A 144179-nucleotide genomic window follows, 5' to 3' on the forward strand; every position below is an offset into this window, starting at 1 on the left:
AATGGGGTGAAATAGTCCTTACTGTAGAAGATTATTATAAAGTATTTAGAGATATTGAATGCTTAGGCCAGTTCCAACTTCAGAGTAAATACTGCATGAAGGTTTGCTGTGACATTTTTATTACTATAAACAATACTGTGATCCATTGTTTTATTTTTATTTTATTTTATTTTATTTTAATTTTTTAAATTTTTTTTATTGTTGGTTGTTCAAAACATTACATAGTTCTTGACATATCATATTTCACACTTTGATTCAAGTGGGTTATGAACTCCCATTTTTACCCCGTATACAGATTGCAGAATCACATCAGTTACACTTCCATTGATTTACATATTGCCATACTAGTGTCTGTTGTATTCTGCTGCCTTTCCTATCCTATACTATCCCCCCTCCCCTCCCCTCCCCTCCCCTCTTCTCTCTCTACCCCCTCTACTGTAATTCATTTCTCCCCCATGTATTATTTTTCCTTTTCCCCTCACTTCCTCTTGTATGTAATTTTGTATAACCCTGAGGGTCTCCTTCCATTTCCATGCAATTTCCCTTCTCTCTCGCTTTCCCTCCCACCTCTCATCCCTGTTTAATGTTAATCTTCTTCTCATGCTCTTAGTCCCTACTCTGTTCTTAGTTACTCTCCTTATATCAAAGAAGACATTTGGCATTTGTTTTTTAGGGATTGGCTGGCTTCACTTAGCATAATCTGCTCTAATGCCATCCATTTCCCTCCAAATTCTATGATTTTGTCATTTTTTAATGCAGAGTAATACTCCATTGTGTATAAATGCCACATTTTTTTATCCATTCATCTATTGAAGGGCATCTAGGTTGCTTCCACAGTCTTGCTATTGTGAATTGTGCTGCTATGAACATCAATGTAGCAGTGTCCTTGTAGCATGCTGTTTTTAGGTCTTTAGGGAATAGACCAAGAAGGGGAATAGCTGGGTCAAATGGTGGTTCCATTCCCAGCTTTCCAAGAAATCTCCATACTGCTTTTCAAATTGGTTGCACCAATTTGCAGTCCCACCAACAATGAACAAGTGTACCCTTTTCCCCACATCCTCGCCAGCACTTGTTGTTGTTTGACTTCCTAATGGCTGCCAATCTTACTGGAGTGAGATGGTATCTTAGGGTGGTTTTGATTTGCATTTCTCTGACTGCTAGCGATGTTGAGCATTTTTTTCATGTACTTGTTGATTGATTGTATGTCCTCCTCTGAGAAGTGTCTGTTCAGGTCCTTGGCCCATTTGTTGATTGGGTTATTTGTTATTTTATTGTCTAATTTTTTGAGTTCTTTGTATACTCTGGATATTAGGGCTCTATCTGAAGTGTGAGGAGTAAAGATTTGTTCCCAGGATGTAGGCTCCCTATTTACCTCTCTTATTGTTTCTTTTGCTGAGAAAAAACTTCTTAGTTTGAGTAAGTCCCATTTGTTGATTCTAGTTATTAACTCTTGTGCTATGGGTGTCCTATTGAGGAATTTGGAGCCTGACCCCACAGTATGTAGATCGTAGCCAACTTTTTCTTATATCAGACGCTGTGTCTCTGATTTGATATCAAGCTCCTTGATCCATTTTGAGTTAACTTTTGTGCATGGTGAGAGAAAGGGATTCAGTTTCATTTTGATGCATATGGATTTCCAGTTTTCCCAGCACCATTTGTTGAAGATGCTATCTTTCCTCCATTGCATGCTTTTAGCCCCTTTATCAAATATAAGATAGTTATAGTTTTGTGGATTGGTTTCTGTGTCCCCTATTCTATACCATTGGTCCCCCCGCCTGTTTTGGTACCAGTACCATGCTGTTTTTGGAAATCAATAAATGTTATTCACTACATCAATAGACTTAAAATTAAGAACCATATGATCATCTCGATAGATGTAGAAAAAGCATTTGACAAAGTACAGCATCCCTTTATGTTCAAAACTCTAGAAAAAATAGGGATAACAGGAACATACCTCAACATTGTAAAAGCAATCTATGCTAAGCCTCAGGCTAGCATCATTCTGAATGGAGGAAAATTGAAGGCATTCCCTCTAAAATCTGGAACAAGACAGGGGTGCCCTCTCTCACCACTTCTGTTCAACATAGTTCTCGAAACACTGGCCAGAGCAATTAGACAGATGAAAGAAATTAAAGGCATAAAAATAGGAAAAGAAGAACTTAAATTATCACTATTTGCAGATGACATGATTCTATACCTAGCAGACCCAAAAGGGTCTACAAAGAAACTATTAGAGCCAATAAATGAATTTAGCAAAGTGGCAGGATATAAAATCAACATGCATAAATCAAAGGCATTCCTGTATATCAGCCACAAATCCTCTGAAATGGAAATGAGGAAAAACACTCCATTCACAATATCCTCAAAAAAATAAAATAAAATATTTGGGAATCAACCTAACAAAAGAGGTGAAAGACTTATACAATGAAAACTACAGAACCCTAAAGAGAGAAATTGAAGAAGATCTTAGAAGATGGAAAAATATACCCTGTTCATGGATAGGCAGAACTAACATCATCAAAATGGCGATATTACCAAAAGTTCTCTATAGGTTTAATGCAATGCCAATCAAAATCCCAACGGCATTTCTGGTAGAAATAGAGAAAGCAAACATGAAATTCATATGGAAAAATAAAAGACCCAGAATAGCAAAAACAATGCTAAGCAGGAAGTGTGAATCGGGCGGTATAGCGATACCAGACTTCAAACTATACTACAGAGCAATAGATCCATTGTTTTATATGTATGTATCTGAATCTTAATTTATAATTGGATCAGAGGTTTGAAAAATAAGACTATGGTGAAAATAGCCAATGAACTCTTAGTCTTCATTTCTTATTTAGCAGTGGTAGAATGATTTTAAAAGGCAGTGTATGCCCTGTTCATTGAATACCAGTGCTGGACATGCCCTGTTCATTGAATACTAGTGCTGGAAACGAAATAAAAATATAGTGCAGTAATCTGCTACATGACAATCTCAGACAATGATGGACTGAATTCCCATGGTGGTCCCATAATAGAGCTCATAAAGTTCATAATAGAGCTCAAGAATTCCTATTGCCTGGTGAATGCACAGCTGAAGAGGCAAGAGGAAAGGAAAGTGCAAGAGAAGAAAAAGAACTCCTCTGAAAACTCACAGGGAAGGGCTTAGCAGAAGGTTTTGCAGATCTCAACAAGTTCTTTAAGAGCTTTGGAAAGATGGGCCCCAAACACTGAAAGGTATTCTTTAATAGAGAGAAACATTCATGGTACATTATCTACTTAAAAGCAAATCTATGATGAAGAAAAGAAACAGACCTAGCAAACCTCCATGGACATATTTTTGAACAGTGACAACTCCTCAAGAAGAGCCTCAGGCAGGTCCTCCAGAAGGATTCCAGATGACGGCATCCTTATCATAGGAGGTGACAGCTCTAGGCCCTAAGGACCTTCCAATGGGACAAGAAACGAGGTGGAAGACAGTGATTTTGATGGTCCTGACTCTGTGTAGGCCTAGGCTAATGTGTGGGTTCGTGTCTTAGTTTTTAGCCAAAAGGTTTAAAAAGCAAAACAAATACACAAATTCAAAAACATAACAAAGCTTACAGAATGAGGTTATAAAGAAAGAAAATATTTTTGTACAGGTCTACAATATGTGTTTTAAGTTGTTATTACAAGAATCAAAAAGTCAAAAAACATTTAAGATTTATAAAGAAGAGAAGCTTAAGTAAGATTAATGTATTATTAAGGAATAAAATTTAAGATAAATTTAGTATAGTCCAAGCATATGGTGTTCATACAGTCTACAGTGGTGCACACTAATTTCCTCTGCTTCAGAATCACTCCTCACTCACTCATTGACTCACCCAGAGCAACTCCCTAGCCTGCAAGCTCCATTCATGATAAGTGCCCTAAACAGGCATATCACTTTTTTATCTTTCATAACATATTTTTTACTGTATTTTTAATATGTTTAGATAGATCTATGTACATGCATAACTATCACTCTGTTATAACTAACTACAATATGCAGTAGAATTTTGTAGTGCAGGAGCAATAGGTTATACCATATGGCCCAGGTGTGTAGTAAATTACTCCATGTAGGTTTTTGCAAGGACACTCTGCATGCACCACCATGCCCCACTCAATTTTTTTCCCATTTAAAAGGATGTTGAACTTGGGTTTAGCATATATAGCTTTTACAATGCTGAGGTATGTTCCTATAATCCCTAGTTGTTCTAGTGTTTTGATCATAAATGGATGCTATATCTTGTCCAATGCTATTCCTCTTCTCGGACTATACCCAAAGGATCTAAAAACAGCATACTACAGGGACACAGCCACATCAATGTTTATGGCAGCACAATTCACAATAGCTAAACTGTGGAGCCAACCTAGATGTCCTTCAGTGAATGAATGGATAAAAAAATGTGGCATTTATACACAATGGAATATTACTCAGCAATAAAAAATAAGATCATGGCATTTGCAGGGAAATGGATGGCATTAGAGAAGATTATGCTAAGTGAAGTTAGCCAATCCCCCAAAAACCAAATGCCGAATGTCTTCTCTGATATAAGGGGGGTGACTCAAAAATGGGGTTGGGAGGGAAAGCAAGGGAGGAAGATTACCTCTAAATAGGGAATAGGGGTGGGAGGGAAAGAGAGGAAGAAGGGGAATAGCAAGGATGGTGGAAGGAGACAGTCATCATTATACAAAATACATGTATGAAGATGTGAATGTGGTGTCAACATACCTTATATACAAACAGAGATATGATAAATTGTGGTAGAAAAGTGTATTAAGAATTGCAATGCAGGGCTGGGGATGTGGCTCAAGTGGTAGTGTGCTCACCTGGCATGCTTGTGGCCCGGGTTCGATCCTCAGCACCACATAAAAACAAAGATGTTGTGTCTGCCGAAAACTAAAAAATAAATATTAAAAAAATTCTCTCTCTCTCTCTCTCTCTCTCTTAAAAAAAAAAAAAGAATTGCAATGCAGGGCTGGGATTGTGGCTTAGCGGTAGTGCTCTCCCAAGCACGGGCAGGACCCAGTTTCGATCCTCAGCACCATATAAAAATAAAGGCATTGTGTTGTGTTCATCTATACCTAAAAAATAAATATTAAAAAAGAATTGCAATGCAAAAGAATTATGAATGTAACGCACTTCTCTATTGTGATGTAAGAAATAATAAAAAAATGAAAAAATAAATAAAAGTGATAAACTCTTAGCCATGCTAATGAAGAAAAAGAGAAAAACTGAAATTACTGAAACTTGCAATGAAAAAGGAAATATCACAATGAAAAATATCACTGAAAAACAGATGATAATCAGAACCTATTTTGAATATTTATACTCCAATAAAATAGAAAATCTTGAAGACATTAACAAATTTCTAGAGACATATGACCTTCCCAAATTGAATCGGAGGACATAGAAAAATTTCAATAGATCTATTTCAAGCAATGAAATTGAAAATGCTATCAAAAGCCTACCAAGAAAGAAAAGCCCAGGACCAGATATATTCTCAGCTGAGTTCCACCAGACCTTCAAAGGAGAAATAACACCAATCTTCCTAATATTTTTTCATGAAATACAAAAGGAGGGAACCCTTACAAACTCATTCTATGAAGCTGGTGTCACTGGTGTCACACTGATACCTAAACCAGACAAAGACACATCAAGGAAAGGAAATTTCAGGTCAATATCCTGGTGAAAATAGGTGCAAAAATTCTAAATAAAATACTTGCATATTGCATACAAAAGCATATTAAACACGATAGTGCATCATGATCAAGTGACCTTCATCCCAGGGATGCAATGTTGGTTCAAGACATGGGAACAATAAATGTAATTCATCACATCAAAAGACTTAATTACAAGAATCACATGATTATCTCAATAGATGCAGAAAAAAGCATTGGACAAGATACAGCATCCATTTATGTTCAAAACACTAGAACAACTAGGGATTATAGGAACATACCTCAACATTTTAAAAGCTATATGTGCTAAACCCAAGTCCAACATCATTTTAAATGGGAAAAAATTTGAGTGAGGCACAGTGGTACATGCCTGTAATCCTAGCAGTTCAGGAGGCTGAGGCAGTAGGATTGTGAGGTCAAATTCAGCCTCAGCAACTTAGTGAGGCCCTAAGCAACTCTAAATAAAAATACAGAAAAGGGATGGGGATGTGGGTCAGTGGTACCTGAGTTTAATCTCTAGTACCAAAAAAAAAAAAAAAATGAATGCATTCCCTCTAAAGCTTGAAACAACACAGTGATGCCCCCTTTCACCACTTCTATTCATCATAGTTCTGGAAACTCTAGCCAGAGCAAATAGACAAAAGAAAGAAATTAAAGGGATATCAAAAAGGCATAGTATTGGCATCAAAACAGACATGAAGACAAATGGTACAAAATAGAAGACACAGAGGCAAACACAAATAAATACAGTTATCTCATACTAGACAAAGGTGTCATATGCATAAATTGGAGAAAAGAAAACATCTTCAACAAATGGTGCTGGGAAAACTGGAAACCCATATGTAATAAAATGAAATTATACCCAATCTCACACCCTGCACAAGATTCAAGTCAAAGTGGATCAAGGACCTAGACATTAGACCAGAGACCCTGCACCTAATAGAAGAAAAATTAGCCCAAATCTCCCATCACTTCAGTTTAGGAACCAAATTCCTCAACAAGACTCCTAAAGTTCAAGAAGTAAAATCAAGAATTCATAAATGGGATTATATCAAACTAAAAATATTTTTCATAGCAAAGGAGACAATCAAGAACATGAAGAGAGAGCCTACAGAATGGGATAAAATCTTTGCCACTTGTACCTCAAATAGAGTAATCTCCAGGATATAAAAAGAACTCAAAAAACACAACACCAATCCCCTGCCCAATAACCCAATCAATAAATGGACAAAGGAACTGAACAGACACTTCACAGAAAAAGAAATACAATTGGTCAACAAATACATGAAAAAATGTTCAATATTATTAGCAATTAGAGAAATGCAAATTAAAAGAACACTGAGATTTCATCTCACTTTAGTCAGAATGGCAATTATCAAGAATGCAAGTAACAATAAATGTGAGGATGTGGGGAGAAGGTACACTCATACGTTGTTGGTGGGACTGCAAATTGGTGCAACTACTCTGGAAAGCAGTATGAAGATTCCTCAGAAAACTTGAAATGGAACCACCATTTGACCCAGTTGACATATACCAAAAGAACTTAAAAACAGTTTACTGTAGTGACACGGCCACATTAATGTTCCTCACAGCTCAATTCACAATAGCTAAGCTAGGGAGCCCTTTAACAGATGAATGGATAAAGAAAATGTGGTACAATGGAATATTAACCAGTCATAAAGAAGAATGAAATTATGGTATTTGCCGGTAAAATGGATAGAACTGGAGACAATCACACTAAGTAAAATAAGCGAATCCTCAAAAAACAAAGGCTGAATGTTCTCTTTGATATTCAGATGCTGACTCACAATGGGTGAGCAGTGGGAGGAGTGGAGGTTCATGGAACTGTACTGGGAGGAATGGGGAAAGTGAGGGGGAATGAGGATGGGAAAGACAGTAGAGTGAATTGAACATAACTTTCCTGTGACCAGCGTAACCCCATATCATGTATAACCACAAGAATGGGAAGATATGCTCCATGTATATATAATATGTCAAAATACATTCTACTGTCATGTGTAACTTAAAAGGACAAATAAAAAATATTTTAGTAAAAAAAAAAAAAGAAAGAAAGTGGGTATAGCCATATTACAGGTATGTGGAGGCACATGCTTGTAATCCCAGCAGCTTGCAGGCTGAGGCCAGAGGATCACAAGTTTGAAGCCAGCCTCAGCAAATCAGCGAGGTCATAAGCAACTTTGTGAGACCCTATCTCAAAATAAAAAAAAATAAATAAATCATGTTTCAGGGGTTAAGTGCCCCTGGATTCAAATTCTCAGTATCAAGAAGAAAAACAAAGTGGCTTCCTGTTGATTTGATCATTTATATATTAAAGATTAAAATGTCTTACAATAAATTTCCACCATGCCTGAAAATGTTATGCTTAAAGGGCATCCCTACTTGGTTGAATATGCAGCACTCATATGGTTGCTGAGGGACTTGTTGAACACATACAACATGCAAGAATAAAGGCTTTACAACTCCTAATTACCAGTCAGTACTTAAAACCACCTTACAAGGACACCTCAAATATTGGCACTTTACAGATAGGGATGATATAGCTCATAATGCTCAGTATAAATTGGGATTTTAAATTTTTTTGTGTTTTAATTGGTGCATTATAATTATAATAATACTGGGGTTTATTTTGACATAATTATACACATGTAGAATATAATTTGCTGAACTTCAGTACCCTGTACTTCTTCTTTTCCTTTCCTCCTTCCACCCTCTGCTCCCTCCCACCCTCACTGAACTGATCTTCCTTCTATTTATTTATAGTTTTTTAATTGGAGTTTTATAGATATTCATAAAGGTAAAGATTAACTGTGGTATAGTCATATATGTGCAGAGCATAATTGGGTCAATTTCATTCCATAGTTCTTCCCCTTTCCTGTCCTTCCTCCTTCCCTCTCTATCCTTCTTCCTCTATTCTACATTTCTCCCTTCTATTTCCATGGAATCTCCCACTTTGTTTGCTTTTTTAAAAAAAATCTAGCTTTGGGCTGGGGATGTGGCTCAAGTGGTAGCGCGCTCGCCTGGCATGCGTGCGGCCCGGGTTCGATCCTCAGCACCACATACAAACAAAGATGTTGTGTCCGCTGATAACTAAAAAATAAATATTAAAAAATTCTCTCTCTCTCTCTCTCTCTCTCTCTCTCTCTCTCTCTCTCTCTCTCTCTCTCTCTCCTCTCACTCTATCTTAAAAAAAAATCTAGCTTTTGCATATATAAGAAAACATTCAAAACTTGACTTTCTGAGTCTGGCTTATTTCACTTAGCATGATCTTCTCCAGTTCCATCCATTTACCAGCAAATGCCATAATTTTATTCATTTATAGCTGAGTAAAACTCCTATGTGCATATACACTACATATTCTTTATCCATTCATCTGCTGAAAGGCATCTGGTCTGGTTTCATAACTTGGCTATTATGAATTGTGCTGCTATAAACATTGATGTGGCTGTAGTACTATAGTATGCTGGTTTTAGTCCTTTTGAATAAGTACCAAGGAGTGGGATGGCTGGATCATATGGTGGTTCCCATTCCTAGTCTTTTGAAAAATCTCCATACTGCTTTCCAAAGTGGTTGTATTAATTCGCAGTCACACCAACAATGTAAAAGTGTGCCTTTTGATGGACATCATTGCTAGCATTTATTATTGTATGTATTCTTGGTATTTGGCATTCTAAATTGAGTGAGATGAAAGCTCAATGTAGTTTTAATTTGTATTTCCTTGACTTCCAGGGATGTTGAACATTTTAAAAAAATACATTTGGGGGTGATTTGTACTTTTTCTTTTGAGAAATGACTGTGTAGTTCTTTTTCCAATTTTTTAAATTATTTGGTTGGTTGGTTGGTTGTTTTTTGTAGGTATGTATGTATGTATGTATTTATTTATTTATTTTTGGTGTTAAGCTTTTTGAGTTCTTTATATATTCTGGATATCAATTCCCTATAAGAGGATCAGCTGGCAAAGATTTTTTTTTCCATTTTTTAGGTTCTCTCTTCACACATTTGATCATTTCCTTTGCTTTGTAAAAGCTTTTGAATTAAATGCTGTCCCATTTATTGATTCTTAGGTGTTTTTTTTTTAACCTTGAACTTTTAAGTGTCATGTTAAAGAAGTTGGTGCTTGTGCCAATATGTTTGAGTGTTGAGCCTACATTTTCTTCTAACAGTTGCAGAGTTTCTGGTCTAATTCCTAGGTCTTTTATCTCTTGGTTTTTGTTTTGTTTTTGTTTTACAGAAAAAGGAAAAAGAAGGCTTATTCTTTTGATAGCAAAGGAGAAACACAGGGGACTCCAAAGGCTGTGATTCTGCCCATCAGAAGGAACAGGGGGCTTTTAAAGAGGTGTGTTTTGTCTCTTTGAATTGATTTTTGTGCAGGATGAGAGATAGTGGTATAATTTCATTCTTCTACATATGGATTACCAATTTTCACAGTACCATTTGTTAAAAAGGTTTTCTATTCTCCAGCATGTTTTGGCACCTTTGTTAAGTATCAGATGACTTTATCTGTGTGGATTTGTTTCTGTTCTATTCTACTGGTTTTCATATGTGTTTTGCTGATAACATGCTATTTTTGCCAGTATAGCTCTCTGTAAATTTGAGGTCCAGTAATGATGTCTTCAGCATTGCTCTTTTTGCTCAGGATTGCTTTGCCTCTCTGGGATTATTTTTCCAAATGAATTTTAAAACCGCTTTTTCAAGCTAGTTCTGTGAACAATGCCATTGGTATTTTGATGGGAATTGCGCTGAATCTGTATAATGCTTTTGATAATATGGTCATTTTGATAACATTAATTCTGCCTATCTAAGAACATAGAAGGTCTTTCTATTTTCTAAGGTCTTCCTTGACTTCTTTTTTTCAATGATCTGTAGTTTTCATTGCAGATGTCTTTTGCCTCCTTGATTAGACTTATTCCCAAGTATTTTATTTTGCGATGTTTTTGTGAATGAGATAGTTTTCCTGATTTCTTTCTTGGCAGATTCATTATTGGATCACGGGAACATGATTGATCTCCTGTATCTTGCTAGTTTGCTTAATTTATCAGCTCTAGAAATCTTCTGTTACAGTTTTTTAAGTCTTCTAGTTATAGTATTATGTTATCAGAAAACAGATAATATGACTTCTTCTTTTCTGATGTGTATCCCTTTAAATTTCTTCTCTTGCTTGATTGCCCTGGCTAGAGTTTCAAGGACTTTGTTGAATAAGAGTAGTGAGTGGACATTCTTGTTCCTGATTTTGGAGGAAACGCTTTTGGTTTTTTTTTCCATTTACTATGATTTTGTCTTTGGGTTTTTTGTTTATAGGCTTTACAATGTTGAGGTAAGTTCCTTCTATTCCTAGTTTCTTAGGCAGTTTTTAACATCAGTGGGTGCTGCATTTCACTGAGGCTTTTTCTGCATCTATTGAAATGACTGATTGGTTTTATCCTTAATTCTATTTATGTGGTAAATTATAATGACATTTGGTTTCCACATGTTCGGCCAACATTGCTTCCCTTGGGTAAAACGCACTTGATCATGGTGTTATGTCTTCTAGAAGTGTTTTTGAATGCAGTTTGCCAATATTTATTAAGAATTTTGGATCTAAGTTCATCAGGGATATTTTAAGTTTTCTTTCCTTCCTATGTCTTTGATTTTGGTATCAGGGTAATACTGGCTTCGTAGAATGAATTTGGCAGTTTTCCCTTCCTTTCTACTTCATGAAATGATTTGAGGAGGATTGGTGTTAGGTTCCTTAAAGATCTCTTAGACCAAAGCTGAGAATTCATCTGATTCTGGGCTTTTCTTTATTACAAGGCTTTTAATTTTCTATTCCATCCTATTGCTCAATATCAGTCTGTTTGGGTTTCTATATTCTAGTGGCTTAATTTGGGCAGGTCACATGTGTTTATAAATTTGTCAATATATTCTAGATTTTCCATTTTATTGACTTCCATTTTTAATGATTGTTGGTATTTCAGAAAATGTCTGTGGTAGTATTTCCATTTTCATCATCCATTTCATCTCTAATTTTGTATATTTGGGTCTTATCTTTTGGTTAGTTTGTTTAAAGGTTTATCAGTCTTGTTTATCTTTTCAAAGAATCAACACTTCATTTCATTGATCCTTCTTATTGCTTTTTAATTCTCAATTTCTTTAAGCTCCAATCTTGATTATTACCTATCTTCAACTGTATTGGAATAAATTTATTCTTTTTCTAGTGTCTTGAGTTATATTTGACTATATCTGGGGTCTTTCTACTTTTTTAATGCAGAAGCTCAGTGCTATAAATTTTCCTCTTAGAAATGTCTTTATACTGTCCCAGATATTTTGATATGTTGTATCTCTGTTCTCATTTGTCTCTAAGAATTTTTTTCCTCATTTGATTTCTTCTATGATCAATTCTTCATTAAAAAGTGTATTGGTTAATCTATAGGTGTCAAAATGATTTTTGGTTTTATTCTTATTGTTGATTTCTATTTTCTTTACATTATGATTTGATAAGATCCAAGAAATTCCTACCCTATCCACCCCTGTATTTGCGAAGACTTGCTCTATGTTCTAAAATATTTTAAAAGTTCCATGTTCCATTGAGAAGAAAATAAATTCTGTTGTTGATGGATGAAATATTTTATAAATATCAGTTAGGTCTGCTAGATTAATAGTAATTTTTTTTAGTTCCAAGGAGCCCAGTTAACTTATATCTGGAAGATCTATCTATTGGGTAGAGACGTGTATGGAAATCATACAATATTATTGTATTATGGTCTATTTGATTTTTTATATTGAGTAGGGTTTGTTATATGTTGTGCATCAACATTAGGGACATAAATATTTATAATCATTATATCTTGCCATTGGATATTTATCCTAGTTTCTTTGTCTCTTTTGATTAATTTTGGCTTGAAGTCTACTTTGTTGATATGAGAGTAGCTACCTGTGCTTGTTTTTGGTATCCATTTGCAAGCTATATCTTTTTCTATCCTATCACCTATAGCCTGTGACTATCTTTACTGTTAAGTTGAATCAGTTATAAACAACATGGTTGGGTCTTGTTTTTTAGTTTACTCTGCTAATCTATGTTTTTTGATTGAAGAGTTTAACCATTTACATTGAGTACTATTATAGAGAGATAATTTTTATTTCCTGTCATTTTTGTTTGTTCCTAATGCTTAATTCAGACTTGATTCTCCTTTGGTTGACTATTCTTCTAGTGTGATTCATCCATACACTGACTCAGATATTAATTTTTTGTTTCTTCTGCATTAAATATCTCATTGAATATTTTTATAGTGAAAGCTTAGTGGTTAAGAATTTTTAGTTTCTGCTTGTTATTGAAGGTTTTAATTTCATCTTCATTTATGAATGATAGTTTTGCTGAATATTGTAACCTTTATTGGCACTTGTTTTCTTTCAGGGCTTGATATATATTATTCCAAGCACTTCTGACTTTTAATGTCTAGACTGAGAAATCAGTTGAAATTCTAATTGTCTTACCTCTAAATGTGATCTTATCTGCAGCTTTTTTATGTGGCCTATTAAATTCTATCTTTATTTTGTATATAAGGTGTTTTCATTATAATGGGTGTTAAGGATGATCATTTTTGATCTTGACTATTTGGTGTTCTAAATGAATTTTGTATTTATATGTCCATCTCATTGATAAGGTTTGAAAAAAAACTTTTTTTTGCTATTATCTCATTAAAAAGATTGTGACCACCTTCAGTTTACATTTTGGTGCCTTCATCTAAATCAATGATTCTTAGATTTGCTGTCTTAATGTTTTAATTTTTTGTATATTTTGTAATATATTTTGTATATGGTCTCTTAACATCTTTTGTTTATTGTCAACTTTATTTTCAAGATTACATACTTTGTCTCCAAGGCCTGAGAATTTGCCTTCAAAGTTGCTTAATCTGTTGTTGGTGTTTTCAGTTGAATTTTTAATTCAATTTATTGAGTCCTTCATTTTCAGAATTTATTTTCGATTCTTTTAAAAATCTTCTCACTTTATTAAAATGTTATTTTACTTCCTGTATATTCTCTGTAATTCCTTACATATTCTTTTAGTTCATTGAAAATTTTAATTATATACCTTCTCTTTTCTCTTTCTGGAATATCCTCTCTGTGGAGATAATGGAAGGTATTTGGGGTGGCTTGTTCCTTTGATTTTTCATATTGTATTTCTACCCATCTTGTAGGATAATTATCTCTTCTATGTTTATAAAATAGCCTTTAGTGAACTGCTTTTTCTTTACTTGGTCCTGGGTTGGGCAAATGTCTTGGTTTTAATGTTTTCACACAATTTGAACTTACTACCATATCCAGATTCTAATACTATCTTAAAAGTAAATACTAACCTCCAGTAATTATGCTATTTCATAACAGCACCTTATACTAATAAGTCTTTAAGAAAACCTTATCAACAATATTCTCCAGCAGTCCACTAATCTGAGTGGCAAACTAAAATAAATTTCATGGATTAGTTGAAAAATTAAATATTAAGAAAAGTAAAAATTACCTTTAAACTGTATTTGGCTTTGGGGTTAGGTGTTGTCCTACTGTTTGGATTCTGGACTGTGGATGAGTTGAGACTTATTATTTTCCCTCCACCATTTTCTGGGAGTCAGTTTATTTAAGTATTTTTCTTCCTCAGGTTTTTGAAATGAATATCCCACCTGCCCCAGGGGTTCAGTTATTGGACAATTTGTTTATTCTCAGATTTGACCCTAAGTGATAAAACTTGTTAGAGGAGTCTGTAGGCAGAGTTTCTCTGAAGATTTTTACTCCTTTTTGGCTGAGCAACTCTGAGACTCCCCCCTCTTTATGGGAGTTTCAGACCATGTGTTGGGGGGACAAAGGTGGAGGTGTGTCTGTCTGATCTCCAGCTCTTTTTAGGCTTGGAAGAGGTAACTCAGGAATCACCACATTTGGCCTGAATTTTATTTGTCTCAGTTTCCCACCCACAAACATCCCCAGGGTGAGCCAGGCTCTTCATCTCAGAGCTCAGATCACCTATTACAAGTGAAAGAGTTCTTCATTGTGGATTCAATTTGCTGATTTTGAATCACTCTTAGGGAGCTCTATGGTAGTGTGGCTTCCTCCGAAGACCTTATTTCATTCCTGAAAGGGATAAACTTCATGGATTTAAAGGATGTTAAAAATAGAGTTCATTAAAAGTAAAGAAGTTCAGTATGAAGGCAACAGGAAGGTTAAACTCTTCAAAATGTAAGAGTAGAGAAAATAAAATTAAGGTAGTGCATGACGGCCCTAAAGAGGGGGAAAGTAAAGGAATAGAAGAGAGAAAACAAGATAAATTGCTATTACAGGGATAGATGAATAATAAAGAATAATAAAGTAAGAACAATAAAACAAGCAAACAAATAGAAAGCAACAATATCCCTTCCAACATCAAACAACAAAACAAAAACAAACCAAAAAGAAAACAAGCAAAAAATCACCTCTCCTTAGAAAAACAGAACAAAATAATAAAAAGTTAATAAAAGGAAAGGAAATGATAAAATAGGGAGAACCCTACCCCCCCCAAAATATAGATAGATAGATGTGGATAGGTAGGTATATATGAACCAATCGGCAAATATAAGCAGAACAACAACTAAAAATACAAATGATAAAGGAGAAAAGAAAACTTCTTAATTAAAAATGCTTAAATTTTTTCCACTGAGGTAGCTGAAGTTGAGTATTTACATCCTATTCCAGACTATCCTTCTGTATTTTAGTTTTTAGGCTATGTGGCTCTTAAAGAGAACTCAGTTTGGTTTATATTAAATCCGACTTCCTTTTTTGATTTTTGACTCTATGCCTGCTGGAGTACATTGGAAGTGTAGCTGGTTGAGATGACGCTCAACTTCACTGCTCACCAGGTACTGGGGGTGGGGTGGGGGGATGGAACTAGAAGTATCTTCTATTGTTTTGTCCAGGTGTCTTAGAACACTACTCTTCCCATTGGAAGTGGTGCAGAGATCTATTTGGGAAGTTCTGATTGCTGAAGTTGAGCTCTTAATGGAACTTTGGGTCTTTGTTTGGGATATGTACTCTGGAGCAATTAAATTCTTGCACCCCTATGGCTGAATGGATGATCTCAGCTGAGCATCTAGCATCTCCCTAGAGTTCTATTTGTAGGGTAAGGTGAGAGTCCTCTCTGGGTGGATGGTGCAGGTTTTCTGTAGCCTACCCATCACCCAAATATGGATTTCTAAGTCTCCAGAATGAATGTAATCATGCCCACCTGACTAATTTCCCCTGATCCTTTTCAGCTGGTTCTTCCATCATACAACTCAAATGGAAATTGAGTTGCACTCTCCTGTCCTCCATGCAATTACTTTGCTTGGTCATTTTTCCCAATACTTTCTCATTAGTGGCTGGTTGTTTGGACCACAGGGATCAAAGGGAGAGCAGGTTGCACTCTCCTGTGTACCTCTGTCTTGAATTCCCTTGGATCCATTACTCTCTAAAACTCATTTGGGATGGTGATTTGCCAGGTGTGCTCTAGGTCACTCAGTAAGCTCTGGCTGATACAGAGTAGAAGTATTTGCTCAGGACTGTCAGGTTCTTGTAGGAACAAAATTTGGCATAAACTCCTTTAGCTAAATCTCCACCTCATTTCTTCACTTAGAAGTTAGGAAACATAGAGCACATTTTGTGTGCCAAGATTGTCTGCTGTGCTTCTCTATCTGATTATGTTGCCCTTCCTTTGCAGTGACACAGCACCACTGCTGCTGCTGGGCCACGTGTGTGTCTTTATATCCTCCATTCAATAAACCAGAATCTCTGGGCTTCTTCTAATCTCTGACAGACAAATGATGATTTATAATGGTGTTCTTCAGACACCCACCTCATTATGAAGCCATATTCCTATTGTTCAAATTCCAAACAGCAGAACCAATGAGAAGCACCTCATTTCTCTACTCCACTATCATGCACTCCCCAGATAAAATTAATTCACAAGTTGAAATTTTAAGCTGGATGTTTCATTCAAGGGCTATGCTCTCAGCATAACACCACTGAGTGCAGGTGATGTAGGCAGGAAGTCAGTTCCAGGGCAACATGAACTGGGTACTCATGCAACATTTCTTAAATCTAATACACAAAGGAATCTGAATCCTTTGGGGATGTTTTTGAGTTTTCAGGTATGGTTCAGTAGGGTTGGGCCTGGGCCTGAGATCCTGCTATTCATTGCTTCCTAGTGACGTCAGTGTGGCTGATCTTTCATCACACTTTGAGTACCAGGCACAAATGAAGTGAGACTGGTTCAGCACCACGGACAGTGAAATGGGTGGGGCACCACTACCATCTTATGCTTCCATTTCAGTCAAGTCTTTATTGTCTGTGGTAGACTCATACTAAAATACACTATCAGAATATTTTTTAAAAGAACTTCCGGGATGGCTATCAGTCATGCGGTGAACTTTCCATTTGTATAAATACAAATCTGTCTGGAGGAAATAACTAGGGTTTTTAAAGAGAGAGTATGCTGAGTATGCCCTTTCTAGCATGTTTCTTTTTCTGAGATACTGGGGATTGAATCCAGGGAGCTTTACCACTGAGCTACATCAACAGCCCTTTTTATCTTCATTTTGCTATAGGATTTCACTAAGTTGCTGAGGCTGGCTTCAAGCTGGTGATCCTCCTGCCTCAGCCTTCTGAATAGCTGGGATCACAATCACGGGCCACCATGCCTAGTTCCCTTCTAACATTTTTAACAGGTATGCTGACAGTGCCCCTTAGGCAGAAGGAATCTTATCAGGTTTATTATCTCATCAGGAAGTTAATACAGAATTCATAAAATATTTAAGTCGCCGCATCAGTCTTAACATTATAAGGCATCTATTTGAGAGGGATTAGCAGTCTCAGTTGCACATTTGATGAACAGAAAAAGAATTAGCAACAGCTTTCTTCTGCTACATCTACTACACTATTAGCCAATTATACATAATCCGAAAGAAAAAATATGACAAACTGCTATTCCAAATCACAGTGAAATAAAATTATCTTAATTTATTTTAAAATGCATTTCCAATACCCTTTTCTCTTTATTGTATTCCTTCTACACATTTTCTTATTTCAAGGATAAAATCATAAAAATAATTTTCTGTTTTGCCTTTATTCTTCTTTGTCCCCTACTTTAAAACAGCAACCACGGCTGCCAGCAGAGGAACCTCAGGGGCTTTAAAACTATCAATCTATTTCACAGCAGGAGCAAAGTAATTCAGATAAAAGTCAAGCAAACAATTCCAATTATTTCCCCTATTGAAGACATTTTTTATTTTCTGGTTGAGGACCCCTTCTCAAATTTGGGGATATTTATGGAATATATTTGTTGCAAAAAGTGGGTATAATTTCACACACAATTTCTAACAGGCTTTCTTTTAGCCTTGTTATCTGATCCACTTAAGAATACTCATTTTCATTCCAATGTATGTTTCCACATTTCATTAAAATTCTATTTCCATCCATTAGAAAACATTTATAATGTACCAAGATTGCGAATGTTGATCTTCATAGTTTGACATTTTTTTCCTCAAGATAATGAGACTTTCTTTCTTGACCATACCATTAAAACAAATTTGGGGAGTGTGTGTGTGTGTGTGTGTGTGTGTGTGTGTGTGTAATTAAATGTGTTGAGGATCTATGTAATAGATGAGAAAAATCTTAATATTATAAATTATTTTAATAAATTTCTCAATAATATTTGAAAATAGGTAATTTGCTTCTACTTAAGGAATAGGAAATATTAGGTTCAAAGTCTTTATTTTAGGTGGTTAAACTTGAATGATAGGGAGGATCACCATCTTTCCACCATACAGTTTTCTAAGATGGATTTGTTCTAGTGGAAGCTTACACATCTCAAGTAGATACAGAAAACAATATCAATAACAAAAACACATTATGTGTGATGTACAGTGCTGCTTTGATGGTAAGAGATAGGAAATAGATAATTCTCATCTATTATTTCAAAAGTGGGTGTAGAACTAAAATTTAAAATCCATTACTGACATATTATATTCACTGGGCTCTTTTCAGATGGAAAAAATATTGGCCATTAGCAAAGATTAAATAATTTACCTGAGCTTACATTGAGCACTCAACTCCAGAAAAGTATATCTTGGGAGTTGCTTGGACTACTGTAAGTGTAGATAATCCTCAATTTATATGACATTTTATCTCAATCTTCACTGAGACTAATGGTCATCATTTTTAAAGAAATTTAAGTAATTTCCTTTTGGTTCTCTTACCTAGTCCATCTTTCTTCTTTTTCTATTTTTGGTTGAATCACTGAAATCTAAGTTTAGAAACAAGAAATCACTGCCACTGAGCATAAGAATATGCTTATTTCTTTTTTTATGGTCCTCGTCAGTCTCTTTTTGAGGAATGCTAAGCCACTAAATGCCTAAAATGGCTCCATGGCCATGGTAAATGTTTCACTGCATGTTTCAAAGAGGGTGTAAAAAAGATTTTTCTGCACACTATGAGCCTATTATTCATTAAACTAGTGAGAGTTATCAGGAAGTATTCATTCTTAGGATCTTTGTGGAGAAATGTGGCTTCAGGTACTACTTTATAAAATGCAGTGGCAGCAGCTAGTAGGAAAGCCCAGTGGACTCATGTGCTTTTAGAGGGGTTTCTTGACAAATGTGTAAGAAAACCTGTGAGTATTGAGCAGGTGGCTCTGGGCAAAATAGTACTGGATGCACATGGACTAAAACTAAAACCACAGATGGGTTAGAGAGGTGACTCATTTCTCCACCCCACTCCAATTCTTTGGTCCCCTCCTTTTTTTGATATAAGGGATTGAACCCTGGGAGCTCAATCCCTCAGCCATATCCCCAATCCTTTTTATTTTATATTTTGAGTCAGGGTCTCATTAAGTTGCCCTTTCTTTTTTAAAAAATATTTCATCTATGAGATTTCTACTCAAAAGTAATCTGCAAATTATTTTAGTCAAAGCAAAATTTTACCCCAATAAGTCCATTTCTTATTTAAATAACTATTTATTTATTTATTTATTTTAGTTGTAGTCGGACACAATACCTTTATTTCACTTTTTTATGTGGTGCTGAGGATAGAACCCAGGGTCCTGCACATGCGAGGCGAGCATTCTACAGCTGAGCCACAACCCCAGTCCCACCCCACCCCCATCGAGTCCATTTCCACAGTCTTTCTTCATCGCCATGTCTAATTTCCAAGATTTTCTTTTAATGTGGAAATTTTTGTATGGAAGACAGCCCCCTCTCCATACATTTTCTACCCCGGAAGTAGACTTTTCTCAAAAGTGATATCAGCAGATCACATATTGAAATACACAAATAGATAGCACCAGAATACCATATTTCCTTCCAGTTTATCACTTAAAACCATCCAGGAACACACAGATTTACCATATCACTACCGCAGGGGGCTGGTGTGCTTTGCACACGTCAGTGTGTTGGCTGGAATATTCAGTAATTCAGAATTATACGATAAACTTATTGAATTGACCTTCATGTATACAGTCATCACTCTATCTCTGCTGAATTGGGGGTAACTGTTGTATTATTTGACGAATAGGGCACAGTTTCCACTCACTGAGACAAGGAGGAGGGGCAAAGTCAATCCCACGTTGACTTTGACATTTGGAGTTTAACTTCAGCATTGTTTATTGGAGCCCTGAGCAACTTAATCCGCCTCAGTCCTAGCTCTGACTCCTCAAGCCCTGGACCCTCGTTCCACACTCCCCAGGGCTGGGCACTGTGGGCAGTTCTCCCCGTGGGTCTGGTTTGGTTCTTTCTCAGCAGCACTCGCGCAGCCGCCAGGGGGACCCCGACCCGCCAAGGTGGCATCTGATAAGAAAGCGTCTGAGGGGCGTGGAACCGAGGGTCCTGAGGCGCCGGCTCCAAGAAAATCCCCAAATCGGCCGGGGCTCCCCCAGTGCAGTAGGGAACCGCAGGACCGGGATCTCTGACTTTGGAACCCGGGTCCCGCTGCAACCAGAGGCGAGTGGGTGTGTCCGTTTCCGCCCTCTGGCCTTCAGCCCTGCAAAGGGCGCCTGAAAGCGGTACTTTGTTCTCCAAGATGGATTTTGTCGGAGGCTGATCTGGGCTCCAGAAATGGAACTTTGCGACTCGGGGGCACATCGGCGAGACTGGGGGTCCTGAAGGGGAAGGAGTGGATTCTGTTTGCATTCTCCAGGAAGAGGGGGCCGGCGGGGCCGGCGGAGTTCCCACGGGTCGTGGGCGGCAACGCGATTGACACCACACTGGTCCAGAGCGCGCGGCGACGCTCCTGGAAGCCCGCCCCGCACCCCTCCCCCAGTTCTCCCCTTCGAGGTTTCGGGATTGAGATCTGGGGCTGGGATCCATCAGGAGCCTAGCAGAAAACTTTCCCTCCCAGACCCAGATACCTTTTGTCTTTCTTGGAAGCGGCGTCAACGCCTGAGCAGTGGTCCCTTGCCCCTGCCTCGCTCGCTGCCCTGGGTGCCCGTGCCCTCGGTGCCCGCGCCCTCGGAGGGCAGGAACGCTTGGACTCTGAGCGCCCGATGGCGGCGGCAGGCGACCCCGCAGCACCGGGCGGGCACAAGCAGCGGCGCGCCCCCGGGTCCGAGGCCTCCGGCGTCACCCAGGCGCGGGGGTAGGAGCGCCTGCACCCCCTCCGCCCGCCCCCTCGCCTGACTCATCCGCCCCCGGTGACCGCGCCGCGTCCGCTGCCCGAGCCCCGCCAGGATGGGTAGGGAGACCGCGGCTGCTAGTGGCTGCCAGGATTCCTGCTGACGCCCCCTACCCCGCCGCCTCCTTCTCTGCCTCCGGAGGCACCCGCCGTCGGGACAGCTCGCGGAGCGAAAACCAAGAGGTCACTGGACACCGAAGCTCTGCGCTCACGACAGGTGAGGGGACAGGAAAGAGTGCTGCTGGGCGTGGGGAGGTAGGTGGGCAAGCCCTGTGGCTGACGGCACGCTTCTTCAGCCTCCTCTCCTCCCCTCCGCCTCAGCCTCCAGAGTTAGGATAAACACTGACGCCTGAAGTTTGGGAAATAAACCAAGTCCGACATCCGTTCGGGACTCCTAAGTCCCCAGAGCGCAAGAAAAGCCTCACGGGGCAGCCTCCAAAAACCCGGAGCCCTGGTGCGCCTGGCCAGGTTTCTCCAAGCTACACCCTCCTTTGTTTCGGTTCCAGGGAGTCAGCATTCTCTGTAAAGATGTCCATGTCGTTAATATATGGCAGAACAAAGTATGGGCAGGGGTTCCTAAAGCAGTATCTCTGTGTGGTTGTACCTACATAGGCAAAAATGGAGAGGTGAAAGCAATTATTTGCAAAATTCAGCATTACTGTTTTTTTTCCCCCTGTAAAGTCTGTCCTTAAGAGAAAAGGTTTGCAAGATTTGCTTCATTAATCATTCTTTTGGGATAATTAATTGTTCAAGCCAACACTTCACATTGTGTGGTCGAAATCTCTCTGTTAGTATTTGCTGCACTTTGATTTAGAGAAGTGTGTGTGTGTGTGTGTGTGTGTGTGTGTGTGTGTAATAATGATAGTTCATTGTTCAGTAGCAGGCATTGGTAATGTCAGAAAGAAAGACAGGTGCATACACACACACACACACACACACACACACACACATATATATATATATATATATATATATATAATTGGAATGTGCTCCTCTACACCTTAGTGTGGTGTATTTAAAATGTTGGTATTACCTTGTCATTTCTTCTGAAAACGTTCAGAAGTAGTTGTGGATAATATTTCAGAAATCTACAGATATTGTTTGTCAGTAAGTATATTTAACTTTTTGGTTTTGCAAAAAGTTCATAAGTTCACTTTCTGTAGTATTTTTTGCATAAATGTTAACAATGCCCGTGAGTGCTGTTTTCTTTAATGGTTTGTCATTTTTTGCATTGTGAAAACACATAAAATGTCCTTCAGTTTGTTATTCAGGTGCTGATACTAGAAAATAATACCATTTTGTGAAAAGTAGGCTAAATTTTGAAACTTTTAAAACTTTGCTTCATTTTTCCACTACTGTTTACCCATACCAAGCATCTGGTAGTAGTTTCATGCTTTTCGACAACTCAAGTGAGAAATAGGAGTTCTTCTAAACAGAAAATAATGCTTCCGTTAAGTGGAAACTATAGTTCAATATTTTAGCAATTTTATGTTATGGGTGTTTTACTTTTAAAAATGTGAAATGAAGTGAGGAGAATTTTTCATTCTTTTAATTAGAGATTTATAGTTATATATAGTAATTGGGTTCATCCTGACAAACTCATATATGCATGGAAATCCTTTTTAGTTCATGATTCCCCTCTCCCTTTTCCTCCAGTCCTTCCAAGTCCTGCTACATAGCTTAAAATCATGAGATAATTTAGTTATAATTTGTATTTTTGGTTATATAATTATCTTCATTGTCTTTGTATCTAGTCTGGGAAAGCCTTCACTAAAGAGGAAATTGATATGTATAAAGTCTCTGTATGCAATTTTCAAGCAGTTGGGACAGAGAAGGCTTTACCTGTTGCCTCTGATGCAGGTCTAGGTAAGTGCAGAGTATCTAAAATATACCTGAAATCAGAAAGATTTAAAAGATCAGGCAGGATCACCATAAAAGGGGGTGGGTGCACTTGTCATTTCAATTTGGAAGAATTTTTAGAGAAGTTTTGAATGCTTCAAGAGTTACATGGCTATATTTGGACTTGTTTAGTCTCAGGATTTTGACAATAGCTCATTGGACAGAGAAAGATGACTACTAACATATAAGGTAAATGAATTTCAATTGATTGGTTAAACTCTCTCATTCCCAGGGGAAATCTTAGCATAAGGAAAAAAGAAATTTGTATTTTACCTATAGAAACTGATAAGGACAAAGATAGAAGCAAAAAATCACCTTTTTATATCTTAAGCAAAAAAGATAATATTAAGTCCTCATAGCAAGTAATACATTTTCACATTATTTATCAAGCAATGCAAAATGTAAAAGAGGATACAGTTTAAAAATAAATTTCGTGAACAGTTACTCACTCTAAGCAAAATATATTGGGAAAAAGAACTTGTGTAGTGACAGAAAAATAAACCTGCAATGAGATCGACCTTTCATTTTACTGAGGAATATGTGATTTGCAGTTTTATTAAGTTTATCCACTTGTTTCTGTACTTAAAATATTTTTTGTTTGCTGAGATCCGAAATGTGCCCCAACACTCAGAAAACATCAAAGGGGCTTTGCTGGGGTGCCATGCTAGCTAACAAACACTCTGATGGTAGGTTCTGGGCTGGTGGTGACAGGTATGGTCAATATGCCACAGGTCACCTAGCAGAACAAGGGTGTCTGTGAGCACCAGGGAGCTGCTGCGGACCAGGGAACAGTATGGTGTTTTGCGAAGGGCAAGGAATGGGGAGCTGTCATCTTGACTGAGCTACTGATTACATGTCCCAGTAAAAGTTCCTTGACCTTTGTGGAAGAAAAAGTACTTTGGACTGGTGACCTTTACATTCTTTTAAAATACTGCATGATGAATTCTGATGGAATTAAAGGCAGGGAGAAATCAGAATGTGTGTGTGTGGGGGTGACTTTACAGTTGGAGGGAGGCAGGTTGGAGGATGTGCTGGTTGGAAGGCATGGATAATGGCTGTGATGATAGGTAATAAAGGCGATCTAGCCTAAGGCATCTGGCCCATCATTCATTATCTGAGTTGACAATACAGAATAAAATAATAAATACCAATTTTCACTTGGTACTTGATGGTTTTTGATGAGTCTTTACAAATAATGGCAATTGATTTTCATAGCAACCCTCCGAGGTAATTAGAGCAGAAAGGTGATGAAACCAAGACTAGTACTGCAAAGCAAGTTTGCATCAGTATGAGCCATTGCCTTTCTGCAGGGTTTATAGAGATAGCAGAAGCTAATGCACACTTCAGAAACCCTGAATAAACAGGAGAGAAGGATACGGTTGGTGTCAGATTTCTGTGGAGGTTGAATTTCTGAGTCAAAATTTAGCTTACATTCTCAAAGACAAGAATCTCCAATTATGAGACTAAGATGCCCAGAAGGACCTTAAGTTCACAGCATATATGTTCATTCTGATTGCTCCAATTTTCGCTTCCCCCCACCTCATTTCCTTCCCCTTCCCTAGCAGATTTCTGGGAATATGTCTATCACAGAGTAATTGATAAGACTAGTTCAAGAGCTTTGAGTACCACTGGAAAAAGTAAATATCCATAACTTCAATAAAGGTGAGGATTCTTGTGTTAATTAGTGGGGAGTATTCTAGTAGCAAGTTGTGCTTTGGAAACTTTGTCCCCAAAGGTGAAATTATGCAGAAAACATAAGAGTGTAGCCAATTGTGGATCCATACATTTCCTCTGCAGTACCTTCTCACTCTGTCCTGAACACCAATTGTGTCAAGAATCCCCCGCCCCGTACCACCACACTACCCTGTGTTTTTGTGGGAGGGAATTCGTCAGGATTCATTTAATTATGTGCACAAAGAAACTACATCTAACTAGGTTAAACAAAAAGGATTTATTGACAGACATGAATGGAAAGTCCAAAAGTGGACCTTGTTTTAGTCACAGCTGGAACCAGAAATTCACATGTCTTGTCAGGGTTATTTCTTCCCTTTCTCATTTCTTAGCTCCACTTCTCTCTGGATCGACCCTCTTTGTATGTACAGAGAAAGATCACTGTTGGAAGTTACAAGACTCCACTCTTGGGTTGGGGTCCATAAGAAAGAAAGATCCTGTCTCTTCCAGATTCTGTTTGTGTGATTCTTTTGGAAGGATTCTGAGTGGCCTTGCTTTGTGGTTATGGCATCAGTCTCTATGTCCAGCAGAGATTTGCTTCTATGATAATCTCAGACTAAATCTTGTGCCCAACTTTGTGTATATGTGGTTCTGGTAGTCGCCAGATTGGGAGGAGGAGGCTGGTCCATGAGGGACAATTCTATTGAGATCACATAGAAATGTGATTCTCTCAAGAAAATGATGCTGCCAATTAAAAGAAACATATCTCTTACTGTTGATAATTTCTCTTCTTACACAAAGATGTGGAGTTTGCCCATGGAGGCAACTCAGGTACCCAAAGCTGTTCAAGTTCCAATAGTGGGACCTTCCTCCTAACCAAGGTGATATTCAGTGATGAAATAATTCCCTCCTGCCTAGGCGTGTTAAAAGAAGTGTGATTTCCAGAATAATATTGAACAAGGAGTCCCCAATTTATCCATATCAGTGTACTATTAGCAAATCCCTGTGCTTTACTTCCAGACTAGGGATTTCATTTTCAGAAGCTGCACATCTGGTCATTATGAGATTGAGGACCTTTGCTTTGGGCATTGTAGACCAGGGAAAACTCAAACATGGAAGTGATGTGATGAATCCAGAAATATTATTTATGCAGTTCATTGGGTTTGTTGGAGATGTGCTAATGGGGAGCAGCTGGCACAACTTAGGGTTTGTACTTAAGATAAGATATTGGGTCCCTACTTAGAGTATTGATGGAAACTGTGTGTGAGCAGCATTATGAATTTCTGGTGAGGTTATAAGTCAGGATGAAGAAGTATCTGTGTTAATAGAAGCATTTGTGGAATGGAATGGGTCAGAAGGGACCAGACTAGGAAGACAGGCTGGGACAGTAGGTGAAATGGTTGTGCATGGTGGTAGATAGGTAAACATCAACTGGATTGTGTAGAAAGGCAGCCAGTGGTCACTCTGAGTCCTAGAGGCACGTGTAGAACTGACTTTTATTGAGGACCTACCTGGTATGGCAGATCCTGTGTTGTATGCTTTGAACTCATTGTATTATTTAAACTTCATAACATCCCTCTAAAGTAAGCAAATTAAAAGTTAGGGGAGGTAGGTTTACTCAAGATTATGTTATTATTAAGTAGTAAGTCTGGAATTCAAAACCTGGAATTTTGATGCCATACCCTGGTATGTAACCACTATGGAATACCATCTCTCAAACCCACTGTATCCAAACTAGATAATGGACTCAAAAAGCCTTCTATTGTGCAAATCAGGCTTCCAGAGTACAGGGAAGACATAAGTCGTAGAATACAGGTTATTAGAGTGAAAGTGCAGAGTGTCCATGTTCAGAGAAAAGATGGACAAGGGTGCCAAGGTAAAACCTTAGCAAAGAATATCACATAGATTCTTGGTTTGGGGGTTGGGGTATAGCAAGGAAAGGGATTGGGGGCAGTATCAGGAAGTTGAGCAGGTGGGCAGATCAATAGAACAACTGACTTTTGATTTTTGATCTGAGAACAGGAGCTCTGCCATCTGCTCTGGCTTTAAATGTCCTTCCTGGGATAAGTCAATAAGAATGTGGAATGTGCAGCTTCTCTGAGGGAGACTGGATTCTATTCGTTATCAGGCACTGTGAAAAAGAAGAGCTAACATATGTAAAGCATCTACCATGTGCTTTAGATATATGATCTCACTAAATCTTCATTACAGTCCTGGAAAGGTAAATATCATGCCCCCTCCCCTTTTTGAGCAAGGAAATGAAGGCTCAGAGAGATTAACTTGCTTGCCTGAGTTCCTGGAGCCAGATCAGAATGTAAAAGAGCTGGCACAGAATCCATGGTCTATCTGAATCTAGAATTCATCCTGAATCGTCAGGGTGGCATCCTAGCCCTAGCAGGGCAAGGTCAATTTCAAGTCTGAGTGTAGCAATGGGGAAATCAGCAGGGGTATCTTGTTGTGAAAGAAAGCAGTGATCTAAGTGTTAAGACCTGTGAGTGCAGGATGAGAGAAGACCATCTGAAGAGACTTGTCCAGCAGGATTGCACTCAGCTTTGGCAGAAACTTAATGATCTAGTATAGTAGGCTTTTGCCCGTCCATGCAGGATCTCTATCATTATGCAGGGTAGACACGTCAGCAAGTCAGATGTTTGGAAAGCTTAATTTTAGTCACCGACTTCAGTTTAAAAGGAACTTCTGCCAACTGCTATGGCCTGAAGTTACCTTGATACTTATACATTGTCCTGAAATATGAAAGATAAGAAGGAGGTGGGGAGGAGGGAGAGACCAGCACGTGCTGAATGCATTAGGTATGTGGGACACACTTAAGTTTCAAAGGTATATATATATCTGAAGCTGCTCTAAATGAAAAGGTTTACTGATGGAATATGAACCACATGTCATGCACCAACAAATGCAAAGGGAAGTTTGTATCTGCTCAGATGTACAATCAAATATACAGAAGACTATTTTGTTCCCATTGGATTGTGAGATCCTTGAGATCAGGGATTCTGTCTTATAATTTAATAATTCAAGAATTGAATGACACACACACACACACACAAGCACATGCGCATGTACAAAAGAGGAAGGGTAATGAGAATGTCTATGACAATAGATATATTTGTGAGAATCTTACAGCCTATTTGGGGAAGTAAGACAACCATGCATAAAACTTAATGCAATGGAAAAAATGTAATTTTAGAGTTGAAAGAATCAGAGAGCAACCAGGAGTGCAGTGTCAGCTAGTGTGGTGAAATACAAAATTAATAGCAGCAGCTGAACATAAGTGTTATAGTGCCCTTTTAACGTGAAGAAGCCAACTGGAGGTGAGTGCTGATGAATATGCATGGGCAGAGAGGGGCAGAGAGCATTCTGGGAAGGACTAAGAACTTATCGCCCTCCACCCTGAGACCAGCAGAAACTCACCTGTTGAGCATATGCATGATACTTCTTACAGAGAGGGAGAATGTACTGTGTCTCAGCAGGAGAGAGTGAGAAATTTCTGGTAGGATTTGGGCTTGTGTTGGGTGATTTGGGAGAGGGCATTGCTCTGGATTGAAGCAGTTAATCCTATGATTCTGTATCTTAATATAGCTGATACAGAGGGAGGCAAAACTAGAGGGCCTCCTGATGGGGGCGGGTAAAGCAGCAGTAGTCACTCACGATAACCTGAATGGGGGATGTTTGGCCCTTCTGAGGTTCAGATAATATTCATGTTTTTGTTCTCATTGGATTGTGAGATCCTTGAGATCAGGGATTCTGTTTTATAATTTAATAACTTAAGAATTGAATCTCATAATCTAATAAGAGAGCCAGATGTAAACAAATGATTGCAATACCGTGAGTAAAGCTGGTAGAGATGAAAAGAATTTTGGAGTCTGATGAAACAAAAACAATGCAAGCTCTTCTGGAAACAGTGAACTAATAACAGAGGTGCTGAAAAGAAAATATTTTCCTTTTGGGAATCAGCATCTTTGGGCTGAAATGTGGGATGAATCCAAAGAATTTCAGTATTTTCTCTAAGCTGATGTTGGCAGAGGAGAGACACAAATTTTGGCTCCCTTGGCAACGTGAGTCAGATTGGCTCAGTGAACATATATGTGCAAGTATTTGTAATATATTAGCATTGCTGAAGAGATGGCATTATTTATAATCATAGAAGCAATACACACTTCCCATAAAAACTTTGAAAAATGTATTAAATATTAAAAATCCAGGGAGAAAATTTACCTATAATTCTATGACCCAAAGGTACTCCTAACATTTTGGCATTTCTTCTTCCTATTTTTTAATGATTTTTTTTCACAGTTGGTATTACAACTTGCTCTGTTAGCTTAACCTTGTGTCCTAAACTTCTAGGCAACTTTTTTAATGTTGTAGAGTATTGGATTGTGTGTGTGTGTGTGTGTTTGTGTGTGTGTGTGATAATTTATCAACTGTTTCCTTAAAAATGGACCTTTAGACTATTTAGAAATATTTGGTATATAAATGACACTTTGATGAAATTTTTGTCCAAATTTCAGGTTACTTTTTTATGGGGGGATAAAGCTTACACATTTACCTTTATACTATTTTATGAATTTTATCAGATTATTTCTTTAAGCAAGATCCATGGAAAGGTAATTCTTGGGTTTAAGGACATGAATGTTTCCAAACTTAAGATACTCAATGCCAAGTTGATTTTCAGAAAAAGTGAAACTGGGATTGACAGAATATGGAAATACCCCTCCCTCACCAGGCCCTCACTAGATTGATTTTTACTTATTTGTTGTTTTTAAATAGAAAAGCTACCATGTCAAAATGAATACTAGTTTATGCTAACTGATGATTGTGTCTCTTTGTTACCCAGAACTCTCTTTTAGAATGTAGATTGGTACATTCCAAAATACAATGAGCCACTCACTTCAGTTTTCAAATTTATTTAGAAGTATTCCTGAGCATGCAGAGAGGGGCCATTACAGAAAGAAAATTAAGTTATGAATGATATTTTTTTGAAAGCCAACTCTATGTGCCTCCTGTGAGGGGACTCCTCAGGTCATAGTGTGGAATGACTTGGAGTAGAGGGACTGGGAGACCATGGCCCCATGTTGCAGAGCCCAGGCTTCCAACAGCCCTGCCTCTACAGCCTTGGTGCTGAGGTCCTGGGGTCATGGAGTGATCTGACTGTAGCCTGACTTGTGCTCATGGCCCTGGAGTGTCCCCTGTCTCTGTAACACAAGTGAGGACAGGTCCCTATTGGTTTTGTTCCTGGTTCAATCCCCATTGGTAACCCAGGCCCAGGTTGTCCTGGGAAGTAGACTATAAAGATAACTTGAGATTTTCTCCTAGAGAACTTCTGCTCATTTGGTCACTGAGTCTGCAAAACAAAACAAAACAAAAAGATGCCAAGTTTTGAACTTGCTAATGTGATTGCTTTCCAAAGAAAAGTGAACCACATCATGGTGTTGAGTTTTCATATAGATGCATTGATTTATTTCACAAGAAGTTTAAGGATAATCCTTAAACTTAAGGATTATATAATTATTATAATCCTTAAACTTAAGTTTAATCCTTAAACTTAATCCTTAAATTTAAGGATAATCCTTAAACTTCTGTAGGGTTTTCATTATCTCATTGTATGCGACTACGACTACAATGGAACTTTTAAACTTACTGCAGGATCACTTGGGTGACAATTTCAACTTTTCTGTCATTACCATATTTCTACAAAAATCATTCACAATTCACAATTCTGAAATAAAAAATATTTTTGTTTTCTTTTAAAAGTTTAAGAAAAATATTACAACATTATTTTCTTTTATCAGTCTCAGTCAATAATTTTGGATAAAATTATTTTTATTCATTTGCTCAGCAAATAGTTACTTAGGAAGATGCTGCTGCAGATGCTGTTAAATTATAGTTATGACCCACTTTGTCAAGTAGGAGACTCCTCTTACACAGTGAAAATGTAGAACACTGTGTGGGAAAGCATGTCCTGTATATTTATTGTTTGCTTACTGATATGTGAATTTCTGATAAAATGCATAAAATAGCGAACTCAAGCTTGGTAGGAAGTTTGTTAATTAACAAATGATTCAATAAATATTGTGTGCTGGCAGTTGGGGATTGGGTGATGATCTGAGTAAAAGTGTGCATTCTAGATGGGGAAGATGAATAGTAAAAATACAAACAAGCAAAGCAGATGGTCAGAGAAGACCTCTGGGGCATTTGAGCTGAGACCTGAGAGTCAATAAGGAGCCCACCTCACACATTTGAGCAGGGAGGGATTAGGGTGGACTGTACACAGTGCCCTGGGAGCCATTAGAAGGCTGGGCTTTTGGAGCATGATGTTTGAAGCCATGTGTTAAAATAGAGGTTGAAGTCAAGAATAAAGTGATATCTTAATATGATTGTGGATATTGCAGATGGGAGATATGTAGATATGCTCAAGATGTGCCATATATCACTCTTTGGCTAAAGACATTTCATGTTTAGTATGCCCACCTTCAAAGGAGTTTTAGTATAAACAAAATATTAAATACAAATATATAAATATTAATAAATGACAAACATACTTAATATACATGAATTTAAGTAAATATAAATTTCAATGAATATGCATATCTTAGTAAGTCCACTAGAATGCTTTTTGTGATGTGAAGCTTATAATTTTAAACTGTGCTTGTCATAGTGACTTGTGTATTTTATGCATTTGGCAAACATTTTCGGAATTAATTATATAAAATATTTTATGTTGTGACGGGGAAAAAAAATTCTAGTATATAAAATTGCATTTAAGGCACAGGATTTTTTTATAACAAGACCAACTCTTTCTTAGGAAAAAAAATAGTATGTTAACTATACTTTGAATATTAATAGTAATTTAAAATTATATTCAAATGTTGAAAGATGAAATATTGAAAATAAAAATATAATACAATCATCTTCCCACATACCTTTTGTTCTCCCAGTGTAGGTAGAAATCTCCACAAAGTCCACATTTTAGGTAAAAGTTTCATTAGCATCATGTGGTTATATCATACCTTACTTGACTTGTGCAAGTTCCTTATGTATTTTGTGAGTCTCTCAAGCCTGGAACTGACCTCTGTTCAGAAGATTTCTGCCAACACTGGCACAATGGAATATAAGATGATAATAGCACATAATCAATGAGGCTTATTAATGAAAATTTAGCTCAATCTTCTTCAGGAGATCTGTTTCACAATATACTGGTTGAGTCATCAGATGCTCATTGAGAGCATTCTAAGTGCCTGCCACTGTGTTTGGTGCTAGAGCCTAACAGACTTCTCTCAAGGACTCATGGGCTAGAGAGCCACTGGGTAAGACTAGGTACTTTCTGCAAGAGTCTTAAAATAAGATGATACAGGGGACTCCCTGAGTCTAAATTTGGAGAAGAGGTGTGATAGTGCAATTGTCAAGTAGTTCACAGATGCCTTAATTTTGGAATTTGGCTAAATGATTTTAAGAGGCAGGTTATAAAGAAGACAGATGAAAACCTCAGCACATGCCATCCATCTCCAGGTAACAAGGCCACCTGTGCCCTGATTCTCATGTCTACAGATACTGCCCTGGGGATTCCCTGTTCTCTTCCACAGCTGCCAGAGACTCGTCTGCTCATTTGGCAGGAGACCCAGCTGCTGGCTTGTTTGGCAGGCCCCAGGGATTCACCCCTACCTGCAGCCTCATTAACGCAGCCTGCCCTTCTTCCATTTCCTGAATGCAGGGCTGCATCTTGGCTCTCCTGCCTTGGCATACAACAACCTAAGTTGCTCCTCCAAGTCCTCATTGGCTCCACCTTGCCCTGAGCTTCAAAGGCTCCTGCAACTTTGGGTTGGAAGAGTCTTAACCTTGCTTCCTCTTGATCGTTATTATTATCTTCCTTTATTCATTTTGTAAATATTTTCTGAGTATTTACCATGTACTCTTTTAGTCCCTGGAAATGTCAGAGGGAACAACAAATTTCCTGTCTTTCTGACCCTTACATTCCAGTTAGAGAAGACAGATAGTACACGTATTATTTGTTGTGACAATAAGAAGAAAAGTAAAGCAGGACTCAAGGGCAGAAAGCAATTGGGATGGAGATTGCAAGGCGTGGACAAAGAAGAGCCCTCTCATAAGGTCTGACATGGAGCTGAGACCTGAATGAAGTGAGGGAGGAAATCATCAGACTGACTCAGGAATGTGCCAGTCAGGGAAAGCAGGAAGCACAAAGGCGCTGAGGAGGCCAAATGTGAGGTGGTCATGGGCTTAGAATGCTTGAACAGCCAGTGTGATTAGAACAGTGTAAGGACTTACAGAGAGCACTAGGGCTATGAGGGAACTTTGGACTTTACTCTGAATAACCTGGGAAGCTTTTGCTGAAATTTTAACCTACAGTGTGGGCTTCACTTAGCCTCATCCTCACATTCAGCATTAGTCCCAGGAAGAAACACGCAGTGAGCAAGAGCCCAGGTGCCTGTACCTATCAGCAGTAGGCCCTGCTTGATGGGCCTGAACTCAAACCCAAGGTTCTTAGACATCATGTGTTCAAATGAAAGTGACCTTGATAAAAACCTCAAAACAAGAACAGCCCTGAGGATTCCATAGCCAAATGGGAGATGTTTTGCTTCAGAGGCAAACAAAACTTGGTTGTGGGTTGAAAATGGTATGCATTCACAGAATCAGAATGTGAGGGCCGGGAAGGGAATTTTTCAGACAAGAGTGAAAAATCTGAGGTCCAGGGAAGCAGTTCACTTTTCTAAAGTCCATTTACCAAGTCCAGTACAAGATTAAACTCCAGGCCTTTCTCCTCCCAGTTATGTCTCTCGAAGAATGTAGGTGATAGACGCGTGCTGAGGAAAAGCAAAGCTGTGAAATTTGGATTGAGATGATCTACTTAATAAGAACTGGGCTTTCGGGATTAAAGACCTTGAGAATCTCCAAAAAGCTCCATTAAATCCAGTATTCATTTGGTCTCAGGTACTCGTGAAGACCTCCCATGTTTCCAGGTACTAATTGTGCATGGGAATTCGGAATTTGGTGGCCCTGGAGTTTATAATCTGGGAGTGAGGGGGTCAGAAAAAAATTACACCATCAATAATGATGTAATTGTACATGTGATTAGTGCCACAAAGATGGCTGAAGAATACTCTCCATCAAACATCTAAGATGGGACTAGAGACAAGAGAGGAGCTAGTTTGGAGAAGATAAGAGCCAGATGAAAGTCCTGTGCAGGAAGGCTGGGGGAGGAGGAGTTTGGTATCTTTGAGAAACAGAAAGACTGTCCTGTTGCTGGATCCCAATGAGAGGAGGACAGAGGATAGGAGGAGGTTAGGTTTCCATCATATAGTGCTGTGAGAACCAGTAACATCTGATGCTTGATCCTAAGAGAAGCATAAGGCTTTTTGAAAGGAAGATTGATACTGATATAAGGTGAGATTGAGCACTTTGGTGAATTTGTGGTGGCAGTTGGGGGAGGCAAGACTGCATGAGGGAAGAGATAACAGGGCCTGATGCTGGGTGGTGGCCATGATGTTGGAGTGACATGGCCAGAGTCAAGAGAGGTTTTGAAGGCAGCATCAGCAGGCCATGTTAACTGATAGCCCACAGGAAATTGTGGTCCCCAAGGCTCCAAGATTTGAGCATGAGCAAGTAGATGGATGACAGTAGCATTTATGCAGATGAGGAAGCCTTTTTTCCTGTGCTTGGTGAATGAGTTCAGTTTGCACACACTGGGTTTGAGATGCCTGTGAGACATCTCTGAGGAAAAGGTAAGTCCATGCTTGGTGAGATGGGTTAGGAGCTCAGATGAGACGATTGGAATGGAGACATAAATTGGAGTCATTAGTATCACGTTGACAATTACGATACAGAGAGAAACAAGGAAGGTGGCTTAGGAACAGGTACGGGGGCTTTCCACATTTCAGGGAGTCTAGAGAAATGTACTAAGAAGTAGCAGCCCTGAAGATGGGAGGAAAGCCAGGGGTGATGTCCTTGATGGAGGGCACATGTTATGAGCGATCAAGCTTTGTTTGTGCTTGGTTTTTCCTGAGCCCTTTTTGAAGATTTGGGTTCATCTTTGTTTCTCCAACTTAATACATCAATGTAATCCTGATGTAGTATAGCCTTCAAACTTTGGGATAAAATGAGATTAAAAATTACTGAAAATCTGTTCTTGATGTTCACAGCTGTTGATACTAGTAGGACAGAATAGATGCAGGAGTCATACCTTCACATTGGTTATATAGCACATCTGAAGGTCAATTTCATTATCATGCCATTTGCGGCTCCACTGCCGCCTTCCAATTTAGTAGGTCTTGGTATTTTTTAAAGCATTTGCAAGTTTATTACTAGTTTGCGTACTGTTTCATGATAGATGTTTTTTTTTTTTTTAAATCATGAATAGAAGCTTCAGCTTTCCAGAGTATTTATTTTGCAGGACAGTATAGGGGGAAGTTTCTTATTTAAAAGAGAAAGGTTTGAATCTCTGAGAATTACCGTAGTAGCTTTTATTTTGAATGTATTTGAGTTCATTAAAATTGAAAAGAAACTTGTTATTGGAGGTTGAGTTTAACCTCTCCATTTGGGAACCCTCTCAGCCCATTCCATATGTGATGTTGGATCCTTAGGGAGCCTCACATCCTCGTTCTTATTTTTCTGCAGGAAAAGACACAGTGCAGAGTCATCGGTAGTACAGAACACTAATGTGCAAAAATTGAAAATCAGCCTTGTGTGAACATTGTCAAATTAGAAGTGATTAACTACATTTACTGTACATTTTCTCTAATCTTTTAATATAGTCTTTTCATTTTTCAAAGTATTTTTTTATAATATTAAAAGGCTAAAGGCTGGGGGTATAGCTCAGGGGTAGAGCATTTGCCTAGTTGCACAAGGCCCTGGATTCCAACCCAGCACCACACACACACACACACACACACACACACTCACAAACATACATAAATATTAATATTCATAAGTCACCTGATTTATAAATGAAGTTATAAAAACACTTAATATTCCTTACGATGTTCCTAATTGTCTCTTAAGTTATGATTTAAAAGTAAAAAATAGAAACTGTCTTGGCCTTTGTGTCTTTGGGGCAGTAGCACCTTGCTGTTCCAGGTCCCCTGTTGAATAAGAAGCCTTCAGTCAGTCCTTTAGCACCTTTTCTTCTTACAGAAATATTTATAAGGGAAACTCACCAGTGGGCTTATCTGTCCTGATGTAAGGGTTCACACGTTATGTAAGACCTTCATCAGAAATGTGTCATAAGAAGTAGTGTCAGTTAGCATGTGCTGTTAAGTACAGCAAGATCTATCCATTTGCTTGCCCTCAACAACAACAACAAAGGTTTTTTTCCCCCAGATCCTTGCCTTCAGACAAACCATCTCTGAAGATGACTCTTGCAGAAAGGGGGTAGAGCTGTTTTCCTGTTCAGAGAGGACTCTGTGTGGACATTGACTTCCCCTTGGACACAGTGGGGGAAGGATGGTGATCAGCCTTGAGTCATTGTGCTGGAGACTCCACTAACTTTTCTCCAAGTGCAGAGCTATGAGAATACCATCCATCTTTCTATGGCAATCACAGAACATTGAGGGACAGTCCCAAAGCTGCCTTGTATCCTGCTAGACAAACATAAGAGTTTGATATTAAGCCTGGGGAAAGAGAGATAACCTTATTTTTTTTCCTGTAATTTTACCTTCAAGAGGCTAGTTAATTAACCCAGCTGCCCAGGGTCCTCTCTGAATGGAATCTCATCCTTGATCTGTCACTTCGTCTTCCATTCACTCAACAACCCACTACTACCCGGCTACCTGCCTGGAGTGGTTCTTCTTCAAAGATAGTTGTACAGATATATAATCAACTTTTGATTATTTGGATTCCTTATGACTTAAGAGAGGTTTTCTTTTTTTCTTTTTCTTTCTTTCTTTTTTTTTTTTTTTTAGAGATCCATTGCCAAGGATAATTTGAAAATCATGAGATAATTTGAGCATCACCACTCAAGAGATATTAGACCTTGGGTAAATTACTTCACCTTGCTGAGCCCCAGTTCAGTGAGGGACAGAATGACCTCCTTAGAAGGGATATTGGGGGTGGGTATAAAAGGTCAAGTAAGTAAAGAATATGGCTCAGTGGATGATACCAGTTGTTGGTGTTGCCCGGTATTGATTCCTTCCCTCCTGGCTCCCACTGTCCTCTCTCTGTCCCCACTCCCCAACCTGGGTGTATGGATTCTACACACAAGCTCTGGGTTCAGCAGCTGTTAGCTCTGCCTGGATGAGAGTCCTTGTGGGGGCAGCATCTTCAACTCTTTTAGGTCCACCTTGCACTCTCCTAGGTTCCCTTGTATTGAGATACCTGTTATGTGGAGTCTCCTTCCTCTTTTGGGAGGGTGCGTTGCACCTTTCAGACTTTCAAGGAACTTTGCTCATGCCAGCAGTTAAGCCTGTTTGTATTGACAGGGACTTGTTTACCTTTGTCTCTATCCCAGACCCAGGGGATAAGGAGCAAAAATGGGCATAACATATCCCTAGGACAACAAATGCAGTCTGGAAAGGAAATAATTTTCCTTTAGTGATGTTGCTAGTAGCATTGTTACTAAAAAATAGAACCCACTTCAGCTCCCTTGATGAAGAATCGAGAGTTTGCTTTTGGGGGGACTGTCAGCTTGATTCAGAAGAAAACCTGCAGCTCCACAAAATATATCCCCCCACCCCAGCTCCTCCAGGAATTTCTGTCTTAATCTTCTTGGGGAAGGGACAAGGTAAGCTGCACTAAGCAAGAATTGGTGGTGTCATTCAGTCACTCCTCTGTGGCCAGGGTCCTCAAGGCATCTACCTTGGCTCCTCAGTGACTCTAAACCAGGAAGCAGGTCATTTCACCTGAGGAACAACTGGTGCTCTCCTAGAGGCCAGATGTGACATTGTAGTGTGTTCACAACTCCTTATGGTCCTCATCTGTTTCCTTAGGGATTATTGAGTTTGTGAAATTAAATTGAATTAGAATGGTAGCTCCAAGGGATTCATTAAGTGACTACAGCATCTGCAGGACAGCGTTATGAGGATTGGTTTCACAGCTCACAAGCAAGTTGTACCAAGCAAGAGTGTTAGTTCAGAGGAAGAGACTTTATCTTATTCATGATTGCTAAGAAGTCAGCAATGCCATCCTAAAGAGAATGAAATGCTGTAAGTCGGCCAGGCCGGGCATGCAGGCATTCCAAAGCCCAGCCAGATGGGGACTATTAATCTACAGGAGCTGATCTAGCCCCTTTCTTGGCCTCATTCATGTTGATGTTTTGAGGCATCCTTGAAGCCATCTTAATAAAAATGAAGAGTGAGCACTTGAATGTCTGGTGGTGGCATAACTGGTTCCCGGGGCCATGAGAATTCAACCATGCATCCAAATACTGCTTTCTGGGTCTCAGAAAATACTGATTAATAAATTATGAACTTGTCATGCTTAAAAATCCAGTATTTCAGCGTTCTTGTACCTTATAGTATTTTGCTAAATCACATTTGATTGGCACAGAGGGAAAAATGAATACCAAGATGTGATGAATATGTTTTTATTATGAATACATAGCATTAGCTTCCCTTTTTCAGTTTTTGAATAATCCTGACAAATATTAAAAAGGAAGTCCATAGAAATAATTTATTCAAATAACATGAGAAAATAAGGAATCACTTCTTAAATACTTGTTCAGTATTGTAACATGGCTTTAGTCAGCATTTTATAAGAAATAAATTTACTTTTTAATGAATGTTTTGTTAGTCAATTTTAAGGATTTGATATATCATGGAAATTTTTGTATCTGTATCTCTACAGGCTCCATGATATTCTGTTGTCTATACTTTTAATTAATGAAAAGGGAATATTAATTCTTATGACAACTAGAAGTTTCCTTCGTAATTTCATTGACTCAGAAAGGAATAATGTGTTTCTCAGACATATTATTTTGGTACTTTCTACAAAGCTTAACCTTTGAAATAATCATCAGATTATAGCGCAGTGAACTTGGAAATATGAGCATAACTCTTCTATAAAACTTTCTGATGGATTTTTTCCCTTCCATTTTTTAAAATGTTTGAGAGAGTTGGTTTGGGATTATTTTTGCTTTTCTTGATGTTACAAAAATTCACTTTTGGAGTACCTTTACTACCTTTTTGCAGAAAGATTCTCTATCATGGCATCCCATCCTATGGTAGAAAACACATGAAGACCAGTCAGGCATTTTTAATAGTCTTTCAGATATAAATGTGTAGTGTGGGGAATAAAGTGGGGAATGAAAGCAGCCTTTGTTAACAAAATGCTTTAACATTATGCCTACTGCATGTGCATTTGAGGTGTTATCAGTTGCAGAGATCATATAACAAACATTTGAGTGTCACTGTAACCACTGGAAGGGAATGAAATGGGGGAGATCGGGCTCCCTACTGGGATGTTTGGTCCTGGAGGTGAGTGCTTGACAATCAGGCATGCCATTCCAGAGATTGAATGCCACTTGGAAGGTGGCTTTTTTTTTTTTAAGGAAAATTATAACTTTATCCTGCTCTTTTATTTGTTTGCTTCAGTTGTAGATGGACACAGTACCTTTGTTTTATTTATTTTTTTATGTGGTGTTAAGAATTGAACCCAATGCCTCACATGCACTAGGCACTCTATCACTGAGCTACAACCCCAGCCCTGGGTGGTGGCTTTTTATGATAATTTTTGTAGTCTGTTTATTCAGAGTTCATTTAAATTCTAAACAGAGTTTATTGTTGGGTATTTGTCAGGCCATTTCTTTCATTAAGTTGAGTAAATCAATGGAAGTGTAACTGATGTGATTCTGCAATCTGTATATGGGGTAAAAATGGGAGTTCATAACCCACTTGAATCAAAGTGTGAAATATGATATATCAAGAACTATGTAATGTTTTGAACAACCAACAATAAAAGTAAAAAAAAAAATTCTAAACAGAGTTTATTGTTGGGGATTTGTCAGGCCATTTCTTTCATTAAGTTGAGTAAATAAAGTAGATGTCTCATTTTGCAAATTCAAGAGATCCTTGCAATACGTGTTTTTAACTTGAGGCAGAGATAAGTCATCTACCCTGGTAAAACACTCACTGTAAAATAAGTTAATAGACCTTTTTGTAAAGTAGGCTATTTTAGCAGGATTGTTCTCCATTCCTCTAGTCCTTCTCTCTCCACCCAAATTCCCAAAAGAAAAGGCCCTTAATTAGAAGCTCATTGTCTACAAAAAATTAATTTTCCTTGCTCTTCTGTAATTTTAAAATTACATTGTGTTCTGCTTGGAATGAAAGGAGGTTTATAACCTTGTAACCTATGATCTTTTGTGCCATTTTCCTTTTTGAAAACCTTCTCTGAGAGCCTGAGCATCGACCCACTCATAATGTTGTGTTATCTCTCACATTATTATAAATAAACTATAAGAAGAATTTTCAGATGAAAATTTGGTCATGCTTTGAAATGCTAAATAGACAGTTCAGAAAATTATCCTTCAGTTGAGGAAGAAAATTCCATTTTTCCAAAAACCAGTGGTATGTAAGACAATTGTTTTGTATTTATGAGGGCTCTTAAGTTTGAATTATCAGGAATTTTCTTCTATTCGTTATTGCTCTTGTGTTTATGTACCCAGGTGTATATTAATTTGAGAAAACAACTAATATTCAGTTTCACATTTGAAAAATTTCTCTAGTACTGAAAGAGCTTTTTGGTCTTTATTCTCTGTGGTAATCTAACACAGTAAAACCAGAAGCTTAAACAAGAACCAATCCTGTTCACAGAAGCACAAAGAAAGAGGAAGGGAACATAGGGAGCCATTTCCCTGCACAGCACTGGTGAGTTTGAAGTCTTCTCTGATGAAAGGAGTAGCTGCAGAGTTTGCTTGGGGAAAGGCTGAAAATGTCTGTGGGCCAAGCTGCTTGTCTGTGATGATGGCCCTCACGGTATACATTTTATAAGCTAGTGTTCCAGTCACTGAAAGCAACTGCAATATTGTTAGCCATCAAGATTGGCCTGAGGGAATTGCGCTCTTCACAGACCAGCAGGGAACATCTGAGGACGCGGTTTGGGAGGCCTTCTGACCTCTTCATCTTGGATGTCCTTTTTATTGCCTCCCACAGGTGAAAACTTGCTGAAGTCCTTATCCTTTCCAAACATCAACAACACCTTGTGTAGAAAAGAAACCATAGGTCTTTAAAAGCTGGTATAGATGATTCAAATTAAGTTATTCTTCTCTCTCTATCTGTCTCTCTCTCTCATACCGCACACAAACCAAACAAGCAAACTGAATGACACTTCAGTAGACATGAGCCTGGGTCATTTTGAAATAAAACAAATTTGCTTTGCATCAATATATGTTATTTTAAAACTGCTCAAAGGCAGCATTCCCCTTTTCTCACCAGCAGCATGTGAAAACTAAGTTCTTTTATGGGTCCCCTGTAGTGCTCCCAAGTACTCCTTGTGGAGGAGTCTAAGCGTGGAGCCTCTGGATTGTATTGGAACACAGCTCATCTGCCAATAATCCTTCAATGCTAAGAAGTGAGAAACAGAAGAGGGCCCTTCCTTTAATTATCAATCCCAAGGGGGCATGACCTTGAAGATCGCTTCCAACTCTATTATTTTCTGACAGTATATAATGAGAAGATAGTGGTGCAAGATGCTGAGAGCTTAAGAAAAAAGAATGAGGGGTTAACTGCCTGCAGCCCTCTTCTATTTATGGGAAAAGTAATCAAACCACATTAAAGGCTTTTGCAAATATTTGCATAATTCCTTTGTAGCAGAAAGGGAAGGATGTTTGTATTTGGATAGCGTTTTAAAGAGGGTAGAGTATCTGAGCTGGATGGAGTGGCCCAAGCCTATGATCCCAGCTAACTTCAGAGACAGAGGTAGGAGGATCATGAATTGGAGGCCAACCTGGGAATGTAGACAGAACCTGTTTCCAAAAAAAAAAAAAAATTGGGGAGCTGACAGAGGTGGAATCCTGTGGTTTTGGCCACATGACCTGTTGAATATTTTTAAGCGTTTGTTCAGCCCACAGGACTCAAATCTGTAGAGGGAATTCTAGACGGTTATCATGACATCATTTCCATGCAGTTAAGTACATTTCCCTGAAATGCTCATGTGTGAAGCTCCTTGGCAACTAGACTTGGGAATATTTAGGTTTAAACTCTCTGCCGAGAGTGGCTTAGAGCCCTGCTCAATTTCGGGGGAGAATTTCTCTTAAGATTTTTGAAATCCTGTTTGCCTTTGTGAAGGCAGGAGGGGAACACAACAGTGAGAGTGTTGGTATCCTGTGTCTTAGAGAATTGAAAATTTGCAGTTGGTTTCTGATTCTCAAAGCAGTTTTCCTTTCATAAGTGGAAGTTTTCATAATGCATACGATGGGAAGTCAAGGGAAATGGCAAGTACCACACACACAGGGGAGAGTGACATTTCAATATTCAGTGACTTAGTATATTGTGTACTACTGGAGACCTATAAAAAAAAGTGGCGGGGTTGAGGTTCTAGGCACAGTAAGGCTTTATCAACAGGCTAGTAAATGTGAAAGGAAAAGGGCTTATTCTGGAGAAGAGAAGGCTTGGGTTCATAATGGCTTTCAAATGCAGGAATCAGAAATCTCCTTCCCTAGGGGGAAAAAATCCTTTGAAAAGGTACTGCATTTAAGCCACAATTTTAGAATATTATCTATGTAAGTGTTTCCTAAATTGGTAAGCCTGGAATGAATTATCAAGAGAGGGGCTGTGTATGTCCTTAGTTAAAGAACACGAGGCCTGTCCTCAGGATATGACGGGTTTAGATAAGTTCTGTGTCTGTTGGTGTAATATGTGTATTATTGTTTTTGTATGTTTTCATTCAGGCATAGTATTTCATGATCTAAATTCACACATTCTCACTTTTTCTATTTCCCATAAGGTGATTGACTCTTTTGGTGAGTGGCACAATTTGATATTTATGCTTTCTCAATCTTGTCAACCAAAACAATGACTATTAACTTTTGTGTTTGTAAGTATATATTTGGCACTTAAAATAACTTCATGACTTAAGAAATACATGCATTACTCAATTGTAAGCACCAAAATTACTAAGGTTGAAGAAAGGAAAGCAATAGAATATCATTATAGAAATGTAATTCCTCCAATATATGAGAATTTTATCAACCACTGTGGGTATGTGTGCTTATAAAACTGTCTAACTCACGACATTTAACACATCACTATGTAATAATAATTTAAAAGTTGGTTATGTTTAAGTAGAAGTCAGGTAAACTTATAACAAAAATTCTTAATCCTTTCTGGAATAATGATTTACCACATATAAAATAAAATAAATATTATAATATAGATGCAACATGAAAATACATTCTATTCATGCTAGTTCTAACTCCATTATCTTTAGATAAGGCAATGATCCTTTTTCATTGCCTCTCACTTAAAATATTTGGATATGTTGAATTTGAATAGAAATGAAAATCTTGTATGATAAGCCCTTGATTTTATAAATGAGGAAACAAAGTTTTGAAATTGGTATCCAGCTGCACAGCAGGTTATAAGTGGAGGCAGAGCCAGATGGGGTCCTGCTGATTTTCATGGCATATTCCACAGTAACATGCTGACCAGAACCCCAAGTGTAGATTCTGAGAAAGGCAGTGCAGGCACATGCTGGAGATAGTGATGAGAGTAGATGCCTTGCTCCGCTTGTACCGTTAAGTAAAGAGAAGAAGCAGGTTGTGACCTTGTGGCAAAATAGGTAGGACCAGGAACTGTGGTTTCCCAGACCAGCTCTACTGGGTGTGTGTGCAAGGTGACCTTTTTAACATGAAGGGCAGTGTGAGGTAATTATCATTTTAGAAATTGAATCTCATTTTTTAGTTAAGATTCATGCCTAACATTTGTTAGTGTGTACTCTGCGTTCTTTACTACATACTTGCCTTCTCATTTGGTCTTCACTGCATCATGTAAGGTAACAGCACTCCACATAAGAATATTCTGGAAGGGTGAAGGAACATGCTCTGGGTGCCAGAACTCTTGCTCTTTTGATGTTATGTTGCTTCCTCCCTTGATCCACAACTATTATCATATTATAAGATACAACTTGAGAGGAAAAAAGATGTTATAAACTTGAAGGTTATATATAAAGTTAAGATGGATCCCAGGGCCCTCTACCAAAAAAAAAGGGGGGAGAGGGGATAACAGGAAAGCAATGAAGGAGCTCTTTAGAATATTGAGAGGTTATTAATTTTAAATATGGAAGATTAAATAGGCCAGATTTAATATCAGCAGTTGATTCTTGAGTCACTGAATTTCAGATTTTCTCAGAATTCTAAGTCATTCATTGAGCTTCAGGTTTCCCCAGAAATTTCAAAATGTCTCAGTTGTATTAAGCAAGTGACTTTGTTCAAGATTCCGTGGGCTCTTTTCATTACATGGGCTTCCATTATTACAAAAGAGTTCTAGAATCCCCATACATTTCCTTGTTAATCTACTTAAGATGGCTTCACTATGCAAAAATTCCTTATCTGGATACCTGAAAGTAACTAATGAAAGTTACTTTGCTTACATGTTTATTCAACACTCATTAAGTATGGCCAGAAACGAGTGCTTTGGTTTCTTGAATTTTCTGGTTAACTGAGAATTAACTATAAATGCTTTTTGCTCAGTTCTCAAAAAGGTCTTAAAATATTAAATGCTCTATATCTCCCAAACAATTTTTTCATTATAATTTAACCTTCCTCTGATTTACAAAATTTTAGGGCCTGAGAGATATGATGATTTATTTATAAATCATACCATTTTGTTTGTCTTGGTGATTTGGTTCCTGGAGAAATACAAACTCATTTTAACTCCCTAGCCATTGTATTTTAACCAAGGAATGTTCTCAAATTCTGTAGCTGTCACTGTAGAAAATTTGAATGTGCTGCATTTTGGTGAAATAGCCACTGGCTTTTACTGTATCGTGAGACTGTGACATACATTACGTAGGATGCTGTTACGCAGACTGCAGGAGCATAAAGTGATTTGAGTGCAGAGCCGCAAATCAGAGCCATTTCTTACTTTACAAAGTGAGGGTAGGGCTGCCTCCCTCATAGGATTGCTCCAGTTTAAACAGGAGAAAAAGCTTGACAGGCGTTAGCACTCTTTATACACTTTAAGGCACAAACTGTCTTTTTCATGGCTGTTTCTCTTCCATATCATAGAAATGAATGCATTGTGTATAATGCAATTATTGCTTAATAAATATTGATAATGATTGAGGTTATGAAAAAAAATACTGCCCAGCCAGGAAAAGATGATCACAAAATCAAATACGGATTCGTTAGCCGGGGAATTTGCTTCTTCTGGAGTCAGGTCCATCGTTTGTGGTGCTGCTTGGCTCCTCTAAGGCAGTTTTGAGTGTTTTGTCCCCTGCTGTGGCCTTTGTCAGCTTCCCTTCATTATGGAAGTGTGTCTCAACTTCCACAAGATAGCCTATTTAGCCTGGATAATTCTTTGTTTTTTAGGACTGTCCTGTGTTTGTAGGGTTTTTAGCTCTACTTGCGACCTTCACTATAAAATGCTACTAGTGTCCCAAGTAGTAGCAATAAAAAATGTCACAAACATTGTCTAGTGTCTTCCTGGGGACAGACTTGTTCAGGCTTAGAATAGCAGTACACAAGTTGCTGCCTTGTGATGTAATTGTTGGTTTGCCTGGGCACCCCGAACCCTGTCCCACCAGACCGTTGGCCCCTAGAGGGTTGTGCTGAATCACAGCTTCTTCCCACACATGGTAGTAGTCCAGTAAATAGGGAGAGAAGAAAAGGAAGAAACACTTAATAATTAGTTATAATAGTGTGCTACTCCAGTATATGCTGTGGATTTTTGTTTCCTTTTGGATCAAAAGGGCAGGGACTAACTATAACCCCTGGTCTCTTCCTGAAACTGTTAATGCTATTACCATCTTCTCAAGTCTTCTCTCCTTCTCCTCCCATCATTGACAGAATTATGCAGCATCTTCACTCAAAGTATAAAATAATCTGGGATTGAATGCCTGAGTCTGTAGGTTTCAGTCCAGGCAGAGATTAAAGATACTCCTCTCACTTTCTCTCTCATCCTGGCTCTTACTCTGTAACACCTTCCACACTGGGGCTCCAGCAACCACCTATACCCCCAAAGATCCCCAAATTTTTATGTCTAGCTGAAAGCCTCCCTATTAATTCCAGAATCTTGTATCTTGGACCTACTAGAGCTCTCCTCCTGTGTATTTCATAAGACCCAGAAACAGAAACCTGGTATAGGTAAAACCAAATTTACCATCTTTCTTCCATACCCCTTTTAAACTTTCTGCAAAAATTATCCCAGGAATGGCACAGGGGTTGTAGTCAGAATCTTGCTTTGCAACTGATTACTCTGTGACCTTGTGTAGATCTTAGCCTCGTTTTTCTCATCAGGCAAATGAATACCTATCTCCCAGGGTTGTTGTGAGGGCCAATTAGGAAATGTGTATAAATAACTTATATGAGATAATATACATCAGTCACTTAGAAAGCAATGTTTTAACTGGGTGCAGTGGCGCATGCCTATAATCCCAGCAGATTGGGAGGCTGAGACAGGAGGACTGCAAGTTCAAAACCAAGCCTCAGCAATAGCCAGGTGCTAAGCAACTCAGTGAGACCCTGTCTCTAATAAAATACAAAATTAGGCTGGGGAGGAAGCTCAGTGGTTGAGTGCCCCTGAGTTCAATCCGTGGTACTCAAAAAAAAAAAAAAAAGAAAAGAAAAAAGAAAGAAAACAATGCTTGGGGCATGTAGCAAATGGCAGATGCTGTTATTATCTGAAACTATGCTTTAGCTGGATACCCAAGAGCCATCTCTTACTCCTGCCCTAACCAGCTCTCTTCCCACCTAATGCATTGCTATCCTCTGAAACTTCCATCTGCCATTTCAACACAATGTGGTCCATCCTTACCCATCTCCAGTGCATGGTTTCATACCGGCCTCCGTCTTTTCTTGCCCAGATTCTTAACCAGTTTTTCCACCTCCAGTTTTCCCATCTGCCTATCTGCCCACTGTTTTGCTATACAGACAGAGATATTCTTTAGTCTTCTGCTGGCTTATAACTAAGGTCAGCTTTTCAAGCTTGAGGTACTGGCCTTTCACGACCTGTGTTCTACCCGCTTTTCAGTCCCATTATCAACAGCATCCCAGCCCCAGCGAGCATTAGGACTCAGATCCCAGTATGCCAGGCCCACTCACTCTCTGGTGCCTTGATGCTGCCTGTTCTCTCTTCCTTGTTTTCCTTTCTTCTCTTTATTGGGCTCACGTCTACTCACCTTTACAACAGAGCCTCATCATTTCTTCATGTTGGAAGCGACACTTATCCCCCATCACTGAAATCAGAGCTTCTGTCGCTAAGCACTTGCTACAGAGGTATTTTTATCAGTTACCATGCATAACTTAATGTTTCTTGATTGTGTCCCTTGCTGTGAGGTTTTGATGTCTCATTCATTTTGGTTTCTGTAGTGAGTAGCACAAATTCTTGGTATGTTTTAGTCAGCTTTTTCACTGCTGTAACTAAAAGACCTGACCAGAACACTGTAGAAGAGAAAGTTTATTTGGGGGGCTCATGGTTTCAGAGGTCTCAGTCCATAGACAGCAGGCTCCATTCCCTAGGGATCAAGATGAGGAAGGATATCATGGTGGAAGAGTATGGTGGAGGGAAGCAGCTCACATGACAATGAGGAAGAGAGAGAGACTCTATTCACCAGGTACAAAATATATACCCCAAAGGCACACCCACAATGATTCACCTCCTCCAGCCACGTCCTACCTGCTTTCAGTTACTACTCAGTTAATCCCATGGGGGGATTAATTCACTGATTGGGTTAAGGCTCTCATTACCCAATCACTTCTCCTCTAAACATTCTTGAATTATCTCATGTATGAACTTTTGGGGGACAATTCACATCCAAACCATAACATGGTGCATAGTTAGTTTTTCCTAAGTATTCATAATTTAATAAAACTAGGATTCTGCAACATTCAGTCAGGCAGTATAGACTGATAAAATTACAGGAACAAAGTAGAATAAGAATAACTGGATGGAATTAGCCAGGAGAATTGCAAACAAAGAAACCACACAAATACCTCTGATGGACAAAACCAGTAAATCAGTAGATCCACACAGAAGGTAGAAACTAGGATTGATTAAGATATTCTGTAGTAGGTGGCAGAGGAAGGAAGACTAAGGGGGACTGTGCATTAGGTTGTACTATTCTGTTTTATTGACTCTGACTTTAAGGAACCTGATCTTTTGAAGGAGAAACATCCAAAGGGGGTGGAAATCAATTCTGACAATATGGAGCTATTTAAAAGGTATGTTTGTAATGTTATTACAAATGAGACAAAGTAATTTTTCATCAAGTGGAGTCCTGCCATTACCTCTGTCAAACATCAGAGGTGGTTTACTGAGGGCAAATATTTTACATGAGACTCAAGGCCTCTAGGTCAATACACCTTCACATAAGTACCCTGACCAAGGATGATGTTCAGTGGGCCAGACTGCCTCAGGCTTACTTTGCCTCAGCTAGAAAAGGAATCAGCATTTTATCATTTTCTACATAAGCATAAGGTTTAGATTAGTTTGCTTCTAAAAATGATAGTCTCAAGAGTTCTCTTTTCAGGAAGATTATTTCTCAGACCTGTCATATAAAGCAAGGAAACAGTATACAGTTTTTATAGCACTAAGGAGATGGCCAAAACATCATTTAGCAACACCGCTAACCATTTTAAACCAGGATTTCTTCAAGGAAACCATGTTGTTCTTTTTGGTCCAGGGAACATGCTCTATATTGCCCAAATACATAACTTTAACAATACTATTCGAAGCATCTCTAACCACCATTTACCTGTTGCTATCTCGTCTTACCTTTGGAGGAAGGAATTTTCTCTCTATCTTGAACTTACAAACTGAGTATCATATTCAGCTTTTTGTTAGATTAGAATAATGAATGTATTTCCATTCCTACTTTTCACACATTGCTTTGCTGATGAAGTAAAATAGCAGTGAAGCACATCCCTATGTGTATTTGGTGATTCTATCAATTGTCTTATGATTTCAGCATTAGGGTTTGAAATCAGTATTTGTCCATTTCTCAAAAACTTGGACGAACCCTACAAGATCTGGATCTTGACTGCTGTGTATCTAAGGGACCAGCAGCCATTCCCCTTCCCCTGAACCCAGCCAGCTCAGAGTCTGTAAGCCTGAGGTGCTTAAGGGGAATGCTGACCTGATTTTCAAGAAAGAGCCTTGATCAAGGCTTGATACGAATTTCCCATTTCACAACTGTCATATTGAAATCCCCTTCCCCTCCCACAGAAGGGAATACTTATTTCTGCCAGCAGGTTTCTGCCGGGAACTGGAATGCATCCCTGTAAATACTCAGAGTAGCAGGAATGGAAGAGCTTTCTTCTCTCCCCACGCTGCTTCTGCTGTGGCAGAGGCTTGGGTGTCTGTAGGGGCACCCGCCTCTGCACAGTCTGCTCTGGGAGGTGGGGGGATTCCTCTTACTTCCAATTACCAGTTTCTTTATACGTGGGAGGACATTTTTTGGCAGGGAGTCTCCTCTTCTCTCCATGTCTGGCTGACAGCACCCTTGCTAATTTATTTTTTGGCATCCTGTATGCATTTGTTAAGATGTCAAAGGGTACATGTGAAGTATTGAAGTGCAGATAGAATTTACATTCCAGAGCTTCCAATGGGCACAAGATGCTAGAAGCTCTTTTTGGAATATGTGATGGGGTAAAGAGAGGATAGCTGGCATGATTTACTTGCCCCCTTGCAAAAATCTCAAGGCCCTTTAGTGAATCACAGAATCCCAACTTTTATGAGGGATAAAATTTAAAAGTTCATGGCATTTATTACCTTCATTTCTAAGCTATGGAGATTGAGGCCAGAATCAGTTAAGCTGACTTAACTGTCCAGTGACTTACCCAAAGTCACCCAGCTGGCCAATGCTAGAATCAAATCTAGGATCCTGGTCCACTCTCTTTATCTTGTTTTATTTTCACTTTATCACACTGTTTTGAAGATAGTAGACACTCAGAACATAGGTATTAGATGTATTGAACTTCAGTCTCTTTCTGTATGTAAGAAGTAAAACAAATATGTTGCCCCTTTCTCCTCCAAAACAAATTCCAACCAACTACAGAACCATGCTGGTTGGATTGGTTATAATTCTTGCACCTAGACTGAGGTGCCTGGAAGAGGGGTCACTTCAGCAGTTTTTCCCTTTCTCAAGGGAATGGAAGGAACCCTTAGTTGAAATGCCAGCCAGCTGAAACATGTCAAAATCAATCTGTGATTTCAGAGGCTGTGGAAAAGCAGGTCTAATTGTCTGCTGTTAAAGGATCTGAGGCCTTGATAGTGGATCTGTGAAGGATATACAGGGAGAACAGATCTCACAAATTGTTTCTTCTGAGGAAACGATTATATAAACAACCAATTTTGATTGAAAGTAGACCTAAAAATATTTCCGATCCTGGTTGAGCATCTTAAATGCCCAATTAAATAATTTTTTTAAAACGTGCTAAACCTAATTCAGGAAGTCATTTTTAAAAAATAAAATATGAAAGAACTAAATTTCGGTCCATAGCAATTGCTTTTAGATCGACTGGTCAGATGGAAGAGGTTTTGCTGGTAATGATGCTAAAGCAGGCTCACACTGCACTCCGAGGACTGCACTGAGTTATGTATCTAAGAAACTAACAAGCAGGATAGAAATCTGATTGAATTTAAGGCAAGCGTTACACTTAATGGAAGTTTGAAATACTGAGACAGTGTCTCACTGGTCATTCAAGACAATCATTTTGTGACCACAGTTCAAAAGAGGACATAGATTTCCACCTTGTCATGGGCTGCTAATGGCTCACATGTGACACTTTCACAGCCCCCTCTCCTTCTCTGGAATGTATGTGTAAACAGTGAGTAGGTTCATTTGGTGTCAGAATCATTACCAAGGAAATGTACCAGACATGCATTTGTTATAAACCTGTAGGCAAAATCAATACGGTTTATTCCTTTTTATTTTTGCTTAAAATTATCCACACAAACTTTTTAAAGTTTTCTATACTTCCAGACTTTTTATTTATTAAGTTTGCTTTTCCAACCTTTGTGGACACGAGGCTAATCATTTCTTGCATGTAGCATGTGTTCTGCAAATGTTAGTGATGACACAAGAGATTAAAAATGTAAAAAACATGCTATAACATTTTTAATTTATGTATTTTTACTTGCTGATATTTTTATTGTAGCTTTGAAAAATTCCTTAAACTTATTTGGGATTCTAACAAGTTTTATTTATTTATTTTGTAACTAAGACTATTCCTAAGGGGCAAGATAAAGGTTGCAAAGAATAAAATTTCTTAATAATAAAAAAGAGTTGGATTTGGTGGTGGTTGTTCTGGTTTTATGAAAATGATACTTTTCTTTAAAAAAATAAATTGGATCACTTAGAAAAGTATGAAGAAGTAAACTAAAGTCAGAAATAATCTCTTTCCCGAGATGTTTATTATTCATATTTTGAGCATAGCCTTTCTGATTTCAAAAAAGCACATAAAATAGACATTACATAAATACCTATGTGTAGAATTTATAGATTCAGGATTGTTATGTTCTACTGGTAAATTGTTCCTTTTGTAATGTGTTTAATAAAAAACAGAATTACTATGTCTCCTACATCTACTGTTTTATGTTTAATAGTGAATACGTAAAATATAAAAAATTGCACAGAGACTTTATAATTTATTATATTGTAATGTATTTTATATATTCATTGCTAAAATATTTTGCCATATAAAAGTACTTAAAAATACTTCTTTAAAAAACTTAACAACAACAACAAATAGGCGCTGCAGGTTCTGTTGGAAATGCCTCCCACGTCCCATGCTCCACTTTCTCTCCTTGGGGTAAATAGTACCTGTGCTTTTACTTTGTAGGTTTGTATCTTTTATTACTTAGAGACTCGTATATTTTAAAATTTACACAAGTGCTTTTCCGTTCCAAATTATCTTTGCATTTTTTTCATTAAATATATTTTGGGTTTTAACCAGATTGACTCCTGTGAGCTTTAGTCGGTTATTTAAACTACTGTGTAGTATTGGATGGCACTGTTGAATCATCTGTTCCCTACTGATGGACCATTAATTGGTTTCCAATTTTTCCTTATTAAAAACAACATTGCTGTGGATTTCACGTCTCCTTGAACATGCATATAAGATTTCTCTGGGATTTATACTTGCAGGTAGAATTGTAGATTAAAGGCAGATTCAAATATACTAATAACTGCAGGTATGGAATTCAGTTCTCCACTAGCAGGAATCAATTTTTTGTTATAGAGCTCATTTTTGCTTTCTATATTCTGAACCCATGTTGTTGGAGGAACACAGATCCAGGGTTATTGTATGTTAATGGTAAATTATTCCTTTTGTCATTATGAAATACCCTTTTCATCTTTAATAGTTTCTTATTTTCTTTACAGTCTATTTTATATGATGTTAATATTGCTATTCTACTTTCTCTTTCCATCTTACTTTGTGTCATTTATGTTTTAAGTTTATGCTTCTTTTTAATATCCAATCTGAAAACTGCTGGCTTTGAACTGGTAAATTCAATCCATTTGGCTTTACTGTGATTGCTGATACATTTGGATTTATTTCCACCACCCCATTTTATGTTCTATTTTAAACAGGCTTTTTATATATTGAATTATTGCGTTTGTTGCCTTTTTATAGGTTTTCATTTTTTTCTTCTGCTACTTTGAATGTTATATACTCAGATTATTATAAAAGTAAAAACATATTTTTATTTTATTGTGTTTAGACATATATTCTTGTCTAAACAGCCTAAAATTGAAGATACTTGATGATACTGCCTTCTTTTTCCCTCCCTTCCCCTTCTCTCTCCCTCCTCCCACTCTAATACAGGACTCTAAAGCAATTTAATTCTGATGATCTCCTCTTATCTTTCCCCTTATTGTTGCCTAGCATTTTGCTGTTTCTTGCTTTCATTTTCCCTAAGTCACCATCTGATCATATTATATTTTTATAGATAACTCTTATAGCTCTTTAGTCTTTTGTTGACCATTTTTTCTCTGTTATTGCTTATCAGATCTAATTTTTTCTTTCATGGTTCAGTATCCTTCTAACTGAAGTGTATCCTTTAGTATTTATTTCATTGAGGATACTTGAGTATTTAACTCAATCCTAACTTGTCTGAAATGTCTTTTCTCCCTACCTCCTGGAAGAGCAGTTTAGCTGGGTATGCAATGATTAATGGTTATTTTCCTCAGTATCTTGAAGATCTCTCCCTTTCATTTCAGGCTCTATCTTTTCTTATAGAAAATTTGATTCTCAGTCTCATTGTTTTCCCTTGTATTTAATGTTTTATATTTTTCCTGATTGTTTTCAAGATTTTTTTCTTTTGTTCTGTAGTTTTGCTGCCTTGTATATAAATCTTCTTCCTCTTCCCCCTCTTCCCCTAGTCCTGTTGTTGTTCTTCTTCTTCTTCCTCTTACTCTCCTCCTTCTCCTCCTCCTCCTCCCTCTCCTCCTCCTCCTCTTCCTCTTTCTCATGACTTCGTGACTTCCTTCTTCTTAAGACTTCTTCAACCTGATTATTTATTTCATCTGCTATGGAGTTTACAGACACTATCTTTTTAGATTGTCTCTCTACCACTCTCTCTATCACTTCTCCTTCTGGAACTCTTAAGAGACCACCTTGGACCTTTGATTCTAGCCACTATGTCTCTTTCCCCCCTTCCAGTTCTTAATCCTGGTACTTTCCTCAGAAGCATCTTTTGGTGCCCCACTGCCATTTCTAGCAATGGCTAATCTGCAGCTGTGTCCAGACTCTGAGATTGTACTGTAGCATTATCTTTTGCATTATACAAATTTCATTTAAATATACCAGTTATTTTTTCATAGCATTTCATTCTTTATTTATGTTTTCTAGTTTTTCTTCTATTTCTGTACTAATTTAAAACTCTTCTTTTAGTCACCGATTATTCTATTACCTCTAGTTCTTGGGCTTAGGAATCCTACTACTGGAGGATTCTTCTGACTTTGTCATGGTGACACCTTAGGTCTTATGCCTCTATTTTTTATATATATATACAATGAGTTTATTTTTAACTAGAACTATTTTCTCATGGGATCTCTGAGTTATTTATGTTTACTTCTGGTATGTTTTCATCAGTTCAGGATCAACATTTTCTTTTTCTTTTCTTTTTTATTCTAATTTGTTATGTATGACATATTACACATATGGTTCAGAGGTAAAGCACTTCCTTAGCATGTGTGAGCCACTGGGTTCCATCCTAGGCACCACATGAAAATAAAATAAAGATATTGTGTCCGCCTATAACCAAAAATATAAATATTTTAAAATAAAGGGGTTTTTAAACCGTAATTTCTCAAGATTTTTATACCTCATAGAGAATTTAATTTAAATTCTCCTTATCCACACACTTGGAGCCCCAGGCAAAGAAAAGTTTTCTTGTCATTTTGCTGGATAAGTGATTGAAGTTTTCCTGTCACCTTTGAAGCAAGATTGACTTCTAGGGCCCTTCTCTATGTAAGGATTCCAAGTCCAGCCCTCTGGTTTAGATGGCCATCCCATCACACCTGCTGACCCCACACACATGTTCTGGAAGCAAAAAACCTACATCTAGGTCTGAAATTATCCTGGGCCTTGCTGTCAGCTAAAACCTTTCTTTCTGGCTCTGGGTTCCTCTTCATTTCTGGAAATAAGTAGAGGATGAGGATATCTCTTTCTTTCATTGGGGTTCAACTATGCACTTACTGTTTTTTTGTTCTGTTTTGTTTTAGTTGTAGATGGATACAATACTTTTTATTTTATTTATTTATTTTTATATGGTGCTGAGGATGGAACTCAGGGTCTTGCACATTCTAGGCAAGCTCTCTACCACTGAGCTACGACCCCAAACCTTTGTTTTTCTTTTTTTATTTGGTACCAGAGATTGAATCCAGAGCGCTTAACCACTGAGCCACATCCTCAGCCTTTTTTACTTTTTATTTTGAGACAGGTTCTCCTTAAATTGCTTAGGGCATTGCTAAATTGTTGAGGCTGGCTTTGAACTTTTGATCGTCCTGCCTCAGCCTCCTGGGCTGTTGGAATTACAGTTGTGCACCACTGAACCCAGCCAATTATCCATTTTTGTCATAATAGTTTATTCAGCCTTTTATATATCGATAACAAGGAGATTCATCTTAACCCAGAGAGTCACCTCACTGTATCCAGGTGTCCACTGTTTAGTATCTTGCTTTTTAATCCACCTATCTTGTGAGCATCTTTTTTATTGGCCGCATGACATTTCATTGTGATCAGCTGATCCATAAGTTAAATCAATCCTTGTTACAGATCCCTTATGTTGTTCCCATTTATTCCTCCACTACATGAAACAATGCTGCAGTTAGGTATCCTGGCACATATATTTTGTATACTTGACAATTAAAGTTGTATGCAACATGCCTAGAAAGGGCATCATTGAATCAAATATATGCACAGTTTTAAAGATTGGATAAGTATAGCAAGATTGTTCTCATAGTTTATTCGTCTTATATTCACAACTTCACACATTTTCATCACTGTCTTTGGTTGCTTTCAATGTGTATATTTAATAGTTTAAAAATGATATTTCACTGCATTCCTTAGCACTTTCTTATTAATAAGGTGTGTGTGTGTGTGTGTGTGTAAACACGCATGCATATGTACGTGTGTGAGCTTTTTCCATTTTTCTCTTTTATAAATTGCCTGTTTATGTTTTATTTTTCCATTTTTTAAGCCATTGATTTTAAAGAGCTCTTTAAATAGCAGAGACAGTATTCCTTTGCCTGTCAGATTGTCATTTGTTGCTGTTTGCTGTTTGTGTTCTAAATCTGACTGTGGTAGGTTTACCTTACAAGAGTTCTCAATTTTGTATGTTGATAGCTACATTAAGAAATTTTTAATGGATTTTGGTTTTATTACTATTACAAAAAATAAACTGAAAAGAAGGAATTTATGAACTGCTTTGATGGGGAAAATACTCTAACTTGCCATCAGAGTAATTCATATAATAAGTAAATGAAGTATTATTCAAAAATAATGCTTCCCCAGATAAATAAGGAAAAAACTTGAATGCTTAAATGCTTAAAATAATTAAAGTGATGAAAACACTAAAGTGAAAGAAACATAGCAAACAATGTTCAGGGAATAAAAATGGAAACACAGTGCTTCCAACAGAGAGGCTGCAGCACCATGCATGGAAAATGGGAGCCAGTGGAGTGGAAAATGAAAAAAAAAAAAGGTCTAAGAGTAGATCTAAATGAAAAAAAAGTATTAAACCACGATAATTTATCTATATGTTTATTACCAGGGGTTTATTATTAGCTAGATCAGATGGGTAGAGAATTTTCATCTGGCCCAAACTGGTAGCAGCTTGGTTGGATTCTTCTGTCCTCCTGCCTTCTGTTTACCCACCAAGCTCCCGGGAGGAGTGGAGACTCTGTTACCCACGTCAATCTTCCTAAGGAAATGCACTACAGAAGCAGAAGAGAAATATAATGTGTGGAATTTTAAAAACTCATAACAACTTAAGAAATTTCTACAAATCCTAGGCTTTCAATTTGTCTAGTTTTATAGAAAGTTGTTTGTAAAATATATTAATGATACACACATTGGCTGAAGTGAAATATTCTTATCTACTACTAGAAAATTTACTTATCTAATATCTTCTTAAGTTATTTTTAAAATATAATGTATTTATCTCCATGTATATAAGAGCCTTCTTCATTTTTTTTCTCTCTCCCCATGTCACTTTCTTTTTCTTTTTTTTTTTTTTCTTTTGTTTCCGGGGATTGAACTCAAGGGCACATAACCACTGAGCTACATCCCCTTTTTATTTCTTATTTTGAGATAGGGTCTCACTAAGTTGCTTAGGACCTTGCTAAATTGCTGAGGCTCGCTTTGAACTTCAATCTTCCTGCCTCAGCCTCCTGAGCTGTTGGGATTATAGGTGTGCGCCACTGTGCCTGGCTTCCCCATGTCACTTTTACTGTAATTTTTGCATCTTGGTCCTATTGCCACCCTCTACCCTCTGAATCTGCAGTGGCTTGATGATTCTCTTCTACTTCCATTACTGACATTCCTACCTGCAGTGGTATCAGGTAGGACCACTTAGGAAAAGCACATGGATAGACACTCTGGGTATCTTCCATCCGAAAGGCATCTGACATGACTATATTAATGATCACTAACTAGAAAATTGAACTCTGTTGATAAATGTAACAAGATATTCATAAGAAGCCATTTTATAATTAACTATGATAATAGTAGATGGTAGCCCTCTTTCCTAGAAGCTCAGACAGAATATAACCAGATAAGAGAATACTTTCATACCAACTGAATTCTAGATACTGTATTGATGGATTCTTATTTATTATTTTATTTTGATAAATGGTATCCAAAAGCAGTTCTTTTTATTTTCACATGGAAGTGATCATTTGTATAATGAGAGTGGTATTGAAAGAAGCAACTTGTATGTTTAAAATTACAGAATTCAAATTAAAATATATACTCTTTAATAATTTATACTTTTACAGTAGAAAAGCGCAGATCATTCTATGATTTTTGAGTAAATTCTTCTTTCAGAAACCTTTAGGAATGACTCTTGCCACTTCAATGCCACTAGTGCAGCAGTTCTGTGCTTTGACCTCTTCTTGGAGTTTGCTTTCCATGAGCTGGCTTTCTGTAAGTGAGTCACTCTGAGATTGAGGATTTATGTGCATGGAAATGGTTACTTACATTCCTAGGGCAACTAGCTTGCTCAGTGCTGATGGGCAAAATGGCACATCTTGGTGGACCTGGTGCCATTACCTTTGGTTTCCAGCCCCATGTGTGCTTTCAGCGCAGTTCAGCCATCGCCCTCTTCCTATGCTGACTCTCACCTCCCTCCCAGGTCTCCTGACCCACGGCTGACCTGTTTAGATGGCCATTTACTAATCCAGATGACAGACACTGCACACAGTCAATACCACACTGTACGGTCGCTTCTCCGTGTGTTAAATAAACGTACATGAAATTGACAGTGTTTGATTGGTTTTTGACTAGACAAAGCCAGCAATTTCATCTACTTCAAACTAATACAAGCTTATCCTCATGTTTGATCATTCCCTAACTTCTGGGAGTAGATGGCCCACTTCTCCAAAGTTAACTCATCCCTTTGCAAGCCCATAAATCATTTCTCTCCATTAAGTCCTTGTCTTTCCATATCTTCACTTTCTAAACTTTTTCTTTGGTTCCCTTCCATTAATTTATAATTTGTCAAACCTTTATCTTATTTATGCTTTCTTTTTAAAAAATGTATAAATATGTCAGATATACAAGAAGAAATGTAAAATATGAATGCAATTTAAAGAACAATAGTGTAACACACACAACTCAGTTTAAAGCCAGACCCCTTTAGTATTTCTGAAGCCCTTATGTGGGCTGATCCCTCCTCCCTCTCCTATGAATGATATCTTTAATTTCTGTTTATCCCCTTTTGCTTTTCTTTATAGTTTGATCACATGTATGTGCCCCTTAAAAGTCTTCTGTTTAGCTCACATGTTGTTTAACATAAATAGAATCTAAATATATGCAGTCTTCTCTATCTGGATTTTTCACTCACTGATGTGTGTGTGATACCAACCTGTGTCAATGTGTGTCAACAGTTTCCTCTCATCTGGTTCCCATTTCCCAGGCACACTGTTGTAGCCTCTATACCTGATACATACATGTCTTGAATGCCAGACAGAAGAACTTTACTTTTCCGTTTATACTTCCTGGAAATAATTTGTTTGGTTTTACAAAATTCTTCTGATTTAGGCAGAAAACCAGTCCCCCCTCCTTATACATCCATCTCAGGTAACAGCCTTTCTCCTGTCCTTCAAGACTAACATCTTAGGAAGAGTAGTTCCTACTGACCATCTCTGTCTTAGCTCACTATATAGGTCTTATTTGATCTCTCATCAGTGTTTTCTAAACTTCCCTTGCAGTTGCCTTAACAAAGCTCATAAATGTTAAATATAAGCCTCAGAGAGTTTATATTCTGGTTTTCTTGATTTTGAGCACATTGTACTTGATTTTAATCTGGCCTTCCTGTTATTTTCATATAGATAGAGTGAAGACTCTATTACATAATGTAAAAGCTCCTGAAATTATAATTGTGCTCTGGAAGTCTCATGGTACTGTAATAAGCCTGTGTGGATGAGGAGATGGAAAAGGCAGAGAAACCTGACCTTGCATCTAAAAATGCTCAAATGTATTTTAAGCACCTTCTGAAATACCGTGATAGAAGCAAATTTAATTGGAAGAAATCTAACCTAATGTTTTCTTTTATCCAGAGATTTGGTTCACTTTGGAATGTGGTTCAGGATCAAGATTATGAAGTATCACACTTGCTCAACCTCAGAATTAATTTGGAGCTTGCCATAGCAGGATTGTTAACGGTCAGGGTATCAGTATGATCTGCATTTACGAAGTTTAGCAAGGAGAATTGAAACAATGATTTAAGTAATTCAAAAGCAGAACCTTTGTTGCCTCAATTATCTCTCTTCAGAATAATTATCTCAGCAATTTAGCCTTATTTACCCAGGTCCTTTACGTCTGTGTCTGAAAAGATACTTGATTTGGTTGATATCATAACTGCTTACTGTATTTAAAACACAAATGGGTGCAAGTTATTCAGAGATGAATAGTAAGATGTAACCTTCAAGTTGCCCTCAATCTGGAGGGGGAAGAAAGTAGAAAATTTACTTTGAAAATGAGACTACAAATAACATTTAAGAAACAGAAAAGGCATACAAAGGATCAACTGAAGGGAACTTGATTCTCCCAAACTTTGAAAATTATCCTCTTTCAAAGGGGTTTAATCAATTGCGTCTCACACCTGATGTCTCCTTTGGCTATCCTCCATCCTCTTTAATTTTATTTAGAGCTGTACTGATTGGTATTCACATATATCTATATCCTTGCATTTATGATAAATACAGTCCATTTGACAAACCATTGTTGAATACTTACTATGCTCCAGCTATGAACTGTGGGACCTTCAAGGGCTGGTAAGATGCGGTTGAGTTAGTTAGAGCCATAAGGAGGCAAAAATGTAGACAGTATTCCAGGGCAGTACTCAAGCGCCCATAGTACCTTGTACTGAAGTGACCCGCAGGAGGGAATTATGAACCCTGATGGATGGACAGAGCAGACTGCATAGGTTTCAGAACCCAGTGGGTGTTCTGAATTTGCTGCCGAAGGGGACCACAAGAAGAACATTCCAGGTTTTTGTCCCATCACGCACTTCCCTAAGTGTTTTCTCCAACCACACCTGGGATTGGAGAAAGTCTATGCTAAACCTCCTCCCCAGACCTATAAGTATTTCTAGCCTTGCTTTTGTCTTTGCCCTCCATCCTCTGATCCTGACCCCGTCTCCTATTTTCTATGACCTCTGTCTCTGCATGGTTCCAGAGACCATAATGGATTTGTCAAGGGCTGAAGCTTAGACTACACTAGGGAATAAGATGCAAACAGGCAAAGAAAGAAGTATGAAAAGTCATGTGTTTGGGGGAGCTCGAGACACTACACATGGTTTGAGTGTAGATAGGTGCATGAAAGAGAAGAGGTGGGAGATGATCGGAAAAGTAGAGTCCAGATCATGAAAGACTGTATGTGCTTTTCTGAGGGGTTTGGCCATTGCTGTGTGGGTGAGGGGGAACTTTCAAAGACTCTCCAGCAGTAGACTAATAAGAAGGACTTGTGTAGTGTTGCTTGTTTCTGAGTTGAAGTCATTGATTAGAGGCACAGCTCAGCTTTCCCTTCAGAGAGAACCTGCTGTAGGAGAAGCAGGCCACAGCATTCGCACAGGGCCACAGCGTCCCTGGGCTGCTCTGTGTCCAGGCATGGTGGGGTACTAAGGCCTGGCCACCTTGCCCACGTGACTTCTGTAATGGGCCATCTTTGCTGGAGGAGTTCTCAGAGCCACAGACATCCAAGGCTCCTCCTGTCAATATTTCTCTTCTGTCTTTCCCTGGGGCCAAGTCTTCATGGTGGTCTGAGGCTTTCTCTGCCTATTCTTTAGCCTTTATCTGTCATGGGTGTTTCCCTCAATAATCTCATATTTCTAATTATGTCTTCACATCTGCTTCCCATAAGATATGAACTGACACATGGTGCCTCAAAGTCTATTTTTAAATTTTAGCATTTAACTTTAAGTGGTTATTTATGTTTCATCCTCTGAACTAGCATACCTTCCTTTCTATGAAATAAACTTTTTTTATGAAGTCAGAAATGATTCTAAACTAATGATCTCAGGGTAGATTGGAGCTCTGGGCCATGCCAAGCTTTCCTGCACAAGTTCATTACAGCTCACTGGGATATGACAGGCTTTTGGGGACAGTGTGGAGGTGCCAGCCCTGCTTAGTTCTATTTAGTAATGTATTTCCCACATCCTATTCATGGCAGAATTGGCTCAAGTTCAAAGACTTGATGGACAGGAAATGCTTCAGACACGATTTTTTTTCTATCATTCTTATTATACAAAGTATTTTGATATCTTATGACTAGCAGGTGGCTAGATAAAAGAGAAGGATAATTCAGCATCTTAAAAGCTAGTGACCTAGCATTTGGGAGGCCAGAATTAATTACAGCGAATCACCATGTGATTTTTGAGGCAGTTTTTCTCCATGGATTATTATGCCTTATGTATGAAAGGCTCTCTCTCTCTCCCCTTCTTTTTAAATAATAATTTACTGTTTAAGTAAAAACAGTACTTCTTGTTCTGGAAATAGATTGTAATCTTTAAATGTCAGAAAAATATGGAAGTTAATTTTTAGTTTTAAGACATTCTATCATATTTATTACAGTTTATATGACTATAACAACAAAATTATATACTACATTTACATAAAATAAGATGATGGGTTGAATATCATTTATTTTGAAATTAAAAAAAAAATGTGTTTAAGCTGTGTAATTGAACTTTGTCTTATCTCCCGAGCAGACTTTTGGGTGTTCCTGTGATCAGACTCCCTTTGTGAGTTTCCAGCGAGCAGGGATTCCCTGTGTGATCCAGATGGTGATGAGAGGGTTTAGAAACCAGGGTCTTGTGGTTTTGACCTCACTGCCTCACTCTCATCTTACACATTCAAAATCCTTTAGTAAGGGACAAGTTACTTATTTTAAAAATCAACAAAAATTCAACTGGATTGAGAAATATTTGGAGTGATATATTGGGCCTTTAAACATTAACTTTCCCATGTTTTAAAAAATGTCTTTTAAGTCCAAATGATCTCATGGTAATTGTGAGCATTTTCTAAATAGTTTTCACTTAAAGAGAATGCATGACAGTTGCTTAAATGTAGAAAGAACCAGGTAAAGAAAAAACTCATATTTCTATAAAATTGTCTAACAATCATTCTAAGTCTGGTTGGTGAAAGGATTTCACATGATATCATAATTGTATAGTATTTAGAACCCATGCACAAATGAGATATTGTTCCTGTTGAGCTGGTGTATCCCCTGTTCAGACAAAGCTAAGTAGTAATCAGCCAGCATGACAAGAGAGATGACTTTGAAAGCCCAAGTGAAATGATAATGAACTTATGTCTTAATTGTGATAAGATTGAATTTGGGGGCCATGACCTCCTTATTTAATTAAGGATAAATTATTGGTTTTATTGTAGCTCTAGGGAAACCACAGAGAATCATAGACATAGCTGTTACAGAGAGGCTGTCTATATTAAGTAGAAATTTGGAAAAACAATATGGCGTCTCACAAAGAAGCTCAAGGTTTGTTCCAAACCTGCAGTTGACAGCATGCCTCTGTAAAGTTTTACATTGTTTTTTAATTACTAAGTATTCTGTGAGGGGGTACTTTGAATTTATGAAAATATCTTATTCCTTTTGGAACTTCTGATTTATACAATTTGTTAGTTTATATTATGGTTTTGTGGTTTAATAGGTTATAATTGAATACTACCAATCATTTATTTTAATATTCAATCTTCTCAATTTGGCCAGTGGGAGCTCACTCAAACTGGTTTCCTTTTGACATATCCCATCAATCATTCTTGGAGCATATTCTTGTCTGTTTTTTTTTTTCTTTTTCTTTTTCTTTCTTTCTTTCTTTTTTTTTTTTTTTTAACAAGTTGTGAGCTCATCTTCTCCTTTCCCTACTCTGGCTGTGAAATTAGCTATTTCTCTCAAAAGGCTGATTTATTTTAGTAGAGGATGATATTTAGAAACCATGATCTGGATGATTGGTGTCATTGCTTATCAGGGTGTCACAACTGCTCATGGGCCCTCTCAGTACGTGAGCACTCTTTCATCCTGCTGCCCTCACCACATTTCACCCCACACAGAGACTCCTTCCTCGCTCTCAGCACTCTGAGCCCTTGCACTAGGTTACTTTGCCATATGGCTCCTTCTTCATACTGCCCGGGTCTCAATATCTATGTCAGGCCACCTTGTCCTCTCCCTTAGTGAGTCTTGTCTCTCCTCCCCCAGGTTCTAACACCTTATGCTGGCCCACTGCCCCAAGTGGAAACACTCCTTGCTAACCTCGGTGCCGATGTTTCTTTACCCACTCCCTGTGGGGATGCTCTCTTTACCTGTTCAGACTGTGACAACCCAATTCAGGCCACTTCCTCTTTGAGTGAACATCCTCCACAGGCCAGCCAGCTTCTTACACTTCTCTGCAGCCCCCAGGGGTCCCCTACCTTGGAGTGGATCCCTCCCTTGCCCAGGCGCACCAAATGGATTTTGGAGTAAATTGCTCATGAAGGAAAATGCAGTTCGAGGTTGAATATTGATTTAGAAGTTACCTAATGATTGCCAAACTCAAAAGATCTCCAGTTGTACTCTTCAACCAAAATTCCAAAACATATAATTAAAGATAAATGATCTTTCTGTGTCCTCGTGTCAATTTTTGAAAGTGAAGGTACAGACCTTAATAAGGCAAAACTTTCATGTTTGATAAATTCTACATTCAGTGAGAAATGATCACATATTTATAGCTTATCCTTTCTAAAATATACATGTGCATAAATTACTTAGGAATAATGTCTTCAGAGGATTTTGTTTGCAAAGGAATGCAAGATGGAAACCTCAAATTCAAATACTAGCAATGCCTCATTCACATTCCATCACATTTGATTTAGACCAAAGGTTTAAGGTAATTCCTGTTGTACACATGGAATGTAGACCAGTGACCCCAAATTTATATTTCAGCCCAGATCTTGGCCCTGAAACTGCTTTCAAAGCCCTGCAGTTTGGATTGTCCTCTTGTCTCAACTGTGTTAAAAATGTATTATTGAGATGCCTGTGAAATGTCAAAACAGAAACGTCAAGCAGGTATCCCCTAAGCTTCATGCTCTTATAGCCAGTGTTTACATGACATTTCCATTTTGACATCTTACAGGCACCTCAGACTCGGCATACCCACACCTGAACCCTTGATTCACAAAATACTGCATTCTTTTGCTTTAGCCTCCTCTCAGTCTTCCCTGTCCCAATAAGTGGCATAACTATCACCCAGCCAGAGGTCTGGAAGTGTCGTTGATTATCCTCCTTTATGCCTTCTGTAGGGCATTTCACTGTGTCTTGTGGTCTGGTCTCTCCTTTTCAGCATCTCCTGTCATAGCCTAATCCCAGTCACCACCATGTCTCACCTGGTCTATTTCTTGCATCCATTCTTTCTACTTTTTGATCCATTGTCCTCACAGCCACCAGAGTGATGTCTGCATATCAGATCAGATCATTAACTTGCCTAAATGTACTTAAGCAATCACACAATTTTCATGTAGGCTGCATGATAAGCTCCTGGTTCCTCTCCCCAGTCCATCTCCTACTGACCCCCATTCTCAGTGCCCAGCCACTTTGTTCTTGTTTCTGTACCTGAAATGTATCAGACATTTTACTACCTTATAGCTTTGGAACATTATCTGCTTAGAATATCATTATCTTTCCTCTTCCAAATAGAAGTTTTGAATCCTTGCACTAGAATTGAATGTGTAACCAATGAGTATGATTTGGGGAATAATTTCTGTTCTCTTACAGTATTATTTACTTTCAGCTTCAGGAGACTCTCAGTGGAAATTAGCATGAAATAATTATCAAACTTAATTTGCTCTTAAGAAAACAAGAAAAAGCCTGCTTTCCCTGCTTTCAAAATAAAAGTCTCAATAAAATCAATTTAATCATGACATTGAAAATATAAAAATGAAAAAAAAGGCCACAGTATCTGGAAAATATTTGGTGTATAAAACACTTCAAAACCATGGAAGAAAAGGGAATTCAAGGTATTGTTATCATCAAATTATTATTAGTTTATTCAAATGACTCATTTCAGCAAAGATGATGAATTTCCATTAATGATGCTGGTAACTACTACAATAATTTCTCACATGTACAAAAGTGTGCATACCTTGTCTGTCTTAACATCCCATCCACAATCTCATGAGCACAGAAGAGCTGAATGACTTATGTCATTGATGGCCAAGATCAATTCCCTGGACTCCACCTTCACTCAGTGAATTTTGTTTGAGAGCATACTGTTTGTCAGGCACAACGCTAGGGATGTGGGAACAAAAATGTTCCCTTGGAGTTTATAATCTACTCAAAGAGATCCAGAATAAAGAAGTAAACCAGAAAATATATATGAGGTTGGAGGAGTTTTCTTTCTTTCTTTTTTTTTTTTTAACTCCATACATACTGTTTTTCTGGAGCCAGGGTCACACTGAACTTCCCAAACCAACCTCTGCATGTGAAATAAAAAGGGAAGAAAGAGTCAGAGACTCTTGAGCATACTCACTCCTGGGAGGAAAGTTAATCAGGGAAGTCTTATAAAATACTTTATTTTCTTGTAGATAATCTACCAGAACTGAAAAAGCACCCCATGCCCCCATTCAGAATACAACTCCAAGGAACAGAAGTATTTACAAATTCGGCTTTAGAGGGAGATGGAGGAAAACAATCAGGGGGTTGAGGACCATGGGGAGGGATGGGAGTAAGAAAGGTTTGGCCCAAAGGGAAGGGTTTTTCTTCCCCTACCCAACATGCAATAAAGGACCAGGACTGGAGGAATTGGGAGGACGAGCAGAGGGAGGATGACGCCTTCCCTGTAAATCCAAACCTGAAGGGATGAACCATTTAACAAGTTTGCCTCAGTTCTTTGTGCTTAACTTGCCAACAGCTAGCTTCATTACTAATACATTGCATCATTCCTTGGTGAAGAAATTGCCCCTTAGAATGAAACAAGTTAAAGTAATAAAAATAAAAAGAGGGCTGCGGTTGTGGCTCAGTGGTAGAGCACTCGCCTCGCACATGCGAGACCCTGGGTTTGATCCTCAGCACCACATAAAAATATATGACTAAGATAAAGGTATTGTGTCTAACTACAACTAAAAAATAAATCTTAAAAAAAGAACTAAAGTCTCCATAAAATGATAGATTTTTGCATTGGGACAGACCCCACTTTCATAGTTTAATTATGAGAAATCTGCCCACCTGTCCTTGACACAGGAGCTAACCTTTCCTCTGCCCAAGTATGATGACACCTCTCTGTTCTTACTGCCCACAGAACTGTTCTTGGAGGGTGGCTGAGACTGTGTCAATATTTAACAGGGAAACTTTGATGTAAGGCATAAATGCCTTGCCATGGATGCATAAAGAAGTGTCATAGTATTTATCAGCATCATTAGTGAACATCCATCATCTTTCCTGAAACAAGTCATTTGAAAATTAGACTTGAAACAGTTGGTAATGATCATACTTTCAATTTCCTTTTCTTGCAGGGTTTCAAAAGACTTCTTATACTGAATATTTTGATAGATATGTGGCTTCTTTCCCCTTTTCTATATAAGTGTCATAATTGCATTGATTTTTATTAATACTTTTATTTTGAAAGCAGGGTGGTTTTTTTTTGTTACTGATGCTTTCCAAATTAGTAAATTGTTTTTAGCAGTTATTCCATACTAATTGCTATAGCAATGCTTCTTTAAGTCATAAAATAAACAATAGTGTAAGAGAACAGAAAATAGTTCCCAAATCACATTCATCAGTCAGCATTTGACTCTGGCAGGAAGATTCAAAGATTGTATTTCACTAAGAAAAACAATATTACTTTGATTCATTCTCATTAAGACTCATACTTGTTTTGTCTATGGATTAAATGTTTAGCTTTTGATTGCTGGGTATATCTGTACATACAGTCAATTAGCAGAAAGTCTCTGGGAATATGAGAACCGATAGCCTTCAAACAGCTTCTCTTCATTTGTTCTAATTTCAGTGGAAGGTGCTGTCCTCCTATCCGCTGCTCAAGGCATCAGCTTGACAGCTTCCTCTCCCTCACCTCTCACAGTTAGTGTCAGGGTCTTTATACTCTGTCTTCTAAATCACTGTTTTGTCCACTCTCTTCACCCCCATGACCCCCATGCTGCTTCATGCTACCATCATCTCTTGTCTGGATTGCTGTAGGGGTTCTTAAAATGCTTGTCCTTTCAAGAAGACCATCCTTACACTTTCCATACAGCAGCAAGAATCTCACAAAAATGAAACTTTGATCCTACTCCATCTCTGCTTGAAGCCCATGCATGATGTCTCCTAAGACAGAGTTCAAAGTCTTCATATGTCCTATGAAATCTTGTATGATCTTGCTCCATTCCCTTTTCATTTGCCCACCCTCAACCTGTCCAAGCCACATAGGTTTTGTTCATGTCTTTGAGGCTGAGTACTCTACCACTCGAGTCCTGGCACATGCTGTTCTTCCTTCTCTTCTCTGCACTCTCTCATTAAAACTAAGTCACTTACTCAAACTGCCTTCCAAAATCCCTAGGCCATTTCTTTTTTCTTTTTTTTTTTTAAAGAGAGAGAGAGAGAGAGAGAGAGAGAGAGAGAGAATTTTAATATTTATTTTTTAGTTTTCGGCGGACACAACATCTTTTGTTTGTGGTGCTGAGGATCGAACCCAGGCTGCACACATGCCAGGCGAGCGCGCTACCGCTTAAGCCACATCCCCAGCTCAAGATAGGCCATTTCGGTATGCACTCCCCTGAATGTTTCATAGATCACTTTTGTAATTATTCATTCAATTTGGATTTAGATCCAAGAAGGTGAGGATGCAGTTCGAGTTGTTCATTATTTTATCTCTGGCCTACTGGCAGAGTGCTTTGACTCCGTAAATAACTTGTTAGATGACTGAAACAAATAAATGAAACAAACTAGTGAATGAATGAAAAGCTGATTGGCATGTCACTCAAATACTTTTGATGCTGAATTATTCCGACAATCTGTACTTGAAAAAAATAAAATTTTGAAATTTGAGCATGATTGGGTGGTGTTTTTTAAAATTAGTTTGCAAGTATCATTGACAATTCTATCTACCAGATTGAAACTGATTTATCAATGTGTGTGTGCATATAAAAAGAATCTTCCAGGTGAACAAATTTAAATATATTCATAAGCCTTGAACACACGGAAAGGATTCTTTGTGAAAACATATGGAATATAAAATCTAGAACAAATATTTATTTTTATATCACCCATACTGCAATATGTCCATCCAGCTCTCTAATCACTTAAAGGCTGATCCAACATCATAACGTTACATTCAACAGAAATTTGCAGACTTAATAAGGCCAAAGTAGCACCAGGAAGTATACACACAAAAATCAAAAACAAGCCAAAGAGATACACTCCCAAAGTCTTCACTCTTAATTTGCACACAGTGTCCATAAACCTGTTTACTTGCTTATCTCACTACTAGGATCACAGCAAATTAGAACCTTCAGATGAGAAGCTGGACAGGGCAGGACAGTTTCAGTGGCCCACATGCACCTCTGGTGGCATTGACTGAGTGGACTCATCTAAGCCTCCTGAGGACTCCTATGGACCCTTACTTGCATGAACACACTGAATTTCACCTAGCAGCAAGATGATACTTCAAGAAAGTCATTTCCAATTCTCTTTTTCTTCTTTCTTTTGGTGCTGGGGACCCAACCTAGGGCCTCCCCCACGTCCTCAGCACCTGTAGCTCTACCACTGAGCTACACCCACAGCTTGAGTTCCTTATCTTGATCACAAGCTTCTTCAGGATGCTTGGCTTTTCACATAGCTGTCAGAGGATTGCACAGAATCTTGTCATAGTAGATATTCATTATCAAAATAAAGCAAACCAACAATGACTCATCAAGAGAAAACAAAATTAATGATTAATACAGTTTGAAGATTCTGGAATGAAGTATTCCATTTCAAGTATTATATTTTAAAAATATTTCCATACCAAATAATGAAAGTAAAGTTTTTTTCTTCTAAAAGAGGTGAACACAAATTTATTTCTTCTTTTTTGTAGATCTACTTATAAGCCAGGGAATGTCCCAAGCTGATGTTGGACTGTTTACACATTTTAATTCTATTGATGTATTATTTGCAAGGACTTTAAACTCAATGTAACTCATAATAACCTGTGAGAAAGGGAGGGTTAATATTCCCACTTTACAAAAAAAAAATATATCTGAAGCCAAAGCTTAAACTATTACCTCAAGGTCACAGTTATTAAAGATAAAGTTAGGACCAGAACTTTTGGTCAGTTCAAGATACATAGCCATAAAAGCAATGTAGCACTATAGTAAAACCACAGGCTTTAGAGACAGAAAAATTTGGGTAGGCATCCTTCTTTTGGTCACATACTGAGTCACAGTGGACAATATGCTTAATCCTTTATATGGGGACAATTTCTGATCAATTATTAGTCATGATATTATCACATATCAGTGTAGTGGTTTACAGTCTAGAGCAAGAGGAAATCTTGTGAGATCAGTTAAACAAATTTCCTTTGGCTCATGAATCCAGAGATTAAGAGGTCAAACAAAAAGACATCTACCTAATGGTACCACCTGTATTAGTGTATTCTTGTTGCTATTGTAGTAAGATGCCAAAGACTAGATTATTTATAAACAAAAGAAATGCTTTTGTCATAGTTTGAGGACTGGAAAATCCAAAGTCAAGAGGTTAACAGATTTGGTGCCTGACAAGAGTTTGCTCTTTCCTTCCACGAAGCCAAATCCTCACATGGCAGAAGGCAGAAGGGCAAAAGGGGATGACCTCTTATGAGATCACTAGTCCTGTCCAAGAGTGTGGAGCCCTCATGACTAATCACCCTCTACAGGCCTCATCTATGTCACATTGGCTATGAAGTTTCAAAATATGTTCTGGAGAGACACGTTCAGCTTATAACAGCACCTTTCTGTATTTCAGTCAATTATTTTAATCTCTCTCTCATTTTGTTGCAGATAACATCAGAATAATACTAGTGTCAGTTTGTGTAAATCAGAATAGGATATATGCAATAACAAACAACCTTCAGTGTTTTAAAATGACAAAGATGTATTCCTCTTTCTTGTGCATTGTGATTTAGCCAGCAGCCCCTCCCCATTGTTCTTATATGAGAACCTGAGGATTTGGGCTTTTGGCCATGCAGGCAGTGGTTGGTCACCATGGCAGAGGGAAAGGGATCATGGCAAATCACAAACTTGCTCTTAAACGTTTTCTCAGGAAAGGACACAGCTCTCTTCACTCACATTTCACTGATCGCAACAAGTCAATACTCAGTGCTTAACTAACTTCATGGTGTTGGGAAACTGTAACAAATGATGGACCCATAGCTGGAAAAGATATGGTCCAGATAGGACAGAATTGGTCATTGTCACTGATGGATGGATGGATGGATGGGTGGATGGATGGATGGATGGATGGATGGATATCAAGTACATTTTACCCCAAGGGACTTTGACCACATCAATTCGGTTGGCCCTTCCCTCTTGCATATGCTACTGTGTCTCTTCTGGAGTGAAGAGTCTTTTGTTAGCTTCAAGTCTCTAGTGCCCAGCAGGGTCTGAAACTTAGTCTTGAAACAACAGGTGAAAAAAGAACTGAATGAATATACAACAACAACGACACTATCCTCACTTAAAGGATCCAGGCATGGGGAGACCACAGGGGGACATTTTCTTGGTTCTGGACACCTTAGTCCTATGCTTATATTCCTTTCATTTCTGCTCACTTCTTCATTCATTCTTCATGGACAGGACAAGATCCCTGGGGAAAACAATAAGGAGCTCCCTCATTATACAGTACCTGCTGAGATAGTGGCCTTGAGCCATCTTTCTGTAATGATAGCATCCTTTGTCCTACCTCTTTCACCCCCCTAAAATAATCTTCCCTGTTTTATAAGAAACAGAGGCAACAGGTCCCCCTTCCCCTGTTTCTTCTGTGCAAAGGCAAGGTCTGCTGGAAATGTCTATAGCTTAGTGGTTCTCAGATTCAGCAGGCATGGGAAATACCTGGAGGAACTGTTAAAACAGGCTGCTGGACCCACCTAGTTCAGGGTTTCATATTCAGAGGGTGGAAGTGGTCTCAAAGATCTGTACTATTGCTATACTATACTTTTATCATTTTATAGTGCAAACCCTCTATTTATTAGAAAGAAAAATAAAGTTTAGAGTATGCCATGTTATGCTGGCTCTAGCCTCAAATGTCTCTTGCTCAAGGAGTCCCTTAATTGTGTCATTATCTCTTGTGCTTGATTTAATCTCCTGTTCTGTTCATTATAGACCCAGAAGCAACAGGCTTCTATATATATCATATATATGCACACACACCATATGTATACCATATATGCTTATAGGTCCTATATATACCTCCCATATTACAGGTTTGTATACCCTGTAGCCTAGGTGTGTAGGAAGATTTACCATCTAGGTTGTGTAAATATATACTGTGATGCTTACACAGACTGGAAGTCACCTAATGACACTTTTCTCAGAACATAGTTCCATCTTTAAGTGAGTTATTACTGTTTTTCAGTGCATGGCATAATATTTTGATATACACAGTAAACTACTCAATACAGCCAAGTCAACTAACATAGCCATTTCTTCACACAGTTACCGTTTTGTGTGTGTGGTAAGATCTACTTTGTTAGTGAATTTCAAGAATACAAGGCAGCATTATTAACTGCAGTCTCCCTGCTGTGTGTTGGACTCACTCATGCCCCGTAACTGAAGCTTTGTACTCTTTGACGGGAATCTCCCGTTCCCCACTGCTTTCTCCATTCTACTCTCTACTGTGAATTCACCTTTTTAAGATACCACATGAAAGTGAGATCATGCAGTATTTTTCTGTCTGTGTCTGACTTATTCCACTTAATGTCCTTCAGATTCACTCCTCATGTTGTCATGAATGGCGACTTTCCTTATTTTAAAAATAGTATTCCGTTCCGTTTCTATGTGTGTGTGTGTGTGTGTGTGTGTGTGTGTGTGTGCTTGCACACTCATGTGCGCACGCATCCCACTTTACCCATTCCTGTGTCAGTGGATATTTAAGCTGATTCTGTACCTTAGCTCATGTCAATAATGCTGCAGTGAACGTGAGAGTACTGATGTCTCTTGACATACCAGTTCCATTTCCTGTGTATACCCGGAATAGGGCTTGCTGGATCCTACCGGAATTCTATTTCTTTATTTTTGAAGGAGTTTCTGTACCTTTTGCACATGGCTCTTCTAATTTAAATTTTCACCAACAGAGCACAAGGCTTCCCTTTTCTCCACATCCTTGCAACACTTCCTCTCTTTTATCTTTTATTTTGATGATAGTCATCCTAACAGCTGTGAGGTGCTGTCTCATTTGAATTGGTTAATGTTGCTTTTGAGCTATGGGGATGGTCCTAATTATCTCTCCTTCTGATATTGTGATACCATTGTTGTCTTTTATGTGTCTGCCTGAATGTTGTTTTGATTGCTGTGGAATATGAAGTCCTAAACGTGGGCATTGCCTAGTACCAGAAAAACCTACAGAGAAAGCTGAGGGGGATGCCCACCTAGCACTTCCAAAGGCTGTGTGGATGGTTTCCCTCATAGCAGATATTTGAATCATTTTAACTAGTTTAAAATTTTATTTGAGTGTTTTTATTATACTGTTGTTATCTGGTTAGTTAGCCAGTTGGCTTTTGTGAAATCATTTAAAAAGTTACTTCAGCTGCACTGGTGGGAGGTAAAATTAATATGTCTATAATTTTGCTCAAGGAATTTTGTTAGTTAACTGAAGCTATAAATTCATAAACATAGCTCTGAAATTGATCTTAACAAAAAAGTAATTTAATTTTTGAGAATAAAGATGTACATGATCTTGAAGAAATGAAAGTCAGTGTTTTAAGTGATCTTTTCTTTGGGGTGCTTCTTAATATGTGAGCAATATTAAAAATTATATTTAATTACACCTTAGTATAGCCTTTTTCTAAATGGCTTCTCTGTCTGAGTATTTCCTCTGTGTATATCTTTTTTCTGTATGCATGCAGTTGCAATAAGGACATTTGTGTTACTGAATCAGCAGTAGATATAGACATATATTTATATGTAATGTTATATTACATATACCATAATTATTGAAAATTTCTTCCTGTTATTAAATATTTCCCTAACATTTTTTTAAATTGGCAAAGCATTGTTTTAAAACAAATGAAAGGGAAAAAAAACAAGGAACCATGTTGCCAAAGAACTCTCCAGAAAAAGGGAAAAAAACATTTACACAGTCTTTCTTAAAAAGTAAAAATCTTTTCGTTTTTATTTCATTTCCTGAGGTCACACTTCTCATATGATACTTAGTGGAGAATGAAATCTTTAAATTGATTTTAAAGCTTTATCAGTTTGAGGCCATAGGAGTCATTTTTAATATCATCTTAGCTTTGGAGGAAGATAGATGGTCCAAATGTGTCAGTAAAGGGTTAAATTACCAGATACCATGCCTCAAGGTAATAAAATACATAAAAGATTAAAGAGATGGTGATCTTCATGTATCTGCTTTGTGCAGTATTGAATCCTTGCCAACACATTAGGTGGAATGTGTGTTTGTTTCTGTTTTGAGGTATTTGATTATTTTTCACATACAGTTTTAATCATTTTTATAGAAGTGAGTCCCTATGAAGATTAGAAGTTGAACTCACTTTACCTTCACCAATAGCTACCTGTCCTAGAGGACATGGCACTGCTGAATGCAATTTAGAGATGCTTATGATTTCTTTCTTTAAATAACATTTATGATTTCTTTCTTTAAATAGCATATTTTTCTCACTGAATTCTAAATGCATAATTATAAACTCCTCTTTTTTCTCCTTGTTTCTGTTTTCTCTCAACATTTCAACTATGCTTCCTTTTAGTTCTATTTCTTTCAACATGCAGTATGACAAAGGAGAAATAGTTTGTTCTCTGAACTAAATAGATCTGGATTTGTAACCTCACCCTTATACTTCCTGGCTGTGTGACACTAAGTCAATTACTGACCCTCCCTGAATGAAATGGGACAGTTTTTCTTCCCTCACTTTTCCAAAGACTAATTATAATAACACATATTCAGTTCCTTAAAAATATTCAGAAATCAACAAACACTAGTTCTCTTTTCCTTTCTAATTATTTACTCTTTTTTTTTTCAATTTTCTTACTTTCCCTCAAAGTCTTCAGATGAATAATTTGAACTTTTTTTTTTTAGAGAATTTTTTTAATATTTATTTTTTAGTTCTCGGCGGACACAACATCTTTGTTTGTATGTGGTGCTGGGGATCGAACCCCGGGCCGCACGCATGCCAGGTGAGCACGCTACTGCTTGAGCCACATCCCCAGCCCGAATAATTTGAACTTGTTCACAGTTCTCTTGGGAAATAGTTAATATAAACTTTCTTTTTGGAGTTCTTCATTATTAAAAAGTCACAATTTAACTCATATTTACTTTTATCTCACTAAGCTGGGAGACTGCAGTGTAGTCAACTTTATTCCATATAAATCTGAACAAATCCTAAAATTATCTTTTAGGCAGTAGGGAGACCTTAATGTCTTTTATGGGAAGGAATTATGGGAATGAGCAGGGAGAGCTGGGTCAGGGGCCATGATGATCACTGGTGTCCCCATTGAGCAAAACCTGGAGATTTTCCCTCTGAATTCCAGCCTCTACTTGGGGGTTGCTGATAAGAAGTTGTAGTTCTTATATCCAAACCCCAGCTAACCTGACTGCAGGCGAGATAATTGAGGAAGTACTTTGAGCTCACCTTCCTTAGGAATTTGTCTCTCTCTGCTTTTCTTTCTCCCTTTCCAGAAAACAGCTCAAGGATCTCCTTCTTAATGATTCTCTCCTGCTTGCCCCCTCCTCATTTCCTGTCCCCTAGGTTCATTGTCTCCCTTTGGCCCTCTCTGTAGCTCATGAACTCTTCCATCACTGGGCCAGAACACTTCCTAATGTCTGCTGCTCTCGCCACGTCCAGGTGCTCAGTCCAGTAGCAGCACAGAGGATGCTAGATTCAGTGACAGGACTCTGGCACATAGTTGGGGTTCAACAACTATCTTAAAACATACATTAAACATCACAGAGGATCTGGAAACTATCAAAAATTAAGCCAATGATCATTGGTGTCCCCATCAAGCAAACCTGGAGATTTTTACCTCTGTATTCCAACCTCTGCTTGGGGATTCCTGATAGGAAGTTGTAGTTCTTATATCCAAATCCCAGCTAACCTGACTGCAGGTGAGATAATTCAGGATGTATTTTGTACTTAATTCAGGATTGCCCCAAAACCCAAAATCAAATGTTTTCTCTGATAAGTGGATGCTAGCACACAACAAGGTTGAGAGAAAGAATAGAAGTTCAGTGGATTACACAAAGGGGAATGAAGGGAAGGTAGAAGGAATGGGAATAGGAGAGACAGTAGAATGAATCAGATACAACTTTCCTATGTTCATATGTGAATATACCACAGTGAATCTCACCGTCCATAAGACTGGGATCCTAATTAGAATGAGATATACTCCATGTTTGTATAAATATGGATTCCAACAGGCTCTACTGTCATGTATAACTAAAAAGAACAAATAAAAAAATCACAGGAGTGTCAGATCAAAATCACAGATCACTCAAGTAAAGGAGCATAGAAAGCTGCAAATGTTTTCATTGCTGATTTGAATTAGAAGCAACACAGGCAGAGCCAAACAGATGTGAGATAGATGCCCTGCCTCCCAGTCAAAGTGAAATCTGAATCAGTCATGAACATTGTTCTGAAAGACTTGGGAATGTTATTTGATGTACTTACTTAGGTGATTTCATTACTTTATGCAGATTTAAGAAGAAAGAAGAGTCCTCTTCATCACTTGGAAAGTAATACAAAACCGATAACAGCCATCTTGTATAAAAACAGTCGAATGCCAATGATCTTGAATCCTGAGCAAACTGATCAGTTATCAATAACTTTCATTTGAAGACACAAACAGCCACTTTGGAGTAACATAGTGGCTACAGAGATTATGCAGTCAGAACTTGAGTTGGAAGACTTGTTCCAATTCCTCCTTACATACAAATGATGCATCCCCTTAGCCCCTTAGCTCATTTGTGTAAAGGGATGCTGTGGGCTACTCTTCATTATCGTTGGGAAGACTTAATGAGCCAATATGTGGATAAGCCAACAAACATTTGATTAATATTCAAACAACTACCAATAAAACCTGTATCTTAGCATATAACTACAGCAAGTCCAAAAAAAATATTAGAGCATTACAGTGGGTTATGGCTCTCTGTAGATCTGATATCATTGAAGATCAAAAATGTAAAAATTGCTAAGTATTTATTTTAAAAGCATACAGTTATCAAAACTCATCATTATGACCCCATTAGTATTTGATTTTGATTTAAAAAAATAAAGATTGGAGGCATTTGTAAAACTTGGGTTGAAATGACTTGCATTTAGAGACAGCTGTCTATCACATGAACTCATTTTAAATAAGCCCCAGGGATTTTAATTCCTTGAAACAAAGTCAGAAGTAACCATTCATTCTTTGGGTTAAGATTATTAAGCAGAGAAAAAGCAGGAACTGGGAGAATCCTTGATGGCTCTGCCATCAGACCCACACCCGCTGAGAAGAGCCCTGGTTTCTGTGGAATTGGAGCCACCATGAAGCACACAAAGGGTGAATCAGGGTAGAGGAGGGGGTGGAACAAAAATTTCATTTCAAGGCAAGAAGAAATTAAATAAAAGTCTTGCTCCATCCTCCATGAGGAGGTGAATACAAATCAGGTTAAGTGAAAGAACTTTCTGGAGCCCGGCTTAGATTCCCTCTTGGAGGGAAGCTGGAGATTTCTGCCCAGCTTCTGTAGTTGCATTCTTTAGGAAAATAATCATTCTGAAGTTGCAGGATGCCCTCGAAAGGAGTCTGTTTCCAGCTGGCGTTAGAGCAACAGAAGACAGGCTGATGGACTGGCATGGAGATAGACCTACACACAGTGAAGACGGAGCTTTGGGGGAGAAAATGATTCCACCCTCTTTTGGAAGCCAAGAGGAGCCAGGATGAGCCCTACAGAGCCTTAGTACTTCCTATTTGTTTTATGTAATACAGCTTTAGCCTTAGACGGATTGTAGATTATAAGCTTCTTAAGGGATAAATTTGTAATTTATCCTTTAATGTAACCTTACCCCTGCTTAATGCAGGTATTTCCTAAATGGGTAGAACTGTTTTCTGTGCTTCAAGATTAAGATGTATTATAACTCTTTCTTTCCTTTGCTTACTTAGTTTGGTTAGTGATGTTAGATATCTTCTTTTTTTTCTAGTCTTGAATTATTTTACTACACTTGTTCTTAAACTAGCAAGCATACCTAATCCTCCTAAAGTACCAAGTTGATCTACTTTTTTACTCTCCATCTTTAAGGCTTCCAAAGTGGAAATGAAATAAAAGCATTACATGCTCCTTGCAAATAGGTCAACAGTATAGTTCTATAGTACATGTATAGTTCTGCAGCACAGCACCAGTAATCACACTCTTTAAGCATGTGGGCTGTTAAGTTTGGTGTTGCCTTTATATCCATTCAGTACATATATATTTCACATGAAGAGGTCTTATTCTATATCTGTTCTAAAATTTCAAAATATTTGAATTTTTTTCAGATAAATATTTTTTTTAAAAAAATTGTTTTATTTACTCTAATTTGTTATACATGACACCAGAATGCATTTCAATTCATAGTACACATAGAGTACAATTTTTCATGTCTCTGGTTGTTCACAAAGTAGAGTCACACCATTTGTGTCTTCATATGTGTACTTTGGGTAATGATGTCCGTCTCATTCCACTGCCTTTCCTACCCTCATGCCCCCTCCCTTCCTCTCCATCCCCTTTGCCCTATCTAAAGTTCCTCCACTCCTCCCATGCTCCTCCCTGCCCCTGCCATCCCCATTATGGATCAGCATCCATGTATCAGAGAAATCATTGGGCCTTTGGTTTTCAAAATATTTGAAAAATTAAAATCTGAATATGTGAGCTTTTTTTTTCCTTATTAGTTTTTATTCATCCTTTTAAACATCTATATAGTACTCCACCATACAGGTGTCGTATGTCTACTTAGCAAGTCTTCTGTTGCTGGGCCTTTCAGCTCTTTCTAAGTTGCTGCCGTTACTATAGTACTACAGAGAATATCCTTATTTCTAAAGGAAGTATTTTTAGAAGTAAAATAGGCATGGGGTAGAGAGCATAATGAATGAATGTTTCAATTTGTGAAAGTCAATCTTAAATTAACCTCAAGAAAAACTACCCATTTTTCCTCTCATTGACAGCCTATTAAAACCTATTTCTGTATAGTTCACCAACAGTGGGTGTGATTAGTCTCTTTTTTTATTTTTCATTTTTGACAATTATTAAGTGACAATTATTTACTTTTACTTTTTAAGTTATTTTAGTTTCCATTGCTTTGTTCCTTGTTCTTTTCATTTATTAATGGAAATTGGTAATTTTTTTATTCTATGTATTGGCCATATAACAGATATGTGAAGCTAAAAATATCTCAGACCTGATCCAGAAAATACCATGCACTTGTAGAAAGTGGGAATGTGCATGGTGCTTTCAGAAATGTGGTTTATCTGTTTTTGTTACGTTTGGCTTTCCTGAAATCATTTTTACTGCTAAACATTCTTTACAGTCTTTTTAATATTCCTGACATCTTATGCAATTTGTCATTCTTCTCATTTTTCCTGTTCAGCTAATACACTTGGGCAGACGATTCAGTAATCTCTAAATCCCAGGAGGAAAATCCCTAAAAACATTTTTTAATGTAATAGAAAGAAATAAGGACATTTCAAAAAGCATACAGGAGTTGTTACCCCTGCTTCCAGATATTTAATGTTGACATTAGTAATCCATAATTTTTTCCCACAGTTCAGCTTTCTTCTTCTCTGCCTGCCCTTTATCCTCCACTGGCTCGTTCTTTCTTTCCTTGTGCTTCCCCCCTTTCCCTCTCCTCCTTGTCTTCCTCTCCAGGTGGAGAGCTCTTCCTCACCAGAAGCATCTCTGAGTCAGTCACCAGTGTCCCCTGGCACTCTTAATGACACAGGCACAGGCTGATACCTCTATCGGGGGGGAGCAGTAGTTAGCTTGTGAGTGCAGGATCCAGGAAGGTGTCCACTGTCCTCTGGTTGTTCGCCCTTGCACAGGTGGTGCCAAGTGACACAATTGGAAAAGAGCAGTTGAGGTTTAAAATTGCAAAAGGGGAGGCAAAAATGTTGAGTGATATAATTGTATTTCTACCACACCTAAGTCAATGAGCTAATTTTAAAAAAGAGCAAGTTTAGTGAAATACTTAATACAAAACTGATACACAAAATCAGTGATTGTTTACATCCAAATGACCCCTTGAAGATAGAAATGATAATAAAAGAAATGATAGAAAACACTCAGGAAGTAAACCATAGCAAGAAATTGGAGACATTTATGTTAAAAAAAAATAAAAGAGCAAACAACTATGCCATAAAATAAACTTTTTAGATGAAATGCTATAGAAGGATTTTGAAGTCAATTCTTCCTACAATTATGTATGGATTTAGCATTATCTCAATAAAATTTAATAACCATATATTTTTTTAAAAAGTCAAAGTTCATTTGCAAAATAAATAGTATAAGAACAGATAAGAACTTTTGACACAGAAGTAAAATGAGTGTTATTATGGTTTGGAAGTGAAGAGTCCCCAAAAAGCTCAAGTGTGAGACAAGGCAAGGTTTGGAGGAGAAATTAATGTGTTATAGCCTTAACCTAATCAATGATCTCTGATAGGATTAACTGAGTGGTAGCAAGAAGCAGGTAGGGTGTGGCTGGAGGAAATGGTTCATGGCTACAGAGTATATATTTTGTTTCTGGAGAATGGAGTCTCTCTCTCTCTGCTTCCTGATCATCATGTGAGCTGCTTCCCTCTGACACACTCTTCTGTCCTGATGTTTTAACTCACCTTGAGCCCCAAGGAATGGAGCCAGCCTTCTACGAACTAAGACCTCTGAAACTGTGAACCCTCAAATAAACCTTTCCTTTTCTACAATGTGTTGGGTGGGTCTTGAAAAAAACTGGCTAAACAATGAGAATACCTAGTATTTTGTATTCAAATACATAATACTAAAATGATATGTCAACTTGATTCTGGCAAAGACAAATTAATGGAATGGGATGATATGTCTTATTATTGACCTAAATGCATATGAAATTTGCTATATTGCACAGCATACAAAATTGGTATATAATGAAGGTAGCATTTCAAACCAAGGAAGGCAAGATTGATTATCTGTTAACAAAAGTTAGATCCCTACCTTGAATTTTATAAAAAATAAATAAATAAATAAATTTCAGATGCATCAAAAATTTAAATATAAGGCATAAATATAAGGCCTTGATTCATTCGGGTTGCTGTAACAAAAATATTATAGACTGGATGGTTTATGAACAACAAAAATTGTCTCACAGATCTAGAAGCTGGGAATTCCAATCTCCAGGCACCAGTGGATTCAGTATCTAGTGAGGGCCTGTTACTTTGTTCATGGGTAGTGTCTTCTCACTCTGTTGAGTAAGGGAATTCTCTGGGGTTTCTTTTATAAGGTGCTATGGTTTGAATGGGTATCCAGAAGTTAATGTGTTGGAAACATAATCCCTAAATGTGAGTGTTCATGGTATTTAGATGAGGTCATGAGGATAGGACCCCCATGATGGGATTGGTAGCTTTAAGAGGAAGCCAGACCTGAGTTGGCCTGCTCCTACTGTCTCACCATGTGATGCCTTCCTCCCCATTGTGATGCAACATGAAGGCCCTCTCCAGATATAACACCTTCACCTTGGACTTCTCAGCCTCCAGAATGTGAGAATCATTTTTTTTTTTTTTATTTAAAATTACCAAGTCTTGCACAAGGTCCTGGATTCAATCCCCAGAACCAAAAAAAAAAAAAAAAATTGCCAAGTCTCTATTTCTGTTGTAGGAACACAAAATGGCACTAACTTCAGTCATGAGGGCTCTAGCCTGATGACCTAATCACCTCCCAAAGACCCCACCTCTTAATACCAATGCCTTGGGGGCACATAAATATTCATTCCATAGGAAGTAGTTTCCAAACAGATAAGAGATAGATAAGTAGACTAACAAATACTTTTCTAAAATTGGACATCTACAAGTTCATGTTTTCCTCAATTTACCTTATTGCCACTAACCCTCTCCGGTGGAAATGATGTCGTTTGAATCATTTCCTACTGATTTTATAAGGTTTTAAAAATACTTTACTATTAATAGAGCTACCATTGGTTGGAAAACTTTATATGGTATTTACTGTACAGTCTGTTACTGTGGATTAGAAGATGACACAACTTAATTTAAATTGTGAATTTGCTCTGACGAGAGCTGGTTCCTCATTTGTAGGAGAGAAGTATGTAAGAATTTAGTAGCCTTAACAGTACTGGCACAGCTGTGCTACTTGAAAAACTGTTAGACTTATACAAGATATTTGGTAAATGGAAAAAACTAAGAGTTGAAATTAGTGTAGCTCACCAGCCAGCTTTCCCCCTGGCCCTGCAGGAGTGTCAACAGTGTGTTTATGATTTCCCAGGCATTTTAAATCACAGGAAAGCATATTAATATTTATTGGAGTCTCACTTTCTAAAACCTGGTCACCATTCCTCCAAGAGAAGAGACCATATGTTCTACTGTAATGGAGGAGACTTCTCCATGAAGTCCAACCTATGATTTTAAAAGCTTTAGGTCTTTATCCAGGACTACCTCAGCTAATTTCCTGTGTTTTAGTAAATTGGTGACTTCTTTAGCGTAGCTTCTTTACACGAGGTTCAAGTCACCTTCCTGTCAGGAAATGCAGTGAGTGGGAAATATGACAGTTATTGTTAAGAGCTTGTCTACGGGGCTGGGGATGTGGCTCAAGCGGTAGCGCGCTCGCCTGGCATGCGTGCAGCCCGGGTTCAATCCTCAGCACCACATACCAACAAAGATGTTGTGTCCGCCGAGAACTGAAAAATAAATATTAAAAAAATTCTCTCTCTCTCTCTCTCTCTCTCTCTCTCTCTCTCTCTCTCCTCTCTCACTCTCTCTTTAAAAAAAAATAAGATAAATGCATTTAAAAAAAAAAAAAGAGCTTGTCTACGTTTGAAGAGTTGGACTGCAGGGCGGGCAGCAAATTTCTACTTTGGGGGAAATAGGCTTCTAATTTCTTCTGTTCTTGCAGAAAATGCCTCCCACAGGGTCCCAGCAGGGTGTTTTCTAAGCTCATTATGGATCTGTTATTCAGCCTCCTGGAGACTTCTGTGTTCCAAGGCTTCATGGCTTTTAGTCCTTGGAGAGCAATTGTTCCATGTCATTGTTACACAGCTCATAATTGGTTTGAGCCCATATTTTGTAGTTTGTGAGCCTGGCAGGTTTTGAAGGCTGTGTACAGATTTCCAAGTGTTTCCTCTATTTTTAGCAATGTCTGCAGGCTTGGGATGTACTCAATCATAATGTTATATATTTAATGACTTGAGTAATATTTTGCTAATTATGTCAACATTCTGTATTTCCTTTTTATTCATATAGAATGTAGAACTGTACTGAATATCAAGAAACCACACTCTCCAAAGAAGATCTACAAAAATCTCCAGAATGTGCACGAACTTCTTGACACAGATTTCATATTTTGCAGATTTTCACATTCTGTTACCCTTATGGCATCTTCTCTAGACTTCATATTCTTCTCTTTTCAGTCTGTTTCGTGCCCAAGTGTCCCAATGACAACAGAATGGTGCTTGCAGAATTGATCAGATCATGCATGCATTTGATCCAGTTGCTTTATTAACGCAAGTAAAATCATAAGATAAACCAGTTTGGGTTTCTTACCTTGATTTTATGATTGCCATTATGATTTTATAAACCAAACCTCTAAATGTGAAGAGAGAATGAATTAAAAAATAGCCATGCTCTATTTTATCTTTATCTCCCAACTGTCTTTCTTATATAAACTCTACTTTGCAACTACCAAATTATGCATGCTTCCACCACTAAAATGCACATTCTCCATTCTCTTTTTAATTCTAAGTCCCTGTACAAATTCGTAGTCATAACTGTTGCTCCAAGTACAGTGAGTCATCATTAATCATTTAACTTAAAATGAGAGAGGCAGAGAAAGAGAGTGTGTTAGTGCTGGGGATTGAATCCAGGGCTCACACATGCTACGAAAGTACTGTACCACTGAGCTACACTCCCAGCCAAAATATTTGTATTTGCCTAGCTGAGCAATGAAAGAATAATATGAATAATGAAGTGTTAATGCAGCTATTGTTTTTTTAAGATTTTATTATAACCAAACCATAGTAAATACTACATATATACACACAAATATGTATACCATAAGTATATGTATATATATCCATATAATGTATGTATATATGTGTATATATGTATGTAAAATTTCATTTTATCCTTGAAAAGACTTATAATCAGAGACTGCTGGCATCACTAATGTAGACCTTAATTGCCAGACACTGAGCTGTCTTTTGCCTTCATTATCTCCTTTGCTTTACAACAACCATACTGTTGTTAGCCCTATTTTACAGGTAAGAAAACTGAGGCTCCAAGAGTTTGGTGAATTGGACAAGTGCGGTTATTTGTGGTGTGCAGTGATTCAACAGACCCAGGTCTTGTGTTTCCAGAGCACAATCTATTGTGTATTAAAGAAGCCTTTTGCCATTTTACAGATGGAGAAACTGAGATAAGAATAGTTTAAAACAACTTTTCCAGGGCTGCATGGCTATGAAATGATGAAGCAAGGAAGTGGATCCCATCTCTCTTATTCCAGTGTCCCGTCCATGTGCAGAGCCATCATGCTGTATGTGAAAAAGATGATTCCTGTTCTTTTCTTATTTTTTTAAACTTTATAAGATTGAACTATATAGGCATTTTCTCTTTCAACTCTGGTAAGAATATAGATAAAAAAAAAATCGTATTCTAAAAGTTTAAAATGTCTCTACTGGGAAGAAAGTCCTAAAACTGTTGTAGCTTGAACAGAAAATATATCCATCTGTCACATTTGTGGATACCACATGGAGTTTTATATAATGTTTTTATTTGGTCCTGAAGGCATAAATTAATTTTATTTCCTTTGGACAGATAGTCTTGAATTCTGGTGAGTTTTTAAACTTCTGAATAAGGATAGAAATTCAAATATATAAATATCAATTATATTTAAAATAATAGGTCCACTTAAAAGGAGATGATGAAGAACCATAGAGCAGGGACACTTGTGCAGCAGTCAGGAACAAGGATTAAGGAGACTCTGTCTGCAAAGCACACACCTATTGGAGTGCCATGCCTCCATTAACTGTCACCACTTCTAGGAAGCCTGCCCTGATTCCTCCAGATTGTGGAGAGCGTTCAGAGGCACCTCTGAAACTCCATCACAGCAGTTAGTTCATTTCATTTTAGACATTTATTTTGACTGCTCTCCCACCAGATGCCAGACTCCTTGAAATCAGGGACTGGGTTTTCTTAACTGTGCTCCTAAAGCTTTACACATTTCAGTGATATTGAAACATTTCTCAAATCTATTTCCAGCTAACAGATACTTACTTAGCATTTATTACATCCAGGAACTCTGCTATGCACTGGGCTAGAAGGCAAAACAACAGAAAGAGGAACAGATAGCCAAGAATGAACCCTGGACCCAGAGTCTAAAACTTTGCATTCCAACTCTTTTCTTTTTGCTAATTCAGTATTTGGTGTTGGACAACATTCTGGTTGGCTAGAGGAAATATCTGGATTCAAAACTTGCCAGTCTGTTTAATTGTCATTATCTCAGATATAAATGTGTGGATGCATCTAGAACCATGTCTGATATGCAATATGCTTGCAATGTGGTCAGAATATTAGGTCAATGTGGTCAGAAGAGGACCTAAGTATATTGGAATAAACTTCCAGGAATGTGAGAATACTAAAACCTGGCATGAGTTAGTGCCATGAAAAGCACACTCCAGGATGTACTTAGGCCTATGAAAAAGGTTAAGGACAACAAGGGTTTTCAAAACTATTAGAGCAAGAATAGGAGAGGATAAGCCTGAAGATTCGAACAGATTGTGTGTGATGTAGTATTCCGCATGATGCACAAGCAGAAATCCTCTCAGTCAAGGATAGAGAGCTTTCGGCTGAGAAAGGTAAGGTAAACGTGGTTCAGAAGGATGCGAGAGCCCAAGGTAGGAAAGTAGACAGTTCAAGTGCTTGAATGAGGGCGAGAGTCTACATTTCTCTATAGTGACAAAAGTGGCAAATGCGACTGAATTTCTGCAGATGAGCTGGAGTCCTGTTGATGAGCCTCAGACTCCAATAAGGGGGCACAGGCCTGAAGATGGCCCACCAGTGTCCTGGTTAGCACAGTGAGGAAGAGGGTATGTTTTTTTTTTTTTTTTATTTTAAAGCTGGTAATCTTGATACCCATTGTTAGTAAAATTGAGACTAGTTTATGAGCACTGAGGATGGAAAACAGGACGATCAACAAGTGGCCCAGAGGTAATCCAAATTAATTTTTTAGTTTTAGCCGTCAACAGATGAATGCATACATATAATATTTCTTGTGGGGAGCCATTCTGACACGTGATTGGGTGGCTCCCGTTAAGGATCTGAGGCGCTTTGGCTGTGTCGAAGCTTTCCCGGCCCTTTCCTGATGAGAGATCCCATCCGTGTGGGGGTGTGCCTGACCACTGACCCCGGGGACCCAATCACTGACCCTGACCTTGGAGTGCAGCCCCCCCCTCAACCTTCATTGGATGGAATTCTCCCCTGAATCTCTTGTTCCCCAATAAAAGGCTACTCCCAGGCGTGTTCACTCTCTCTCTCTCTCTCTCTCCTGCTAGCCCTGAGTAATCCTTGCTGCCCTGCTGGGCGGTTAGAGGTGGGAACCAGAGAGATGAACCGTCTCGGACCTAGCAATAGAAATAAGGTAACTGAGTCTGTGTGTTTTATTTCGATCTCTTCTAACTAACTTTATGCCTAGAACCTCATTAATGAAACCATTGCGCAGGCCGCGTGGTGGAATTTCTCTTTTGGCTTTTGACAAAATCATATCTTTTGCAGGGAGCATATGGAAACATGCATGTGGCTGACCCTCTGATTAGGTTTATTTATAGCTAGTTGAATAGCCTCATCAAAAAGATGGTTTCTGATCATTATATTCTTCAGGCCAAGAAACCTATTTTGAGCCCTCTAACTTCCACAATGGCAGGTATCCATTCTAATGAATTGCATGAATAAATATCTAAACCAGTAAACAGTGTCCACCAAGGAGGAGGTCCCTAGTGGAGTACCACAGGGCTTTGCGGTATGCTTTCTTCAATTTCCAAAAGCTTAGGAGAGCTAAGGAAGGCAGGGTTTACAGTATTAGCAGATGAACATACACTGAGAGGGTCAACACTATTTTGGAAGACAGATTCAGGATCCAAAAAGGTTAATATGTGAAAGCTCTGTGCCCAATATAACAAAACGTAATTCAGTATTATAAAATTCTCCAATTGGACCTTTGAGGAAATGAGTCCCTGTCCTGCCCTATGAAACAGAGGGCAAAGATGAGGTGTATGGAGCAGGGGAGGGTGGTCTGTTGAAACTGCGTCTTTAGATGCTGGAGGGGATCAGGAAACAGGTATAAGAAGCTGAACACTCACCTGAAGTTACACCTTTAACCCTATATATCCCTCATGGACTTAATTACCTGGTCTTTGTAATTTGAGAAATGGAAGTTGGTTCTGGTCTATTGTCCTAGTTTTAAAGGCAGAGCAGCATTCCTCAGGGTCTAGTGTTATGTTGGAAGCAGGAATTGGAATAAGGAAAACAAGGGAAAGAAAATTTGAAGTAAAAACCAAATTGGAAGCCCATCCCCACCTCAGATTCTATAAAAACATAGGCAAGTTACCTAAACTCTCTGAGTTTCAGTCTTTTCATCTGGAAAATAGTGATCATAATTATCATAACCACCTCCAGCATTGTTGTGAGAATACATATTTTTTGTACTTAAAGCACTTACAAAATGCCTGACCATAAGCAGTATGGTTGGCTGTTGTTACTATTGATATTATAAAAACTTAGAAGAATGTTGTGATTTATTTATTGTAATAAGGAGACTAGATAATGGGACCTGTATACCTAACCCTCCCAAGTCACACCCACAAGAAAAAAAAAATGGGGGGGGGACATAGGATAGAGGAGATGTGGTTTTGCAAAATAAATTTTAGAAGTAGTTGTAGGCTCATTTTGCACCAGCTGAACACTTTGGACTAATTGGCATTGCAGTTTAAAGACAGAGGGCCAGTAGATTCACTCACTCTGGATTTTATGGTTTCTCTAGGCTTCTTATTGGCAAACTGCTGCTAGCATCCTCATGTGGTTTCCCATTATCAGTCTCTCACTACTGATCTCATCTACTTGAGACTAATTTTTCTAAAATAATGACAGCGGTATTTGCTTCATACTCCAGCACCTCTGAAGATGGAAAAGTGGAGCACATAGAATGCATTTGCCATCTTTCAAGACCCAGTCCACCCATCTAGCCTTGTTTACCTACTTGTCTCTGCAACACGGAGATGTGCATGTGAAAGGCAGGCCACATTCCTCCTCTTTTCCAGCCTGTTTGCTTTCCCTCAACCTTATCTAAAATGATGTTAACTTGATATTTCACTGTGATAAATGTGGAAATGCTGTCTCCTACACGAAGCCTGTTGGAAAGGCCCTTCCTAATTGAAGCTTTCATTCTGGGAATTACCTCATTCTGCTTCATGTACATATGAGCTTTTTTGCTAGGTTTCAAGCTCCTTGCAGCTGTGACCAAATTTGCTCACCTTTGTATCTAGTTTGTTTCCCAGGGTCATAAGTGAGACTCATGGAGTGTTGAAGACATTAGCACCAAGCCCCAATTTGCTAATCTGGGGGAGCCTTATTGACTCTGATTGAGCCTGACCAGGGCAGGCTGGCTAAGGAAACTGTGTGGTCCACCTGCTGTGCTGGGGATGGAACCCAGGGCCTTGCACATGGAGCCAAGTACTCTGCAGCTGAGCCATCCCTAGCCCTCTTCTTTTGTTCCCAATACATTTGCATACTCTTAAACTACATTTCTCTTCTTTCAAGCCCAACCTACTTACTGTGCTTGCCTACACAGAGGCTCAGTCCTTCCTATTTTCCACTTCTCACCTAAAATATTTCTTCTCTTCCAGCCCCACTTCCTCTGTCAAGCTCAGGAATGGAAAGTGGCAGCGTTAGAAGACCATGTTTTTACAAGTGGTAGAGAACTAGAAATTTGCAAGGAATGCAATTCATTGTGGTTCTTTTTAAACCAAATGAAAGGCTTTTGCCCTTGTTTCCATTTCCTTCTGAAATCCATCAACTCAGAAGGATTTCAGACTGAGTCCTTAGCCTGCCATATCGAAATAAGGTGGCTGCTAGCTAATCTAAGCATTTTCTTCAAACAGTTGATTTTTAGTTCAAGAAAATATAGGTCGACGCTAAGCTTTGTTTTAGCCAAGGTTTGGGAGATATTTTTAAGATGTGGTGTTATACTTTGATAAATTTCATCGACTAGAGCTAGGGGCTACAATTTAGTTTGTTCTTCCAACATTAAACTACTTTAATCCTAGTTATAATTCCACTGAAGGCTTGATTTACTCAACAGCTTGCTAAAACTGTACATACTGTCCACAGCCTTGCTATTTAAACACAATTCAGAAATCATTAATAGAAATTCAAAAGGAGAGAGAACTCAATCTGGAAGTTGATATTTGATGCCCTCTTGGAAATTTGCCCAAGACCTCATAGATCTTAAAATATCCTTTGTTTCCCTAAGAGACAAATTTGGCAGCTTGAGAACTATTTGTTATAAAAACAAGACAGGTATTTTACCAAGTTCTAAAATGTTGCTTTTTGGGGGGATATTAATTTTGTTTGTTTATATTTTTTATCAGTTAAGTAGAGTAATATGAAGGTCATCCAGAAAATCCCAGAAAAGAATTATTCCCTTATTCAGCATTTTAACAAATGTTGCTCAAGCGCTGGTTCCGTACATACAAGGTACTACAATGAATGTTTCTGATCTTTAAAGTATGGATTAAATTTGGTGTTCAACCACAAGAAGTGAAAGAAATAAGACATTAACATGGCAAGTTCCACAGAAAACTTGCTCAAATGCTATGAGGAACGAGAGCATGCGTGGATATAGGTAGGAATCAGAGAATGCTTTATAAAGGAAGTAGAACATGAGCTTTGATGACTAGCCAGATGTCAATATGTGAAGATGGGTGGCAGGAGGGATCTGGACAGAATGACAGAAACAGTCTTGAAAAAGTCTCAGGAATGGAGAATGAATGAGAAATAGGGAACATTGGATGGGTTTTGGTTGTGTGCACATTTTAAAAGGAAACTCAGATTAGCTCAACCTGGAATCCCAGATTAAATTTTGGTAGGTAGAGGGGAATATTTTCTCCATTGCTTCACTTCTTAAACAATTTCAAAAGTGTGTCATACGATATGTAATCTGCCTTTTGTATATAAATTTGATCATCGGAAAAGAAACTGGAGACTGGAAGGCTAGTTAAGAGGTCATTGTAATGGTCTAATAGGAATGAATTAGAGCTTCATTAAGCTGGGAAGAGGAGGGTTGGAACAGAGGGTGGAATTAAGAGACATTGTGTAGTGAACATTTCTAGGAGTTAGAGCTAATGGGAAAAGGAAAGGAAGAAGAAAGTGGGGAGTTAAGGAAAACTGTAAAGAGCCAGGCTTGAAAACTGAGCCATTAAAACAGTGAGGTCAAGCAAGACAGCTGGTGGAAGATGAGCTCAGCTTTGCTAACAGTGTGTGGATGTGGGTGTATTCCCCAGTGGGCAGTTGAAAATGTGAAATCAAAACTCAGAATGTGACCAAAACGTAGACTTGGGACTCATCGGCATAAAGGAAATGGTGGGAGATGTAGGAGTGGATATGAATGCAGAGGGACAGTAGAGAAGAGAAAGTGGCCAAGCACAGGACTCTAGGGGAAGGTGGTCTACTTTTAGATAAGAGAAGAAGAGCCAAAACTGAAGCAGTCAGCAAGGTCAGGGTAGAACCAGGAGGACTCGGCATCATAAAAAACTGGGGAAGAAAAGAGAGACCAGTAATATCCATGGAAACAGAGGAGTAAGCAAGATGGAAATTGATGGGGACATTAAATGTGGTTGTTGGGAGTTCATTGATGACAGTGATCTTGGAACAGTGAATTGCAAGAATGCATTCTAAGCCAGGGAAATATTTAGATCATCATGTGTTTGCTTTCTTTTCAGAGTAAAAAGCTGAGCTATGATAGCCACTGGCGGAGTCATAACCGGCCTGGCCGCCTTGAAAAGGCAAGACTCTGCCAGATCACAACAGCACGTCAACCTCAGCCCATCACCGGCTGCCCAGGAGCAGAAACCAGTCAGGCGGCGGCCGAGGGCCGATGTCGTGGTTGTTCGTGGCAAGATCCGGCTTTATTCCCCATCTGGATTTTTCCTCATTTTAGGAGTGCTTATCTCCATCATAGGAATTGCAATGGCCGTTCTTGGATATTGGCCCCAAAAAGAACATTTCATCGATGCTGAGACAACATGGTCAACCAACGAGACTCAGGTGATTCGGAACCAAGGCGGCGTGGTAGTTCGTTTCTTTGAGCAGCATCTGCATTCGGATAAAATGAAAATGCTTGGCCCCTTCACCATGGGGATTGGCATTTTCATTTTCATCTGTGCTAATGCCATTCTTCATGAAAACCGTGACAAAGAAACCAAAATCATACACATGAGGGACATCTACTCTACAGTCATTGACATCCACACGCTGAGAATCAAGGAGCAAAAGCATATGAATGGCATTTACTCGGGCTTAATGGGAGACTCAGAAGTGAAACAGAACGGGAGCTCCTGTCCCTCGAGATTGGCGACAAATGCAGTTGCCTCTTTCTCAGGTTTGCGCAGCAGTTTTCGAATGGACAGCTCCGTGGAGGAGGACGAACTGATGCTAAGTGAAAATAAGAGTTTGGGACATCTCATGCCCCCTTTGCTCTCGGACAGCTCTGTCTCTGTCTTTGGCCTCTATCCACCTCCATCCAAGACAATGGAGGATAAGAGCAGCAGTTCCAAGAAATGTGAAACCAAGTCAATTGTGTCATCATCCATCAGTGCTTTTACACTGCCTGTGATCAAGCTTAATAACTGTGTGATTGATGAGCCCAGTATAGACAACATCACTGAGGATGCTGATAACCTCAAAAGTAGGTCAAGGAATTTGTCAATGGATTCCCTTGTGGTCCCTTTTCCCAACACCGGTGAATCCTTCCAGCCAGCCAGCACAATGCTTCCAAGGAATAATTCCATCGGGGAGTCCTTGTCCACTCAGTACAAGTCCTCTGTGGCCCTTGGGCCTGGGGCCGGACAGCTCTTGTCTCCTGGGGCTGCTAGAAGACAGTTTGGCTCCAACACATCTTTACATTTACTCTCATCACACTCAAAATCCTTAGACTTGGACCGGGGTCCCTCCACTCTGACTGTTCAGGCAGAGCAAAGGAAACATCCAAGTTGGCCTCGGTTGGATCGAAGCAACAGCAAGGGATATATGAAACTAGAAAACAAAGAGGACCCCATGGATAGGTTGCTGGTGCCCCAAGCTGCAATCAAAAAAGACTTTACCAATAAGGAGAAGCTTCTTATGATTTCGAGATCTCACAATAACTTGAGTTTTGAACATGATGAGTTTTTGAGTAACAACCTAAAACGAGGAACTTCTGAAACAAGGTTTTAAAGTTTAAAAATATCATTTTCCAAGGGTATATATTTTAAAACTATTTTCACCAGTGTTTCCCTCTTAAAGCATTGGTTGTAAGCTTTTTTAATCAAATGTTTTGTAGTGTATTACTGGCTGCTTAATTCTGTAATGGAGATGGTTGTGTGTTTGGGCTACTTAAGACTGCAGTACTCTAGATTAGCACATGTGATTTTGTTTTCTCCATTCTTTCAAAAGCATGATAGCTTTTATTGGTGTGAATACAAAATACTTGCATCAAAATTAAAACTTTGCTTTACTTTTAAGTTCATTCATTGATTGTCATAGTCATAGAATAAAGCATCTGGTAGGGAAAACATAGGGTACCAAAGTGTGGACCAAAAGTACCAAATCAGGCTCCACAATATATACTTACAAATGAGTATGAGTGCAAATCTTAGGATGTGATTTTCTGAGTCATTGCTTTTATATAGAATTGGTTAAATCATTTCAAAGACAAAGGATCTAGTTTCTGTGTGAGCTAAATAATACAAATTGGCCAAATTTGTGAGCTCAATATTACAAATTGGTTAAGTTGGCTATGAATCTTATTTTGAGCTCTAGGTAGGTAGTACTGTTTTAAACATAAGTTCTGTTTTAGTGATATATTATCAAGAATTGATGTATTTAAGAGTCATGGCTGAGAATGCTATATATACTTGAGAGATAAATGTCAAAAAGCTATCAGCTATAACTTTAGATATTCAGAATCAAAATTTCTTTGAAAACTGACTTGAAAAATGAATGAACCAATGTAGTTTGTAGAAATGCTATCTTGAAGTAATTATATACTGGAAGAAAATATTGGCTAATAAGTGAGGATACCTTTTATACTAGTTAATGCTAGCTAGCCTCAGTCCCTTTTTCTAGCCATCTGTTACCATCCAATATACACCCACTCCCACGTCCTTATTTCCCCCCAATATTTTTTAGATCATATTATTTGGAAAATAGTCAACTAAACTTGATATTTCTTTTTATCTTCATTCATGTACCACCAGGTTGGTAGTTCAAGAAAATTTAGTCCTTGATAAATTGCCTTGAAATTTTCCTTGTGCTGGAAAGCCTTATGCTAACTCCAAAGATATTCTCATGGTGTAATAAATTCTTAGGGTTGTAGTTCTGTTATTGAAGACACTAAACGCTAAAATGGATGCCTCCATCAGAAAAAATTTCATGTTTTCCATTAAAGTAACAATTTTAAGAATTGTTTAATGGAATACTCAGGAAATTTTACAAGTTTTCCTCAAGGCCTAACCATTTCAGAGCATCAGTGTTACAGGTGTGAAAGAGCAGAAGGATGGTACATTTGTGTGTGTAGCTCCCCATAGTTCCACCCATGTTTGCATCATGAGCTTTCCTCAGTTGAGGCACTGTGCTAATTATTAGAACATCAAGCCTGTGTATTGTGATAGAGTGGGCTCAATATTTTACTATAAAGCATTTAATAAACTTCTGTTCTTCATAGAAGTCGGTGTTCTTCATTCCTTTGCTATTGTTTTTAAATAAAATGTACATTTCTGCTTACGGTACTGTTTCCCTAACTTTCAGATGCATTTTGTTGAGGGCACTGGATGCCCTAGTACAGGCACTGGGTGCCCTGGGGCTTTAATTTTGCTTCTGTTAGGTTAAAGAGCAAAGTCCAGCCACCTGTTTTATGAGGGTTTTTTTCCCATTTATTGTTACTTTGAGATCATCTCATTGACTCTCAAGAAAATAATCAAACTGCATCCAGCAAATATTAGTGATGCTCCCAGATTTGAAAACAACGGCTTTCAACACCCCTGTTGTGACAGATGACTAAAGCCACATAATTTGCTCAGTTTGTCCCCAAAAGAGTTCTAGAAATGTAAAGAGGATTAAGCAGCATGGTTCTTGGAGGATCCAAAAAAGGAATTGAGGGCTTCAAGCAGTGGTTCTTGCTCAGCGTTCTCTTCATCAAAAAAACTGAGTTTTTTGTTTATCACATGAGTCACCTTTCTTAAGTTATATATAATTTCTAAATTTTAAATTAACTAAAACCATATGTTCCTAATTAAATTTCAGGCCAGTTTGAGATAATTCATGATACCATATTGATTTGGTATTATTCCATCCAAAAGCATTGAAACCTGGAGTTTTTATTAGCTCCAATTTTGTACATTTCCTTGGGGCTTTTATGAATATTGAAAATTTCTTAGAAATTTTACTTTTTGCTGTGAAAAGTTCCAGCAGTTTGGATCATGGACTAGCTGCCTTCAGCCTAAACAGTTTCTCAGGCCCATAGCTGACCTGGGGTGTATTAGTTTTCCAGAGCTACAATAATAAAATTTCACAGATTGACTGGATTAAACAATAGAAATTTATTTTTTTCACACTTCTGGAGGCCAGAAGTCCAAGATCCAGGTGTCATTAAGATTTGTTTCTCCTGGTACCTCTCTCCTTGCCTTGCAGATAGCTGCCTTGTCACTGTCCTCATGTGGCCTTTTCTTTGTGCATGCACACCCCTCTTGTCTTTTTTTTTAATTTTATAGGATACCAGCCTTAACAGATTACAGGTGCCCCAACCTATAGGACTCATTTAACCTCAGTTACCTTTTTAAAGGGATTGTCTCCAAACACAATTGTCTTCTGAAGTACAGAGGGTTGGGGCTTTAAGATATGAATTTTAGGGGAACATGTCCCCAAATGGCTTTGCTGTCCCAGTTGTGCAACCTTTAGAAAATCTCTCAATTTATTTCTTAATTTCAAAACAGACCTTGAGGCCTGGTGCAGTGGCACATGCCTATAATCCCAGTGGCTTGGGAGGCTGAGGCAGGATTGCAAGTTCAAAGCCAGCCTCAGCAACTTACTGAGGCCCTAAACAACTTAGTGAGATTTTGTCTCTAAATAAAATACAAAATACGGCCGGGGATGTGGATCAGTGGTTTAGTGCCCTTGAGTTCAAATCCGGAAAAAAACAAACAAACAAACAAACAAACAAACAAAAAAAACCAGAACTTGGTTTCTTCAACTATGGAGTGAGATGAGTAATAACATAAACTATCAAACCCTTTCAAACTTGTAAGGTCCAGGGTTCTCGGTGCCTTCAGATGAAATCATCACCTGTCAACATTTCTTTGTATCTGTTGTTTCTTAAATGATGAGGGTCAAGAACTGTAGGAGAGCAAAAATACTTAATGTTTCGGACATTAGAGCCAGAGTCCAGACATAAATTCTGGTTCTGCCGCTTTCTGGTCAAGTGGCTTTGGGTGTGGGCAATGACCTGTTGGTCATGCTGAGAACTACTTACACAGACCCATCAATGTGTACCAATAAGCGCTGGTTCTGATTCCAGGATTCTAAAGATTAAATGAGCTGATCTGTGTAAAGGGTTCAGGATGGTGCCTGCCAGGCACATAGTGAGCATTAATATATAAATGTTATTACTATCTGAGAGCATCACATAAGAGCTTTTCCAGCCTTCACCCATCCCCATCCCACCCCCAGCATATCGCCTGCTGTAGGGTGGATATCAGCCTCCTAAAATATGGCCACATCCCAGTCCCTGGATCCTACGAACGGTACTTGTATGTCAAAGTGGACTTGCAGCTGTAGCGATGCCAAGGATCTCAAGATGGACAGATTATTTTGGATTATTCATGTGTGCCCTGTGTAATCACAAGAGTCCTCATAAGAGAGAGTGCCAGAGTCCAGCTGCAGCAAAATAACCGGGGGGTGACGAACAACTTTTGTACATTGATACAGCAGGAGTAGGAGCCGTTTATTGTAGGACCTGAGGTGTATATATATTCCACACAGCTTATCTAATTAACATAAAATAGATACAGCAGTCAACCAATAAGGAATCTCCACACTTAATGGCTCGTTGGCGTTACTTCACAAACCACTCCCTCTGGCAAAATGCCAGGCGCCATCCTGACCTGTTTACAGACTCTAACAAGAGAGGACAAGGGAAATTTCACTACAAAGAGGCAGGTGATGTGGCCAGAGCAGAAATGGAAGATGCTAAGTTTCTGGCTTTGAAGATGGAGGGAGGGACCATGAGCCAAGAAAGGCAAGCTCTATAAACAGGAAACAGTAAGGAAACAGATCTCCCCCTGAGAGGCTCCAGCTGGTTAGTTCTGCTATTATTTTAACTTTAACCTAGTGAAACAGGTTTGGGCTTCTGGGCTTCTAGAACTACAAAGGAATAAATCTGTTATTTTAATCCATTAAATTTGTGTTCCAAAAGTCACAGGAAATGAATGTATCTCCCCCAACCAGAGGATCTTCTTCAAAGCACTGAACCATTGGTCAGTAACTTATAAATTGGATCATAGTGGGTGATGATAGGTGGCCCCAAGTAGACGATCTTGATCAACTTTACTTTTACACCCATAATCTCTTTTTAGCACTGATAATGTCAGTATAATAATTTTTAAGAAGAAATACAGCTTTTGGAAGCAAAAAAAAATGTTGATTTTTAAGAGACTACATAAAACATAAAACCCCAGAGTTGGTTTATGAACAACCATCACTTGTAAAAGCTTTCAGGCTTAAGTATGTGTTTCCGTCTATATAAAGAAAAAAATGATGTAAATTCTATTTTAGAAGAAACAGTGTAAATTATCTTACGTAATATGTAAAGTAAAAAGAAACAGTTTAGCACACATTTATGTCAAAATATGTATTAAATCAGCATTTGACAATTTATTAGATAAAGATAAATTTTTAGTTGCTTATTTTATCAGTTCAAACTTCCCTCTTTTAAATCCATCACAGAAACACAAAGTGGATGACTAGAAGAAATAAAATATATTTTTAAAAAGAAAAGGTTTATTAGTTTACTAATACTTTTCCTGTAGCATGTTAGATATTAGAGGATTAGCCTGCCCAGTGATACATATCCATCTACTGTGATGTTCAGGTCATTCACAGGTTCTTTTTAATAGGTATTTTCTAGTTGTTGATGGGCCTTTTTTTTTTTAAATTTTATTGTTGGTTGTTCAAAACATTACATAGTTCTTAATATACCATATTTCACAGATTGATTCAAGTGGGTTATGAACTCCCATTTTTACCCCGTATACAGATTGCTGTGTCACATCAGTTACATTACCATTGATTTACAAATTGCCTTTCTAGTGACTGATGTATTCTGCTGTCTATCCCATTCTCCACTATCCCCCCTCCCCTCCCCTCCCCTCCCCTCCCCTTCTCTCTCTCCACCCCCTCTACTATAAATCGTTTCTTCCACTTATATAATTTTTCTCCTACCCCTCCTTTCCTCTTATATGTAATTGTGTATAACCCTGAGGCTCACCTTCCAGTTCCATGCAATCTCCCTTCTCTCTCCCTTTCCCTCCCGCCTATCATCCCTGTTTAATGTTAATCTTCTTCTCAAGCTCTTCGTCTCTACCCTGTCCTTGGTTACTCCCCTTATATCAAAGGAGACATTTGGCATTTGTTTTTTAAGGATTGGCTAGCTTCATTTAGCATAATCTGCTCTAATGCCATCCATTTCCCTCCAAATTCTATGATTTTGTCATTTCTTATTGCAGAGTAATACTCCATTGTGTATAAATGCCACTTTTTTTTAATCCATTCATCTATTGAAGGGCTTCTAGGTTGGTTCCACAATCTTGCTATCGTGAATTGTGCTGCTATGAACATCGATGTAGCAGTGTCCCTGTAGCATGCTCTTGTTAGGTCTTTAGGGAATAGACCGAGAAGGGGAATACCTGGGTCAAATGGTGGTTCCATTCCCAGCTTTCCAAGAAATCTCCATACTGCTTTCCAAATTGGCTGCACCATTTTGCAGTCCCACCAACAATGAACAAGTGTACCCATTTCCCCGCATCCTCGCCAGCACTTGTTGTCTTTGGACTTCTTAATGGCTGCCAATCTTACTGGAGTGAGATGGTATCTTAGGGTGGTTTTGATTTGCATTTCTCTGACTGCTAGAGATGGTGAGCATTTTTTCATGTACTTGTTGATTGATTGTATGTCCTCCTCTGAGAAGTGTCTGTTCAGGTCCTTGGCCCATTTGTTGATTGGGTTATTTGTTATCTTATTATCTAATTTTTTGAGTTCTTTGTATACTCTGGATATTAGGGCTCTATCTGAAGTGTGTGGAGTAAAGATTTGTTCCCAGGATGTAGGCTCCCTGTTTATCTCTCTTATTGTTTCTTTTGTTGAGAGAAAACTTTTTAGTTTGAGTAATTCCCATTTGTTGATTCTAGTTGTTATCTCTTGCGCTATGGGTGTCCTATTGAGGAATTTGGAGCCCGACCCCACAGTATGTAGATCATAGCCGACTTTTTCTTCTACCAGACGCCGTGTCTCTGATTTAATATCAAGCTCCTTGATCCATTTTGAGTTAACTTTTGTGCATGGCGAGAGAAAGGGATTCAGTTTCATTTTGATGCAAATGGATTTCCAGTTTTCCCAGCACCATTTGTTGAAGATGCTATCCTTCCTCCATTGCATGCTTTTAGCCCCTTTATCAAATATAAGATAGTTGTAGTTTTGTGGATTGGTTACTGTGTCTTCTATTCTGTACCATTGGTCCACTCACCTGTTTTGGTACCAGTACCATGCTGTTTTTGTTACTATTGCTCTGTAGTATAGTTTGAAGTCTGGTATCGCTATACCGCCTGATTCACACTTCCTGCTTAGCATTGTTTTTGCTATTCTGGGTCTTTTATTATTCCATATGAATTTCCTGATTGTTTTATCTATTTCTACAAGAAATGCTGTTTGGATTTTGATTGGGATAGCATTGAACTTATAGAGAACTTTTGGTAATATCGCCATTTTGATGATGTTAGTTCTGCCTATCCATGAACAGGGTATATTTTTCCATCTTCTGAGGTCTTCTTCTATGTCTCTCTTTAGGGTTCTGTAGTTTTCATTGTATAGGTCTTTCACCTCTTTTGTTAGGTTGATTCCCAAGTATTTTATTTTTGGGGGGGGATATTGTGAATGGAGTAGTTGTCCTCATTTCCATTTCAGAGGATTTGTCGCTGATATACAGGAATGCATTTGATTTATGCGTGTTGATTTTATATCCTGCCACTTTGCTGAATTCATTTATTAACTCTAATAGTTTCTTTGTAGACCCTTTTGGGTCTGTTAGGTATAGAATCATATCGTCTGCAAATAGTGATAATTTAAGTTCTTCCTTTCCTATTTTTATGCCTTTAATTTCTTTCGTCTGTCTAATTGCTCTGGCCAGTGTTTCGAGAACTATGTTGAACAAAAGTGGTGAGAGAGGGCATCCCTGTCTTGTACCAGATCTTAGAGGGAATGCCTTCAATTTTTCTCCATTCAGAATGATGCTGGCCTGTGGCTTATCATAGATTGCTTTTACAATGTTGAGGTATGATCCTGTTATCCCTAATTTTTCTAGAGTTTTGAACATAAAGGGATGCTGTACTTTGTCGAATGCTTTTTCTGCATCTATCGAGATGATCATATGGTTCTTATTTTTAAGTCTATTGATGTGGTGAATAACATTTATTGATTTCTGTATATTGAACCAGCCTTGCATCCCAGGGATGAATCCTACTTGATCATGGTGTATAATTTTTTTGATATGATTTTGAATCCGATTCGCCAGGATTTTATTGAGGATTTTTGCATTTAGGTTCATTAGAGATATTGGTCTATAGTTTTCTTTCTTTGAAGTGTCTCTGTCTGGTTTAGGTATCAGGGTGATGTTGGCCTCGTAAAATGTCTTTGGAAGTTCTCCCTCTTTTTCTATTTCCTGAAATAGCTTGAAAAGTATTGGTGTTAGTTCCTCTTTAAAGGTTTTGTAAAACTCTGCTGTATACCCGTCCAGTCCTGGGCTTTTCTTAGTTGGTAATCTTTTGATGGTTTCTTCTATTTCCTCTATTGTTATTGGTCTGTTTAGGCTGTCTATATCTTCCTGACTCAATCTGGGCAGATCATATGACTTAAGAAATTTATCGATGCCTTCACTATCTTCTATTTTATTGCAGTATAAGGATTCAAAGTAATTTCTGATTATCTTCTGTATTTCTGAAGTGTCTGTTGTGATATTGCCTTTTTCATCCCGTATGCTAGTAATTTGGGTTCTCTCTCTTCTTCTCTTCGTTAGCATGGCTAAGGGTCTGTCGATTTTATTTATTTTTTCAAAGAACCAACTTTTGGTTTTGTCAATTTTTTCAATTGTTCCTTTTGTTTCGATTTCATTAATTTCAGCTCTGATTTTAATTATTTCTTGCCTTCTACTTCTTTTGCTGTTGTTTTGCTCTTCTTTTTCTAGGATTTTGAGATGATATATGAGATCGTTTATTTGTTGGTTTTTTCTTTTTTTAAGGAATGCGCTCCAAGCAATGAATTTTCCTCTTAAAACTGCTTTCAATGTGTCCCATAGATTCCGATATGTTGTGTCTGTGATTTCATTTAACTCTAAGAAGTTTTTAATTTCCTCCTTAATGTCTTCTATAACCCATTGATCATTCAGTAACCTATTGTTCATTCTCCAAGTGATGCATGATTTTTCCTTCCTTCTTTTATCGTTGATTTTCAGTTTCATTCCATTATGATCAGATAAGATGCATGGTATTATTTCTACTCCTTTATATTGTCTAAGAGTTGCCCTGTGACATAATATATGATCTATTTTTGTGAAGGATCCATGTGCTGCTGAGAAAAAAGTGTAACTACTTGATGTTGGGTGGTATATTCTATATATGTCGATTAAGTCTAGGTTGTTAATTGTGTTGTTGAGTTCTATAGTTTCCTTATTTAACTTTTGTTTGGAAGATCTGTCCAGTGGTGAGAGAGGTGTGTTGAAGTCTCCCATGATTATTGTATGGTGGTCTATTAGACTCTTGTACTTGAGAAGAGTTTGCCTGATGAACGTAGCTGCACCATTGTTTGGGGCATATATATTTATGATTGTTATGTCTTGTTGGTGTATGGTTCCCTTGAGCAGTATGCAGTGTCCCTCTTTATCCTTTTTGATTAACTTTGGCTTGAAATCTATTTTGTTTGATATGAGTATGGACACTCCTGCTTGTTTCCGCATTCCATATGAGTGGAATGATTTTTCCCAGCCTTTCACCTTCAGTCTATGTATATCTTTTCCTATCAAATGCGTCTCCTGTAGGCAACATATTTTTGGATCTTGTTTTGTAATCCATTCGACTAGCCTATGTCTCTTAATTGGTGAGTTTAAGCCATTAACATTTAGGGTTATTATTGAGATTTGGTTTGTTCCTCCAGTCATATTTGTTTATTTATGTTACTAAACCTGATTAGTTTTCCTCTTTGATTACTTTCCCCCCTTTACTGTCCTACCTCCCACTGATGGTTTTCAATGTTATTTTCAGTTTCCTCTTCCTGTAATGTTTTGCCAAGGATTTTTTGAAGAGATGGTTTTCTGGCTGCGAATTCTTTTAACTTTTGTTTATCGTGAAAGGTTTTAATTTCATCTTCCATCCTGAAGCTTAATTTCGCCGGATACACAATTCTTGGTTGGAACCCATTTTCTTTCAGTGTTTGAAAAATGTTATTCCAGGATCTTCTAGCTTTCAGAGTCTGTGTTGAGAGATCAGCTGTTATCCTGATTGGATTGCCCCTAAATGTAATCTGCTTACTTTCTCTTGTAGCTTTTAAAATTCTCTCCTTATTTTGTATGTTGGGCATCTTCATTACAATGTGTCTAGGTGTGGATCTCTTATGATTTTGCACTTTCGGCGTCCTGTATGCTTCTAGGATATGGGATTCTGTTTCATTCTTCAAGTCTGGGAAGTTTTCTCGTATTATTTCATTGAATAGATTGTTTATTCCTTTGGTTTGGAGCTGTGTGCCTTCCTGTATCCCAATGACTCTTAAGTTTGGTCTTTTAATGTTATCCCATATTTCTTGAATGTTCTGTTCATGGTTTCTTAGCAGTCTTGCTGAGCTGTCTATGTTCTTTTCAAGTTGAAATACTTTGTCTTCATTGTCTGATGTTCTATCTTCTAAGTGATCTATTCTGCTGGTAGTATTCTCAATTGAGGTTTTAAATTGGTTTATTGCTTCCTGCATTTCTAGGATTTCTATTTGTTTGTTTTTTATTACTTCTAACTCCCTGTGAAATTGATCTTTTACTTCCTGGATTTGTTTCTGTAGTTCCTTGTCAATGTGATCTTTCATTGTCTGATTTTGCTGTCTCATGTCTTCTTTGAGACTCCAGATCATCTGAAGCATGTATATCCTGAACTCTTTATCTGACATTCCATCTGTTGCAGCTATTACCTCTTCTAGAGTTGAGTTGACCTGCATTGCTTGTGGACCTTTCTTTCCTTGTCTTTTCATATTGCTTGTGTTTCTTTCTGCTTGGTGAAACTGTTGTGTTTTTGAAATTTTCCCCCTATTTATTTATATTGCTCTTGTATAGTTGGGATATCTCTCTTGTAGGGCGGGTAGTGGCTGTGCTCCTCCTCTAATTAGAGTGATGTATCTACCACGCTGGTTGGTCGTAGGTCTGCCCACCCTGCAGGCACGGGTGGCTGCTCTACTCTGCCCCCACTCCAATTGTGGTGACGTTCCTACCACGTCCTCGGATCGTTGGTCCTGATCCGGATGTGGGCGGCAGCTCTGCTCCACCCCTACTCCAATTGGTGTGACGTGTCTACCACGCTGGTCGGCCTCTAAGCCTGTTCCGCTGGTGGGTCTCAGATCTGCCTACCTTGCGGGCTTGGGCGGCAGTTCTGCTCAGCCTCCACTCCCAGTGGGGGTACCTAACTGCCTCTCCAACGGGTCGCTGGGCCTTTTCCGGACACTGGCGGCAGCTCTGTTCAACCCCCACTCCAACCAGTGTGACGTGACTGCCTCGATGCTACTTGTCCACCACACTGGCAGGCTGCCGAGTCTGTCCTGCCAGTGGGACGCAGGTCTGCCTACCTTGCAGGATCAGACGGTGGCTCTTCACGGCCTCCACTCCAAGTGGGGTGACTTGGCTACCCTACCATCGGGTCGCTGGTCCTGTTCCAGGCGTGGGCGGCTACTCTCCTCGGCCCCAGCTGCAGTTGGGGTGTCGTGATACCACACCGGCGGGTCCCTTAGCCTGCTCTGGGCGCAGGTGGCAGCTCCACTCTGCCCCCCAGGCCCCCGCAGCACCCAGCAGGACCCGGACCAAGAAGCAGTCCCTGTAGGATCCCCAACCCTGAGCCAGAGCAGCTTCGGGAGTCAGGAGCCGGCCTCTCCGGTCCCCACCATGTTCTGCTAGGAGCAGGCTCCACAGAGCAACCGCTGCGGGTTCTCCAACCCCAGGCCAAAGCAGCCCCGGGAGCCCAAGCCTGGCCGCACCAGACTCTCCCTGCTTGGTGCCCAAGCCTGGCCGCACCAGACTCTCCCTGTTCGGTGCACGCTCCGCTGGGAGCAGAGTCAAAGACGCAGTTCCCGCGGGCTCCCCAGCCCCGGGCCAAAACTGTTCTGGGAGTCAGAGTCCCGCTGCCCCTCGTCGCAAGTTTCACTTGTAGCTGGCCTCAGCTCGTGGTCCCCGCAGGTTCCCCGGCCCTGGGCTCAAGCAGCTACGGGATCCAGAACCCAGCCTCTCCGATCCCTGCCACACTCTGCTAGGAGCAGGCTCCACAGAGGTACCCCAGCCTCAGGCCCCAGCAGCCCTGGGAGCCCGAGCCTGGCCGCTCTTACCTCTCCCAGCTCAGTGTACGCTCCGCCAGGGGCAGGGTCAAAGACGCAGTCCCCGCGGGCTCCCTAGCCCCGGGCCAATACTGTTCCGGGAGTCCGAGCCTCGCCACGCCTCAGCGCACAATCCACTTGTAACTGGCCTCAGCCCGGAGTCCCCGAAGGATCCCCCGCCCTGGGCCAAAGCAACCCGGGGAGCTAGAATCTGGCCGCTCAAAGTCCGGTGCCCGCCTTGCCAGGGGTGAGCCCCGAAGAGTATTCTCCTCAGGTTCTCCAGTCCCGAGCCTGAGCGATCTGTCTGCGAGACCGAGACGCAGGCAAATACCAGCCTGGAATCACCTGTTCCGTAGTTGAATGAGCTGAGATCAGTAGAAAACAGGGATGATTGCATCAGCTCTCCAAGATGGCGGCTGCTGTCCTCCTCCATGTTCCGACCAGTGTCGGGAATCGCACTGGACCGGTTCTCTCCTCCGTCTCAAGGCCGGAACTCAGCACTCAGTGCGGCCAGTGCGCCGCTGGCAGGAGCCTCCAGAATCCGCCGATGGGCCTTTTTTTATTCATTTATTTATATGTGGTACCTCACACATACCAGACAAGTGCTCTACCACTGAGCTACAACCCTAGCCTTTGTTCGAAGATCTTAATCACTATTTCTTCAGGCACTGTGAAAATAGTACCTGGGTTATCCTGTCTCTTATTTCAATAAATTGCCCTGTTGTCCTGCCCCTTTCTATGTGTAATCCTATTTTAGACATTTTATCAAGATTTTAAAATGTATAACCTTGATGTTGGATTATTAAAGAACTTCATCTTTAATCTCCCCGTTGATGGTTCAAGTCTTTATTATCTGAATTCATATGGAAGGAACATATTGATTTCTCTATATATGCTGCTTCTCTCAGCATGATGACACAAGAGAAAAAAGCCCATTTCATTGAAGAGTCCTTTTTTAATAGCTGGTGTTTTGTCAAGATGTTGTATTAGTTTACTGGGGCTGTTATAACAAAATACCACAACTGGGTTGTAGGCTTAACAGGATTTCTTTCTCCCAGTTCTGAGTTTGGAAGTCCAAGATCAGTGTATCAGTGTCTTTTGATTTCTCCAGACAACTCTTCTTGGTTAGCAGGTAACCACCTTCTCACAGTGTCTTCATGTGTTCTTGCCCATCCCAGGTGTCTCTTGTGTATTCAAATTTCCTCTTCCTACAAGGACACCAGTTAGATTGCATTAGGGCCACCATAACAGCTTTATTTTAACTTAATAACTTCATTAACATCTCTATCTCCAACTACAGTCACATTCCGAGGTCCTGGGATTTGTGGTTCAATGTAGGAATTGAGGACAGGGGTCCCAATTCAGTCCATAAAGATTGTAAATTAAAAATCAGACCTGTCAAGAACAGGGCCCAGAAACGTGACAGAATTAGTCAGTCAACCTTTAAATGTCAGCAGGTCAATTCCTCTTCTGGAAACATATTTTAGGTAAACCAATTTACATTTACATTTCAATTTTTACCATCAGCTTACGAGGAGAGAAAATAAGCAACAAAGAGAATATGGAAAAGCCCTTTACATTATACATAGGATTTTGTCATTTCACACTCTCAAGGTGGTTTTCAACAAACTGGGAAGAAGGTGTATCTTTGGCTTTATGTCTTTTCTTCTTATTGCCTCCTTTTACTACTCATTGGTTCATTAGTTGCTTTTCATTACAGAAATGACTCAAAGTTACTCTTATTTTTGTCTCCTCCCTTATTAATTCATGATTTAATAGTTTAAGACTTAAAATGATTTTCTAGTTTTTCTTATCACCAAATGGTATCTATTGTGTCCCCAAAGAATACTCTATAAATTAAACATAAGAAATTTTGTTCATAGTGCAGTTGTTGATTATGTAGATAAGACCACAGTATTTATAGTGCAAAAGACAGAATAATTTGCTAATAGAAACACAGCATGTGGAATTCAGAAGCACTAGAATGTTTGAGCTGATCCCCAGTGAGACATATAAGTTATTGGCAGAATCAGGACCCACATACTTGACTCCACATATTTGCAGCAGGATCAAACTAGGTTTTAAAAACATATCATGTTCAACATCTGGTGATTAGATTTTTGGGTTTCTTGGGATAGACAAAAAGAGATATATCCATAATTACAGGCAGAAAATACAGTGCTGAAATTTTCACCACATTTTAGAAATATTGAGGGTTTAAAGAGACTAGGGACTGACTCAGAAAAGGGATCTAGCTTGAAATGGGAAATTTTAGTATTTATTTAATACCTTGATTTCCTGTGTTTTAATATATTAACAATCTAATATTGCTATGAAACTATGCCATTAAGCTCTCTTACCCCCTCATACAAGAATTGCAGATGAAAATGACACATTTGTATCCATATTCAATAAGCCACACTTATGAAAAGGAAGGCAGGAAGACAAGGGTGGTGTGGGATTTGGGAGATAGGAGAGAACACCATATGTTTTTCCTGCTTATTGAAAACCTATGCACCGCAAAAGATACTCCATTTATACTTTATTTTGGAATGAAACCAAGCTCATGATTTTTCATCACTGGGGCATGAGAAAATATTCTTAGTTGATTTAAAAATACCTTTTAGGCACTAACCATGTTTATGAGCCAGCTCATTTAAGTCACCCTAAGGGTGGGTGAATTAATCATTAATTTGAAGTTGTCAACTAATGAGTTGTCAATAGCTCAAAGCTGTTCAGAGATTGTTATTTAAAAAAATAAAAAAAGAAACACCTTTTTTCCCCCCCTGCACTCAGATATTTCTTATGTTCATTAGGAGTCTTTTTCCCTAAAGCATTTCCAAATTCCAATGTGTTACCTTGTGTTATCACTCACAATTTAATAACCTGAGAAGCCAAATTAACTCTAAATAAGTTGAAAAGTGAAGGAAATATCTTCCAAATGGTCCTGCATTGTATGAGTTTGCTATTGTAGAATATTACTGTTTTCAGGGCCTTAAGAGGGTCAGATAAAATATAAATGAGCAAAAAATCTGGACGACAGTTAGAACCAGGATCATATTCAATATAGAATATAATTAATTATATCTTATTGTGTAGCCTGTTCATTGTCATTTTAAAATAGGACAGAGACTCTTAGGAAGTAATGTGAATAAAATGTACTCTCTTTAGCATGTGGATACTGCCTGTGTTTGAAATTGGCTTGAAAGATGTTCAGTAACTTACAGAGCAAATTTAATAGAAGCCAATCTTTTCTAACTCTAGACTTATTCTGGCAATATGTACTAAGAAGTTCTGATACAAAATTATTGTATGCTTACAAAATTCCCTCCAAAAGGGAAAACTACAGCCTTCTCTCAAATATTTAAACGTTTAGTATTTAATCTGTGATTCATGCAGGCTCTCCTCTTATTTATTTTTGTTAACCCAATTTTATGGCCATGTTCTATGACTGGTAGATTAAAGGTGAGGTAAAATTGAGTCTTGACCATTCTGCAATGAAATGGTAGCACTGACCTACACCGTCCATGGGCCTAAATGGAAGGCGAGGGAGACCGTGTGAGAAGGTGTGATGAGGAATGTATCTAAGTGTATCCTTACGTGCACTTCTGTTCTCTCATTCCTGTTGCTATAGTCCACAAAGAGTTGATTTGTCAGATGGAGGTTGCTGCAAACCTAGGAATGTCACTGAATTTTTTGTATAGTGAGAAGTTCAGGAAATTCTGGAATTAACTTATCAGGGTCTTACACAATGCTGCTACATATTGGGTTCCCAAACAACATTGTAGAATTACTTGGCTTTCTGGTTCATAGTGAAAATTATAGGCTAAATTTCATTATCATATACTTATGGATCAGTTTTCCAGAGTCTCAGGCCAAAAAGAAGGGGGATAGGTTATAAAATTTTAATTTTTACTGGGATATAAGCAATGGATGGTGCTCTTACCCAATCGCAGGGCTTTGGAATTAACACAGGAGCACTTTTTGTTCAATCGATTCTAGAATGAATGAGGAAAGTAATTTCAGAGGCTGTGAATATCTTTTTGAAAACAAAATATAAAAGCTATTTCTGAAATTCAAAAGAAATTTAATATGTGAGAAAATGGCCCAGGGCCTTTTGTAACATTAACTGTATTATTTTTTGTTGTTGTTGTTCAATATATTTGCCTTTTAGCCTTAAGGCCCCCAAGCCATATTTGAAATAAAGAAGAAATCTCCATTTTATTGATGAAACAATTGCCCAGGTATACATAATATTTCAATTTTATAACTTTATAATTCAAAATGATAATCTTCAGTTAGTTTCTGGAAAGTTGCAGGTTACATTTCATTTACCAGGGTGCTGTGATTCACAGCATTCTTTCCTCATTCTCTAGTCTCCCAGGAATTCTTTTATTACCTGTGCATGCAAATTACCTTCGTTTCCTAGATGTGAACCTGAAATAGAAATCTGCTCCTAATGAAATTTTAAACATTTGAGCTAAAAGCAGATACCATTCTTTGATTATGAAAATAAAAATTCTAACTGCAAACATTCACTCTTCTAAAGAGAATAGAGAAAAATCCTAATGTTATTAATTTTATTAAACAAGTCAAGAAATTAATTTTTTAAAAGCCCCTTAAGTACCTTACATATACTCAATGCAGCTTCTGCTTATGGTATTGGGAGCCAACTATGAAACAGGTGTTGTCCTTGACATCCAGAAGGAATATTAAAAGGAATTATGTTTGCTGGATGAAACAACTTGAGGTAGACTTTGAAGGGTTTCTATGAAGGAAATAGTTCAAGGACTATCTTATACAGGGAAATAGCAGCCAAGGCAAAGACCTACCCCAAGGGAAAAGTAAAGCCAGTTTCAGGATTGGCACATGGCCTGCTGAAAGTACTGAGTCTGAATTGAAGAGAAATAGAATGTAAGCCTAGAAAAGAACTTTGGAGAACAGATTAAGAGTAACTTTAAAAGTCAGGCCAAGGAACTCAGTTCTATGGTGGTGTAAGCCCTCCTCCACTTAGGATAAATAAATGGAGAAAGATTTACTAGGAATGTAAACTCGGCGATCATCTGCAGAGTGATTTAGGAAATATTAGAATCAAGGAGAAAAATAAAGTGTGGTTGAGACCTGGATGAAAGTAGTAGCAAGGAAAACAGATGTGTTTGATTCTTGGTCACCCTGTTAGTTTACCCAGTGTCTTTGCTTTTCTTTCCCTCAATCTTGTTTTTTGGGATACCATACTCTCCTGGTTTGTTTGGGGTTTCTTGTTTTTTTGTTTTGTTTTGTTTTGTTTTTCTCTACTTCTCTATTTTCTTCTAATCTGCATGGCTGGCTTTTCCTTTCTTCACCACCATTTAACACTGGAGTGCTCCAGGGCCTAGTTTTTGGCTCACCTCTCTTCTGAATTTACACTTTCTTCTTTTGATGTAATGGTCTTAGAAACCATCTATCTCAAGCCCATGATTCACAGATTTTTTTCCTTTATTTCAGACTCCTGTCTCTTCCACTTGGATGTTTAAGTGACAAATTAAATTTAACGTATCAAAAACTTGGGACCTTCCCTCTAAATATGGTGTCCCTCTTCTCTGTGATGACAACACCAGCATTCCAATTGCTCAGCCCCAGGCCTTTACTTCATCATTAATTGAACACAAGTTCATACTTCACATCCAAGTTTCCTGTTAACTGTTCCCTATTCACCTTTCCAGCTCTGTCTAGTTTTTTCCTTTTGATTTGACACCCCAAGCAGATTATTCATTTTTGCTTTCAAGACTTTGTTTAAATTATTACAATAAGTGCATTTAAAGTTATTTGCAATGATTTTGCTGGTTATAGAAATACTTATATGTAGGCACTCTAGAAAAAACACATTAAAATATAATTATATAACTTATGAAGGGAAATGCCCCCCCCATCCTACTCTCAGCTAGTGTTACAATCACTTTTTGAGAGCCCACTGGGCAGCAGGTTGTGTCTACAGGGCTACAAAAAAAAAAAAAAAAAAAAAAAAAAAAAAAAAAAAAGACCAAATAAGACACTGTCCTCTTCTTCCAGGATCTTACAATGCTCAATAACCAAATCCTCCTCTACTACATGATATGGCCATTGTGCCAAGACCGTCAGCTCACTCCCCACTCTGAACACTAATCATCTACTCTGGAGGGGATCCTCCTCCTGCTCCAGCCATGGGGGTGCAGAGAACTCTCTGCTGACAGCCCAAGGGATGAGGGGGTGAAAACAGTGAGCTCAGAATGGAGAGGTTGAAGCAGGCCAGGAGATAAAGAGCCTTAAAAAGAGTCTTTAGATTATTAAGTCATGTCACCTGCAAATAAATGGATTTGAGTATGTTCCAAGTTTCTTATCTTTTTAGGGGAAGATCTGAGAACTAAATTATAGAAGAAGATGAGGCAGGGAGAGGAGGAGGAGGAGGAGGAGAGAGGAAGGAAGGAAGAAAGGAATGAATGGAGGGAGGGAGGGAGGGAGGGAGGAAGGAAGGACATGTTCCATGAAACTCAAGAAGCAGAGTATCATATATTTTTAGCTACACTTGAACAAGTGCCCAGGCAAGGAGGTGGATTTCACTCAGGAAATCCACAAGGAAAATTCTAATACACGCTCAATTGCTCTGTAGCCTTCACTATTCTCCTCTCCACGCCTCTCTCATGGTTCTTTGAGAGCAACCTTCACCACCTCCTCAGGTTCCAAGAGAAAATGATGAAAGATGATCCTTCATGCATGTCAACTGATTAATGGATCACACTTTGATTTCAGGCCTTTTGTCTCTTAACTGTGGAATCAATGTTTTTGTTCTGTATTCAATCATGGCAGGCTTTGCAGGAAGGGATTTGGAGAATTCTGCTGCTTCAGGCTCCACTGCCCTTGTGAAGACCCCTTTCCCAAGAAGGGAAAGCCAGGGCTGGACTGGATGGCAGCCAGAGTACTATTTTCAGGGACTTCTGGGGATGGAGGAGCCCAAATACCACATCATCAGATCTTCTCCATTCTCTACATTCCAGACCTTCTCTCAACCTCCCTTCTCTGCCTAAACTTAGACTCCATTAGAGTCTACGTCTAATCCTTAGCCTCCTCCAGTTTTCTAACTCTCTATTCCAAGACTCCTGAGCATAAGCTTTGTGGCTTCATTACGGGCACAAACTAATCTAAGCCAATTTGGTCACAAATAACCATCAAGTTCTTTTTGGTTGTTTATAATACTTACTAATAATACTAGCATAGGGGTATAACTAGTCTCTTACCTTGCATTAATTTACAGGACATACAAAGAACTCAAAAAGATTCACACCTTAAAAAAAAAAAAAACCAAACACCTCAGTCAATAAAGGGCAAAGGATCTAAATACTAAATAGACACTTCTCAAAAGATGAAATATAACAGTCAACAAATATACAAAAAAGTTTTCAACATCTCTATCAATTAAATAAATGCAAATTAGAACTACACTGATATTTCACCTCACTCCAATCAGAATGGTAATTATCAAAAATACAAGTAACAATAAATATTGGCAAGGATGTTAAAAAAGGTTATGTTCATACATTATTCGTGGACTGAAAATTATTGCAACCACTCTGGAAAGCAGTACGGAGATTCTGCCCACCCACGCCACCAAAAAAAAAAAAAAAAACTAGGAATGGATTACCATTTGACCCAGTAATCCCACTCCTCAGTATATACCCAAAGGGATTAAAGTCTGCATACTACAATGACACAGCCACCTCATTGTTTATAGCAGCCCAATTCACAATAGCTAAGCTATGGAACCAGCCTAGGTGTCCATCAACAGATGGATGGATACCCAAATTGTGGTATATGTGTGTATATATATATATATATATATATATATATATATATATATATATATATAATGGACTATTACTCAGTCTTAAAGAAGAATGATTATAACATTCACCAGTAAATGGATGGGTCTGGAGACTATCGTGTTAAGTGATATAAGCCAATCCTCAAAAATCAAAGGCTGAATGTCCTCTCTAATATGTGAGAAATTTGGAGACAGAGATAACCTAACCCTCAAATGGGCAAGATTTAGCCCAATGGACAAGTAAGTCCCTTCCCCTTTAGCCCTAGAAGGGAAGTAAGTTTGAAATGACCAAACTGCTTTTTTCCCTGTTCCTGCTTTTTCAGTCCTTTTCTGCCTATAAAACCAGATTTCCCTCTTCAGCTTATGGGAGAACCTTTCTATATTTTTAGAGATGTTTCCCTGATTCATGAATTTCAAAGAAAAGTCAATTAAATCATTTAACTAAATTTGTTGTAATTTGGTCTTTTCATATTTATAAAGAAGGCAAGACTCCTATCAAGTTCTGTGACAATATAGGTGATTTATTGACAAGTAGGTAAAAAACAGCTTGTTTCATATGCTTGATAAAATCCTTATTCTCAAATCCTAATATGCCTGTTATACCTTGCATAACAGTGTCACTGAACATAGGCATGAAAACAATCCAAAATAGTAGTTCTCAAACTTTTTGGCCTCAGAACACCTTGTACTCTGAAAATTCATGAAGACTCCAAAGAGATTACATTTTGTGTTTTATAGCTATAGATATGTCATGTATTAGAAACTATATCCCAGAACTTTTAAATTTACATAGTACATTTCCCCTCTCTGACTTCTGTGGTACTGGGGATTGAACCCAGGACCTCAAAAATGCTAGGAAGCACTTTATCACTGAGCTACATCCTTAGCCCCGTATACAAGAATATTTAAAAACAAACACACATCTTACTAGCAGCCACAGGGTGACATTTTCACAAATCATACAGGATCTGGAAATCTCCACTGCGTGTTCATGAGAGAATGTAGGGAAGGAGAGCAAACATAACCTTAGTATTATTAGAAAAATAATTTTGACTTCACAGACCACTTTCAGGTCTTTTGGGACCCCAGAATTCCCTGAACAATACTCAGAAATACACTTTTGAATATGAGCAGAGGCAAACAGAATCCTCTGAACCAATGTCATAACCAATGTGATAGTTTAGGAATAGAACTTCAAGTGTCATCCCTTGGGATGAAAGATAAAGAAGGAAATCAAAGGAATCCCAGGATTATTAAACCTCTTAAAGCCAGTGAAAGGATAGTGCCACAACATTTTGTCAAATCCACTTGACTTGAATATTATGGTTTTCACCAGTGGAAGACTGTCGCTCATGCTCACATGTAGCTTGCTATTAGAGATCATTTAACTTAACAATGGAAACCCATTTCTGGCATCATTACAATAATTAGCAAAGTCTCCATAGTTGCTGACAGATGTTTTTAAAGACAAAGGTCCTTGCCTCCCCTCCTCCTACACAGTGAGGTATTTGGGAACTAATCCAAGAAATACCATTTCATCTGTAAATATCTCAACATTTGTCCTAGAAGGAGTCTCCTATCATTTGAATTTAATCTCAATACTATTATCCCACCAAGAAATTTAACATTAGTTACATTCTTTCTGCAACGTTATCAAATACCCTTGATATTCCTCAGCTGTTTCTTTTCTTTTTTTTTTTTCCTGTTGGTTTCTTCATATCAAGATTCAAATAGAGCCCACATGTTACAGTTGAGTAATGTGTCTCTTAGTCTCTTTTAGTTTCCTTCTCCTTTTTTTTCCCCTTGCCATTTCTTTATTGAAGAAACCAGGTCATCATTTGTCCTGTATCATTTTCCACATTCTAGATTTAGGTAATTGCATCCCTCCAGTGTTGGTTGACAAGTTGTGCCCCACGTGTCCTGAATATGGGTCATTTGATCAGTTAGGCTATTTGGCAAGGACATTCTATGATGGCATCATGTACTTCCCACTAGGCTTCCTTAGGACATAATATCCATGGTCTCTTGCTGTGATATGAGGATTGATAAATGGGATGTCAAACTGATGTATTAGAATTGAGAAATACTCTACGATTTTCAGGATTTTCTGTCATAGCAGCCAAGTTATCCGTCATTACTAATACATCTATGGTAACATTACTTTGTCTAGGAGATAGTATTGCAGAGTAAATTACAGACACCAAAACAATCATCTTTGACATTATTAAACATTAAATATTTTATAAGGTAGCCCTCTTGATCCGAAAAGCGTAATTATACCTATTGTTACTTGTCCCTCTGCTACTCAAGTTTTTGATGGAAGTGTGTGAGTGGAACAATCTCTTAGTTGATAATAGTATCATTGTCTTTTAAAACTGGGTAGCCACGGAACATAAGGAAGGTTTTCATTGCCTCTGCATTCCACTAAACACTCTTGTGCATGCACCAATAATGTCTTCCTATCCGCTAATACACTCTTGATAAAGGCATATGTATCTGATGATTTGGCAAAGCACTCTCAAGCAAAGCAATCTTTGCAAAAGCCACAAACATTAAAACTTCAAGGATTATAATAATCTAGAGTCACAAGATTCTCAAAAGATGAAGACTTGCAACAAGAGAGAAATAACAGAAAAGAAAAAAGTGCTTGTAAACTTACAAGATGCACTTTCATCATCAAACCTTCCTACTGCACCCTGCAAGGGACAACCAGGACTCCTGACAATTGAACCAGTGAAAAGTTGTTCAGTGATTGTTGAAAATGTAGCTTTGTATTAGGAAAATAATTTGCTCACACAGAACAAACTTTCATACTAAATCTGAAAGCTCTGGAAAAAATGACTTTGGCTCTTTTGCCTTTTGTAGAAATGTTTGCTGCTCTTTGTATGGTCATGATTGATTGGACCAGAAATTAGGTGACTGCAACCTCCACTGTCAGCCTTACCAGTATTAATCATTTCCAAGGTGATTTCAGTTTCCACTGGCAAGTGGAATGTTTATTTTTGTGCTACAGCCCTGACTGGTCTCTGATGGCTGAGATGACAAAGTAATCCTGAAACATTAAGTTGCAGTCATAAATTTCTCATATCACTGCTGTTAGAACCCCAATTCACCAGTTGTTCCAAGTATTATTCCTGCCTTGTATTTATATAATTGGATTACAAAGATATTCATGCCAACTCTGTCCTTTGGTCCTGAGGTACCAGGCTTTAAATTCTAAAGGACTTTCACTGACTAAAAAGCTTCTGATACTTTCATCTAAATTTTAATAATAACTTTACATATACACAATGTATCACAATCATATTTATATGGAAATAGACTGAGTGGGTCTGGGTATACACAACACCTCCAAGAAAAGGAAACAAGTATTAAGTACAATTTTACATAATCTTTGAATAAAAGATATCAATCAAGTTCAACTGACATTAAGTTAAAGTTTCTGAATTTCATTAAAATTAATAAAATTCAAGAGTGAATTGTAAATGAGAAGTCTCTGATCTTTCCTGTCTTCATCAGAAGTAATAAATATTACAGCAGATATAAAGACTTTCCTAGAAAGAGTCTCTGGAACAATGGAGGAGAGAAGGATAGGGGAGAAAGTCATTTTAAATAGATAGCCTGGGGGAAATTCTTGATTCTGGTACCCTTGAATTAAGACTGTTCCTATCCCTGTTATGGTTTGGATGTGGAGTGTCCCTCAAAAGCTCATATGTGAAACAAGGCAAGAAGGTTCAGAGGAGAAATGACTGGGTTTTAAGAACCTTAACCCAATCAGTGAATTAATCCCCTGACAGGGATTAACTGAGAGGTAACTGAAGCAGTAGAGTGTGGCTGGAAGAGGTAGGAATTGGGATTGGCTTTGGGATACATATTTGTATCTAGAGAGTGGAGTCTCTCTCTCTCTCTCTCTCTCTCTCTCTCTCTCTCTCTCTCTCTCTCTCTGCTGCCTGATCACCATGGAGCTGCTTCCCTCGGTCACACTCTTCCGCCCTAATTTTCTGGTTTACCACAAGCCCCAAGGAATAGAGCCAGCCTTCTTTGAATCCTTGAGGCCTCAAATAAAATTTTCCTTATCTACAATAGTTCTGGTTGGGTATTTTAGTCACAGTGGTGAAAAAGCTGATAAAAACAATCCCTATCCTATTTCTCCTAAGTTCTTTTCATCTTGCACATCTTTGAAAATATCTGATTAACCCATTGGATTGGTAAACTAAAATGCTGGTTATTCTGGGCTTTTCGAAAGGTCATGCCATCTGGTCGCAATGGCACACACCTGTAAACCCAGCAGCTCTGGAGGCTGACGCAGGAGGATTGCAAGTTCAAAGCCGCCTTTAGCAACTTAGTGAGGCCCTAAGCAATTCAGTGATACCTGTCTCTAAATAAAATACAAAATAGGGCTGAGGACGTGGCTCAGTGGTCCAGTGCCCCTGAGTTCAATCACCAGTATTTAAAAAAAAAAAAAAAAAAGCCACAGCAACATCTTCCATGTGCCTCTGAACAAATTGGCCTCTTCTTTTTCTTTTTCAGGGATTGGAATGACACCACCAAATGAAAGATGGCCCTCTTAGAAACCTGTTCTTTCAATCCCTGGAGCAGAAGGCCAGGGAAAGTGTGAGCAGGGGCAGAGAGGGGAAAGACAAGGTCAACCAGCATAGTCACAAATGCCAAATCAGCCATGTAGAGTGACACAGCTGTGGGCACTGTGTTACCTCCACTGTGGCTCCTGAGAGAGTTGTGCCCCTCAGAGTTCCTAAGCCTTCATACCTGGTGTCAGGTGCTGCTGAGGATAAAAAGTTTAGGGAAACTGAGCAAACAGAAGGGGTCTTTACTTTCTATGTGCTCAGAGTACTCATAATAAGAAAATGGGAAGAAAAAATAAGCTAAGTATTTATTTCCAGCCCAAAGACACCATGTCAAACAAAGAGAAACCCTTGAAGTTGCATATATCCAAACTTTGGACCATTTTCTACTGTATTCCTTGATGGAGAGGCAGCGGGTACCTCCAGGTATGAAAATATGACCTCATAAAATGAATCTCACCCCAAGTTCCTGCTGCTTCCTCCAAAATTCAGAAGTCTACAATGAAGTCTTTCTATTTTTTTTTTCAATGCTTCTAATATCAAGGGAAGAGGGAGCAGGATTTGGGCACAGAAATTAGGTTTGCTTCACTGTCCCGTTCTTTAGCTTCTATCTAGGAAAATTCCCATAGAACATCAGACTGATTTCGAAGTCCACTGTCATCATGATAGAAGGAATCACTTGAATAAGACATGAAGGTAATTAGCTCAGTTCTCTTAAAGGGAACACTGTATCTTTGAGGTGGCTGCGGAAGCCTTTAAAATAGACAAGATTGATGTGATTCTTGAAAACCAAATTATTTTATGAAAGCAAGTTGCAGAATCTTGGTTTCTGGCAGTGGCTGCTCTCTATTGGGTGAAGAGAAATTTGGGGTTTCTTGCTTGCTTTTGGGTTTGTGTTTTTGTTTTGTTTGTTTTGAACATGAATTTCTTTGGATGGAAATGAAGGGTTGTTCTGCTTCCTTTCTTTCCTTTTAATTTTAAGCATTTCTCTTATTGTATACTAGGTATTTCTCTCTCCCAAACATGGACACTCACCACAAAGACACTTAACCATTGTTAGAGGAGCAAAGTGCTTGCGACGGTCCCCCCTGATGTTTTGCCCCAGCAAAGGTGCTGTCTCAGAGCTAAATTCTACCCCCAGGATGAGTATACATACACCAGCCCTAAATAGCAAGAGATCCTGAAGTAAACAAGCATAATCCTGTGATACTGCATTCTGGATCCATGGTTGCTTCATACAATGACCTTGTACAGATGAAATCAAAGGAGGGGCAGTCTCAGGGTACTGTTTGCCAGGTAACTCTGTGCATAGCCAGGTCTGAAGCCCTGCCCTGGCCTCTTGAGGGAATATTCTGTTGTAGGGCATGATACCTTTTGAAGACGGACCTACAGCTTGATTGTATGTTCTGAATGACATTTTCTATGTGACTTGGAGAGTTTGAATTTTAGGAGACTGCAAATGGTAATCAATGTAATATAGGGTGCTAGCAACTCAAAGTCACCTTGACTTGTCCTTGGTCCTGCTGCTGGAGGCACCATGTTTTCCAGATCAAGGGAGCAGAGAGCAAAAACAAAGGGAGGAAATAATTTCAAAGATGATAGAGTCATGAAAGCACAGAGCAGACCGATAGAGGGAAGTTCTAATATTAATATGCTTGATTGGATGTTAAAATTGTGTGGTCCAATCAGAATACATGTGTTCTTCTCTCTCTCTCTCTCTCCTTGTTCCCCCATCATCACTCCTGCCTCCTCCTTCTTGTCTCTCTCTTCTTTCTTCCCTCCCTCTCTTTAGCTAAAGCAAGCTTGCCATGTCTTCAGACACTCAGCTCTAAGGCCACTTTCCTTTCCACCTTGACCTTCTCTCCTCCATAGTGACTGACACAGAGTCCCTTAGGGTCTCATCAGGGTCATGGAGCCCAGCCTTCCCTGGAGGATGCAGAGCAGGAGAAACCCACTTTGGCCCTTCTCTTGTGTCTTTTTATTTTTAAGTGAATGAATTCAGATAAAAGAGAATGTCTTAGAGGAGCAAAAGAAGGCAGTGTAGAGAAAGAAAAAGAAATCAAGTGTTTGTTTAAAGGGCTCTGGTCTCTCTTTGCACCAACAGAGAGAATAGTTTCCTCTTCCAAGGTCCCTGGGGTGCTAAGCCCCTGCTCTCCTGCTGTACTCCTTGGGGGTGGTCCCACTGCCTCCATCCACAGTCCTTCCAGTCCCTACTTCACTAGGGTACCCTGCTCCTTCACACTGCAACCCACCAAGAACAGGGCAGCCAGACAGGATGCTGATAGGCTAGAAGCCTCAATTATGAACTAAACCAAAAACAGAAGCCTGAGTGAACCTTCACTCCCTAAAGAGTGTTTTGCAAGTCAAATTCTTTGGAATCCAGGCAGCCTGTAATGTCTTGGGTTAGAGCATGGATCAGAAAAAAAAAAAAAAAGACACATGCATTCAGATCATGGACACTTGAGTCTTCCCAAAGGCAATGGGGAATAATAAGAGTGCCTTCCTCCTGGAGCTGGTGGGAGAATTAAATGAGAGCATGTCCATCAAATGCATAAGCATGTTACAAATATTAGCCGTTGTTACAGCAGAATTTGCCACAAGCAAAATTTTAAGGCAGGCTTTGCTCAGTTTTAGACTCCTTCTATCCTTCTTTCGGTTCTTCACTTCTTACTGGCAGGTTCTGTCCTCTGACCTCCAGGGATCCACTGCCAGCATACCACACTTTGTAACCACCAGCAACAGTACTCCCATATCATCTAAACCCATTGCCCCAATTCACAAAGCACATGGCACCCATGAATCAATAAATGTAATGAACTGAAGTTATCTACACAGAAATACCCTGAGGTTGTCCTACTTAAAAAAAAAAAAATCTTAGCTTTATATTTTAAACTCAGAAAACATCTAAATTTAAATGTATATTTACCATTCCTCCATGCTTAATGCTAGGACTAACCTTAAAATGAAGAGATACTAAGATGTGAAGGGTCTTCTCTACTAGGTAATGCTTGCAGCATAATAATGACTGTTCTGGCCCAAACTCACATGAATGATAAGTGGTAGAACCGGCAAGCTATGCTGGCCAACTGAGGCAAAAAGGAAGTTGATCAGTGCAAAAAGGAATGATCAGTGCTGTCGACATGCCCACCCTTTATTTTGGAAAATACTATATTAAATGCAGAGGCAAGGGCCAGTCATGATATCCACATGCCATATCCCTGAGGATATGGAAATAGCTTTCTTTAACAAGATCCTGGACTTTAAATAAATTCATGAATGCAGAGTTTCATGCTTACAGATGAGATGAACACATATTATTGGAATATCAAAAACAAAATCTCTATCTCAAAGCCATAGCTCCTGCAGGTCAAAGGGGAAGAATTTCTTAGAATGCTCATTAAGACACAAATGCTGGGATCTTAGAGAATCTGAGATGATCCCTAGAATCCTGATTTTTATGACCATGTTAAGTGCTTGTTTTAGTCAGCTTTCTTGCTTCTGTGACCAAAAGACCTGACATGAATAATTAGAATAAAATAAGTTTATTTGGGGGCTCATGGTTTCAGAGGTTTCTGTCCATAATGGCCGACTCCATTGCTCTGGGCTCGTGGAAGAGCAGAACATTATGACAGAAGGGTGTGATGGAGGAAAGTGGCTCAGGACATGGCACCAGGAAGCAGAGAGATAAGCTCAACAAGGACAAAATATATGCACCAAAGCCAGAACCCCAAGGACCCATGTTCCTTAGCTATATCCTGCCTGCCTGCAATTACCACGCAGTTAATCCCTTTTAGGGGATTCATGCACTGATTAGGTCAAGACTCTCATAACCCAATCATTTCACCTTGCATTGTTTCATGCATGAACTTTTGGGGGACATCTAAACCATAACAGTGCTTTTCATAGATGGTTTAAGAATAATATTTTTGAGGAAAACTGCTGCAGACACAATCTCTATAGTAATAGTTCTCAATTAGGAGCAAATCTGCCACCAGGGAATATTTGGCAATATTTGGAGATATTTTTGGTTGTCACACCAGGGGTTGAGAGAAGGGGAATGCTTCTGGCATCTAGTGTGTGGAGAAACCAAGGATGTCAGACATGCACAGGACCACAACAAATCTGATCCAAAATGTCAGTGGTGCTCAGGTTGAAACCTGCCCTATGCTGCAATGACCTAATCAGATTTGGGTTCTCAAGCCAGAACATTCTGCTTTTCGTCTACCACTTACCCACTGGTCAGGCTTGGGAGTGGTACTTGCTGCCCAGGAGTTACCCAAACTCCAGTTGCCTTAGACCCAGGAGTTGGGATATAGAGCATTCTGACAACCTTGGTTCAAAGACTTGGGTTTAAAAATGCTGACTAACTTTGAGCCTCTGAAGGCAATTATACTCCCAGGCTTGAAGGATGATTGGCTGCTGGGAGGCCACTCCTGAGTCACCATGCTTGGCAGATACACTGGTGCTGGAGAGGTTTCTCTGTGGATTTCCATTCTCCTTGCAGTCCTGAAAAACAGTGGAGTTGGAACCAAAGAAGATGATAGGAAAAGCATGGTTAAACTAGAAAGCTGTGGAGGCTTTGCTGACCAATTATGTCAGTATGATTTCAATTCAACAATTCAACAAATGGTTCTGTGCCAAGAAAAGTGGAAGACACAAAGAAAGATTCAAAATTGGACAGACGATCCCTTCCTCAAGGAGTAGCAGCCTCAGGTTCCCTCGTCTTTCTTCTTTCTGCTTGTGTACTTTTTCCCAGCCCACCTAGCATGCCCTTCCTTAGGATTAGTTATATTTATTGGATGCTTAGGACCTATATGACTTAAAGGATCCAAAGAGACCAATCTAGGAGCCCCAGAAAAGGTAATTGCACAATATCTTCCTTATAGGAAGTTTGGGCTAACTTGTTATTTTTGAAGTAACAGCCTTCACTGGGGCTATTAAATAATTGGATTTCTGCATTTGGGCACCATCTCCTCTAAACCTCTAACATGGCCACTGGCAGAGGTCATTACTCTACTAATTTAGGTGTAATAACCTGGGGACTCAGTTTTTCAGTGCAAAAGACACTGAAGTATAACTAACACTCTGGAGTCAGAGTGAGAACAACGACCTTGGCAGCACACCCTGGAGATCAAATCGATATCCAGGAACTTACTCAAGTGACCTCTGCAGCCTAAGACACTGGGGCTGAGTATATACAAACACCACGAAGCAACCTCACATTTCTGGGATCCAAGCTGAGGGAAAAAGAAATATTAAATAGGGGAAGGGAGGTGAGAGCAGCAGGTTGAAAGGGACATTTGAGGAACTCTAATAATGGACAATGCTCATTGTCTTAGTTGGGTGGTGGGCCTGTGTATATTCAATATATTATAAGTCATTAACCTTTAAATCTATGTTACACATATTCCTTGGGCTACATAAAATATTTCATTGAAAGGAAATGTCAAAAGGAGGTTTACCAGGTACTTCTTAGACAGACTGTACACAGAGTGTGTTTTCATTGTCCCCCCTTCTAATTCTAAACCCCTATACTGTTATTACCTCATCTCTCTCTCTTTCTCTCCTGTATCTCCACCTGCCAGTTCCTCCCACTGCCTCCCCTTCCCTTCTGGCTCTGTGTCCCATTTCTGCAAAACCTCCTACACTTCCCTCCCACAGCCCGGGCATCTGTGAGGAAGGAGGGGCTGGTGTGAGCAGGCACTCAGGTTAATTCTAGACCAAAGTTTCCCTTTAAGATTATCCACATGCTCCCCAAATCCTCAGATGTTTTCCTAGGCATGCATCTTTAAAAGTGTTATCTAACTGCACCAAGCATCTCAGGCTATTTACAAAGAGGTGTAGATTATAGAAGGACTGAATGAAAGTCAAGAGAAGGAGAACAAACATCCCTTCATTTGGTTGGGTAGTGTTTATATCAAATTGACTAGAACTCTACTTTCTAGAACCTTTGTCCTTGGATAGTTCCAGGAAAGAAGTGGGCAAAAGAGAACCTTGTATAAGATTTGAAAGGTGAGAATTAAACAGCAGCCTCTTTCTCTGAAGGTATTTGGCCAGAGACACCGGAGTCCAAAGGATTCTCATCTAACCATTCTTGCTGACTGACCTGCTGATCAACAGCATCCCGAGCCCATGCCCAGACTTCTAGCTCTGTATCCACAGACATCTCCTATAGACCTTTCCACCAGCACCCCCTTTGCAGTCCACATATGTGACTGGATGTGTTTGGCTTCTCAAACTGACCGGTTATGGACTCCACTGATGCTCCAGCTCTCCTATCACACCATCAATTCCCAGGGCTCTCTTCCTCCCCACAATTGTGAAAGGTCTAATTCCTATAATAAATCCATGGCATCATAATTCTTGGTGGTTCAGCCTCCTGGATTGATTCAGTAATAACAGTGTTCAGAACCAACCAGACAATGCAAATCAGAGCTTCCCTTCAAAGCATCAACTGTGAGCACCACAGAGATAATCCAGTTCACACACCTCATTTTTACAGATGATGAAACTACAAGGCAGAGGCAGGAATTTCAGATTGTCATCAAGGTCAGACAGCTAATCTTTTATTTAACAATGACTACAGCTATGCTTCAAATTACTGACTTTTAAATTAGTTTACTTAATAAAAAATATGTCAAAGCAATAATTAGTACTTTGACACTGCTGAACGCTTATTTTAGAAGATAGGTAACTGTTATGATTATTCTGTTTAATATCTGACAGAAAGCTAGATGGGATATCAAACAAATTCTGAATTTCACTTCCTTTAAAAAAATCAATAGTGAAAGTTATTAGAATGAAAAAATATAGGAGCATAACTGACTTCAAAGTTGATTCTAACTCTGAAGTTACTATGGCAACATTACTACCAAAATTGTATTATTAACTTTGTGGCTCACTGAAGATATTAGCGTCTTCAGTATTTAAAAATAGACATTAGTCTCAAGATGTTCCTATTTATATTTTCAACAAGTAGATATGTAGACTGGAGTGTATTTTTGCTGTCATTAAGACAGACACATAAACACTGGAATTTCCTCACTTCTAGAAAGTTTCCTTCTTAAAATCAAATTTGCATTTATAAAAATATAAATAGAATATGTGTTGTTTGAAACAGCAATAGATGCATGAAATTATTTTCTGGTTGTGAAAGAAAAGAAAGACTGAGACTGTGCAAACTACTGTTTATGCAGCTCTTGGGCATGGCCCCTGGGTAAAATATGGAGCCTGGCAGCCCTGATGCTGGTTTTCAGGACCCTTGAGCAGCTGCAGGTGAGGCAAATACTAGGACACCAACCCCCCTGGGTCACTCACTAACTGTAGCCCTGAGTAAATCACATCACACCTTTCTGGGTTGTATCCTCATCTATAAAATAAGAGTCTGTCTGGGTAATCTCTAAAGTATCTTTTTGTCCTCGAAGCCCATTGTTTTGTAGCACCATGATATAAATAATGATTTAAATGAAACTCTGTTAGGAATATTGTACTGGCATAAATATACTCCACTTTTCTATAATTCAGTGAACTGTAATTCTGACAAATTTCCAAACACTATGGACGTCATTAACAAAATCAGCTTTGGGGGGACACCTATGGTGCATGCCTGACTCATATTTGGAACAGATTTTTGTATGAGGTAAACCTGGGTCCTTTGACTAATAAAGGGTTATATCAGCTCAGATAACCAAGCTCCCATCAGACCCCCCTGGAGCATGGCTTGCGGGTGCCATGGCTTGACTACACAGAGCCAGTCCCTATCCTCTTTTCCCTTTTTTTCCTAAACCACAAGAGCTCAAAAGACTAAAATACTCAGGTCCCTAAGCTTCCTTATTTCTGGAAGGCTCACCTATCTTCCACCTAAGCTATGAATGTGATCCAGTAGTGCTCCTGATACCACAGGTCAAGGCACAGCTAAGGAAGGAGGAGCAGGGCAGAAATCTGGACCCTGAAAGCATCTCTGAATTGCTTTCCTGCTAAATACAACTCAAACTCTTCTCTAGGGAGGACAAACCCCTGATTGGTTTAAGTTTTGGAAGTTCTGTCCCTGTTAGCCAAACTCAGTCTTAACTCATACATATGGACGGTGAGAGCAGTGTTAAAATAGGGCTCTAACTTGCATAGCTTAAAGTAGGAAAGGGGGACAAACAAATTTAACCACTGAGAGCCATTACCCAAAACTGCAGATTTTATATAACCACAACAGGAGCAAGAACCGCTACAAACAGAAGGACTGCAGAAGAATGCTGCTGCTTTGCAGATAAGTCAAGGTCAAAGCAAAAAGCCTTGGAGAGGAGGGGTTAAAGCCGTGATAAGGATCTTCTGAGAGGAATGGGAAAGTACAATCTTTCTCTTCTTCTTTGTAAATTATACCTAAAATAGCAGAATAATCAATAAAATAAAAGCAAATGCAAGTTTTAAAAATTTTTATCATAATACTTCCTCTCTGTCCTCCGTGCTGCATACTGCTCTTCAGTTGTCTGGAACAATTCTCAATTCTTCACATTCTCAACAATGCAGACGATTTCTAATGGTTATGATCGTTGCCAACCGGGCAGGAAATTAGGTGTATAGCTTCTTAGAGTTTTACTGACTGAGGATGGCTGAACCTACATCCAAATCCTCGGAGTCTGTGAATATGGTAAAAGGCACTCTGCAATTGTGATTAAGTATCTTGAGATGGAGAGAGATGGATTACACCCAGGGAGTTGACCTAGAAGAGCCCAATGAAATCACAAGGTTCCTTATAAGAGGACTCTTAGGAGATTGCCAAAGTCAGAAAAAGTTGAGGCAATGACAGCACAGAGAAAAGTTACTGGAAGATACTACGCTACTGGCTTTCATGGCAGAGGATGGGTCGCTGTGAGTCAAGGAATGCAGGCAGTTTATAGAAGCTAGAAAGGGCAAGTAAATGGATTCCCTCCCCGAGAGCCTCCGGAAGGAACACAGCCCTGCCAGTGCTTTGATTTTAGACTTGTGATCTGCAGTACCATAAGATGAGTGTGTAGTTTTAAGCCATAACATTTGTGAGGATTTGTTACAGGACTGGTAGGAAACCATCACACTGAGGTTTTTCACTTCCTAAGTATCAGCCTAGACCATGCCAAGCCAGCAATGCCAAGCTCTTCTGGGGCCAACCTCAAACAGCTTTAAAGTAAGAACCAGATGGGCTGGTTTCAGAGGAATTTCTTCACCTGGACCTACCACTCTCTCTGCATAATGCTCCAGGACCCCTGGCCCTGTATCTTTTGCTCACTCAGTCTCTCATTCATCTCTTGTCCTCTCATTTGTCCACTTTTTTTATTTGTTTTTGCTTTTGTGGTGCCAGGTATAGAACCCAGGGCCTTGATTGTGCCAAGCAAGCACTTCACCACTGACAAACATCCACAGCCCTCATTTTTTCCACTTCTGATACATGTTCTCTGTCTTATTTCCTCTGGCTATTCTTGTTCACTGTAGTTCATAAGTGAACCTGTCAATATAAAGAAATGTTTATGAGGCTACAGATTCCAGATGGTGGATTCGAGGAAGGCTGCATTTCCAGTTGCTTCATGGCTCAGGATACAAGCATTGGATTACTGCTTCTCAGCAAGGTAGGTGAAAAATGGGATTCGCTGAAATTCAATATCAGAGACTCAGAAATTCAGGTGCATGGAACAAAGAACAGGAAAGGACATTGGAGCCAGGTCAGTTGTGGCAGTGGCAGGGGAGGAACAAGACGGATAAAAGAAACACAATGGATAAATTTGGCACAATCAGATCCAGTAGATCATATAAGCAGCCTGAACTTAGCTGGTCCAGAGGCTGCATAGTAAATTGGTATTTGAAAAGTGCTCCCTTTCTCAACCAGCAAGCAAAGAGCTGAGGCTGGAGCCATCTTGAGGGGGCCGCACTGCGGCTTGTGCTTTGGGAGCCTGGGAGATCATAGTCATACTGGTCTTGATAATCAAGATCTGGTCCTCGTTCTCCATGAGTGTTGAAGATTCAATGCCCCAGAAACGCCAAGGCAAGTCCAGAAAGCAAATTTTATTTATGAGACAGAACAGAGAGGGAGGGGCGGGGGGCAGGATCGGAGAGCCCACGGGTTTTGTGTTTTGTCTCTTTATAGATCTCAGGTTTCTTCCTATCTTGCCTTGTAATGGGTAACTAACCCAAGCTGGATGCAAAATAAGCTAAGAACACTTATTTGAGAATTAGTGCCTGCAAAAAGGAGAGTTCCCCTCCCCTTTCTAGTCAGCTAGACTTCCAGGAACTTGATTAGCACCCTCCATTCCTACCTTTGGATTGTAAATTACTTCCCCTAGGATCTAACTTCTTTCCTTTGAAATGTAAACACCCTTGTGCAGGCTCCAGGACTAAAGCTAGAGATTTATTGAAGGCCTTGTAAAAGGAGCCAGTTCTTTCCCCTTAAGGCACTCTGCTTCCTGCTTAAAACCCCAGGTGTAACTCTGTATCCTTTAGACTAGAACATTTATGACACTGGATGGCCTATAAATGTTGTGGAAAACTGGTGATGGGCTCTCAGAATTTGGAGTCTGATCTCCTCTGTTCTCCTCTCCCAGTGCTGCCCGCTGCTTCTTCACCAGTCTGTTTCCTGCAACCGCCTATGTGACCCAAAGGCAGGAAAAGAGCTATCTGTCCTTTGCCCTGTCTCACTGGCAAGCACCTACTGTGTGCCCAAAGTGCAATTAGCAGGACATGAGTAAAACAGGCACAGGGAAGATTGTGCCCAGGAGGATTCAAGTCAGAAAAATGAAGAGGAGTGCAATTCACTTTCTCATTGAGTCTGGCAGCTCATGTGACCAGCTGAAAAGGGTCAGGTGGGTGTGAATATGCTCAGGGATAAGCCCAGGAAGGCTGTATTTGTGGATAGCAGAGTATGTGGGAGGTTGGCTCCCTGCCTTGTGAGTAGAATTTGGGGGAGGTTCCTGAGATCCAGAGTTCCAGCAGAGATCTACATCTGCTTGGCCCTAAGGCTGTGTCCCTCTGATCTCTCCAGAGCAAATATAACCCAGTAAAGGCCACGAGGCCTGATTGGACCTGAGCCACCCTCATGGAACTCTGCAGCAGTCCCACCCTGCAAGTGTATTGATTTGGTCTGTCCAGATAAAATTCCAATTGACAGTACTCACCAGTCCATCCTGCCTGATAGTGGTGGGAAGAGAAGCGGAGAGCTGCTTTGGCAGCTACAGTTTTAGGTCACTCCAGTTGGCAGCCCAGGGAGCAGCACAAAAAGAGGACAGGATAACAACCCCCAGGCTTTGCTCTCTATCTTCTCAGTAAACAGCCCAAAAAGAAAAAGAAAGAAGGACAGTTGGGCACAGGCAGTGGCCATCCATCCTTGCCAACTGTTTTGACCACCTCAGTGACAGAGTTCTTTCAATTTTCATTAAGAATCTTTTTTTCCCCCATTTTCCTGTGCATGTGCATTTGTGAATATGGGTGTGTGTGTGTGTGTGTGTGTGTGTGTGTGTGTGTGTTCTTGCTGTGCTGATTGGTTCATGGATACACACACACACACACACACACACACACACACACACATACATATTTTTTTCACTTTTAGCATTTTTTAAATGAAAGCTATTCTTCCATGTCTTGTTTCTTGAGGGTTATGGGTTTGGTTTTGTTTACTTTTGTTTGTTTCTCTTATATCTCTTTCTCTCCTTTCTTCTTCCACTAGTAGCCAAATTCTCTTGTTATCTCTTTCTTGCTTTACTTTGTTTTTTCTATTTTTTTCCTCCTTCTCCTTGATAATCCTCACTTGCTACATCTCTTCTGTATTCTCTCTGTTCACATTTTGAACATTTTCAACTTTCTTTTACCTTCCTATCATAATTTCTTTTCTCTTAATGAACTTTATTTTTACCATTTTTTTAGAACTACTTAGTTTATAAAACTCCTGCTCCCACCATTCACGTTGTTGGGCTTATTAGTACTGTGGATGACATAGTTGATACCTGCTGTTTACTTTAATGCTAGATTTATTTAAGTTGTTTATTATTTATTCTATTGATAATTCTGACCCCACCATTCCTGTTTTGTGGTGATTAGTGTTATAGATATCATAATAGGCACCAAGTATTTATTTGAATGCTGTATATTGTTTTCTTCTGTTGTTGGTATTGTTTGTTTCCCCATTTTCTGTGAAGTACTGAGACTCTACAAGGACCATACAATTTCAGAGGGTAGAGGTTCTGCTGCTGAACTAAACCCAGCCAAAAGATGGTGTACCATGCTCCACACACAAATTAACCATTCTCAAAATTCAGCTATACTTTAATACAAAGAATAAGAGAGGCAAAAACATCCAACTAATGACCAGGCCTCAAGAATGGTGTGTGTGTGTGTGTGTGTGTGTGTGTGTAGGGGGGTGCTCAGGTCCCACTCACAGATATCCACTCTTATAGTAAAAAACAGGGGATTGACACAAAGGCTATGGATACCACGCTTGTGAGGGATCTCAATGTAGATCACTCTAGAATACTCTGGGAAGAGAAGGCTGTGCCCTAAAAGGTCTACACATCAGAGTGGAAGAGAAACCCATCACAAGAGATGCGTAAAACACAATACAAGATTAAAAGTAACATGAAAAAACAAGCTAACTTGATGCATCCTAAAGTTCATAATTCACCAGCAATTGACTGCAAAGATATTGAAGTAGATGAAATATTAGATAAAAAATTCAAAAGAATGATTATTAAAATGACCAATGAATTCCAAGATAAAAACAACTGAATGAATGAAAAAAGACCATACAGGACATGAGTGAGAAATTGAAGAAGATAGAGATACTGAAAAAGAACAAAACTGATATCTTGGAAGTAAAGACACAATATATCAAATTAGATATTCAGTTGTCTAACAGAATAGATCATGATGAAGACAGAATCTCAGAGCTGGACAACAAAGTGGCCAACCTTGATCTTTAAGACAGTATTAAAGAAAAGAAAATAAGTAGCACAACCAGAATATGCAAGAATTCAGGAACAACATTAAGAGACCAAATTTAAGAATCATTGTACGTTTGGATGCTTCTGAAATGCAAGCTATGCAATGGATAATCTCTTCAGGATAATAAGGGAAAATTTTCCAAACCTTCAGAATGAGATGGACATTCAGATACGAGAGATATTCAGAACCCCAAATAGACAAGATAAAAAAGAGACTCTTTATGATATATTATAATTAAAATACTTGAAGTATAGAACAAGGATAGAATTTTAGAAGCCTCAAGATACAAACATCAAGTTACATTTAGAAGCAAACAAATCAGAATTACTTTCAATTTTCAGTACAAACTCTAAAATTCAAGCAGGCTTGGAATGATGAACTTCAAATACTGAAAGAAAATAGCTGTCAACCATGATTGCTATACCATCAAAATTTCCTTCAGAATCAAAGTAGAAATAAAAACTTTCCAAGATAAGCAGAAACAAAAATAATTTGTGACTACTTAAACCAGCACGACATAAAAAAAACTTAAAGAAATACTCCACACAGAAGAAATAAAAAATAAACCCTAGAACTCACAAAACAATACATCTTATTTGAAGAGTAACTAAATGAGAAACACAACAAAATGAAATATTAGAAATAAATCAAAATAGCAAGAATTAATAAACATTTCTCTGTAATAACATTGAATGTAAACAGTATTAAATCTCCAATTAAAAGACTTAGATTGACAGAATAGATTGAAAAATAAGGCTCAACTCTAAGTTGTTTGCAAGAGACACATCTTACAGGCAAAGACAGCCCCAGGTTGAAAGTAAAAGGAGGATAGAAATTGATATATAATGCAAACCAAGACGCCCAAACAAGTAGGAGTAGCTCTTCTTATATAAAACAAAGCAGATTTCAAGCCAAAATTAATCAGAAGAGGCAAAGAATGTCAATTCATACTGCTAAAGGAAACAATCCAACAAGAAGATACAATAATAGTAAATATTTTTGCCCTAAATGTTGCTGCCCCTAAATACATAAATCAGACACTAGTCAAATTAAAAAGACTAAGATAGACCCTACAATAATACTGGGTGGTTTCCAAACACCTCTCACTAATATATAGGTCATACAAACATAAACTCAAAACTCAATAGTGACTCCTTGGTTTTGAAAAAAATATTATAAATCAAAGGAACTTAATTGACATCTATAGAATATTTCATTCATCAACAGATGAACACTTATTCTTCTCAGCAATCATGGAAGCTTCTCCAAAACAGACCATGTTTTAAGCCACAAAACAACTCTTAGCAAATATAAACAAATTATATATTTCCTTGCATCATATCAGATTAGTATGAAATTAAAAATCAACACCCAAAACACCTACAAATGCTATATAAAAACATAAAGATTTAATAAAGCCCTTTGGATTGATGAATGCGTGATAGAAGAGGGAAGCAATTTTAAAATTCTTAGACTCCAATGAGAATAGTGATACAACATACCAGAACCTCTGAGACACTATGAAAGTTGTTCTAGGAGGAAAGTTCATAGCTATGAGTGCCCACATAACAAAACCAGAAAAATTCCAAGTAAACAACCTAATGATGTATCTCAAGGGCCATCAAAACCAGGAACAAATAATTATAAACAAAGACAAAATTAAAAATTAAGAAACAAAATCAATGAAATTGAAAATTTTAAAAAGCAAAATAATTCAAAACCTTAATGAAATGAAGGGTTCATTCTTTGAAAAGATAAGCAAGATTGATAAATAGCCGAACTACCCAAAGGAAAAAAAGAGAAAATCCAAATTAATACAATTAGAGGTGAAAAAAAAAAAAAACAACAGAAATCACCATAGACATCACAGAAATTTGAGAGTCATTAGGGATGATCTTGAAAACTTACACCCTGCCAAAATTTAATCAAGAGAAAGTAGAAAATCTAAACAGATAAATAGCTACCAATGAAATAGAAGCCATAATAAAAGCTTCCCAATAAGCAAAGTCCAGGATCACATGCATTCTCAGCTAAATTCTACTAGACCTTTAAAAAAGAGCTAATAACAATGTTCCTCAAATTGTTCCATGAAATAGAAAGAGATGGAATACTTCTAAATTTATTCTATGAAAACAATATCATACTCATATCAAGACTAGATAAGGGCACATTAAGGAAAGAAAACAGAGCAATATCTCTAATGAACTAAGACCCAAAAGTTCTACACAAATTATGAGCAAATCTTATTCAACAACATATTAAGAAGATTGTACATTATGACCAAGTTGGGATGCAAGGATGGTTTAACATACACAAATAAATAAATCTAATTCACCACATAAATAATATTAAGGACAAAAGTCACTTAATTATTTCAGTAGATGCAGAGAAAGCCTTTGACAAAATTCAGCACCCATTCATGATAAAAACACTGAAGAAATTAGAGGTAGCAGGAGTCTACCTCAATATCATAAAGGTTATATATGACAAACCTGAAGCCAACATCAATGAATGGGGAAAATCTGAAAGCATTTCCTTTAAAATTAGAACAAGTCAAAGATGCCCACTCTCACCACTCCTATTTAATATTGCACTAGAAATCTAGCCAAAGTGATTAGGCAAGAGAAGGAACAAAAAGGAATAAAAATAGGAAAGGAAGTCAATTTAAAATTGCTTGCAGAGAATATGATCCTATACATAGAAGATCCATAAAGCTCTACCAGCAACTGCTAAAGCTAATGAACAAATTCAGCCAACTAGTAGCTTACAAAATCAACATTAAAAAATCAATAGCTTTTCCATACCTCAACAACAAATCTGCTGAGAAAAAGTCAGGAAAACAATCCCATTTATAATACTCTAAAAAACAAATCTAGGAAAAACTCTAACCAAGAAGGTAAAAGACCTATACAATAAAAATTATATAACATTAAAGAAAGAAATTGAAAAAGACCTCAGAAGATGAAAAGAATTCCAATATTTATGGATAGGCAGAATTAATATTGCTTAAATGGCCATACTACTAAAACTAATAGACAGTTTCAATACAATCACCATCAAAATACCAATGACAGTCTTCACAGAACCCGAGGGAAAGAAACTCCTAAAATTCATGTGGAATAGTAAAAGACACAGAATATCCAAAAAAAAAAAAAAAAAAGCAATGCCAGAGGCAGCATGATACCTGCCTTTAAATTACACTACAGAATTGAATTAGAGAAACAAAAACTGCATGGTACTGGCATAAATATAAACACATAGACCAATGGTATAGAATAGAAGAAATGGAGACAAACCCACGCATCTTCAGTCATCTGATCCTTAACAAAAGGTGCCAAAAACATACTTTGGAGAAAAGACAGCCTATTTAACAAATCTTTTTGGAGAAATTGGTTATTCTTAACATAGAAGAACAATATTAGACTCTCATCTCTTACCCTGTAAAAAAGTCAACTCAAGGATCAACATAAGGTCAACACTCCAACATAGAGGCTCAGGCAATGATTTTCTCAATAGGACCCCAAAAGCTCAGAAAATAATGCCAATAGTCAATAAATGGTATGGCATTGAATTAAAAGGCTTCTGCATAGCAAAGGAGATAATAAAGAATGTGAAGAGATAACTTATAGGAAGGGAGAAAATCTTTGCCAGCTACTTTCCTAACAGAGGATAATATCCAGAATATATAAGAATTCAAAACAGTTGTCAACAAAAAAAAAAATACAAATTTAAAAATCCAATTAATAGATGGGCAAATGAATTAAATGAACACTTCTCCAAAGAATAACTAAAAATGGACAACAAACGTATTTAAAAAAAAAGTGTTCAATGCCATTTTCAATTAGGGAAATACAAGTCAAAACTGTATTGAGATTTCATTTCACTCCGGGTAAAGTGACAGCCATCAAGAATATAAACAATAATAAATGCTAGAGAGGATGTGGAAAAAACAGAACACTTTTACACTGTTGGTGGGATTGTTAATTAGTAAAACCACTATGAAAATGAGAAGAGAATTTCCTCAAAAGACTAGGAATGGAACCACCATAAGACTCAGCCATATGACTCCTTGGTATTTAGCCTCAAGAATTTAAGTCATCATACTATACTGATACATGCACACCCATGTTATAGGAGCACAATTCACAATAGCCAAACTATGGGATGAGCCCAGGTGTCTGTCAGTGGATGAACGGACAAAGAAAATGTGGTATATATACTCAATGGAGTTTTATTCAGCCATGAAGAAGAATGAAATTGTGTCATTTGCAGGAAAATGAATGGAACACTATGTTAAATGAAATAAGTCAAACTTATAAAATCAAGGGTTGTATGTTTTCTCTCCTAGGTGGAAGCTAATAGGAAAAAGGAAAAGAAGGGGGAGGGATCTCATGAAAATCAAAAGGGAGATCAGTAGAGTAGAGGAAAGTGACCAGAAGGATGGAGGAGAGGAGAAAAATGTTGTCTTGTGTGCATGTACACAAATAAATCCTACCACTACATACAAATATAATGCACCCACAAAAATATGGGGGGAAAAAAGAGAAATATTTGTGTTTTGTTTCTAGGTTTGGGAATTGGACTGCTAGGATTCAGCCTGTGGCCTTATGCAAACTAAGTTAAGCAAAGTAGTTGAGTTTCCTCACTTGGAAAATAGGGATAGATAACAGCAAATACCTTACCAGGATGGCGCTGAGATCTGAATATATGAAAAATGTTTAACCTGGGTATATAGTAATGCTCAGTAAAAATTAAGAGTGAATTCTGATGACTTGATGTAACTTCAGCCAACTCATTTGAAGTTTTAAAGAACTTCTTCAAAGTGACATCTTTACACTTATTAGTTTGGGTGCTACTTAGGCCAGGAAGACTTTCCTTGGCTTATCATATCAGTCAGTCAGTTTCTAGCCATGTGTTAAGTATCTTCCATTCACTCTGTGATGCAGTAAGCCATGGGGTTGGGAGGGAATCAAGGGGACAAGGAGAAACAGATAAATAAGCAGTGGTCTCTTCCCTCTAGAATTTCATGGTGCCTAGTCCCTCTGGGTTTCTTCCCCTAGGGTTAGCCTACCCAGAGAGACCATCCAGGGTCCCAGGTGGGGTTGTATACGTGCAAGAGTGGTGGTGGGAGGGTAATGATACCCTGGGCCCCAGTGAGGCTCTTAGGGAACATAACTTGCTGCATTTGGGTAGGAATGGAAATGGCTTTTGTGGGCAAGTCAACTTTATCATCTACCTACTGTGGGGTCACAAAAGGACACCTCAGAGGCTCATAAGTAGCCACTTCTTAGCAAAGGAGATGGTTTTCTGAAATCAGTTTATGTAATTAACCACGTTCTTAGTCAACAGTGATTCTCCAGGACTAAATGTCCTAGGTTTTAGTCCAGCCAATTTAAGTGGCCATCGGAGGTAATTTGGGGGAGTAACTGGGGACTATAAGTCAAGTGTAGTAACTTTTCCACTTTATCAAACAGGAGTGACAAACAGGTAATTAAGGCTCACGTGTTTCTAATTAAAACTCTAATCCCGTCAAGCTTTTCTGACCCAAATAGCAAGTCAATTCCTACTGCTTAATGAAAGCAAAATTCTTACCAATCGATGCTCAACTCTAATACTCATTCATTTATATTAAAGGTCAATTGCCACATAACATCCACTGCTGATGGCCACCCACAGAAAAAGTGGTGGGAGGAAAAATTCATGTGATGCTAGTTACTCTTGCCTAGTTTTCCAGCTTTTTAAAATGCCCAAGTCTGTGTGATGACTGTGATTGAAAAGATGTTGCCTTTTAAGTGTTATAACATAATATTGGCTGGTACCTACAGGACAGCAAGTCCCTTTGTTTGCCGTCATTATCATCACAGTTAGTCATCCAGAGAGAAGACAGAAGCGTATCCAGCTCAATTTCTCAAAACGCCCCTATTACTCTTTGGAAAAGCATTGTCACACACGATTCACGTTCCCACCTGTCAAATATTCAGTCCTATTTTCAAACACTTATGGAACAAGATAACATACCATTCACCTAGTCATAAAAAGTAAGATTTCAGAGGAACTAGCTGCCAAATCATGAAGCTAAATGCTCTCTTCCAGCTGTTACCTAATTTTCATGATAGAAATTTTACCTGCTCTGATTACTAGCTGACCATGAGCAGAAATGCAACATCCCATGACCCAGGAGAGCACGAGAAAATCATAAGGAGCATGAAGTAAGAAGTCTTTTTGTTGTTGTTGTTGTTGTTGTTGTTGTTGTTATTTGATCAGAGAAAAGTAATGCCATTGGTGGAATAAATTTAGGAATGAGTTCCTGGCATACTTGTGCTTTAAGGCATGTTCGAAACATCAGAAGTAAAGTATACTTGAGAGTGCTCTTCTGGAAAGCAGAAGGGAAGCTGTGCAAGTAGGTGTATGTGCTCCTGTGAACAAGTATGAAGCAATATTCTGGGATGGAGGAAGGCAATTCAGAGGTTTCTCTAAGACACTACACAATGAATGTTATGCTTTTCCTCTAGAATGAACCCCTTTTGCCTAAAGTGTTCCTGGTCCTCAATGACTTTACTGTGTTGTATGTGACACCCCCAACCTCATCCCCATTACTACTAGGTGATGAATGTGAAGTTAAAAAGGAGATTTTTGCAAAAGAGCATCTGAACCCAGGGTATAGATTGTCCTTGAGAAAGCATTGTCCCTCCAGAGCTGATACCAGTCTCATGGGGCTGTTGGAATGGCCCCTCACCCACAGGGAGCAGGAGGACTGTGGCTGGGGTGGTCACAGTCAATCTCTGTGGATATCATTTGGCAGCAAGTGGATTGAAGTTGGTGAATGTGGACTGGGCCAGCACTCACGGCTGTGGGTGGACAAAGCTTTCAAATCCCTGCTTAGATGTCTCAGTCTCTTGTAGTGTGGATTTGCATATGTAAAGTAAGTTCAATTTTCTTTCATGTCCTTGTACATATTGTAAAGAACTTTTAAGATGGCCTTGTTGCTCTGTTAAAAGCCAGAAGGATCTTTCAAAAATGCAAATCCAATCATGTCGCTGTGTGGCTTAAAACTCTTCAATGCCTTTCCATTCTCTTTTAACAGAGGCCAAACTCTTTCATGTGGCCTAGGAGCCGTTGTCTGATCTGGTCCCACCCGTCTCTTCCAACTTCTGTCCCCTTTGCTTCCTCCTCCTGTACTCTCCTACTCCATACTTGTCTGCTCTTGTTAAAACTGTAAAGACTCTTGCAATAGATGTCAAGACTATCACTGTAGGATTGAGAGGCTGAGCTTAGCCCTACATACAATAAACATAAGCAGGTGTTTATAGACAACAAGCAGAGTGAGGGGTCAGTGGTGGAAAATCACTAAGAGGAAGCATCAAGGGTAGCGGGATTCTTACTGAAAGCAGGCCAGGCAGTTCAGATACCAAGGGTGGGAGATTCTTTCAAAAGAGACTGAGCAAGACTCTTGCTAAAGCTTGGCTAGGCCACCCAAGAGAGGAGGGGCTTAGGGTGGGGCCTAATCAGGAAGAGGCTCAGAAGAAACTAATGCCTCCCTTTAAAAGCCTTCTTTGTTTAAGAAAGTCCCATTTGTTGATTCTTGTTATTAACTCTTGGGCTATGGGTGTCCTATTAAGGAATTTGGAGCCCGACCCCACAATATGTAGATCGGAGCCAACTTTTTCTTCTATCAGACGGAGAGTCTCTGATTTGATATCTAGCTCCCTGATCCATTTTGAGTTAATTTTTTGTGGATGGCGAGAGAAAGGGATTCAATTTCATTTTGTTGCATATGGATTTCCAATTTTCCCAGCACCATTTGTTGAAGATGCTATCCTTCCTCCATTGCATGCTTTTAGCCCCTTTATCAAATATAAGATAGTTGTACTTTTGTGGATTGGTTTCTGTGTCCTCTGTTCTGTACCATTAGGTCCACCTGCCTGTTTTGGTACCAGTACCATGCTGTTTTTGTTACTATTGCTTTGTAGTACAGTTTGACCTCTGGTATCGCTATACCTCCAGATTCACACTTCCTGCTTAGAATTGCTTTTGCTATTCTGGGTCTTTTGTTTTTCCATATGAATTTCATGATTGCTTTGTCTATTTCTACAAGAAATGCCGTTGGGATTTTGATTGGCATCGCATTAAACCTGTAGAGAACTTTGGGTAATATCGCCATTTTGATGATGTTAGTTCTGCCTATCCATGAACAGGGTACATTTTTCCATCTTCTGAGATCTTCTTCTATCTCTCTCTTTAGGGTTCTGTAGTTTTCATTGTATAAATCTTTCACCTCTTTTGTTAGGTACGGAGAGAAGGGAAAGCATATGGAAATGGTAGGAGACCTTCAATGATACATAAAATTATAAGAGGTCATGAGGGGCAAGGGGGAGGGGAAAAAAGGGAGAGAATTGAACAACAGCAGGGGAGGTAGAGAGGGAAGATGGGAGGGGAGGGGAGGGGAGGGGGGATAGTAGGGGATAGGAAAGGTAGCAGAATACAACAGTCACTAATATGGCATTATGTAAAAATGTGAATATGTAACAGATGTGATTCTGCAATCTGTATTTGGGGTGAAAATGGGAGTTCAAAACACAATTTGAGTCAAATGTATGAAAGATGATATATCATGAGCTATGTAATGCTTTAAATAATCAATAAAAAAAGAAAAAAGAAAGAAAAAAAGCCGCCTTTGATGCTACAGACACAATGCCAGGTCTTCTGAGATCCCCAGGAACCATCAAGGTGTCTATATTCACAGATTTGAATAGAAGCTCTTTATCACAGTCTCAGCCCATTTTCACCAGAGGCTAATATGGGCAGAGCACACATATGGAAAACCCATGGAGAGATTCCTGGCAGCCTGCTTGGCTGTTTGTTTAAAGGTCACAATTGCTTAATAAAAATATTTACTATACTATTTTGCAATTTAAATACTTGGAAGTAAAAAAAAAAATGACGTAGAGAATGACTCAAATTTTTGATAAAAATCCAACACAAAGTTAATATGTAGCATTGAACTCCTAATTTTTTAATCTGGCTCCTACATATACCAAATCTGCATAAATTAAAGAATTTCATGGAAGGTTTTTCCTCATTTCATGTAGAAAGCACATATTTATTTTAAAAAATAAATAAGGGACGTTGTAATGTTTTCTGGAATGTTTAGTAGTAATTTATCAGCATTGAATAATATACTCTAATGTCATCATGCTTTTCTGGATTATGTTTTTCTAAACCATCTGACAAGAAAACACTCTTAGCTTTTTCTTAAACAGAGGTGATTCAGTCTCATTTTCAAATTCACTTTTTGATGTTGACTCAATTTCTGAACCTTTTAAATTAATAATTATAACTGAATTCTTCAGAAAAAAATCCTATTTGGGGTGATTTTAGAATGATGAATATTTTACCGTAGAAGCTTCTGTACTAAGTTAAAGAGGGTATTTGACGTCATCAATTTGTCCTTTTGTTACAGAGTACTCATTTAAGACCATTGCTTTGGAAAACTTGAAATATTTTCTCTTGTGTGGGTCCAACCGATTGCTTGAGTCATATGACATTTCCCATCCAAACCCTGAGATGAGACATTTGTGATGATACTCAAACAGTTTAAAGTTCTGAAATGGTTATTTGTCTGCTTTGTTGAACTATGATTAAAGGATCTTATGTATCTTTTTCATTGTAAAAAGTACTCTGAACCCACAGTGATGCCTAGGAAAACTGCAAGGCTTAACCAGTCTTTTGCCACCTGCTGTTGGGTCTCAGAAAACAATATACTAACATGTCTTTTTTTTCTTTCTTTCTTTTTTCTTTTTTATGTGCTGTATACCTTTGTTTTAAAGGTAATTGGAAGTCCTTAGCAGTTGCTTCCTAACTAAGAACTTTTGAACCTTCTATTCCCCACCCACAAGTACAAGGAGAGTGTTCTGATATGGATCGAGATGTCCTCCAAAAGCTCTGTGTTAGTGCAGGAAGGCTAGGAGGTAAAATGATTGGATGGTGACAGCTGTGACCTAGTCCGAAGGAACTGACTCGGTGGTGACTGTAGGCAGGTGGGGTATGGAGAGGGGTCACTGGGGCTGTGACTTGGAAGGGTTCATCTTCCCAGTGTCCCCTTTCCTTTCCTTTTTCTCTCGCTTTCCAACCACCAGGAGGTGAGCAACTTCCCTCTCTGGTACCCTTTCCCCATGATGTTCTGTCTTAACCTTGAAGGGCACAGAGTAATGGAGTTGGCCAACTGTGGACTGAACCTCTGAAACCATGAGCCAAAATAAACTTGAATTCCTCTAAGTTGTTTTTGTTAAGTATTTTGGTCACAGTGACAAAAAGCTAACACACACACAGAGGAAATTTCTTATTTGACTGAGGAAAATTTTCATGCCCCCTCGTAGGAATCCCATTAAGTTACCAGGAGAGATTAACCACAAGAAAAGAGAAGAGACTCTGTTGTTACCCATACCCAGAGGGATGAGGCATTTTCCCAAGGGAAGTTCCAGAGGTTACCTGAGAAATTATCTGTATAACATGACACAATCTCACAGTGTAGTCACTATGGAACCATCTCTCACTTTTCTATAATGTATCCACATGCTATTGAGATTTCTGTCCCATTCAGTTTTCAAAGAGAATCACAAACTATTGCTTGCATTAGGCCTATTCAGTTCCTCTACTGTCCCTCAGGATAGACTGCATTTCCTCGTCTCCCTTTCCTATGATGAAGGGTATGTGGGCATCAGAACCTCCCAGGGTGTTGGGTACTCACCTTTCTGTGATAACCTGGTGTACATGAATGAGTTTGTGTGCTTTTTCTCCTGTTAGTCTGCCTACTGTCCATTCATGTCAGTGAACCTTCAGGAGGGAAGGGGCAATCCCCTTGCTCCTACACCACATAGCATTAACTTACATTATTCCCTGAGCCATTACTTTATTTATTCTTCAAGCCCATAAGATATGTCATAAAAATGTAGAGTACATAGTTGCTATTGATTATCATTATTGATAAGACATGATCTTACATTTATCATGGGATAAAAATTACACCATTTAATGGAGCAGTTGGTTGTGAATATTGCCATGAGCAGTTGACAGTCCTACTCTCAGGGAACTAATTATAATCGTAAAAATAGCTAACATTTACTAAGCCCTTACCATGTGACAGGTTCTGTGCTAAGCATTTTATATATGTATTTCATTGTAGTCTAATAGGGTAATAATTATCAGCTAGTAGGGAGATTCTCATTAGTGTCATTGTAACTTTTAAAGCATAATTAATATTGTAATTACTTTGATTTATTTATTAATCAGGATAATTCACTTCTTGGAATCTTGTGAAAACATTAAAATGAGAGCGATGATTTTTTTTTCCCCAAAAAGAAAGGGAATCAAATAAATTTACAAATAGCCATAATATAAAGCCAAATCAGAGAACTGCCACAAACAGTGTCTGAACAGAAGTTCTCAGCTGACTTATGAAGAGCAGGACGGTGGTCAGAAAAAGTGTTAATGAGAGAGGTCACAGTTGGAAAAAACTGTGTGAGTATTTCCTGCCCCCCCCCCCCCCTTGATGGGCAAACACTGGCACTAGTCAAGATGGGAGCAAGATTGACAGGGAGGAAACAGCAGAGCTATGGAGGCAAGCAAGGAATGGGAGACGGTTCAGTGAACAGGAGAAAGACAGACAGGTTATATAGAGAAAAGATAAAGGAGAAGTAGAGTGCACTCCAGGAGGGTAAAATGGGTGGACCTCCAGAGCAGCTGATTGAGGAGCTGGGGCTCTGTTTGATAAGCAGTGGGGACATCTTAAAGCTCTTGAGTGGAGTTGCGACAGGATCAGCATCGCTTTTAAGGAAAATGAACACTGCAGGGATATTTTCAAGGCCCATGTTCCGAAGGAGACTGATTTGCAGGAAACCAGTTAGAAGGCTATTAGGATGGTCCAGATGGTAGATAATGAGGGCCAGAGCAAGGGTGGTGGCAGTATAATGAGAAGTCAGGAAGAATAAGCTGCCCATGGCTGAAGACCCTGATCTCAGCAGCAAATCATCAGCCCTACAATTAATGGGTAAATGACGTGGAATGCTCTCCCAAGCTGTGAAAACACCTCCTGATTCTATGTTTAATTCAGCAGATCACTTTCCGTTTTCAGTCCAGGGTAAAGCTTTTCCTTGCGGCTTATTTTCATGTCCAGGGTAAAGCTTTTCCTTGCGGCTTATTTTCATGGAAGTAATGGGAGTCCTTCCAAGAGCAATAGTAGTTATAATGATGAAGGCATTTGACTTTGAAAAAACACAAAGGAATTTTTAGTTTATTTTTTCCAAGGATTAATAGGATGGGCCAAGTGTGGGAAGCCCAAGTTTAAATGAATGCTGGGGACACAGAATCCTTTTGTCTGGTGCCTGCTTATGACTTTGTATGGCATATACAACAGAGAGCTGTGCTATATTTAACCCCCAGAGAAAAGCACATTTAAGAGGAGACAATTCCAACAAGATGGCCTCTTTGTTGAAATATTACAATTGACTCTGAGTTATCAAAATACACAAAGGAAGAAAATTGAAGTTTCTGACCATGTCTATAACAGCAAGAAAGTCTGGCACCGGCACCGGTGACAAGATTAATTCCTATTGTAATTATGTTTTTAATTAAGTCACACTCGTTTTCTATTGTAATTCCTAAAAATACATTAAACACTTCACACTTTATAGGACCAGTTATCAACGTCGATAACCTTCTGGTTTAGAAAAGGTTGAATTTGGCCACAGCCATTAATTCTGTACTTCAAAAGAAACCTCCAATGAGTAATGGCAGCAGGATTTGATAGTTGATTTTTATTTTTCTAATTCTCTTTTGAGTGTCTCATACTGTGTCGCTTTTTTTCTCAATCTTACTGCCCACTTTCTCTATTTCTTTACAAGTATAATCTCAGATGCCAAAAAAAGAAAAATAAAATGGGGAGTACAGGGAGGTGGCATGGCCCCAATTTCTTATATTCTCAATAACTCATATTTATCTGTTCCCTTTCCTTTGTGACCTCCATTACAGACATTTTTAAGTTGTGCTGCTCTAAGAGTGTCAGAAGGCTGAGGACAGTAGGATATTATGACCTGATGAAATTTATATCTAAAAATCTCTAAAATTTATCAACTAAGTGACTAAATCACTAAGGGGCAGTTACTAATCTGTATGAGATTTATACATATTAATTTTAGGGAGTGTTATTTTTCTATTTGTTTATTTCCAAGTAGCTCTAGTTTATAAATGGTATAATTAATACCATCCCTTGACTTTCTAAACTGTTACCCCACCACCACAGCGGGGGGAAAACACAATGAGACCACCTCCTCTCTCTCTCTCTCTCTCTCTCTCTCTCTCTCTCTCTCTCTCTCTCTCACACACACACACACACACACACACACAATCTGCATTTCCCTCATAAATCTTAAGTACATTGGGAGGTCCTTCGTCCAACACAGAAGCCCTCCTTCCTGCCTACCCTCTCCAAGATCTGCTTGCTTGCCTCTGTCTCCCGTCTCACTACCACCGCCGTGCTCTTCACTGTCTTCCTTCAGTCAGAAACTTAGAAATTATCCCTGAAACTTTCTTTCTTTCTCCCTAACCCTCAGCATCCAAGTCCTAGTTAATTTACTGTCTAGGTATTTCTGGAAGATATAACTTTTTGTTAATTTCTACCACCACTCTCATAGTTTGGGCTTCTCTATCCTGACCTAACACAAGTACCTTTTTATTCCAGCCAGAAGTCCAACTAAATCAGAATACTAATCTGAGTACTGAGGTGAAGGGACTCTGTAGATGTAATTAAGGTATAAATTGCATGACCTGAAGATAAAGGGACTGTTCTAAATTATTCAGGAAGGCCCACCATAATCCTGGGAGTCCCTCCAGCTGGAAACAGGGCAGATGAAGCAGAGATACTTGAAGTCTCAGAAGGATTTGACACATAGTTTCTGGCTTTGAAGATAAAGGGAACCATGAAGCAGGGAACAGAGGCTGAGAACTATCCCAGCCAATAACCAGGAAAGAGCCAGGGACCAAAGGTCGAACTAAAATTTGCCAACGACTTAAAGGAGAACATGAAGAAAAATACATATTTTATATTAAAATAAGGAAGAAGTGTTAACCATAGTCTTTGTTTTTACAACTTAGCATGTGATACTAATTGGTAAACAAATCTACCTTCTTCCACTGATCATTCCCTATTCTCTTTGTTCTAAGCAAGTATTTCAGATGGTGCTGTGATTTGGATAAGTGTACCCCAAAGGAGCATCTGTTAAAAAGGCGTGGTCTCCAGACAGTGGCTCTATTAGAAGTGGTGTAACCTTTAAGAAGTGGGGCCTATTTAAAATCTCCCAGTCTGATGGGGGGCATCTCCTTAAAGGGGATATTGAGACTCTGTCCCCTCCTCTTTCTTTCTTTGCTTTCCAGTTGCTATGAGATGAGCATCTTCAGCTGCCATGTGCTCCTGCCAAGATGTATTGTGATGTTACATGCCCCAAAGGAAAGCAGCCAACTGGCCATGAACTGAAACATCCAAAACTATGAGGCAAAAGAAACCTCTTCTCTTTTTAAGTCGATTACCTCAAGTGTTCAATTATAGTAAAGTAACTAATACAGATGGTTATGGTTTCTTATGTGAATCACTTAAACCTGCATTTCTTTTTTGTTGTTGTTCTTTTTAAATATGCATGACAATAGAGTATATTTTGACATATTATACATACAGGGAGTACAACTTCCCATTTTTGTGGTTGTACATGATGTGGAGTTACACTGGTCATGTATTCATAATGAACATAGAAAAGTTATGTCCAATTCATTCTACTGTCTTTCTTATTCCCACCCTTCCTTCACTTCATTCCCCTTTATATAATCCAATAAACTTTTATTCTTCCCTCATCCACCCCACCCCCTTATTGTATGTTAGCATCCACATTTCAGAGAGAACATTTGGCCTTTAGTTTTTTGGAATTGGCTTATTTCACTTCGCTTGATAATCTCCGGTTCCATCCACCAGCAAATGCCATAATTTACTTCTTCTTTATGGCTGAGTCATATTCCATTGTGTATAT

General features: G+C 38.6%; 1 protein-coding gene across 4 annotated transcripts; it reads left to right on the forward strand.

The window, feature by feature from the left end:
- Positions 1-21421: 21421 nt before the first annotated feature.
- On the forward strand, positions 21422-93568 carry TMEM200A (transmembrane protein 200A). 4 transcript variants are annotated; one of them, XM_081295859.1, is made up of 4 exons: positions 21486-21556; positions 84018-84148; positions 86166-86251; positions 90606-93568. In XM_081295859.1, the coding sequence occupies exon 4, from the start codon at positions 90622-90624 to the stop codon at positions 92095-92097; it is 1476 nt and encodes a 491-aa protein (XP_081151985.1). In that variant the 5' UTR covers positions 21486-21556; positions 84018-84148; positions 86166-86251; positions 90606-90621; the 3' UTR covers positions 92098-93568. The 4 variants fall into 4 exon arrangements, with proteins under 4 accessions (XP_081151984.1, XP_081151985.1, XP_081151987.1 ...); XM_081295861.1 differs by lacking the exon at positions 86166-86251; XM_081295860.1 differs by lacking the exon at positions 84018-84148.
- Positions 93569-144179: the final 50611 nt, after the last annotated feature.

The sequence above is a fragment of the Spermophilus citellus genome, assembly GCF_964194105.1.
Source record: "Spermophilus citellus genome assembly, chromosome: 5".
NCBI lineage: Eukaryota > Metazoa > Chordata > Mammalia > Rodentia > Sciuridae > Spermophilus > Spermophilus citellus.

Coding starts and splice junctions, on each gene's coding strand:
- TMEM200A (XM_081295858.1), top strand. CDS start 90,622: ATGATAGCCACTGGCGGAGTCATAACCGGCCTGGCCGCCTTGAAAAGG.